The sequence below is a fragment of the Pongo pygmaeus genome, chromosome X (genome assembly GCF_028885625.2).
Source record: "Pongo pygmaeus isolate AG05252 chromosome X, NHGRI_mPonPyg2-v2.0_pri, whole genome shotgun sequence".
Classification (NCBI taxonomy): domain Eukaryota; kingdom Metazoa; phylum Chordata; class Mammalia; order Primates; family Hominidae; genus Pongo; species Pongo pygmaeus.
Window position 1 is genome coordinate 71612840 of NC_072396.2, and position 144179 is coordinate 71757018.

At 39.1% G+C, this 144179-nt stretch overlaps 1 protein-coding gene, 1 non-coding gene and 2 pseudogenes across 3 annotated transcripts; 3 read left to right on the plus strand and 1 right to left on the minus strand.

The window, feature by feature from the left end:
* Positions 1-2816: 2816 nt before the first annotated feature.
* Positions 2817-4978, plus strand: LOC129024115 (nuclear distribution protein nudE-like 1; annotated as a pseudogene).
* A 21910-nt stretch (positions 4979-26888) lies between these two features.
* YIPF6 (Yip1 domain family member 6) lies at positions 26889-102892 on the plus strand. Of its 2 annotated transcripts, none has more exons than XM_054472036.2 (7): positions 26889-27544; positions 40158-40286; positions 41656-41734; positions 46947-46989; positions 49552-49677; positions 50923-51080; positions 101404-102892. In XM_054472036.2, exons 1-7 carry the CDS (start codon positions 27488-27490, stop codon positions 101496-101498), a joined length of 687 nt encoding a protein of 228 aa, XP_054328011.1. In that variant the 5' UTR covers positions 26889-27487; the 3' UTR covers positions 101499-102892. The 2 variants fall into 2 exon arrangements, with proteins under 2 accessions (XP_054328011.1, XP_054328010.1); XM_054472035.2 differs by lacking the exon at positions 101404-102892 and adding an exon at positions 60183-65589 and having other exon boundaries at positions 26901-27544.
* On the minus strand, positions 67777-67883 carry LOC129025494 (U6 spliceosomal RNA). The gene has a single exon (XR_008497250.1). It is a non-coding gene; the product is annotated as a U6 spliceosomal RNA (small nuclear RNA).
* Positions 102893-131777: 28885 nt separating the features above from the next.
* On the plus strand, positions 131778-132176 carry LOC129025145 (large ribosomal subunit protein eL31-like; annotated as a pseudogene).
* The last annotated feature ends 12003 nt before the right edge of the window (positions 132177-144179 follow it).

The window sequence follows — 144179 nt, forward strand, 5'->3', positions numbered from 1 at the left end:
TCCCAAAGTGCTGAGATTATAGGCATGACCCACTGTGTTCAGCCTAAAAAGATTTTTTTTTTGAGACAGAGTCTCACTCTATTGCCCAGGCTGGAGTGCAGTGGTGTGATCTCAGCTCACTGCAACCTCCAACTCCCAGGTTCAAGTGATTCTCCTGCCTCAGCCTCCTGAGTAGCTGGGATTACAGGTGTGCACCACTATGCCCAGATAATGTTTAGTATTTTTAGTAGAGACAGAGTTTCACCATTTTGGCCAGGCTGGTCTCGAACTCCTGACCTCAGATGATCTTCCCTCCTCAGCCTCCCAAAGTGCTTGGATTACAAGAGTGAGCCACCATGCCTGGCCCAAAATATTTTTTAAAAAGAATTAATACTTATTCTTAACATGTACTTTCAAATATTAGAATACAAAGAATCACTTCACAATTCATTCTATGAAGACAGAATTACCCAGACATCAAAACTGGAGAAGAAAATTAAAGGAAAAAAAATTACAGACCAATATGACTGATGAGTACAGACACAATAATCTTCAGCAAACTACTAGCAAAATAAATTCATTAACATATAAAATGGATTCTATAACATGGCTAAGTTGTATTTATCCAAGGAATCCAAGGTTGGCTTAATATCTAAAAATTATTATACTACATAAAAATCAATAGAATAAGGTCATGATCATCTCAATAGAAGCAAAAAAACGCATTTGACAAAATCCAACAAGCTTTCATGATAAAAACACTCAACAGATTAGGAACAGAAGGGAACTTACTCAACTCAGTAAAGAGCATCTGTGAAAATCCCACATATTACTTTACATTTTACTTAAAAGAAAAAGACTGAATGCTTTCTCCCTACAGTCAGGAACAAGACAAGAGTACTACTTCCATTCAATATTGTACTGAAGGTTCTAGCAAGGACAGCTGGACAAGTAAAAGAAGTAAAAGGCATACAGAAATGAAAGGAAGAAATAAAACTATCTTTATTTGTCAAAGACATGATATTGTATATAAAAAATCTGGCCAGGCACAGTGGCTCATGCCTGTAATCCCAGCACTTTGGAATGTCGAGGTGGGCAGATCACCTGAGGTTGGGAGTTCGAGACCAGCCTGGTCAACATGGAGAAACCCTGTCTCTACTAAAAATACGAAATTAGCTGGGCGTGGTGGCACATACCTGTAATCCCAGCTACTTGGGAGGCTGAGGCAGGAGAATCATATGAACCGGGAGGCGGAGGTTGAGGTGAGCCAAGATCACGCCATTGCATTCCAGCCTGGAGAACAAGAGCCATCTCAAAAAAAAAAAAAAAAGTCTTAGTGAATCCATGTGGGCACAATGGCACACACCTGTAGTCCTGGCGACTTGGAAGGCTGAGGCAGGAGGATCACATGAGCCCAGGAATTCAAGGCTTTAGTGCACCATGATCACATCTGTGAATAGCCATTGTACTCCAGGCTGGGCAACATAGTGAGACCCCGTCTCTTACAAGAAAATCATAAAGAACTCACAAAAATCTATTTTTCTTTAGAGATGGGGTCTCACTGTCAGGCAGGCTGGAGTGCAGTGGCCACACAAAAGCAGTCGTGCGATCCGGCTCGTTGCATCCTCAAACTCCTGGGCTCAAGTAATCCTTCTAACTCAGCCTCTCGGGTAGCTGGGATTACAGGCGTGTGCCTGTATTTTTTGTAGGGATGTGGTCTCGCTTCGTGGCTCAGGCCAGCCTTGAACTCCTGGCTTCAAGCGATCCTTCCATTTTGGCCTACCAAAGTGCTGGGATTCCAGGTGTAAGCCACCACGACTGGCCTACAAAAAAACTATTACAACTAAAAAAAAAAGTCAACCAGTTTGTAAGATACAAACTCAATATACAGAAAGCAGTTGTATTTCTACACACATGTAACATGCAATCCAAAAATTAAATTAAGAAGGTATCCCATTAAAAGAGCTTCAAAAAGAATAAAATGCTAAGGAATAAATTTAACAAAAATAAATAAATAAAAGTCATACTCTAAAAATTATAAAACATTGTTCAAAGAAATGAAAGATCTAAATAAAATGAAAGATAGATATACCATGCTCATGTATTGGGAAGACTTAATTTTATTTATTTATTTATTTATTTTGAGATGGAGTCTCGCTCTGTTGCCCAGGCTAGAGTGCAGTGGGGTGATCTTGGCTCACTGCAACCTCTGCCTCCTGGGTTCAAGCGATTCTCTTGCCTTAGCCTCCCAAGTAGCTGAGATTACAGACATCCGCCACCATGCCCGGCTAATTTTTGTATTTTTAGTAGAGACGGGGTTTTGCCATGTTGGCCAGGCTGGCCTTGAACACCTGATCTCAGGTGATCCTCCTGCCTTGGCCTCCCAAAGTTCTGAGATTACAGGCATGAGCCACTGTGCCTGGCCCAAGACCTAATATTTTTAAGATAGCAATTCTCCTCAAATTCATCTACAGATGCAATGCAATCACTACCAAAATCCCAGTCACGGCTGGGGATGGTGGCTCACCCCTGTTATCTCAGCACTTTGGGAGGCTACAGGTGAGAGGATTGCTTGAAGCCAGGAGTTCGAGACCAGCCTGGGCAATAAAATGAGACTCCAATTTCTGCAAGAAATACACACACATAAAAAAAAAAAAAAAAAACCAAACAAAAAAAACTCAGTCAACTTTTTTTTTCAGAAATTTGCTGATTCTAAAATTCATATGAAAATTCAAAGGACCCAGAATAGCTAAATGACCTAAAGAAAGAGGAACAGAACGGAGTGGAGCTCAGAGCTGTGGAGAGGAATGAAGCTGAGCAGCTGGGTTAGCCTGGCCAAACAAGTGGAGCACAGACGTGGGTCAAGCACTGGTGAACATACGCTTTTGACACATTAGAGACTTTTTTGATCATGGATGATGAACATATGCCAGATTTTTCAAGTTTAAAGGATGAAACTGTTTATTGGAAGGAAATGTCCTTGAAGTACAAACATAGCTTCCAGGAAGCTTGAGATGAGCTAGTTGAATTTCAGGAAGGAAGCAGAAATTTAGAAGCAGACTTGGCAGCACAATTAGCACAGTCTGAACAAAGAAATAGAGACTTGCAGCTTTATAGCCAAAGTCTGAAATATGAAGTGGAGGCATTGAAGGAAAAACCAGAACATCAATATGCACAGAGCTACAAGCAGGTCTCAATATTAGATGATTTAAGTCAGATGTGGGCCATTGAGGTGTGGTTGCTTAAGTATGTGAGAGAGCTGGAACAGGCCAATGACGACCCGTAGCAAGCAAAAAGGGCAATAATAGTTTCACTAAAAGACGTTGTTTTTGTTTTGTTTTGTTTTGTTTGAGACGGAGTCTCGCTCTGTCGCCCAGGTTGGAGAGCAGTGGTGAGATCTCGGCTCACTGCAACCTCCACCTCCCGAGTTCGCCATGTTGACCAGGCTGGTCTCGAACTCCTGACCTCAAGTAATCCACCCGCCTTGGCCTCCCAAAGTGCTGGGATTACAGGTGTGAGCCGCCACACCTGGCCTTCACTGGAAGACTTTGAACAAAGGCTAAATCAGGCCATTGAACGGAATGCATTTTTAGAAAGTGAACTTCATGAAAAGGAATGTTGTCGGTCTCTGTACAGAGGTTAAAAGATGAAGCAAGAGATTTAAGGGCAAGAACTAGCAGTACTGGAAAGCAAGTAACCAGAAACTTGGCTCCTACTTCTCCAACTCTAAATGGTGAAAAGATAGATTCCGCTGTCCAAGGATCACTCTTTTTGCCAGCCACTCCTATTGGCAAAGGAAAGGAGAACAGTTTTCCTTCCCGAAAGCTACACTAAGTGGTTTTGGTACCAGTCCACTAACTCCTTCTGCTGGGCTATCAGCATTAATGACCATGGGGGATCTCTTAGGAAAATTAGGGACTTTACAATCATAATTAGCAGCTTGCAGAAATTTTGCAAAGGACCAAATGTGAAAGTACTATGTTTCAGGAAATGTTAACAGTGGGGTGCTGAATGCCAATTGTACAACAGTCTCCCAATCAGATGAAGGCCAAGAAAAAGTCATACTTCCGGCCAGGCAGTAATCCCAGCAGTTTGGGAGGCCGAGGCGGGTGGATCACTTAAGGTCAGGAGTTCGAGACCAGCCTGGCCAACATGGTGAAACCTCATCTCTGCTATAATTACAAAAATTTGCTGGGCATGGTGGTGGGCACCTGTAATGCCAGCTACTCAAGAGGCTGAGGCACAAGAATCGCTTGAACCCAGGAAGCAGAGGTTGCAGTGAGCCCAGATAGCACCACTGCACTCCAGCCTGGGTGACAGAATGAGACTCTGTCTCAAAAGAAAAAAAAAAAAAAAAGGCCAGGCGCCGTGGCTCACGCCTGTAATCCCAGCACCTTGCGAGGCCAAAGCAGGCAGATCACTTGAGGCCAGGAGTTCGAGACCAGTCTGGGCAACATGGTGAAACCCTGTCTCTACTAAAAATACAGAAATGAGCCCGGCGTGGTGGCGCATGCCCGTCGTCACAGCTACTGGGGAGGCTGAGGCAGGAGAATCGCTTGAACCCAGGAGGCGGAGGTTGCAGTGAGCTGAGATCGTGCCACTGCACTCCAGCCTGGGCGACAGAGTGAGACTGTCTCAAAAAAAAAAAAGTCACATTTCCTACATTGTTCATAATGCAGTAAACGGCTTTAATCCAGCTCCTCCTTCTCCCGGTCTGCGCTCCTCATGCCTGCTGCCAGCACTGGGTATGCTGCCTTTCAGTGTGAGTGCTTGGCCTCCAAGTGGGGGCTCTTGTCCTCCTCCAACAACCCAATACACCCATGCCTCACCCCTTGGTGCCAGGGCCCAGCCCCATGCCCCTCCAACTGCCTTCCCACCGCTGGCAGGGGGCAGGCTGCATGCAGTGGCGGCTGCTGGGCCCGGCCTAGCCCCAGGACTCTGCACAATATCAATACTGGCTATTTTCTCTTCTTACCATAGTGAAGTTGGCTTCATATGATTGCACTTGTGTGGGTCACAAGGTGATACATATGTGTATTACTTGGTCACTGGATGGAGAAGTACCCATTCATCACACCTGCCTCATAGCCCCCACTCTGCTGTACTGACAGGATTTAGTTGTGTTTAGGACATTGCAAATCTTCTAGAAGTTCTCCACCAAATCAGGTCAATGTGTGCCTTCTTTCTGAGCTCCCACTCAAGCATCTTCAGTGCTCATGATCATGTGACCCCAACTCCACCCCTCACTGTTCGGGCCTGTTTCTGGCAAAAAGTCAGGAAGGTTACTGAATTAGAGAAAATTTTCTGGACCTTCTGATTTTACTTAAGCAGTTACCATTCCATGGACTTGCCTCCCAAAGCAGCAAAATGCCTGTCAGAGCCCCAGATGGCAGGAGCCTCTGGGGCCTGGGCACACAGGCTAAGCCTCTGTGCTGTCTTCTTCTCTGTGTGCCTCAGACTCGGTGGGTGGAGAGCTGGCAGGCAACCTCTCACCAGCTTTCCAGTCCTTCAGGTCTATGACATCTTCAGACCTTTTTTCTCCTCTGAGGGCTAGCCCAGTTGGTTTTGGAAGGGTTGAGTAGCCTGACTCCAGGGCTGGCTGGTGCCAGCTCCTGGGGGGCGGACTCACCAAAAGCGGTTCTCTGGGCATTGCTTGATCACTGTCATGCTGCATTTAGTGTTTACATTTGCTTCATTGTATTGGGTTGGTGCAAAAGTAATTGCGGTTTTGCCATTACCTTTAATAAATGAAATGCATTTTTAGAAAGTGAACTTCATGAAAATGAATGTCTTTAGACCAAACACCGCATGTTCTCACTCATAGGTGGGAACTGAACAATGAGAACACCTGGACACAGGAAGGGGAACATCACACACTGGGGCCTGTTGTGGGGTAGGGGGAGGGGGGAGAGATAGTGTTAGGAGATATACCTAATGTAAATGATGAGTTAATGGGTGCAGCACACCAACATGGCTCATGTATACATATATAACAAACCTGCACGTTGTGCACATGTACCCTAGAACTTAAAGTATAATTAAAAAAATATAAAAAAGTCAAAAAAAGTCTCAAATAATTAAATAAAGTCCTCCAGTATTTCTCATCCTCAAAAAAAAAAAAAAAAGAAAAAAAAGAAAATGAATGTTGTTGGTCTCTGTACAGAGTTTAAAAGATGAAGCAAGAGATTTAAGGGCAATTACTTTCGCACCAACCTAATACACAGGTTTGTAAACATGACTAAGATATTTATATATAACTTGTGTTTTATAGATTTTATTTATTCAGAACTCATACGGCATGTTAATGACTTACGATAGTGTCCTACTCTGGGTAGCTGTGTAGGATCATAACACGGTTAAAAAAATACTTCCCCTCGAAAAAAGTCTTTTAGTGTAGAAACAATAAATTTCATAGAAAAAAAGAGGAACAGAGTTGGAGAACCGACATTTTCTGATTTTAAAATTCACTAGAAAAGTACACAGTCAAAACTGTGTTGTTTTGGCATAAGAATAAACATATAGATCAATGGAATTTAATTGAGGGTTCTGAGATAAACCTTTACTTTGATGGTCAATTGATTTCAACAAGGATACCAAAACAATTCACGGGAGAAAATAAGTAGTGTTTTCAATAAATGATGTTGGAATAACTGGATATCCAGCTGCAAAAGTTGAACTTAGACCTTATCTTATACCATATATGAAAGTTAACTCAAAATGGATAATAAACCTAAACATAAGTGCTAAAACTATAAAATTTTCAGAGGAAAATATAACTGCAAATCTTCATGACCTTAGATTAGGTATGATACCAAAAGCACAAGCAACAAAAGATAAGTAATAGATTAAGATTCATCAAAATTAAAAATTAAATATCAAAATTAAAAATACTGCCATGTTTTATATGTGTCTCTCAAAAGTTTATGTGTCAGAAACTTTTTTTTTTTTTTTTGAGACAGAATCTCACTCTGTCACCCGGGCTGGAGTGCAGTGGTGCCACTATGACTCATTGGGCTCACCTGGAATTCCAGGTGTCAGCCACTGTGCCTAGCCTATGTGTTGGAAACTTAATCCTTCTTCCCTCATGAATGGATTAATGTCACTATCATGGGAGTGGGCTTGTTATCATGAGAGTGGCTTTGCTATAAAAGCAAGCTTTCTGTGGCCTCTTGCTCTTGTCCTCTAGCCGTGTGATGCCCTCTGCCATGTTATGACACAGTAAGAAGGCCCTCACCAGATGCTGGTGCAATGCTCTTGGACTCCCTAGCCTCCAGAACTGTGAACTAAATAAACGTATTTTCTTTATAAATTACCCAGTCTGTGGTATTGTTATAGCAACAGAAAATGAACTAAGATAGATGCCATAAAGAAGTTGAAAAAGCAACCCACAAAATGAGAGAAAGTATTTGCAAAGCGTATTTCTGATAAGAAGCATGTATCTATAATATTTAAGGAACTCTTAAAAACTCAACAATAGAAAGTCAAATAACTCAATTTAAAATAGGTAAAGGATTTGAATAGATATCTCTCCAAAGAAGCTACATAAATTGTCAATAACGAAATGAAAAGATACTCAACATCATGTAATTGTGATATCTGTGACATTTGTGAAATGCAAATCAAATCCAAAATTATATATCACTTCACACCCACTAGGATGGCTATAATTAAAAATATATGCAATAACAAATGTTGGTAATGATGTGAAAAAAATTGAAGGCTTCATACATTGCTAGTGGAAATGTAAAATGGCATAGCTATTTTGGTAAATGGCTTGAAAGTTTCTCAAAAGGTTAAACATGGAGTAACCATAAGACCCAGCAATTTCACTCCTAGATACATACTCAAGAGAAATGAAAACTTATGTCCATGTACTACATGCAAAAGTTCACAGCAGCATTACTCATAATAGCTGAAAAATGGAAATAACCCAATGTCCATGAACTGATGAATGGATAAGCAAAGCATGGCATGTCTGTACAATGGAATATTATTCAGCTGTAAAAAGGAATTAAATGCTACATTCATGCTATAGCATGGATGAAACTTGAAAACACTATGCTAAGTGAAAGAAGCCCACATATTATATGATTCCATTTATATAAAATGTCCAGAACAGGCAAATGTATGGAGACAGAAAATAAATTAGTAGTTTCCCAGGGCTGGTGGTGGGCAATGGGGGGTTTGAGGATGATGATTAAGGGGTGCAGAGCTCTTGTCTGGGACAATGAAAGTGTTATAAAATTGATTGTGGTGATAGATGCATATCTCTGGGAATATATCAAATATCATTCAATTGCACACTTGAAAGGAGTGAATCATAGGACATGTGAATTATATCGCAATAAAGCTGTTACAAAACCCCTGAAATTTCATTTATTTGTTTAGTTTTTCCAGGGAAGACATCAAACTCAGAATTAATTTGTTTTTTGAGACAAGGTCTCATTCTGTTGCCTAGGCTAGAGTTCAGTGGTGCAATTGTAGCTCACTGCAGCCTTAACCTCCTGGGTTCAAGTCATTCTCCCACCTCAGCCTCCTGAGTAGCTGGGACCACAGGTACGCACCACCATATTTGGCTAATTATTAAGTTTTTTGCAGGGACAGGTTCTTGCCATCCTGCCCAGACTGATCTCAAACTCCTGGCTCAAGCAATCTTCCCACCTTTGCCTCCCAATGTACTGGGATTACAAGTGTGAGCCACCACACTTGGCCCTGAAGTTTCTTTCTTCCTCTTTCTTCCTTCCTTCCTTCCTTCCTTCCTTCCTTCCTTCCTTCCTTCCTTCCTTCCTTCCTTTCTTTCTTTCTTTCTTTCCTTCTCTCTCTCTCTCTCTCTCTCTCTTTCTTTCTTTCTTTCTTTCTTTCCTTTTTTTTTTTTGTGACAGGGTCTCATTCTGTCGCCCAGGCTGAAGTGCAGTGGCATGATCACAGCTCACTGCACCCTCAACCTCCCTGGGCTCAGGTGATCCTCCCACCTCAGCCTGTGGAGTAGCTGGGACCACAGTCACGATGCATGGCTAATTTTTTGTACTTTTTGTAGAGGTGGAGTTTCGCCGTTTTTCCCTGGCTGGTCTCAAACTCCTGAGCTCAAGCAATCCATCTGCCTCAGCCTCCCAAAGTGCGGGGATTATAGACATGAGCCACCATGCCTGGCCCTGCTGAAATTTTTTTTTTTTTGAGACGGAGTCTTGCTCTATTGCCCAGGCTGGAGTGCAGTGGCGTGATCCCAGCTCACTGCAAACTCTGCCTCCCGGGTTCACGCCATTCTCCTGCCTCAGCTTCCCGAGTAGCTGGGACTACAGGTGCCCGCCACCATGCCTGGCTAATTTTTTATATTTTTAGTAGAGACGGGGTTTCACCATGTTAGCCAGGATGGTCTTGATCTCCTGACCTCGTGATCTGCCCACCTCGGCCTCCCAAAGTGCTGGGATTACAGGCTTGAGCCACCGCACCTGGCCTGAAGTTTTAATAAAGCTATTTTCAGACATAAAACCACTAAAATAATTCATTTCCAGTAGACCCACACTACAAAAAATATTTTAAAAATTTCTTCAAGTGGTAGACAAATGGCACCAGTTGGAAACCTGGATCTATACACAGAATACACAGGAATGAAAAGCATTAGAAAGGGTAGTTACATGTGTGAATAGAAAGACCTTTCTTTCTTATTATTTAAATAAAATAATAAGTGTTACTTTTACACTGTTGGTGGGACTGTAAACTAGTTCAACCCTTGTGGAAGTCAGTGTGGCGATTCCTCAGGGATCTAGAACTAGAAATTCCATTTGACCCAGCCATCCCATTACTGGGTATATACCCAAAGGACTATAAATCATGCTGCTATAAAGACACATGCACACGTATGTTTATTGCGGCATTATTCACAATAGCAAAGACTTGGAACCAACCCAAATGTCCAACAATGATAGACTGGATTAAGAAAATGTGGCACATATACACCATGGAATACTATGCAGCCATAAAAAATGATGAGTTCACGTCCTTTGTAGGGACATGGATGAAATTGGAAATCATCATTCTCAGTAAACTATCACAAGAACAAAAAACCAAACACCGCATATTCTCACTCATAGGTGGGAATTGAACAATGAGAACACATGGACACAGGAAGGGGAACATCACACTTCGGGGACTGTTGTGGGGTGGGGGGAGGGGGGAGAGATAGCTTTGGGAGATATACCTAATGCTAGATGACGAGTTGGTGGGTGCAGTGCACCAGCATGGCACATGTATACATATGTAACTTACCTGCACGTTGTGCACATGTACCATAGAGCCTAAAGTATAATAATAATAATAATAATAATAATAAATAAATAAATAAATAAATAAATAAAATAATAACAAAAAACTTAATAATTAGCCAAAAATGGTGGTGTGTACCTGTGGTCCCGGCTACTCAGGAGGCTGAGGTGGGAGAATGACTAGAAGGCTGCAGTGAGCTACAGTTGCACCACTGAACTCTAGCCATGGCTGGGTAAGGTGGCTTACCTGTAATTCAAGCACTTTGGAAGGCTTGAGGTAGGAGGATCACTTGAGCCTAGTAGTTTGAGACCAGACTGGGCAATATAATGAGGACTTGTCTCTACAAAATACATATATATATAATATATATATACACACACTATTATATGTATACTATATATAGTATAGTATATACTATATATATACTATATACTATATATATACTATATATATAGTATATACTATATATATAATATAGTATATACTAATATATACTATATTATATATACATTATCTCTATCTGTATATTATCTCTATCTATATATTGTATATATATTATACAATATATAATAATTGTAGATTATTATATATATCTACAATATATAATATATATATTATCTCTACAAAATACATATATATAATATATATATACACACACTATTATATGTATACTATATATAATATATATATACTAATATATAGTATATATATATTAGTACTATAGTATATACTATAGTATATACTATATAATATACTATAGTATATACTATATATATAGTATACTATATATATATTATATATAGTATACATATAATAGTGTGTGTATATATATATTATATATATGTATTTTGTAGAGATAATATATATATAGTATATTGTAGATATATATAATAATCTACAATTATTATATATTGTATAATATATATACAATATATAGATAGAGATAATATATAGATAATGTATATACTATATATATAGTATATATTAGTATATACTATATTATATATATAGTATATACTATATATATACTATATATATAGTATATACTATATATATACTATATATATAGTATATACTATATATATAGTATATATATAGTATATACTATATATATAGTATATATATAGTATATACTATACTATAATATAGTATACATATAATAGTGTGTGTATATATATATTATATATATATGTATTTTGTAGAGACAAGGCCTCATTATATTGCCCAGTCTGGTCTCAAACTACTAGGCTCAAGTGATCCTCCCACCTCAAGCCTTCCAAAGTGCTTGAATTACAGGTAAGCCACCTTACCCAGCCATGGCTAGAGTTCAGTGGTGCAACTGTAGCTCACTGCAGCCTTCTAGTCATTCTCCCACCTCAGCCTCCTGAGTAGCTGGGACCACAGGTACGCACCACCATTTTTGGCTAATTATTAAGTTTTTTGTTATTATTTTATTTAACACTTATTATTTTATTTATTTATTTTTTATTTTTATTATTATTATTATTATTATACTTTAGGCTCTATGGTACATGTGCGCAACGTGCAGGTAAGTTACATATGTATACATGTGCCATGCTGGTGCACTGCACCCATCAACTCGTCATCTAGCATTAGGTATATCTCCCAAAGCTATATATATATATATATATATATATATATATATATAAAAAATATATACATATATAATATATATAATATATACAATATTATAATATATATAATATATATACACACACCATTATATATATACTATATATAATATACAGTGTGTGTATATATACTATATATAATATATAGTGTATATATATTATATATAGTGTGATATGTATATATATTATAATTATACACACATTATATATTATATACATTATATATATTATAATTATACACACATTATATATTATATACATACTATATATTATGTATATTGTGTGTGTATATATTATATATATACTATATAATATATATATATTGTGTGTGTATATATATATACATATCATATATATACATTAGCCTGACATTGTGGTGTGTGCCTATAGTCCCAGCTACTCGGGAGGCTGAGGCGGGAGGATTGCTTGAGCCCAAGAGGTCGAGGCTGAAGTGAGCCGAGATTGTACCACTGTACTCCGGCCTGGGTGACAATGTGAGACCCTGTTTCAAAAGAAGAAAAACAGCAACAACATATGACAGAGTTTGTAACATATGTAGAAGTAAACTGTGTGACAATAAGGGCACAAAGACCAGAAGGGAGAAATGGAAGCATCCTCATACTGGTAAATACAGGTCTCATACTGTGAATCTAACAGCATAAATCATTTGAAGGTAGACTGTGATATATTAAAACTATTTAACATAAACCCTAAAGCAATCACTATACCAACACAACAAAGAGTTACAACCAATAAATTAACAAAGATAAAAAAATGGAATGACTGGGGCCGGACATGGTGGCTCATGCCTGTAATCCCGGCACTTTGGGAGGCTGAGGCTGGTGGATCACCTGAGGTCAGGAGTTCGAGACCAGCCTATCCAACATGGTGAAACCCCGTCTCTACTAAAGATACAAAAATCAGCAAGGGTCGGGTGCTTGTAGTCCCAGTTGCTTGGAAGGCTGAGGTGGGAGGATTGCTTGAACCCGGGAGGTGGAGGTTGCAGTGAGCCGAGATCATGCCACTGCACTCCAGTCTGGGTGACAGAGTAAGACTCCATTTCAAAAAACACAAACAAACAAAAAATATAGAATGATAAGAATAATAAGAATATAGAATGATAAGAATAATAAGAAAGTCAGAAAAAGAGATGAAGGGCAGCAGAATCAGATGGAACAAATATAAAATCAGATAGAACAAATATAAAACAAATTGCAAGATGGTATATGTAAATATAAAACAAATTGCAATATATATGTAAATATAAAACAAATTGCAAGATGGTATATGTAAATCTAATCATGTCAATACTCTTTTTAATGTGAATAGTCTAAACATATCCATTAAAATACAAACATTTGGATAAAAAAGTAAGAATCAACTATATGCTGTCTATTAGAAACTCATTTTAAGTACAAAGATCTAGCCTGGCACAGTGATGTGCACCTGTGATTCTAGCTACTTGGGAGGCTGAGGAGGGAGGATTACTTGAGCCCAGGAACTCAAGACCAGCCTGGGCAACACAGCAAGATCCCATCTCAAAAAAAGGTCTATTATATGAAAAGTAACAGGATAGCAAAATATATACTATGCAAACATGAATTATGCTGGATTATCTACATTAATTTCAGAAAAAAGTAGAGTTCAGAGCAAGGGCTATTATTAGGAACAGATATTACATAATAATAAAAGGGTGAGTTTGGTTCCTTCAAACTATGAGGCAAAATTGATAGATCTGAAAGAAGCAATAGAACAAAAATAAAAGGAGCAATAGATAAATCTACAGGTATGTTGGAAACTTCAACACTCCTCTCTCAGTAATTGATAGAACAAGTAGGCAGAAAATCTGTAAGAATATAGATAACATGAAGTACATTATCAACCAACTTGACCTAATTGATAACACTCCACCTAACAACAGCAGAAGAGACATTCTTTCCAAGTGCACTTGAATCATTCACCAACACAGACTATATTCTAAGTCATAAAACAAATCTTAACAAATTTAAAAGAATATAAGCCACACAAAATATGTTCTCAAACCAGAAGGAAACTAAATAAGAAGTTGATAACAAAATGATACCTTGAAAAATTCGCAAATATTTGGAAACTAAACAGCATACTTTTTAATTTTATTTTTATTTTTATTTTTTTTTGAGACAGGGTCTCATTCTGCTGCGCAGGCTAGGGTGCAGTGGTGCCATCATAGCTCACTGTAACCTTGAACTCCTGGGCTTAAGTGATCCACCCACTTCAGCTTCCAGAGTAGCTGGGACTACCGGTGTGTGAAACCATGCCTGGCTAATTTTTTTATTTTTTGTAGAGAGGGGTTTCTCCATGTTACCCAGGCTGGTCTCGAACTTCTGGGCTCAAGTGATCCTCCTGTCTCGACCTCCCAAAGTACTGGGATTACAGGCAGGAACAACTGTGTCAGACTGGTTTCTGCATTTTTAAGGTCTGTAAAAACCCAAAACAAAAAGACATAAAACAAAGAATAATATGCAACAGAGACAAGTGATGGTCTACATACCTAAAACATTTACTATCTAGCCTTTTACAGAAAATATTTGGCAACTTTTGATTTAGAGGATTGATTCTCTGACAGTTGTTTGTTTTTGAGACGGAGTCTCACTCTGAAGCCCAGGCTGGAGTGCATTGGCACAATCTCAGCTCACTGCAACCTCGCTTCCTGGGTTCAAGCGATTCTCATGCCTCAGCCTGCGGAGTAGCTGGGATTACGGGCATGCACCACCCCACCCAGCTAAGCTTTGTATTTTTAGTAGAGACAGGGTTTTGCTATTTTGGCCAGGCTGGTCTCGAACTCCCGACCTCAAGTGATCTGCCTGCCTCGGCCTCCCAAAGTGCTAGAATTACAGGAGTGAGTCATGGTGCCAGCCTGATTCTCTGACAGTTTTAAATATATTTTTACATAGTCATTGTTCTGATGAGGTTTCCTAAATTCTCTTGGGTCAGTTTGAACACTTAAATTTTTCTAAGAAACAGTCTATCTCCTTGACGCTTTCAAACTTATTTGCATAGATTTGTACATAGCACTCTCATGTAAATTAAAAATAAAAACCAATTTTCCATTATTATTCTTGGCCTAAATTTCAATTCCATCTTTACCACTAACCAAATTTCCGAGCAATTTGGAGCAAATAATTTACCTCTTTGGAGTCTCATTTTCTTGCAAAATGGGAATAAGAATAAAACCTACCTCATAGAATTTTTGTGAAGATAAGGTACAATAATGTACGTGCAATTAGTTTGTAAAATAGTAGAATTCATGCAGATGTTAGTTAATATTTTTAATCTGCTTAAATGCAGTCATTTCATGTATGTGAACTTTTCCTTTTAATCTTGAGATGTTATCCTTGAGTGGGAAGATATGGGATCAGACCTAGTATATAAGTGCCTTAGATAATACAGTTGGTTGTGAGGAGCAATGGCAGAGAATGTGCTTATGGATGCTAACAAGTGGGTACATGTGGTGGTCAATAGAAGGTCTCTTTGGATTGCTTTTATTTTCTCAGTGAAGTAGGGGGCAAAGTTTTCATCTGAAATTCAGGATTAGAGAGGAGACATTGAAGTTTTGAGGAGAAAGAAGGTATGATATAATCTTTAGGTGAGTGGGCAAGTAAATGGACTTAAGAAATTTGCGTGATCACCAGGCAGCATTAAAGGTCTATGAAGCTTTGTGGTCCCTTAAAGTGAGACCAGTCAGCAAAGTTGTATGTTTTGCTCTGATTACATTTAGCTGACAATGCAAACACCAAGTATACAGAGTGTTGGGTTTAACCAGGTCTGTACTCTTGCCACATGAGTGCAATAAAAGCAAAAGACGGGTAAGGGAGTTGAGAATGTTGCAAAGAAATGATTGTGGTGATTGCCAGTGGAGTTTAAACTGAATAAAGAGAAAAAAAGTGGACATCAGGGGGATGAAAGACAGTAAAACAGTGGCAAATCAGTGGATTGTGGGTCTCAGTAGGATCGAAGTGTAGGCGTGAGTTGGTCTTGTCTCGTTCCCTGAGCTTTTATTGCTTGCTTTTTCTTAGACCTCGTTTCACATACATTAAAACTTTGTAGTTTTCTGAGAATCCACACATGGACAGAGGTAGGAAATAATTTGGAGGGCTGGACTGAAGAATTAAATATATTTTAAATTTGTGTAGGCTGGGAGCAGTGGCTTACACCTGTAATCCCAGCACTTTGGGAGGCCAAGACAGGAGAAGCACTTGAAGGCCTGAGTTTGAGGCTGCAGTGAGCCTCAAAAAAATAAATAAATAAATACACACATACATACATACATACATACATACATACATCTGTATCCAAGTAGTTCAGATATTAGTGAGTCATCTACTCATCCTAAGGGACTGCATGCAGTGTGTTAGGAACTCAGTGGCCTCTGCTGCCCTTGGTCATGCCCACTCACAGGATTCTCTGTTCCCAATCTTATTAGAGAGGAAACTTTAAAATGATTCCCGTGTGGTTCATCTTACCTTCCTTTTTTTTCCTTTTTCTTTTTCTTTTCTTTTTTATTTCTTTCTCTTTCTCTCTTTTTTCTTTTCTTTCTTTCCCTTTTCTTTTCTTTTCTCCTTCCTTCCTTCCTTCCCTTCCTTCCTTCCTTCCTTCCTTCCTTCCTTCCTTCCTTCTTTCTTTCTTTCTTTCTTTCTTTCTTTCTTCTTTGGTTGCTCTGTTGCTCAGGCTGGGGGGCAGTGGACTCACTGCAGCCTCAACCTCCTGGGCTCAAGCAATCCTCCTGCCTCAGACGCCCAAGTAGCTGGGACTACAGGCAGCTGCCACCAGGCCCAGCTAATTTTTGTATTTTTTTTTGGTAGATATGGAGTTTTGCCATGTTGCCCAGGCTGGTCTCGAACTCTTGGCTCAAGTGAGCTGCCTGTCTCGGCCTCCCAAAGTGCTGAGATTACAGGCATGAGCCACTGCACCTGTGGAATTTGTATGCTTATTCACTACATCAAAAACACCTCGTGTGGTGTTTTTTATATTAAAGTTTACCTCAAACTTTAACATGGGAAGCATGGGAAGTATTGAGTTGCTGTTGCCTACTCCTAAGGGTATCCTTTCCTTGCTATTCTTCCTCTTTCCTTATCAGGTTCGTCCTTCTCAAGAAAGCGATGGGGGAGGGGTGGAAAGTAGGAGTGTGTAGTACAACAGACACATTGCTCTTTGCACTGTGTGTCATTTTAATGGCAACCTAATTGCGTAGGTTTTGTTTGCTTTTCAGAAGTGCACTTTTTAGATGAACTCATTCAGAACAAACATTGACCATACATTCGTCCACAGTAGCCCCATGTTCACCTTTTTTTCAGTTACAAAAAGGGGAGGCATTGCTGCCAAGAAGCAAGGTAGTGAAGGACCAGAAAAAAAGGCAGAAGAAACAACAGAAAACAGCAGGGGAAGGAACACCTCCTGTTGGCTAGCTACATACGTTCACCACTCAGTTTATCCAAGTTCCATTTCACTCATCGGCTTCCCTCAGCCCCTTGGCCTGACTTTGCTGACAGAATAGTTTTATGTCACCTTCCAACTGCCTGACCCCAAGGCTTTCCATCTCAATTCATGGGCCTTGCTTTCTCCAATCCATCACTAGCAGTGTGGGTTGATTTTGTCTTACTGAAAAACAAAAACATTCTGGCCAGGTGCAGTGGTTCACACCTGTAATCCCAGCACTTTTGGAGGCCGAGGCAGGAGGATAACTTGAGGTCAGTAGTTCAAGACCAGCCTGGCCAACATGGTGAAACCCCATCTCTGCTAAAAATACAAAAATTAGTTGGGCTTGGTGGCATGTGCCTGTAATCCCAGCTACTCAGTAGGCTGCTGCATGAAAATAACCTGAACTTGGGAGGCGGCGGTTGCAGTGAGCTGAGATAGCACTACTGCACTCCAGCCTGGGCAACAGAGAGAGCCTCCGTCTCAAAAAACACAAACAAAAAAACAAAAACAAAACAAAAAAACCCCACATTCTAACAACAGACACAGAACACTTAACTTCATATTTTTATATAACTATGTGTTCTCAATTTTTACAACAAATGTAATTTTTTTAGTTTAAATTTTATTTATTTTTAAATATTTTTATGTAAGAAAAAGCAAAAGTTCTTGTCCTACCATCTTTGTGTGGTATCTGTCTGTCTCTCACACGAGTCACTCAAGTTAATGGGAAAGAAAGAACAGGAGGCCAAATTCTGAAGTTATAAATAATAGAAAATAAAAGATCTTCTGTCTCCAGTGAGGGAATAGATGAGAGTATGGAAGGGCAAAATCGGGTGGGGAGGGGCAGCAGACATGTGTTTCTTATTTTTTTTAATATTTATTTATTTATTTATTTTTTATTTTTATTTTTATTGTTATTTTTTTTTTTTGAGATGGAGTCTTGCTCTGTTACCCAGGCTGGAGGCAGTGGCTCGATCTCGGCTAATTGCAACCTCTGGCTCCTGAGTTTAAGCAATTCTCCTGCCTCAGCCTCCCGAGTAGCTGGGATTACAGGCACACACAACCATGTCTGGCTAATTTTTGTATTTTTAGTAGAGACGGGGTTTCCCCATGTTGGCCAGGTTGGTCTCCAAATCCTGACGTCAGATGATCCGCCCACGTCGGCCTCCCAAAGTGCTGGGATTATAGGTGTGAGCCACCACGCCTGGCCAAACATGTGCTTCTATTGTGAATATTAATAGCTAACATTTAACTCAGTCCTCACAACTCTATTAGGCAGCTATTGTTATCTCCATTTCACCAATGATGAAACTGAGGCATGGAGAGATTTAGTAACTTGTCCAAAATGACATGATTTACTAATGATGGAGTTGAGTTTCAAACCTAGATAGTCTGGTTCCAGAGTTTGTGTGCTTATTCACTACATCAAGCTGCCTCTTTGAAAATGTAAAGACAAAAAGTAAAGATAAAATGAAAGTAAAATTGCTTCCTTGACACTCCTACTACCACTACTATTTTTCAGATGACTGTAGCCTTGCATTTAGAGTAGGCATCAAACACCTTTCAAGCCCTGCCTTGTATTCTTTCCATCTACTACTATGTAGGCAGGTTCAACCTGACAGTACTTGCCTACACTGTGCTTTATCTCACAGAAGTCCACAGGCTTCTTCTTGCCTGTGGGAACCTGTTCTAATATTCTGAAGCGTGCACAAGTCTGGAGGTGAAAGGGAGTTAACACTGCACATAGTGACTCCTGACCAATGGGATACAGGAGCTGTAGAGAGACTCCTACTCTTCTGTCCCTCCAGTGGACAACTCTGAATTGCATTCTACATGGCTCCTCAGTGGGATTGACCCCCAGGTGCCCAGCTGGAAATATATTCTTTTAACGACTTTCCTTCCTTTTCTGATTCAATCTTTCATGTTCCGCACTCCTGTTACATGGGATGACTTCCCAATATCAGCACCAACATGAAAGTCCTTGTCTCAGGCTCTGCCTTCTGGAGGAAATCCAGGAATAGACAGACAACTGCAGCAATAAGATACATTTTACTTTATTGTTGGCATTTTACTTTCTCATATATTTTCTCTTTCAAGCTTCCAAAAATTCCTTTGAATTAAGTTAGTACTGATATATTTCCATTTTTTAAAAATTGAGACAGAGTCTCAGCTCACTGCAACCTCTGCCTCCTGGGTTCAAGCAATTCTCCTGTCTCAGTCTCCTGAATAGCTGGGATTACAGCCGCCTGGCACCACGCCTGGCTGATTTTTGTATTTTTAGTAGAGACGGGGTTTCACCATGTTGGCCAAGCCATGTTGGCCTGACCTCAAGTGATCCGCCCGCCTCAGCCTCCCAAAGTGCTGGGATTATAGGCATGAGCCACCTCGCCCGGCCTGGTATATCCTCCCCTGCCCCCCGACCTTTTTTTTTTTTTTTTTTTTTTGAGACGGTCTCACTCTGTCGCCCCAGGTTAGAGTGCAGTGGCACAATCTTGGCTCACCACAACCTCTGCCTCACGAGTTCAAGTGATTCTCCTGCTTCAGTCTCCCAAGTAGCTGGGATCACAGGCGCCTGCCACCAAGCCTGGCTCATTTATTTTTATTTTTTGTATTTTTACTAGAGACAGGGTTTTGCTATGTTGGCCAGGCAGGTCTCAAACTCCAGACCTCAAGTGATCCGCCCACCTTGGCCTCCCAAAATGCTGAGATTACAGGTGTGAGCCACTGTGCCCAGCCTATATCCCCATTTTTAATGAAGATATTCATATTGCTTTTTACAATATATTTGATGACTGTTTTTTTTTACATTTTTAACTTAATTTAATTTTTTTTGAGACAGAGTCTTGCTCTGTCGCCCAGGCTGGAGAACAGTGCCATGATCTCAGCTCACTGCAACCTCTGCCTCCTGGGTTCAAATGATTCTCATGCCTCACCTTCCCAAGTAGCTGGGACTACAGGCATGCACCACCACACCCAGCTAATTTTTGTATTTTTAGTAGAGATGGGGTTTCACCTTGTTGGCCAGGCTGGTGTCAAACTCCTGGCCTCAAGTGATCTGCCTGCCTTGGCCTCCCAAATTGCTGGTATGAGTGAGCCACCATGCCTGTCCTTCTTTTTGTTTCTTTTTCTTTTCTTCTTAATTCACAGAACATGAAAAGGGCATCCTTAGCACTTGGACTTTTGTTCTCATCTTTTTCTTCTTTTGGTGGCAAGATGGTTGTTGCATTCTTGCATCTCCAGATATCATGTCTATATTCAGGACAAGAAGATTGAGAGGAGTAAGCCACGCAAGCTGAGTGTGTGTCCTCTATTTAATAAAATAATTGCTTTCTCAGAAACCTGCCCATGTAACTTCCGTTTTATTCTCATTAGCCAAAACTGGATCATATGGTCATTCCTGTGGGTAAAGCTGGGAAATTGGAGAACAGGAATGTCATGATTGATTTGAATCAATTGTGATTTATTGCCTGGGCCTGAACAAAAGTACAGGTCTGTTAAAGAATAAGGGGGACATGGATATTGGTAGGGAAATTCAATTCTTGTGTGTTCATTAGTCCTTCTATTTACATAAATAGTATTTTTATAAGCTGCTTTTCTTTTTTAATGTACCACACACATATATATTAGTCCTTTTAGTGTTGTTATAACAGAATACCCAAGACCGGGTAGTTTATAAAGAAAAGAGGTTTATTTGGCTCATGATTCTGGTGACTGGAAAGTTCAAGATTGAGCTTCTGCATCAGATGAGGGCCTCAGGCTGCTTTAACTCACTGTGGAAAGCAGAAGGAAAGCCAGTGTGTGCAAAGAGATCACATGACAAAAAAGGAAGCAAGGGTGGGGAGGTGACAGGCTCTTTTTAACAACCAGCTCTTGTGAGAATTAATAGAGTGAGAACTCAAGTGCCCCTGAGAGAGGGTATTAATCTACTCATGAAGAATCCACTGCCATGACCCAAACACCTCCCACCAGGTCCTATCTCCCAACATTGCCACATTGGGGATTAAATTTCTTTTTTTTTTCTTTTCTTTTCTTTTCTTTCTTTTTTTTTTTTTTGAGACAGAGTCTCACTGTGTGGCTCATGTGGCTCAGGCCTGTAACCTAGCATTTTGGGAGGCTGAGGTGGACGGATTGCCTGAGGTCAGGAGTTCGAGACCAACCTGGGCAACATGGCAAATCCCCATCTCTACAAAAAATACAAAAAATTAGCCGGATGTGGTGGCGTGTGCCTGTAGTCCCAGCTACTCAGGAGGCTGAGGCAGGAGGATTTCTTGAACCCAGGAGTTTGAAGCTGTAGTGAGCAGAGATCGTGCTACTGCCCTCCAGCCTGGGTGACAGAGTGAGACTCCATCTCAAAAATACATAACAAAAAAAGGAAAGCAAATGTTAACTGCTGTACTGAAAATGTTCATGGTTTGAAAGAGAGTAATTTATGTGGGCATACACAATGATAAATGTTGCTAGATATACTTGTAATTGAAAAAATAGGCCTGGTGTGGTGGCTCACGCCTGTAATCCCAGCACTTTGGGAGGTTGAGGCAGGCGGATCACCTAAGGTCAGGAGTTCAAGACCAACATGGCCAACATGGTGAAACTCCATCTCTACTAAAAATACAAAAATTAGCCGGGTGTGTTGGTGGGTGTCTGTAATCCTAGCTACTCGGGAGGCTGAGACAGGAGAATCGCTTGAGCTCAGGTGGCAGAAGTTGCAGTGGCTGAGATTGTGCCATTGCACTCCAGCCTGGGCGACAGAGTGAGACTCCACCTCAAGAAAAAAAAGAGTTCAACCATTGTAGAAGACAGTGTGGTTATTCCTCAAGGATTTAGGACTAGAAATACCACTCAACCCAGCCATCACATTACTGGGTATACATCCAAAGGATTATAAATCATGCTGCTATAAAGACACATGTTTATTGCGGCACTATTCACAATAGCAAAGACTTGGAACCAACCCAAATATCCATCAATGATAGACTGGATTAAGAAAATGTGGCACATGTACACCATGGAATACTATGCAGCCATAAAAAAGGATGAGTTCATGTCCTTTGTAGGGACATGGATGAAGCCGGAAATCATCATTCTCAGCAAACTATCGCAAGGACAAAAGACCAAACACTGCATGTTCTCACTCACAGGTGGGAATTGAACAATGAGAACACTTGGACACAGGAAGGGGAACATCACACACCGGGGCCTGTTGTGGGGTGGGGGTAGGGGGGAAGGATAGCATTAGGAGGTATACCTAATGTAAATGACGAGTTAGTGGGTGCAGCACACCAACTTGGCACATGTATACATATGTAACAAACCTGCACGTTGTGCACATGTACCCTAGAACTTAAAGTATAATAAAATAAATAAAGAAAAGAAAAAAAATTATGGCAATTCCTATTCTGTGAATTTGTTTACATGTTTCACATTATTTTACCTTTAGAGGTACTTTGGAGTTTTTGTGAATTGCCTAATCCAAAAATATAGGGCACTCTACTTCATCTTGTAATTATCTCCTACCCTGTTTGTTAATCGAAAAGGCACCCAGGGAACCTGAATACTGACTGCATCCCCAATCGCTTTATAACCTGACCTCCTCCTAGCCCAGTGGCAACACAATCTTTAGTCAGGGTGTTGAGAAAGCCCAGAGATGAGGTACATGGTAGGGGGTTAGGGAGATTGGTTAGGGAAATCTTCAGTGAAGTGAGAAAGGACTAGGGAATGGGGTAAGGGTAGGGAATTGGGTTGGGCCAAGGCAGGAATGGAGAAGGGAAAGAGGTAGAGGTTAATAGACAGGTTAGGGAAGGATCTGTCAGTAATTTTTTGAGATTGAAGAGATGCTATGGTTACACTAGGAAGGGTTAAGTGCACAGAGAAATGCTATACTTATACAGAGAAGTGCTATACTTTGGGAAAGGCAAGTGCCAAGAAAAGAAAATGCTGAAAGTGGGAAACACATGTGGAGTTTGTAGGGCTGTAGGGTTGCTTGTGTGTTGGAGACTGAGGTTTAAGCTAGTGTTAATGGGTGAGAGTATTCAGTGGGACCAATGGCCTCAGGGAGAATGGAGCTGGCCTTTGTCCCAAGAGGAGGAAGAATCTAAGGACATTTTCAGGCACTTCCAGAACACTGCTAAATAACAGTGGGGATAAAAGGTATTCTTGCCTTGTTCCTGGATTTAATGGGAATACTAGATATATCATGATGTTGGTTTTCGTTTGAGACAGATATTCTTTGTCATATTAAGTTGTCAGATTTTATTTGCCAACAGTTTGTTTAAGGCGTTTGTGTGTATGTATGTATGTGTGTGTGTGTATATATATACATATATATATATATTTTTTAAGTTTTTTTTGAGACAGGGTCTTGCTCTGTCACCCAGGCTGGAGTGCAGTGGCATGACTATAGCTTATTGCAGCCTTGCCTCCCTGGTTCAAGTGATCCTCCCACCTCAGCCTCCCAAGTAGCTGAGACCACAGGTGCGTGCCACCACTCTCGGCTAATTTTTTTTTTTTTTTTTTTTTTTTTTTTTTTTTTTTTTTGAGAGACGGAGTCTCGCTCTGTCACCAGGCTGGAGTGCAGTGGCATGATCTTGGGTCACTGCAACCTCCGCCTCCTGGGTTCAAGCAATTTTCCTGCCTCAGCCTCCCGAGTAGCTGGGACTACATGGCGCACCCCGCCATGCCCGGCTAATTTTTTTTTTTTGGTATTTTAGTAGAGACAGGGTTTCAACCTGTTGCCCAGGCTGGTCTCATACTCCTGAGCTCAGGCAGTCTGCCTGCCTCGGCCTCCCAAAGTGCTGGGATTACAGGCGTGAGCCACCGTACCTGGCCTCTCAGCAAATTTTTATTTTTATATTTTTGTAGAGACAGGAGATCCTATGTTTATTAACATCCTATTAACCTATGTTGCCCAGGCTAATCTCGAACTCTTGGGCTCAAGTGATACTCCTCTCTTGGATTCCCAAAGTGCTGGGATTACAGGTGTGAGCCATAATCTAACCATGCCTGGCCTGTAGATATATATTTACATGCAAGATGATATACAGTTTTCTTTTTAGTACTATCTTTTTCAGGTGTGGTACCATGTTTATGCTAGGTCCCTAGAATAAATTTGTAAACTTTGCCTTTTCTTCTCTCTTGAACAATTTATATAGTGTAGGAATTATCTGCTCTGTGAAGGCTTGAATGAATAGCCTATGAAACCATCTGGGTCCAGCACTTTGAGGATGGGAGAAGAGGGGAGATATTTGGCAACTTTTAAAAAGCTAATACATGTATATGTTTAAAATTTCAAACTGCTTCACATACAATGAATAGTCTTCACTTGCAAGTCAATCCACCCCTATTGCCAGTTTCTCTCCCCACAGGCAACCAGTTACCGGCTTTTTGTGTAGCCTTCTGGACACAGTCTGTGAATATTCAAGTACAATGTATGGATATCTACCCATTGCCCTTACATTTTTACTCAGTTGATAGCATAGCATACAAACTGTCTGCAGCTTACTTTTTATGTATGTATGTATTTATTTATTTGTTTTTGTGGAGATGGATTCTTGCTCTGTCGCCCAGGCTGGAGTGCAGTGGCGTGATCTCGGCTCACTGCAATCTCCTCCTCCAGGATTCAAGAGATTCTCGTGTCTCAGCCTCTCGAGTAGCTGGGACTACAGGCACACACCACCACGCCAGGCTAATTTTTGTATTATTAGTAGAGACGGGGTTTCGCCATGTTGCCCAGGCTGGTCTCGAACTCCTGAGTTCAGGCAATCTGCCCACCTCGGTCTCCCAAAGTGCTAAGATTACAGGCATGAGCCACCGCGCCCAGCCAGCTTTTAATATGTGTTTTAAATTTTTCCTTTCAAAATTTTGTTTTAATGAAATTCCCCACTTTGTTTTGAGTCAATTCTGATCATTTTTCTGGGAAATTATTTCCTTAATATTTCCTGGTTATTTTCATAGAGTTGTATGTTATATTGTCCTGAAACACAGATTAGCCAACAAAGTTCTCCATACCTATTGACTTAAATATTAATTCCACTTCTACCACTTACAAAGATTCTAAGTAACTTTGGGCAAGTCATGCAAGTCCTGCTATATTGTAAATATCCATGATATGGCAAACAGTAATGACTGTAGGTGTATTAAAGAACTCTGAGTTAGTCTGGCAATTTTTTGAGATACACTTGCAACTAAAAACATAGAATAATTCCTATTTTTGGGAGCTTGTTCCTATGCAGCCCCTTCCTTCACAACCTTCCTTCCTGATTTTCTTTCTACAAAGCATATTGTCTCACACCCAACCAGCACCCTATTAGTTAAATGGGGAGAACAGGCATTGGTAGCCTGAAATAATGCCCAAGTAACCTGAGCACTGCTTGCCTCAATTGTTCTATGGCCTGTCCTCTTTTTTTTTTTTTTAAGACGGAGTCTGGCTCTTTCGCCCAGGCTGGAGTGCAGTGGCGCGATCTCGGCTCACTGTAAGCTCCGCCTCCCGGGTTCACGCCATTCTCCTGCCTCACCCTCCGAGTAGCTAGGACTACAGGCGCCCGCCACCACGCCCGGCTAATTTTTTGTATTTTTAGGAGAGACGGGGTTTCACCATGTTAGCCAGGATGGTCTCGATCTCCTGACCTCGTGAACCGCCCACCTCGGCCTCCCAAAGTGCTGGGATCACAGGCGTGAGCCACCGCGCCCGGCCGGCCTGTCCTCCTCTTAACCTAGCACCAAGGCTACCTTGAAATAAGGGGCCAAGAGGGCCAATAGATGAGGTTAGAAGGGGTAGAAGCGAGGGGCTTGTGACTAGGGAGAGATAGCTAATTTTGGAGGTTGGCAAGGAAATAGCAGACGTTATCAGTGGCCTCAGGGAAGTGGGACCGGAGGTGGTGATCTGGTAATCATGGGTTGGGAGGATGAGGTGAGAGGCTGAGGCTGGGGTTGGGGCATTTGTAGATGATATTCCCTTGCAATTACAAAAAAATTTCATATCTACTGGTTTAAATTTTAATATCACTTCCACCAGTATTTGTGCAAGTACTAAAATTGTGCTTGGTCTGAAGGGGAATTACCGTAAACAAAACAAAACAGCAAACACCAAAAAAAAAACAACCTCCATTCGTTTGGAATTTTGTCCCTCCACATTCCACATTCTTCCTCCTTAAATTTACTACTTGGATTGCCTATCCAAAAATATAAAACATTTTTATTTCACACCCATCCCCTGCCTTGTTGGTTAAATGCTTGACACCACCAAAGGGCACCCAGGTATCCTGGATGCTGATGCTGTCAACAATGGCTGCGCGGTCTGACTACATTTTAGCCTGGGGCCAACGTAAACTGTGACCAGAAACACCGTGAAAGCCCAAAAAGATGAGATAAGGAAAACAGGTTGGGACATGCAGATTATCTTTTGTTTAAGTTATTTTCACAATAGTTACTCTCTTTTAGACCCTGAACATTTTCAGTACTTGGTCCAAATGGTTCAGCAACTTTTGAAGTGGGATTAACAAGTTTGGCCAATGAAGCTTCTTCCCCGCCCACCCCCAGAGGTGCCGGAGAAAAGTAATCCTGGAGGGTCTGCTTGGAGGCAGTAGAGAGGTTTATAAAAGTCAATGAAGTGGGAAGAGGCTTGCGAGCAGCAGGAGAGGCGCAGAGTCAGAGGGGCAGGGGCGGCGGCGGAGTGAGCAGGAGGTTGGGGCTTGAGCCCTTCATTCCGGGGCACGGAAACTTGAAGTCGCTCGGTAGCCGGGGAAGGGAAGGAAGAGGCAGGCTCTTTCCTAGAGGTGCCGTGATCGAGGGTCTGGCATTCTAAGCCAACTCCTGAGAACGGGAAATGGGCGGGGGTCGGTGGGGTGGAGAGCGCAGCCGTGGTCGCGAGAGCGAAGGAGCGGTCTGAGAATCGGGCTTGAGTGTTAAAGGCAGAGCGTGTCTAGCGGGACCCGTGGCCCCGAAGAAGCGAGACAAGGCGACGCGGAGCTGTCCCCGACACCCCGAGGACCGAGGGACAGCAAAGGGCCGGGGCCGCCGGCCATTGCCAGGCGCCATTAGGTGACGCAGCCGTCACGCGATGACGCGCTGACCGGCAGTGGCCTCCACGTCGCAGGTTCCGCAAAGACCTGTGGGAGCGACCCGGGAGAAGGAGGGCCAAGATGGCGGAAGCGGAGGAGTCTCCAGGAGACCCGGGGACAGCATCGCCCAGGCCCCTGGTGAGCTTGGGATCTGCGACAAAAGGGACCGAGGGTGAGGCAGAGTGCCCCCTAAAGAAGTCGGGGGACGGGCTCGTGGCCTGAGAGCCGGAGCCCCTTCCGCCCGGCAGGCCCTTGCTGTACCCGACGCCAGAACCAGTCCCAACACTGCACCTGTTCTTTGCGCTAACCGCTTTGCCCCCTGCCCTCCTGGTTCCTTCCAGGTCTTTTTCTGAAACTCCGATCTTTCCTTTCCCATCCTCCCAGGCCTCGTCATCGTCCCCTACATTGTGTTAAATGGCGAACTTTAGGTGATTTCTTAAGTTATCTTTTCTGCTGTCCCCTCATTTTATCAAAACCTGTCACGAGCCTTTGTTGAAGGAATAATGAGAGATTGCGTCCCATGGGACATTGACGTTTTATTGCTTATAACTTTAGTATTGACCTGTTCAGTGACCCCAGTAGGCTAGGTTTAACCCCTGTTGCAGCTCCTTGACATTCTCTTCACCATACTTGTTCTCCTTTCTTATTTTTTACTTTTTAAAAAATCGAGACAAGGTCTCACTCTGTCACCCAGGCTGGAGGGCAGTGGCGCGGTCTCCGCTGACTGCAACCTCTGCCTCCCAGGCTCACGTGATCCTCCCACCTCAGCTTCCCTAGTAGCTAGGACCACAGGTGCGTACCACCACACCAGGCTAATTTTTAGTATTTTTGGTAGAGATGGGGTTTTGCCATGTTCCCCAGGCTGGTCTGGAACTCCTGGGCTCAAGCTGTCCTCCTGCCTCGGCCTTCCAAAGTTGGGATTACAGGCGTGAGCCACTGTGCCCAGCCATCTTCACTATACTCTCTTGCTCCTGTCTTTGCAAGGGATAGAATTTCCACTGCAAGCCCAAAGTGTGGACAAGTATTTTAAGAACACAGGCTTTGGAGTTAAACTTTACCTGGGATGGAATCCACCCACTTTGTGAATTTGGGCAAGTCATTTTAGGGAGGGTGTTTCTTCATCTGTAAAATGGAGATAAAAATACCTGCTTCAAAAGAGTTTTTAGAAAGATCAAATGGCATAATTTATGTAACATGTCTAATACTATCAGTACCATGAACTGAGGAGTATAATGAGGTCAACATTCTGCTCCTGTCCCTCTTCTCAATGTGTTTAGTTATATAGTAGTTGCTCAGTAAATGGTTCTTCCCTTTTCTCTTTTTTTTTTTTCTTTTTCTTTTTTTGAGATGGAGTTTTTCTCTTGTCGCCCAGGCTGGAGCACAATGGCAAAATCTCAGCTCACTGCAACCTCCGCCTCTGGGGCTTAAGCGATTCTCCTGCCTCAGCCTCCCGAGTAGCTGGGATTACAGACGCCTGCCACTACATCCAGCTAATTTTTGTATTTTTAGTAGAGACGGGCTTTCACCATGTTGGCCAGGCTAGTCTCGAACTCCTGACCTCAGGTGATCTGCCTGCCTCGGCCTCCCAAAGTGCTGGGACACAGGTGTGAGCCACCGTGCCCGGCCCCCTTTCCTCTGTTTTGAATTAGCAACTTAACATAGTGAACTGAACTGGGAGATCAGTGAACTTGATTCTAGTCCTAGCTCTGCTGCTTACTAGCTCCATTTGTTCACCTCTTCACTCACTCAACAAATATTTATTGAGCATCTGCTACTATGTTCCAGGCACTCCTTTAGGCACTGGGGATATGGCAATAAGAGTGAGTTGTGTTAAGTTCTATTGTGACCTTGAGTAAAATCAGGCTGAACCCCAGTTTCCTCATTTGGAAAATGGTGATAGGAACACATCACTGAATTAGTGAGAGTACTAAATGAGATAATATATACATTGTGCCTACTATGACATTGTCATAGGTGCTTAGTAGTTTTTAGTTTCTATCTTTCATTTAAACTTCTCCACCCCTCTTCTGTGAAGCTTTCCCCGGTTAACTTCAGTGGTTCTGATCACTCATTACTCAATATGCAATCCGCTTCCATTCAACAAATGTTTAGTGAACTCCCACAATGAGTAATGCACTGTGCTAGTTGCTGTAGGGAATGCAAAGGGCCTGCCTCTGTGGTGCTACCAGTCTAAGTTTTAGGGATAAGACAAGTATACAATGCTAAAATAAGGCAGTATATAAGAGAAAGTTACACAAAGAATATTACAGAAATTTAAAGGAAAATGCTGTCATGTCCAGTTGGGGTGACCAAACTACATGGTGGAAGTTATATTTGAAAGGTTCAAAGGATGGGTAGGATTTGAAATTGCAGGTGAGCATAAGAGCTATCAATAACTGAGCACCTGCTACATGCCAGTTATTGTGCTAGACATCCTCTGCGTATTTGCTACTAAACTTTACAGCAATCGTTTTAGTTAGGTGGCTTTTAACTACATTTTATGTGCAGATGAGGATATGACATGCAGGGAGGTTTGATGATTTCCCTAAGGTCTACATCCAGTTAGTGCCCATGCGTGAAATTTGAACCTAGATAGGGCCCGAGATTCTGATGCCCAGACTTGTATATCCATTTATATGTAAGTGGATATATCCATTCATATATATATGAAGCCCAGACTTACATATATCCATTTGTGCTACACAGCCTCTTGTGAACAAAGGCACAGAAGTTGGAAGGTGCTAATATATTTATAGAACAACAGGTAGATCACTTTGGCTGAAGCACAGGGAATTATTAGGAGATAAGCCTTCAGAGGTAAGCCTACTGAGTTAGGGAGGCAGTATGGAACATTGGTGGTTTGGAATGTGTACTCTGGAGTCAGCTTGCTTAGGTTTGATTCTAAGCACTGTCACTTAACTAGTGGGATATTGGGGAAATTACCAAACCCCTCCTTGCCTCAGTTTCCCCATCTGTAAAATAGAGATATAACAATACTTAGTTCATAGGGTTATTAGGTGGAATGAGTTAACACATTGGATAAATTAACACACTTAATAGAATGCCTGGCATATAATAATGCAATAAGTGTTATTTCTTATTATCGGCTACTAACCTGGGAGGCTTAATGGGCTACAAAGAGCCAGTGGAAATTTTTGAGGAGGGAAGAATTTGAAATCATGAATTGGACAACATATAGAGGACAACAAATAGAGGGTAAGTTACAGTGGGGGAATATCTGGAATCTAGAGGGCCAGTGAAGCTGTTGCAATAGTTCTGGGAAGAAATGATAAGGATCTGGACAACAGCAGTGGCAGGAGATAAGAGGATTTGAGACAAGGCAGAATCCACGAGGGTTTGTAGTGTGTGAAGGAGGATTTGTCTTAGATCAGTATTTTCCAAACTTTAGTGTGCTGGCAGTCATCTGGGGAATCTTGTTAATTTGCAGGTTCTGATTCAGTTGGTCTGGGATAGGGCCCGAGATTTTGCATTTCTTACAGACTCCCTGGTGATGCTGCTGCTGCTGCTCCCAGTACCACATTTTGAAGAGCATGGCTATAGACACCCAAGAGTATAGTGACACTCTGAACAAAAATAGATAATATACAAGGAGGGTTAGCTGGATGAGGGCCTTAAAAGTTGACTAATTCAGTTTGGGACATGTTTAGTTTGAGATACTGGCAGGCCATTCAATAGATATCCAACAGGCAGTTGGACTTTAAAACCTGTACTTCAGGGCGCAGAAGAGGTCATGCCTAGAGATGTTGATTTAGGAGTCATCTGCACAGGGTTAAAAAGACAGGATCTTGGGTAATGCCTGTATTTAGGGGGCAGGAAAAAGAGGTAGGCTGTAATAATGGCTGCAGTCTGGGGTCTTTTTTTTTTTTTTGAGCTGGAGTTTTGCTCTTGTTGCCCAGGGCTGGAGTGCAATGGTGCCACCTTGGCTCACTGCAACCTCTACCTCCCAGGTTCAAGTGATTCTCCTGCCTCAGCCTCCCCAAGTAGCTGGGATCACAGGCATGCACCACCATGTGCAGCAAATTTTTGTATTTTTAGTAGAGATGGGGTTTCACAGTGTTGGCCAGGCTGGTCTTGAACTATAGTCTGGGATCTTTAGACGATCTCAGGCTATGAGGAAGCTGGCCCCAGGTGAAGGGGCTGGCTGGAGACCATGCCACTGGCTACCCCTTCATCCACTCCTGGGAGCCAGGCCTCTGAGCTGATTCCTGCTTCATGCTTCCCCTTGTTTATTCCTTTTTTCCAGGATTTTGGTCAATAGTATAACCCATTTGCTCCCAGCTATTTTTTTTAGGGTTGCAGTCCCTGCTTTTATTGTGTGTTTTTTGGCCCTGCCTCTACCTGTTCCCCTTACTGGCCCAGGCCAGGCAGAGCAATGTGCATGTGTGTTTCTGTGAGCACATCTATATATGTGCAAGAGCCTGCCTGCTGATGGGAAAGGGGAGGGGCATGGATCCAAGTCGCCTTTCCCACTGAGGGCTAGACAGAGAGCAGGGTCCATTAGCTGAGGCCCTGGAAGTCCTGTCTTTTATACATGGAGCTGGAGGGCCATAGTTCCTGACTCAGCTTATGGAACATTGTTGCTGATTCTTGAAGAGACAAAGGGGAGAGAGTAGGGGATCACATGGCACTTCAGTGATTACAGAGACTTCTGATACCAACTACCTGGAGTTAGGCCAAACTGCACAGGTTAAAAGCACAGTCCTCTACAAGACTGCTCTTCAGACACCAGCCACAATTTTGGGGGTTCCCAGGACCATCCTCACTTCAGAGCAAGTAGCTACAAATTCACGGGTTCCCACGTTCCCCTCAGGTTTATTTCTTTTTTGGCACAATCTCAGCTCACTTCAGCCTCTGCCTCAGCCTCCTGAGTATCTGGGATTACAGGCACATGCCACCATGCCCGGCTAACTTTTGTATTTTTGGTAGAGACGGGATTTCACCATGTTGGCCAGGCTGGTCTCGAACTCCTGACCTCAAGTTATCCGCCCATCTTGGCCTCCCAAATTGCTAGGATTACAGGCGTGAGCCACGGCACCTGGCCCTCCCCTCAGGTTTCATAATTCACTAGAATGACTCATAGGACTCAGAACAGCACTCTACTTAAAATTACAATTTTATTATAGCAAAGGGATACAAATCCAAATGCGCAAAAGAGAGAGATACACAGGGCGAGGTCTGACAAGGTCCCAAACACAAAGATTCCTTGTCTTGTCCCTGTGGATTCAAGACATGTTACCCTCCTGGTTTGCTGGTATGTGACAATACGCAGAGTATTGCCAGTCAGGGAAGTTCACTCATGTGTCTATAGTTTTTATTGGGGTTTCATTATGTAGGCATGATTAATTGGACCATTGCTCACATAATGGAACTCAATCTCCAGGGTCCCACCACTCCCGAAAGTTTGGGCTTACATGTGACTTAAAGCCCCAAACCTCTAGTCATATGCGCGGTGTTTCTGACGTGGTTAGCCCCTATCCTGAGTCATCTCCAGAGTACAAACTACGTAAGGGCCTACTGTGACTCACCTGTAAGCATAAACTACCAGAGCCCCTGTGAATATCAAAAATACTCTATCATTCAGGAAATTCTAAGTTTAGAGGCAAACTCTCAAGAACAGGGGACAAAGGCCAGCTAAATTCTTTATTATACAGTAGTGACAGAACTGGAATTGACTCCATGGGAATCTTGAACTTGAGCTGATATTTATCCAGCCCCTATTGTGTTCCTGTATTAATACATTTCTTCCTCACAATAACCCTGTGATGATGGTACCATTATCTCAATTTTACAGAGGAGGAAACTGAAGCACAGAGAGGCTAAGTAACCTGCTCAGTGTCACATGGGTAGTACAAGATGGAACTGGGATTTGAACTCAGGCTATTTGGCCTGCGCTCTTAACCAGTATTCTCCAAATACCATGTTGAGCATTGAGTATGTGCTAGGTGCTGTACAGTGTTATTTATTTTTATAGCAGTATTGTTTCCATGTGAGATCCCTGTTTAACTTTAAAGCCTGTTTTTTCCTACTGTATTACAATGCTTCTAGCAGTAGCAGGCAACAGGGAACTGAAAACAAGCAATCCTAGCACTTGAAAGGGCAGTGTTATAGTAGTGAAGAGAAAATATGGTTTCAAAAAGTGTTGGTTTTGGCTGGGCATGGTGACTCACATTTTTAATCCCAGCATTTTGTGAGGCCAAGGCAGGCAGATCACTTGAGGTCAGGAGTTTGAGACCAGCCTGGCCAACATGGCAAAACCCTGTCTCTACTAAAAATACAAAAATTACCCGGACGTGGTGGTGGGTGCCTGTAATCCCAACTACTAGGGGGGCTGAGACAGGAGACTCGCTTGAACCCAGGAAACGGAGGTTGCAGTGAGCCGAGATCACGCCACTGTACTCCAGCCTGGGTGACAGAGCAAGACTCTGTCTCAAAACAGACAAAATGGGTTGGTTTACGCATTACATGCTGCAGAGTATTCAAAGAGAGTGAGGACTGAATGAAGATCCTTGTATTTCTTGATTATGTGAGGCTACTTTCGGAGAGCACAATGTCAGTAAAGTGGTGAGAAGGCCAATGCCAGATTACAGAGGATTAAGTAGGAAAGTAAAGTTTGATCAAGCAAGAGAAGAAGGAGAGTAGTTTGAGAGAATGGCAGAAACAAGGGAGCGATATATTTTTAAATTTTATTACAGAAGCTTTCAAATGTATAAATAAAATGAAGAGTAGCATAATGAACCTCATATACCTATCAACATTCTGCTATTATTTTATTGGTCTCACCACATTTTTTTGGTCTTTTTATTTAAAACTAATTTTAGACATATAGAAAAGTGCAAAAATAGTAAGAGAGAGTGCCTGTATTCCCTTCGCCCAGATTCTTCTAATGCTAGCATTGTACATAAGCATAGTACACTGATCAGAACCAAGAAATTGACATTAGTAAAACACTATTACCTATAGACCATATTTGAATTTTAGCAGGTTTTCCACTAATGGCCTTTTTTGTTCCAAGATCTTATCTAGTATCTCACATTGCATTTAGTTGTTATTTTTCCTTCATTTCTTCCAGTCTGTAATGGTTCTTCAGTCTTTTCTTATCCTTCATAATCTTTTCTGAATATTTTAAAGCAAAGCCCAGACATATCATCTTCATTTGTAAATACTTCACTACTTTTCTCTAACAGGTAAGGACTTTTTCTTTGTTATCATACATAACAAAACTAATAATAACTGTACTCCAGCCTGGGCAACAGAGTGAGACTCCATTTCAAAAAAAAAAAAAAAAGAAAAGGTGAATTGGATCCCCATATACACCTTCAACAATTATCTGCTTATGACGAATCTTCTTTCTTCTACAGCCCTACCTACTTTCTTTATTATTTTGAAGCAAATCCCAGGCATCATTACATTAGTAAATGTTTGGTATGTATCTCTAAAAGATAAGGATTCTGGCTGGGCACGGTGGCGCATACCTGTAATCCCAGCACTTTGGGAGGCCGAGATGGGCAGATTGCTTGAGTCCAGAGGTTCGAGATCAGGCTGGGCAACATGACAAAACCCTATCTCTACTAAAAATTTTAAAAAGTAGACTGGTATGGTGGCACATGCTTACAGTCCCAGCTACTTGAAAGGCTGAGATGGGAGGATTGCTTGAGCCTGGGAGATTGAGGCTGCTGTGAGCTATGATCATGTTATTGAAATCCTGCCTGTATGACAGAGCAAGACCTTGTCTCTTAAAAAAAAACAATAAATAAGAATTTTTTTTTGATTTTGTATTATTTTAGAGTTGCCATCTTGCTATGTTGCCCAGGCTGGAGTGCAGTGGCTGTTCACAGTCATGATCATAGCACCCGCAGCCTTCAACTTCTGGCCTGAAGGTACACTCTCACCTCAGTCTCCCAACTAGCTGGAACTATAGGTGTGTGCCGCAGTTCCCAAATTAGAATTCTGCTTTTAAAGAGAACATAACCACAATAACATTAATGCATGTAAAAAATTAATAATTTCTTAATATATCTCATTAGGGTTCAAATTTCCAATTATCTCCTAAATTATATTTTTATAATTTAAAAATTGGCCCACTGCCTGTTTTTCTAAGTATAGTTTTCTGGGAACAGAGCTACACTTATTTATTTATGTGTTATCTTTAGCTGCTTTCATGCTATAATGGCAGAGTTCAGCAGTTGCAACAGAAACCATATGGCTCTCAAAACCTGAAATATTTACTGTTTGACCCTTTACAGAAAGTTTGGTGACCCCTGCTTTAGGCGATTATCTTTTAGAATAATTAAAAATAGGAAGAAACGTCATATTTACCTTCATTTTAACCACTTTGGGAGATCATTTATTTATGTAAATCCAAGTTTCCTTCTGATATAATATTCCTTCTTCCTGAGGAACTTCCTTTAGCATTTCTTGTAGAATATATTTTAGCTTTTACTTGTCTGGAAAACGTTTTTACTTTGCCTTTATTTTTAATAGTTATTGCTGGGTTTAGAATTCTGTGTTGATAGTTTTATTCTTTTAGCACTCTAAAAGTGTCCCTCCATTTTCTTTTGGTTTGCATAGTTTCTGGTGAGATGTCTTTCTTTGTTTATTTGTTTGTTTATATTTTGTTAGAGATGTCTATTATAATTTTTTTTTTTTTTTTTTTTTTTTGAGATGGAGTCTCGCCCTGTCACTTAGGCTGGAATGCAGTGGCATGATCTTGGCTCACTGCAACCTCCACCTCCTGAGTTCAAGCGATTCTCCTGTCTCAGCCTCACAAGTAGCTGGGATTACAGGCACCTGCCACCATGCCCGGCTAATTTTTTGTATTTTTAGTAGAGATGGGGTTTCACCATGTTGGCCAGGCTGGTCTTGAACTCCTGATCTCAGGTGATCCACCTGCCTTGGCCTCCCAAAGTGCTTGGATTACAGGCGTGAGCCACCATGCCGGGCCTTTTATTGTAATTCTTATCTTTGTTCCTGTGAATGCAATGCCTTTCTCTTTGGCTACTTTCAAGATTTTCTCTTTATCTTTGGTTTTCAGTAGTTTGTGTCTAGGTTTGTGGATTTTTTCATTTTGTCCTTTGGTATTCATCTTGATTGGGGTTCTCTTGGCTCGCATCTGTCATTTGATGTCTCATTATTTTTGGAAAATTCTCAGCTATTCTTTTTTTTTTTTTTTTTTTTGAGACAGAGTCTCACTCTGGAGTTCAGTGGCATGATCTTGGGCTCTGCAAGCCTCGACCTCCTGGGCTCAGGTGATCCTCCCACCATAGCCTCCTGAGTAGCTGGGACTACAGATGTGTGCCACCACTCCTGGCTAATTTTTAAATATTTTTTTGTAGAGATGGGGTTTCGCCATGTTGCCCAGGCTGGTCTGAAACTCCCCGGCTCAAGCAACCTGTCTGCCTAGGCCTCCCAAAGTGCTAGGATTACAGGCGTCAGCCACTGCGGTTAGCCTATATCTCTTCAGAGCCATTATCTTTCTGTTCTTCCGGGATTCCAATTATTTACATAATAAGACCATTTAATGTTTTCCCATAGTTCCTAGATACTCTATTATTTTTTCTTTTCTTCTTTTACTCTTCTCTTTTTGTTTTAGTTTGCATGATTTTGACCTAGCTCTGAATTCTTTCTTTGGTATTGAGGTAACTGATAAGGCTGGCAAAGGCATTCTTTATCTGTTACTATGGTCATGTATTTCTAGCATTGCCATCTGATTCTTACAGTTTCCATCTCTTTGCAGAAATTCATCATCATTCATGCATGTACCTTTTCTACTAGAGCCTTTTGCATATTAGACATAGTAATCTTAAATTTCTTTTCTGATAATTCTAACATCTTGGTCATCTCAGAGTCTGGTTTTGTTAATTGCTTTGTCTCATAGTGGGTTGTTTTTTCATGTGAGTATGGGGGAGATAATTTGTTACTGATATTGAACGCTGGACATCATGTACACACTGCTAGAAGTGGCACATCTCTGCTACTGAGTTGTCAGTCAGTAGGGGTTAAGTCAGTCTAGTCGGGAGTTGAGCTTTGTTTGTTTTGTTGTTGTTGCTATGGTTACCTTCAGTGTATCACCGGCTTCAGATTCCTCTGCTGTTACCTTGAGTTTAGGGGTGGGGTTGCTATGTTGTCCCAGTGTTTTTTGTTGTTGTTGTTGGTTTTTTTGTGTGTGTGTTTTTGTTTTTTTTTTTGTTGTTGTTGTTGTTTTTTTTTGAGACAGCATCTCACTCTGTTGCCCAGGCTGGAGTGCAATGGTGTGATCATAGCTTACTGCAGCCTTGACCTCCTGGGCTCAAGTGATCCTCCCACTTTAGTCTCCTCAGTAGCTGGGACCACAGTTAGTTGCATGCCACCATGCCCAACTAATTTTTTAAAAACATTTTTTGTAGAGATGGGGGTCTCACTGTGTTACCCAGACTAGTCTCAAACTCCTAGCATCAAGCGATTCTCCTACCTCAGCTTCCCAGTGTTGGGATTACAGGCATGAGCCACTGCACCCAGCCCCAATGTTTTTATTAATGTTCATGTTCTGTACTCAGCTTCTGTCTTTGCCCTTGCATCTCATGGTGAGTCTCTTTCTAAGCTCTAGCACTTCTCCAGCAGTAGACTGCTGTTGTTTATTACTCCATACTTGCTAGCCTGGTGATAGGGGCCAGGGAAAGGGGATTCTTTGTTGTCATAGTCTAGTCTCTGCCTTAGGCAGACCATGTGTCTCTGGGTCTCCTGGGTAGCACTTTCTTAGTGATCCTGTCCCCCTCCTAGCTGAAGGAAACTCTTAATGGTCTGGGCCCAGGATGGTTTCCTGTCCATCCCTTAGTAGTAGAGAGCTTTTCCTTTTCCCTTTCTCCAGCTTCAGTGAGTTGTCACCTGTGTTCTGAAGGCAACTTGTTTTTGTCTAAGTGGCTTTAAGGCTCTTTCCTCTAGGGGCTTTTTCTAGAGAAGAGCCTGCAAGTGGGTGTGAACTCCCCTTGTGTCTATTGCTTCCAGGGGTTCTGTACTCTTGTGCTAGTCCATACTTGGACTTTAGCAATTTATTTAAAATTTTATTTGAATTCTTACCCATCTGTGTGGTGTGGTGTGCAGCATTGTCTTCCCCTCATGCTTTGCTACTGTTGAGCCAGTGCTGATGTCTCTTCGTGGAAGCACCTGGCTTTCTTTAGATTTCATCCAGGCTACTTGGTCTCCCTACAACTCAGTTCTCAGATGAATTCAGGGAAAGTTATGATTCAGTAAAGTATCTAGCCTTTTCTCATTATTCTACTTGGGGAATGGTCTTTCTAGCTTCCTATATCTTAATCAGAAGTCAAATTACAGTGTTATATAGTCACTTGAAATAGGTGCTGTCTTTGTGGTTGTGTGTTTATTTCAATACATGGTAGTTTCATTGGTTTAATTTTTTCTCTCAGTTTCAGGGATTGCTTCCTTCAAATTTTAATTTTGTTTAATAATTGTATGAAGTGTTTATATGATTGCAAGTCATTTATATGAACAACATATATTGAAAAAAGCCTAGTTTCTCTCCCTGTCTGCTCTATTCTATTCCTTTCTTTCCTCTATAAGAAACCTTTAAAAAAAATTCTATGGCATGTTTCTTATATTTAAGAAATATGAGTGTGGTTAAGAAATTGTTTTTGTTTTGTTTATTTTATTTTATTTTATATTTTATATTTTATTTATTTATTTATTTTTGTATTTTTTTGTATTTTATTTTATTGTAACGGAGTTTTGTTCTTGTTGCCCAGGCTGGAGTGCAATGGCGTGATCTTGGCTCACCACAACCTTCACCTCCCGGGTTCAAGCGATTCTCCTGCCTCAGCCTCCTGAGTAGCTGGGATTACAGGCATGCGCCACCACGCCCAGCTAATTTTTGTATTTTTAATAGAGATGGGGTTTCGCCATGTTGGCCAGGCTGGTCTTGAACTCCTGACCTCTGGTGATCTGCCCGCCTCGGCCTCCCAAAGTGCTGGGATTACAGGCATGAGCCACCACACCCAGCCTTTTACAAATTCTTTGAACATCCTCATTCCTTCTAAAATTTCAGTATACTGTCTGCATTTCATTTATCTGCAACTGTTGCCCACTAAAAATTGTGCCTACTGGGCCAAAAACTGTATGAGAAGTCATTGCCTCTATTTTCTTAGGAATTTGTAGATTCGAGTTTCGGTTGTAACAACATTTGGCAGATGAGTATGAATTTAAAAGTTCACATTCGTTATTCACTTTGAAAATTTTATTTGCTCTGTGATTGCCAGGTAACCTGTAAAGATTGTAATCAAGGTATATTTTGCTATTTCCCTGTTCCCCCCACTTGCCTTTATGGTTCATGTAATGCTCATTTTTAGCCAGCAGAGGCCACTAGAGCCTGCTAGGGAGCAGAAGTGCAACAGAAACGTGGCCATTCTAAGACAGTGATTGCTAAAAGGTCACTTTTTAATAACTTTACAATTATTATCTCAGTCTTGCTAGCTTGTGCCATGTGAAGATTTTATGCTAAATGTTGGTGGGCAAGAAGGTGTCTATGACATTTACTTTAGTTTTTTCATTATGTTTAATCTTTAAAGAAATAAATTTGAGAATTATTGTTAACTGCATTGTGTAATGTGTGTTGAGCTAACACCTACTTTCCTATGTAAAACCCTACAAAATACATGGTCCCAACTCTCTAGGAAATGATGATATATATGAGGAATGCTACAGTTTATTACAGGCTTACTTTTTTTCCCCTGACTCTTCTCAGTTTGCAGGCCTTTCAGATATATCCATCTCACAAGACATCCCCGTAGAAGGAGAAATCACCATTCCTATGAGATCTCGCATCCGGGAGTTTGACAGCTCCACATTAAATGAATCTGTTCGCAATACCATCGTAAGTTAGACTAGTTGAGAGAACTTCTGTTCAGTATTATGGGACTAAGTAACTAATAGTACTTTGCAATATTTTCATTTGGTTCACTGATTTTGAATATATTTTATATACTGAAGTTTAATATTTTATCCTAGAGATTAATTTGGTACAGCCTTTTTGGAGAGCAGTTTGGTTATAATGCATATTAATAATCTTAAAACAGCAAGGTGCAGTGGCTCGCGCCTATAATCTCAGCCCTTTGGGAGGCCAAGGCAGGCGGATCACCTGAGCTCAGGAGTTCGAGACCAACCTGGCCCAGATGGTGAAACTCCATCTCTACTAAAAATACAAAGACTAGCCAGACATGGTGGTGCATGCCTGAAATCCCAGCTGCTTGGGAGACTGAGGCAGGAGAATCGCTTGAACCCGGGAGGCTGAGGTTGCAGTGAGCCGAGGTCGCACCACTGCACTCTGGCCTGGGCGACAGAGTGAGACTCCGTCTCCAAAAAAAAAAAAAAAAAAAAATTCTTAAAATGTCCAAATCTTTTTAAACCAATATATTATCATACTTCTCCAAATATAGTATAAGGAAAGTTTTAAAATGTAAAACAAAAATTTTCAAAATAGAAGTATCAATATACAAAGATGTTTATTATAGCATTCTTTGTAATAGGGGAAAGCTAGAAATTAATGAACCACAGATGAGGTATTGGTTAGGTGAATTATGTTATATCTTTGTGGTGAGATGCTAAGCAACTATTATAAATTATGTTTACAAAGTGTTTAATAACATGGATAAAATTCTAGGTGAAAAAATTAAAACAGAGTTAGCTCAGTGGTACTTTGAGAGGTTGTATTTGTATTACTGAACCCTTCTTCCAGTTTCTTGATTTTTTTTTTTTTTTTGTATCTGGTTTCTAGGATTCATTTACCAATTAAATTGGGAATGTTAGAAATTTATTTTATATATTGCAAAGAATGTAGTAGCTAGAGAGCAGGCTAATTGGTCCTTGGGACCTCATCTTCTATGAACTGAATGTCACGTACTGTGTTTTGTAGAGCAGCTTTTTATAGTACAATTGTTTTAGTTTCTTTAAGCAGCCTATTGGGAGGGCTGTGTTTCTTTTTTATGGATTTTTTCAACATCAAAACAGAACAGATCAAAACAGATGTGGAAAGGTGTTAAAAGTTGGCTTAAGAAGTTAAAGCATAGAAAAAGCATACCCTATCTCTCTGGTTTGTTTGTGTAGTGAAGGAGTTGAACTGGAATTATCTGCAAAATTCAATGAAGAGTTCACAGGAGATTGAAATAAAAGAAATTTTAGCAAATTAAGTAAGGCTGCTGACAACCTTGGTCATCACAATACAACAAGTTGTTTCTGTCTTTCAGATGCGTGATCTAAAAGCTGTTGGGAAAAAATTCATGCATGTTTTGTACCCAAGGAAAAGTAATACTCTTTTGAGAGATTGTAAGTATATGAGGTTTTTAAGGGTTTGCTTAATCTATCTCACTGTATCTTATCATAATACTTTATAAGGCAAATCTCTGTGGTAATAAAACTGACATCATTTTGTAGGATAAAAAATATGTAAACGAATATGTAAATCAAACTTCTGGCAGAAATTAAAAATTTATTTTATTTTATTTTTATTTTCATTTTTTTTGAGACAGAGTCTCACTCTGACTCCCAGGCTGGAGTGCAATGGTGTGATCTTGGCTCACTGCAATCTCCGCCTCCTGTGTTTAAGTAATTTTCATGCCTCAGTCTCCTAAGTAGCTGGGATTAAAGGCACCCACCACCATGCCCAGCTAATTTTTTTTGTATTTTTAGTAGAGACGGATTTCACCAGGTTGGCCAGGCTGGTCTCCAACTCCCGACCTCAGGTGATCCACCCACCTCGGCCTCCCAAAGTGCTAGGATTACAGGCAGACATTAAAAATTTAGATTGGAATCTCAGAGATTGAAAGACTTTGCTTATTATATTGTCCTCATCAATAAATATACACTGGCCAGACACGGTGGCTCATATGTGTAATACCGGCACTTTGGGAGGCCGAAGCAGGAGAATTGTTTGAACTCAGGAGTTTGAGACCAGCCTGGGCAACATGGCGAGACCTCATTTCTACTAAAAATAAAAAAACTAGCCAGGCCTGATAGCGCATGCCTGTAGTCCTAGCTACTTGGGAGGCTGAGGTGGGAGGATTGCTTGAGCCGAGGAGATCAAGGTTGTAGTGCCGTGACTGCGCCACTGTACCCTAGCCTGGGTGACAGAGCGAGACCTGTCTCAAAAAAAAAAAAATATATATATATATATATTTATATATATATATATTTATATATATATATTTATATATATATATATTTATATATATATATTTATATATATATATTTATATATATTTATATATATATATTTATATATATTTATATATATATATATTTATATATATTTATATATATATATTTATATATATATATATTTTTTAATGCTCTAGTGGTTACTACAAAATACATTTCTGGAGGCTGCTAACTTACAATATTTACATATATTACATAATATTCCTGGAAGCTGCTGACACATAAAGAATTAATGATCTCCAAGGGAAAGGCAAATATTTAAATTTTTGTTCGTTAGTTTTTTGAGATGGAGTCTCGCTCTGTTGCCCAGGCTGGAGTGCAATGGCACAATCTCAGCTTACTGCAACTTCTGCCTCCAGGATTCAAGCGATTCTTCTGCCTCAGCCTCTGGAACAACTGGGATTACAGGTGCCCATCACCACATCCAGCTAATTTTTGTGTTTTTATTAGAGACGGGTTTTGCCATGTTGGCCAGGCTGGTCTCAAACTGCTGACCTGAAGTGATCCACCTGCCTTGGCCTCCCAGAGTGCTGGGATTACAGGCGAGGGCCACCACCCCTGGCCTAAATGTTAAATTAATATGATAGTAAATACCCATAAATATTTAACAAATTAATAGTACCTTTATTGACAGTTTCATTTTCAAGCCTATCATTTAGTCTGATGATTGCTTTCTTTATTAGAGTTCTGTCAAAACAGATAGCATCTCATTCTGTTACCCAGGCTCAAATGCAATGGCATAATCATAGCTCACTGCAGCCTCAAACTCTTGGGCTCAAGCAGTCCTTCTGCCAGTGTCCTGAGTAGCTGGGACTGTAGGCACACCTGGCTAGTTTTTAAATATTTTGTAGAGATGGGGGTCTCCCTATGTTGCCCAGGCTTGTCTCAAACTCCTGGCCTCAAGCAGTCTGCCCACCTCAGCTTCCTAAAGTGCTGGGATTACAGGCAAGAGCCACTGCCCAGCCAATGTTTTATTTTTTCAACTTTTTGTTAAAAACTAAGACAAAAGCACACACTTTGGTCTAGGCCTTCACAGGGTCAGAATTGGATCATTAGTACAATTGTCTTCCACCTCTGTATCTGTCCTATTGGAAGGTCTTCTGGGGCATTAACACGCATGAAACTGCCATCTTCGATGATAACAATGCCTTCTTCTGGAATATCTCCTGAAGGACCTGCCTGAGACTGTGTTATGGTTAACTTTTTTTTTTTTTTTTTTTTTTTTTAGAGACATGATCTTGCTCTGTCACTCAGGCTGGAATGCAGTGGCATGATTATAACTCACTATGGCCTCAAACTTCTAGGCTCAAGCCATTCTCCCACCTCAGGCTCCCATGCCCTGAGCCTGTGCCACCAAGCCCAGCTAATTTTTAAAATTTTTTTTGTCTGGGCACGGTGGCTCACGCTTCTAATCCCAGCACTTTGGCAGGCCGAGGTGGGTGGAACACCTGAGGTCAGGAGTTCCAGGCCAGCCTGGCCAACATGGTGAAACCCTGTCTCATTACAAATACAAAAATTAGCTGAGCGTGGTGGCAGGCGCCTGTAGTCTCAGCTACTCCAGAGGCTGAGGCGGAAGAATCACTTGAACCCGGGAGGTGGAGGTTGCAGTGAGCCAAGATTGCACCATTGCACTCCAGCCTGGGTGAAAAGAGGGAAACTCTGTCTCAAAAAAAAAAACCAGAAAACAAAACAAAAAAAACCACATTTTTTTAGAGACAGGGTCTTGCTATGTTATCCAGGCTGAACTTTTTAAGTAGAAGTATTCTCCAACATAACAATGAAAAGTATAGTATAGTAAACACGTAAACCACAGTAACATAGTCATTTTTTATCATTATCAAGTAGAGTATTATGTAGTGTACGTAGTTCTATATTTTTATATGACTGGCAACATACTAGGTTTGTTTATACCAGCATCACCACAGACACGTGAGTAATGTGTTGTACTAGATGTCACTAGGTGATAGGAATTTTTCAGCTCCATTATAATTTTATGGGAACACTATCATTGACCGAAATGTCATTTTGTGGCACATGACAGTACACTTGAATTCAGTTTTTAAGTTGAGCAGGTAAAAAAAAATTAATGAAATTAGCAGCAGTTTTATTAGAAGTGGTAGGATTATGGTTTTTTATGTCTTTTCCAAACTTTCCACAATGGTGTCAAAATTACTTATATAATTAAAAACTAAACAATATTAAGTATATAAATTTGCGTACCTCTCTTGGGTAAGGTTATATACATGTGAGGTTAAAGTTAGATGTGGGATATTTGCCTTTTTGGAATGAATTGAGGAAGGTAATTGTGCTCTAAGCTATGTGCTACTGAACTGTTGGCATACAAATCACTCAGCAGCTTTTTTTGTTTGTTTTTTTGAGACAGAGTCTTGCTCTGTCACCCAGGCTGGAGTGTAGTGAGTGGAGGTTGCGATCTCGGCTCACTGCAACCTCTGCCTCCCGGGTTTAAGGGATTCTCCTGCCTCAGCCTCCCGAGTAGCTGAGATTACAGGTATGTGCCACCACACCTGGCTAATTTTTTTGTATTTTTAGTTAGAGACGGTATTTCACCATGTTGGCCAGGCTCATCTCAAACTCCTGACCTTAAGTGATCTTCCCGCCTCAGCTTCCCAAAGTGCTGGGATTACAGGCATGAGCTACTGAACCCGACCAAATCACTCAGCAGCTGTTTTTGTTTGTTTGTTTTTGAGATGGAGTCTTGCACTGTCACCCAGGCTGGAGTGCAGTGGCACAATCTTGGCTCACTGCAACCTCTGCCACCCGGGTTCAAGCAATTCCCATGCCTCAGCCTCCCGAGTAGCTGGGATTACAGGCACGTGCCACCATGCCCAGCGAATATTTTGTATTTAATAGAGATGGGATTTCATCATGTTGCCCAGGCAGGTCTCAAACTCCTGATTTCAGGCCATCCGCCTGCCTCGGCCTCCCAAAGTGCTAGGATTACAGGCGTGAGCCACCGCACCCAGCCTGCAGCTTTTGATTGAGGCCCATGTTTGCTAGACCTGATGTTGGCAGAGCCTGCAGAGCCTTTTGCAGTTTTCAGAAAGCTTTCATATGTTATTAGAGTTTAACCTTGTGAAATTACCAATACTGGGCTGTTTTTTCACCTAGAAGAATAGCAACTCTATATTAATTCAATATATTAATTATAAAAGGGAAGCAGTATGACAGAGTGGCAAGAACTTTGGTCTAAGAATCAAAAGACCAGGCCGGGTGTGGTGGCTTATGCCTGTAATCCCAGCACTTTGCGAGGCTGAGGCGGGTGGATCGCTTGAGGCCAGGAGTTTGAGACCAGCCTGGGCAACATGGTGAAACTCCATCTGTACAAAAAATACAAATTAGCTGGGTGTGGTGGCGTGTGCCTGTAGTCCCAATTACTCAGGAGTCTGAGGTAGGAGGATCACCTGAGCCTGGGAGGTTGAGGCTGCAGTGATCCATGATCGTACCACTGCACTCTAGCCTGGGCAACAGGGTGAGACCCTGTCTCAAAAAAAAAAAAAAAAAAAAAAAAAAAAGGAATCAGGGCAGGTGCGGTGGCTCACGCCTGTAACCCCAGCACTTTGGGAGGCCAAGGTAGGCAGATCACCTGAGGTCAGTTCGAAATCATCCTGGCCAACATGGTGAAACCCCGTCTCTACTAAAAACACAAAAATTAGCCAAGTATGGTAGCAGGTGCCTGTAATCCCAGCTACTCGGGAGGCTGAGGCAGGAGAATTGCTTGAACCCAGGAGGCAGAGGATGCTATGAGCTGAGATTGCGTCATTGCACTCCAGCCTGGGCGACAAAAGCCAAACTCCATCTCAAAAAAAAAAAAAAAAAAAAAATCAATAGCCCTAGGTTCTGGTCCCACTTCCACATATAAAGCTAGGCAAGTCATTTCCTTCTCAGCTTCATTTTTTTATTTGTGAACTGAGCATGATTATACTTGCATTGTCTAATGCAGTCTCTGACTGGTAAAGTGCCTTGGCTATAGTCTTTTTTTCTTAGAGTATGGGGTAGGGAACCTAGATCTTCTGATTGTTTGTCCATTGGTCTTTAATTATAGCATGCCAGTATGTGTCTTAGTAGATGGGGAGAAGGAAAGGGTGATTTGTGGGATATGAAATAAGCAAAACTGGAAGTCTATGTAAAGAAGTGCATTCAGGATTAGGGGACAGGGAGGGCAGGTAGTGGGAGAGGAGAGGTAGGAAGGCTTGGGCAGACAAAGAGAGCCTTGATGTCTGAATTCTAGGAGGGAGAGAGGTAGATATTAGAATAAAGACAGAAAATATTACCTTCCCTTCTGTCTTGTCTTGTCTTGTAGGGGATTTGTGGGGCCCTTTGATCCTTTGTGTGACACTCGCATTGTAAGTACTTGCATTTTCTTTCTTTGTCATTTGAGCTAGACTAGACTTTTTTGTGCATTTTCAAAATTGTGGGGGATTTTGATTGAATATTTCATTTAGGACTTATGTAACATGTTGTACATGTTATACTCCTTAGGTATTTAAGCCTCTAAAGTCACTTTCCAAATCAATTAAAATATGATGAAATTAGGCTCACCTTCCTTAACCAATGACATTTTAGTGTGTTTTAGCCATGTCTATTCAACAAACATTTATTTACTTATTTACTCTCTTGTTCCTCCCCATTATTAAACTAAGTGCATTAAGGTTTAAGCACCCTTTGTTTGCAAACATAATTCTCTGTAATCTTACTAAAAATATGAATGAGAATGAGAATAAATTAGAAGTAGGAGAGTTAAAAGCAAGATCATGTTTCAGAGTGTTGTACTTTTCCATATACATTGTATGTAAAGGAAGAGGACGGGAAGGAGAAGAAGGTTACACTAGAGAGATGAATATAACCATTGATAGAGTGGGAAAAAATACTGCCCTGGAATTCAGTTCTGAGTTCGCATTCTGACTCTGCTGTCAGCTAGCTATGTGACTTTGGGCTACTAATAACCAATGTTTGTATAATTTTTCCCAGTTTGCAGAAAACTTTAAAATACTTTCTCTTATTTTAACCTCATAGCAAGAATTAAAATTATTTTCTTTTTTTTTTTTTTTTTGACAAACAAGCTCAGGTTCAAAAAGGTTGAGGATTTAACCAAGATCACATAATCAGTGGTAGACCTGAGATTCAACCTCAGGTTTCCTCACTACCTATTCTGTACCTCTAGGGTTCATTACACATCTCTTCCCACCTGGTCACTCTGGGTCTCCTCTTCCATATCTGTAAAGGGAGATGGTTGAGGGTCCTTTCCAGGCTTAACCCTTTATGGGTCTAAATTCACTAAGTTTCTTGCTGACTTCTCTAATTTTTTAAATTTAAATTGAGCATATATTAATTTAGGTAATAATGTAGAGTACTATTTCTTATGCTTTTAGTAACCATGTCAAGGGATGCAGCCTAATGCCTTGATGGAGGGGTTTATATTAGATGTCCCGAGCGTATATATTTTTTTTACTTTTGAAAGATTAACCTTATAGATTATGTAGTTTAACCCCACTTAGTTGCAGAGAAAACTGGAGTCCCAGGACATCAAGTGACATATCTAGTGACAGAATTAGGATCAGTATCTGGGTCTCTTGCCTTCCATACTAGTTAATATTCTTTCCATCATACCATGCTGAAGCAATAGGGATTCCAGACAACAAGTGATGAGTGCTGGCCATTCTTTGCATCTGGTTGTCAGGACTTGGAATGGAATATGCATAGCATAGAATACAAAAGCCTGTGCATACTGCCAAGTAGCATAGCAGGGCAAGAAAGACTTACAGTGTGACTTCTCTATACTGTTTAATAAGAAGAGGTTGTGAGCTTACAGTTATTATTTTTCTTGGTAATAACACCAAGTCCAAATATTCAAAACAGTTTACATCTGTAAAATTCTTAGACAAAGAAAGGATATTTAAGTGGTTGTTCAACTACTCAATTCCAAAGCAAAACCCTTTAGTAATAATCTGTATGTTTTGATTTTTTAAAAATCAACAACTAAAAAGGTTTATAGACTGTTTCCATTTTTATTTATTATTTTTATTTTGTTTTGAGGCAGTCTCACTCGGTTACCCAGGCTGAGTCGGTGGTGTGATTACAGCTCACTGCAGCCTCAACCTCCCAGGCTCAAGCGATTCTCCCAACTCAGCCTTTCTAGTAGCTAGGACTATAGGTGTGTACCACCACGGCCAGCTAATTTTTTATTTTTTGTAGAGACGGGGGTTTCGTCATGTTGCCCAGGCTGGTATCGAACTCCTGGCCTCAAGCGATCTGCCTGTCTTGGCCTCCCAAAGTGCTGAGATTACAGGCTAAGCCACCATACCTGGCCTATTTCCATTTTTAAATATCTCAACTGAAACTTTAACCCAAGAACTACAAATTCTGATGTGTCTAAAGGCTAGAATAGTAACCTAAATGCATGTAGTAGTGATATGGTGACTGTAAGCCCCTTGTACTTATGTCAGCTACACTTGATTGTTGCAGTGTTGGAATACAGGCTCAGTGTTAGAAAGTCTAACAGTTTTTTCAAGAAAATCTAGAAATTCATATTCTTATGTGAAATAAAATAGTGTCAACTTAAATTCAAAATAATCTTAAATATTATATAAGCCCAAAACCTCATATATAAGCCACATTTGACCCTTCAGTTTATAACCTCTGCTTAAAAAAAAGGTCTTCAATAATTCATTTAAACATTTCAACAAGGTCAAATGGAGCACCCCTTGTAGTCCTGAGGCATTTGGAATTTGCAGTAAGGGAGCCTTGCCAAATGCTTGTGTCATTTTCCTTTTAGCACAACCTACATATTACAGATCTTCAGGTGAGGTATAGCACAGCAATCTGATTCAAAGTTTGAGAACCCATGCCTTAACTTTGTTGCCCTAAGTAAAAGATTAAGCAATTCTTATGCTGTTTCCTTTTCTCAGAATGCTGCAAAGAGACTCTGCAGATAGTGAAAAAGATGGAGGGCCCCAATTTGCAGAGGTGTTTGTCATTGTCTGGTTTGGTGCAGTTACCATCACCCTCAACTCAAAACTTCTTGGAGGGAACATGTGAGTATTATTAAAATGCATTCTTTTTTTCCTCTTGCCAGGTAGTATATCTTAGATTAAGGAAGACAGGCTAGTTAGATTTTTTTTTTTTTTGAGACAGGGTGTCAGTCTGTCACCCAGGCTCGAGTGCATTGGTGTGATCATGGCTTACTGCAGCCTCTGTCTCCCAGGCTCAGCCTCCCAAGTAGCTGGGATCCTCCTGCCCCAGCATCCCGAGTAGCTGGGACTACAGGCATGTGCTACTATGCCTGGCTAATTAAAAAATTTTTTTTTTTGTAGAGATGGGGTCCCACTGTATTGCCTAGGCTGATTTTGAACTCCTGGGTTCAAGTGATCCTCTCACCTTGGCCTCCCAAAATGCTGGGATTACAGGCATGAGCCACCATACCTGGCCTGATATTTTGTTTTAAAGAAAAATCAAACTAAATAAGGGCCAAAGAGAAGTGTTCTTAAAACCACTACCACTGTACAGAGATAACCTTGTTAAGTTAAATTATCTTAAATTATCTGAGGTCCTTTGATAAGCTTCAGATGCCCTTTCCAGGCCCTGAAATCATAGGCAGACTTTTTTTGTGTAAGAAGAGTATGTACATTTTGGGGGGCAAGTGGTCCATAGCTTTTAACAAATTCTCAAGTATAATAGGTCTATAACTAGAAAGGATTAAGAACCACCATCTTAGAGGTTCAGAGAAAGATATCTGTAGGAACTAGAGCAGATCATCTGGTGTTAGATGATTGACTTTTAAGGGATTTGAGAGGAGAGGAGGAAGAGTATGGGGAAAGAACATTAAAGCATGTACTTAATTTTTTTTTTGAGATAGAGTCTCGCTCTGTCCAGGCTGGAGTGCGGTGGCACAAGCTCAGCTCACTGCAACCTCCGCCTCCCAGGTTCAAGCAATTTTCCTGCCTCAGCCTCCTGAGTAGCTGGGATTACAGGTGCCCACCACAATTCCCGGCTAATTTTTTTGTATTTTTAGTAGAGATGGGGTTTCACCATGTTGGCCAGGCTGGTCTTGAACTTCTGACCTCAGGTGATCCACCCGCCTTGGCCTCCCAAAGTGTTGGTATTACAGGCGTGAGCCATCGCGCCCAGACAAAAGCATGTACTTAATAATTAATGTTAGGATGTAGATGTTACCAAGAAGGAGGCAACATTCCGTTACATAGAGAAATCTATGTAATAAGCTGTGTCATAACACCCATCAACTGTATTTATGATCTTTATTAATGTATTTTGTTTTTAAGATCTTTTTTTCAGAGCCTCTGTGTGCTGGGTTACTGTATACTTCCCTTGACAGTAGCAATGCTGATTTGCCGGCTGGTACTTTTGGCTGATCCAGGACCTGTAAACTTCATGGTTCGGCTTTTTGTGGTGATTGTGATGTTTGCCTGGTCTATAGTTGGTAAGTATGTACTTATTTCCACAATAACAGAACAGACAAAAACATGATTTAATGCTGAAGACCAGATGAGGAGCAGTATAAGTCCAAAGTTAGATGTGAGTGATATGATTCTTGACAGTATTATCCATAGAACCCTCTTCCCTGAGTAGGCAATGATGGGGCTGCTGTCTGTCTTATCTGAGTTGGATATCTGGACTTATAAGATGTGGAGAGTCACATCTTTTTTCTTTCTTTAAAAAAAAAAAAAAAGATTGGGAAAGTGGATTACACTACATTTAGCCCAGTCCTGGTATATACAAGGTATTAGGTGACTTGTGGAATGACTGGGATCTTTTCCTGACAAACTAATTAAAATAAAAATAACACTTACAGATTGCTTATCAAAAGCCAGGCTCTGTTTAAGTGCTTTATATATATTATCCCATTTAAGCCTCACAGCAACTCTAATAGAGAAATACTATTATTAGTCCCATCTTATAGATGAAGAACAGTTACAGAGAAGTTGAGCAGCTTGCCCTAGGTTGCATTACTAGTGAGTAAGAGAGTCAAATTGCAAACCAGGCAGTCATGAACCTTTAAGAACTATACTATACCACCTTCCAGTGTAGATTGTAAGTATCATTATATAGCACTTTTCTGCTTCCGTAAAACATTTTGCTAAAGACTAGGAAGGGCCTATAGCAATGATAATGAATGCTATTTGCTCATTGTTTTTATATTTCTAAAGTTCTCTTAAGATTCCAGCTTAAATTTAGAAGTGTTCACTAGCCTCTGCTTTAATGGATAGGCAGACTGCTTAATATTTTTAAGTGTAGTAACATCTCATTGCTCTGGAACATGGTTGAAAGCTAAGAAGTAATCCAACAAAGGTCTGAGAGAGCCAGAACTGATATTCCAAAGACTGTATATTAAGCTTGGGTGCTTTTCCCATGGGGAGAGCCCCTCATTCTCTCACTGAGAATCTCATAATTACCATAAGTGTAATTATATTTACTTAGTTATCCAGTGTCCAGGCTCACAGGTGATCACGAAGTAGAATCATAGGAGAGAGAAACTTTAATTCAGCAAACATTAATCACCAACTATGTGTCAGGCATAATTTTAGGCATGGTCTTTGTCCTTGGAGTTCACAATCTAACAGAGCAGCCTGACATGAAAACACTTAAAGGCAATAGGTGTTCTAGGTGGGAGATGGAGATTTATGCACAGTACAGTGGGGACAGACATGATTATTCAGGAAAGATTTCCCAGAGATGTAATGATGATGATGATGATGATGATTAGTATTTGAGACAGAGTCTCACTCTGTCGCCCAGGCTGGAGTGCAGTGGCGCTATCTCGGCTCATTGTAACCTCCACCTCCTGGATTCAAGCAGTTCTCCTGCCTCAGCCTCCCGAGTAGCTGGGATTATAGCTATGTGCCACCACACCTGATTAATGTTTATGTTTTTAGTAGAGATGGGATTTCACCATGTTGGCCAGGCTGGTCTCGAACTCCTGACCTCAGGTGATCCACCTGCCTTGGCCTCTCAAAGTGCTGGGATTACAGACATGAGCCACCGCACCTGGCTGATTATTTTCATTTATTTGTTTATTTGGCTAAAATATATATGTTTTTATATTATTATTATACTTTAAGTTCTGGGATACATGTGCAGAACATGCAGGTTTGTTACATAGGTATACACATGCCATGGTGGTTTGCTGCACCCATCAACCCGTCATCTACATTAGGTATTTCTCCTAATGCTATTCCTCCCCTAGCGCCCCCAACCCCTGACAGGCCCCAGTGTGTGATGTACCCCTCCCTGTGTCCATGTGTTCTCATTGTTCAACCCCCACTTATGAGTGAGAACATGTGGTGTTTGGTTTTCTTCTTCTTCTTTTTTTTTTTTTTTAATTATTATTATACTTTAAGTTTTAGGGTACATGTGCACAATGTGCAGGTTAGTTACATATGTATATATGTGCCATGTTGGTGTGCTGCACCCATTAACTCAGTGTTTGGTTTTCTGTTCCTGCGGTAGTTTGCTGAGAATGATGGTTTTCAGCTTCATACATGTCCCTGCAAAGGATATGAACTCAACCTTTTATATGGCTGCATAGTATTCCATGGTGTGTATGTGCCACATTTTCTTTATCCAGTCTATCACTGATGGGCATTTGGGTTGGTTCCAAGTCTTTGCTATTGTGAACAGTGCAGCAGTAAACATAGGTGTGCATGCGTCTTTACAGTATTACCCAGTAATGGGATTGCTGGTTCAAATGGTATTTCTGGTTCTAGATCCTTGAAGAATCACCACACTGTCTTCCACAATGCTTGAACTAATTTACACTCCCACCAACAGTGTAAAAATATTTCTATTTCTTCACATCCTCTCCAGCATCTGTTGTTTCCTGACTTTTTAATGATAGCCATTCTAACTGGCGTGAGATGGTATCTCATTGTGGTTTTGATTTGCATTTCTCTCATGAGCAGTGATGAGCTTTTATTCATATGTTTGTTGGCCACATAAATGTCTTCTCTTGAGAAGTGTCTGTTCGTATCCTTCGCCCACTTTTTGATGGGGTTGTTTTTTTCTTGTAAATTTGTTTAAGTTCTTTGTAGATTCTGGATATTAGCCCTTTGTCAGATGGATAGATTGCAAAAATTTTTTCCCATGCTGTAAGTTGCCTGTTCACACTGATAATAGTTTCTTTTGCTGTGCAGAAGCTCTTTAGTTTAATTAGATCCCATTTGTCAATTTGGCTTTTGTTGCTATTGCTTTTGGTGTTTTAGTCATGAAGTCTTTGCCTATGCCTGTGTCCTAAATGGTACTATCTAGGTTTTCTTGTAGGGTTTTTATGGTTTTAGGTCTTACATTTAAGTCTTTAATCCATCTTGAGTTAATTTTTGTATAAGGTATAAGGAAAGGGTCCAGTTTCAGTTTTCTGCATATGGCTAGCCAGTTTTCCCAACACCATTTATTAACTAGGGAATCCTTTCCCGATTGCTGGTTTTTATCAGGCTTGTCAAAGATCAGATGATTTTGGATGGGTGGCATTATTTCTGAGGCCTCTGTTCTGTTCCATTGGTCTATATATTTGTTTTGGTACCAGTACTATGCTGTTTTGGTTACTATAGCCTTGTAGTATAGTTGGAGGACATGTAGAGTGATACCTCCAGCTTTGTTCTTTTTGCTTAGGATTGTCTTGGCTATATGGGCTCTTTTTTGGCTCCATATGAAATTTAAAGTGGTTTTTTCTACTTCTATGAAGAAAGTCAATGGTAGCTTGACGGGGATAGCATTGAATCTATAAATTACTTTGGGCAGTATGGCCATTTTCATGATATTGATTCTTCCTATCCATGAGCATGGAATGTTTTTCCATTTGTTTGTGTTCTCTCTTATGTCCTTGAGCAGTGGTTTGTAGTTCTCCTTGAAGAGGTCCTTCATATCCCTTGTAAGTTGGATTCCTAGGTATTTTATTCTCTTTGTAGCAATTGTGAATGGGAGTTCACTCATGATTTGGCTCTTTGTTTGTCTATTATTGGTATATAGGAAGGCTTGTGATTTTTGCACATTGATTTTGTATCCTGAGACTTTGCTGAAGTTGCTTATCAGCTTAAGGAGATTATGGGCTGAGACGATGGGGTTTTCTAAATATACAATCATGTCATCTGCAAACAGAGACAATTTGACTTCCTCTCTTTCTATTTGAATACCCTTTATTTCTTTCTCTTGCCTGATTTCCCTGGCCAGAGTTTATGTTGAATAGGAGTGGTGAGAGAGGGCATCCTTGTCTTGTGCTGGTTTTCAAAGGGAATGCTTCCAGTTTTTGCCCATTCAGTATGATATTGGCTATGGGTTTGTCATAAATAGCTCTTATTATTTTGAGATACGTTCCATCAATACCTAGTTTATTGAGAGTTTTTAGCATGAAGTGGTGTTGAATTTTATCAAAGGCCTTTTCTGCATCTGTTGAGATAATCATGTGGTTTTTGTCATTGGTTCTGTTTATGTGATGAATTACATTTATTGATTTGCATATGTTGAACCAACCTTGCATCCCAAGGATGAAGCTGACTTGATCATGGTGGGTAAGCTTTTTGATGTGCTGCTGGATCCAGTTTGCAAGTATTTTATTGAGGATTTTCACATTGATGTTCATCAAGGATATTGGCCTGAAATTTTCTTTTTTTGTTGTGTCTCTGCCAGGTTTTGGTATCAGGATGATGCTGGCCTCATGAAATGAGTTAGGGAGGAATCCCTCTTCTTCTATTGTTTGGAATAGTTTCAAACGGAATGGTACCAGCTCCTCTTTGTGCCTCTGGTAGAATTTAGCTGTGAATCTGTCTGGTCCTGGGCATTTTTTGGTTGGTAGGCTATTAATTACTGCCTCAATTTCAAAACTTATTATTGGTCTATTCAGGGATTCGACGTCTTCCTGGTTTAGTCTTGGGAGGGAGTATGTGTCCAGGAATTTATCAATTTCTTCTAGATTTTCTAGTTTATTTGCATAGAGGTATTTATAGTATTCTCTGATGATAGTTTGTATTTCTGTGGGATCAGTGTTGATCTCCAGTTTATCAGTTTTTATTGTGTCTGTTTGATTCTTCTCTCTTCTTTATTAGTCTGGCTAGTGGTCTATTTTGTTAATCTTTTCAAAAAAACAGTTCCTGTATTCATTGATTTTTTGAAGGGTTTTTCTTGTCTCTATCTCCTTCAGTTCTGTTCTGATCTTAGTTATTTCTTGTCTTCTGCTAGTTTTTGAATTTGTTTGCTCTTGCTTTTCTAGTTCTTTTAATTGTGATGTTAGGGTGTCAGTTTTAGATCTTTCCCGCTTTGTCCTGTGGGCATTTAGTGCTATAAATTTCCCTCTAAACACTGCTTTAGCTCTGTTGCAGAGATTCTGGTATGTTCTGTCTTTGTTCTTATTGGTTTCAAAAAACTTGTTTATTTCTGCCTTAATTTCATTGTTTACCCAGTAGTCATTCAAGAGCAGGTCGTTCAGTTTCTGTGTAGCTGTGCGGTTTTGAGTGAGTTTCTTAATCTTGAGTTCTAATTTGATTGCACTGTGGTCTGAGAGACTATGATTTCCATTCTTTTGCATTCTGTTGTTATGATTTCCATTCTTTTGCCTTTGTTGAGGAGTATTTTACTTCCAATTATGTGGTCAATTTTAGAATAAGTGTGATGTGGTGCTGAGAAAAATGTATATTCTGTTGATTTGGGGTAGATATCTGTTAGGTCCATTTGGTCCAGAGCTGAGTTCAAGTCCTGAATATCCTTGTTAATTTTCTGTCTCATCTATCTGTCTAATATTGACAGTGGGGTGTTAAAGTCTCCCACTATTATTGTGTGGGAGTATAAGTCTCTTCGTAGGTCTTTAAGAATTTGTTTTATGAACCTGGGTGCTCCTGTATTGGGTGCATATATATTTAGGATAGTTAGCTCTTCTTTTTGCATTGATCCCTTTACCATTATGTAATGCCCTTCTTTGTCTTTTTTGATCTTTGTTGGTTTAAAGTCTGTTTTATCAGAGACTAGGATTGCAACCCCCACTTTTTTTGCTTTCCATTTGCTTGGTGAATATTCTTCCATCCCTTTATTTTGAGCTTATATGTGTCTTTGCACGTGATATGGGTCTCCTGAATACAGCACACTGATGGGTCTTGACTCTTTATCCAATTCGCCAGTCTGTGTCTTTTAATTGGGGCATTTAGCCCATTTATATTTAAGGTTAATATTGTTATGTGTAAATTTGATACTGTCATGTTGCTAGCTGGTTATTTTGCCCATTAGTTGATGCCATTTCTTCATAGTGTCGATAGTCTTTACAATTTGTTACGTTTTTGCAGTGGCTGGTACTGGTTTTTCCTTTCCATGTTTAGTGATTCCTTCAGGAGCTATTGTAAGGCAGGCCTGGTGGTGACAAAATCTCTCAGAATTTGCTTGTCTGTAAAGGATTTTATTTCTCCTTCGCTTATGAAGCTTAGTTTGTCTGGATATGAAATTCTGGGTTGAAAATTCTTTTCTTTAAGAATGTTGAATATTGGCCCCCACTCTCTTCTTGTAGGGTTTCTGCCGAGAGATCTGCTGTTAGTCTGATGGGCTTCCCTTTGTGGGTAACCCGACCTTTCTCTCTGGCTGCCTTTAACATTTTTTCCTTCATTTCAACCTTGGTGAATCTGACAATTATGTGTCTTGGGGTTGCTCTTCTCAAGGAATATCTTTGTGGTGTTCTCTGTATTTTCTGAATTTGAATATTGGCCTGCCTTGCTAGGTTGGGGAAGTTCTCCTGGATAACATCCTGCAGAGTGTTTTCCAACTTGGTTCCATTCTCCCCATCACTTTCAGGTACACCAATCAAAGGTAGGTTTGGTCTTTTCACATAGTCCCATATTTCTTGGAAGCTTTGTTCATTCCTCTTCATTCTTTTTTCTCTAATCTTGTCTTCCCACTTTATTTCATTAAGTTGATCTTCAATCTCATATCTTTTCTTCTGCTTGATCGATTCAGCTATTGACACTTGTGTATGCTTCATGAAGTTCTCATGCTGTGTTTTTGAGCTCCGTCAGGTCATTTATGTTCTCTAAACTGGTTATTCTAGTTAGCAATTTCTCTAACCTTTTTTCAAGGTGCTTAGCTTCCTTGCATTGCATTAGAACATGCTCCTTTAGCTTAGAGGAGTTTGTTATTACCCACCTTCTGAAGTCTACTGTCAGTTCGTCAAACTCATTCTTCATCCAGTTTTGTTCCCTTGCTGGCAAGGAGTTGTGATCCTTTGGAGGAGAAGAGACATTCTGGTTTTTGGAATTTTCGGCCTTTTTGTGCTGGTTTTTCCTCATCTTCATGGATTTATCTACCTTTGGTCTTTGATGTTGGTGACCTTTGGATGGGGTTTCTGTGTGGATGTCCTTTTTTTTGATGTTGATGCTATTCCTTTTTGTTTGTTAGTTTTCCTTCTAACAGTCAGGCCCCTCTGCTGCAGGTCTGCTTGAGTTTGCTGGAGGTCCACTCCAGACCCTGTTTGCCTGGCTATCACCAGCGGAGGCTGCAGAACAGCCAGGATTGCTGCCTGCTCCTTCCTCTGGAATCTTCATCCCAGAGGGGCACCTGCCAGATGCCAGCCAGAGCTCTCCTGTATGAGGTGTCTGTCAACCCCTGCTGGGAGGTGTCTCCCAGTCAGGAGGCATGGGGGTCAGGGATCCACTTGAGGAAGCAGTCTGTCCCTTAGCAGAGTTGAAGCACTGTGCGCTGCTCTCTTCAGAGCTGGCAGGCAGGAATGTTTAAGTTGCTGAAGCTGTGCTTACAGCTGCTCCATCCTCCAGGTGCTCTGTCCCATGAAGATGGGAGTTTTATCTATAAGCCCCTGACTGGGGCTGCTGCCTTTCTTTCAGTGATGCCCTGCCCAGAGAGGAGGAATCTAGAGAGGTAGTCTGGCTACAGCAGCTTTGCTGAGCTGTGGCGGGCTCTGGCCAGTTTGAACTTCCCTGTGGCTTTCTTTACACTGTGAGGGGAAAACTGCCTACTCAAGCCTCAGTAATGGTGGTCGCCCTTCCCTCCACCAAGCTCGAGCATCCTAGGTCCACTTCAGACTGCTGTGCTGGCAGTGAGAATTTCAAGCCAGTGGATCTTAGCTTGTTGGGCTCCGTGGGGGTGGGATCCGTTGAGCTAGACCACTTGGCTCCCTGGCTTCAGCTCCCTTTCCAGGGGAGTGAACGCTTCTGTCTCGCTGGTGTTCCAGACGCCACTAGGGTATAAAAAAAAACTCCTGCAGCTAGCTTGGTGTCTGTCCAAATGGCCGCCCAGTTTTGTGCTTGAAATCCAGGGCCCTGGTGGCATAGGCATCTGAGGGAGTGTCCTGGTGTGTGGGTTGTGAAGACTGTGGCGAAAGTGTAGTATCTGGGCCAGAATGCGCTGTTCCTCATGGCACAGTTCCTCATGGCTTCTCTTGGCTAGGGTAGGGAGTTCCCTGACCCCTTGTGCTTCCCAGGTGAGGTGACTCCCCACCCTGCTTCAGCTCACCCCCCATGGGCTGCACCCACTGTCTAACCAGTCCCAACGAGATGAGCTGGGTACCTCAGTTGGAAATGCACAAATCACCTGCCTTCTGCATTGCTCTCGCTGGGAGCTGCAGACCAGAGCTGTTCCTGTTCGGCCATCTTGCCAGCCACCTCCTATTATTTTTCTTTAAAGAGATGGGGTTTTACTCTGTCATTCAGTCTGGAGTGGAGTGGTGCAACCGTAACATACTGCAGCCTTGAACTCCTGGCTTCAAGCAGTTCTCCCACCTCAGCCTCCCGAGTAGCCGAGATTACAGGCATAAGCCATAGCACCCAGAGAGAGGAATGATTCTTTTTTGTTTGTTTGTTTGTTTTGTTTTTTGAGACTGAGTCTTGCTCTGTCACCCAGGCTGAAGTGCAGTGGCACCATCTTGGCTCACTGCAACCTCCGCCTCTTGAGTTCAAACAATTATCCTGCCTCAGCCACCCGAGTAGCTGGGATTACAGGTGCCCGCCACCACACCTGGCTAATTTTTGTATTTTTATTAGAGATGGGGTTTCACCATGTTGGCCAAGCTGGTCTCGAACTCCTGACCTCTGGTGATCTGCCTGCCTTGGCCTCCCAAAATGCTGGAATTACAGGCATGAGCCACCGCGCCTGGTCAGAAGGGTGATTCTTGATGAGTAAAACGATGATTAGGTTTTTCTTAGATGGACAAGAGGGATGGCATTTAAAAGAGCTGATAATTTCAGAAGCACAGTTAGCTCAAAAAGCACAGCAGCACGAGGCCATTTACCATAGGAACAAATAACCTTACCCATCTTTGTAAGCCTTTTCAGTACAGTTCAATAACTTTTCCAGAAAAGGTTAAAAAACTCTTTAGAAAGATTTCCATCCAAAATGGTTTAGTACTTGAAATAAGAAGTCTTCAGCTCTCTGAAAAACTATGTTGCAGAATGCCTTTATCTCTGAGGATCACCAGTATAACTAAACTTTTAGTGTAATTCTGTGGTCTAGATATGCCAAGCTGATGAATGTTTAGTAAATGTTAGTAGTTGTGACAATATTACTGTATTAAACATTCCTTTTTGTTTTGTCTTGTTTTGTTTAGCCTCCACAGCTTTCCTTGCTGATAGCCAGCCTCCAAACCGCAGAGCCCTAGCTGTTTATCCTGTTTTCCTGTTTTACTTTGTCATCAGTTGGATGATTCTCACCTTTACTCCTCAGTAAATCAGGAATGGGAAATTAAAAACCAGTGAATTGAAAGCACATCTGAAAGATGCAATTCACCATGGAGCTTTGTCTCTGGCCCTAGTTTGTCTAATTTTGGAGGTATTTGATAACTGAGTAGGTGAGGAGATTAAAAGGGAGCCATATAGCACTGTCACCACTTATTTGAGGAACTGATGTTTGAAAGGCTGTTCTTTTCTCTCTTAATGTCATTTCTTTAAAAATACATGTGCATACTACACACAGTATATAATGCCTCCTTAAGGCATGATGGAGTCACTGTGGTCCATTTGGGTGACAACCAGTGACTTGGGAAGCACATAGATACATCTTACAAGTTGAATAGAGTTGATAACTATTTTCAGTTTTGAGAATACCAGTTCAGGTGCAGCTCTTAAACACATTGCCTTATGACTATTAGAATATGCCTCTCTTTTCATAAATAAAAATACGTGGTCTATATCCATTTTCTTTTATTTCTCTCTTTTAAGCTTAAAAAGGCAATGAGAGAGGTTAGGAGTGGGTTCATACATGGAGAATGAGAAAACATGCATTAACCAATATTCAGATTTTGATCAGAGGAAATTCTACATTTGTTGCAAAAAAAAAAAAAAAAGCAAAGGGCCTCTAAAGAATCAGCCTCTTTGGTCCCTTTGTGCAGTCACCTTTTCGCCATGTTTAACAGCATCTTGGTTGGCACTCTAGTCTTAATCTTGCTCCTTAGCTTTGAATATGCAGTCTAAAATGTTAGTAGTCAACATGTAATTTTCCTTTGACTGAAATTCTGAATATTCCAATGCTGGAACTTATCCAAAAAGAAGACCTCAGAAACTTAGATTGGTAGATCTCTAGTGCATATTATCATGTGGGCACCTTCTCTTAGGGTGGAATGAGGCAGTCTGGATGCAGCATAGTTAAAAGGAGCTCTTTAATATTCTCTGTAGTCTGGCCTCTTAACTAGAAAGTAAAGCTAAATCAGAAGCCTGTTATTTAACCGTGTGAACAGGGAGGGATTTAGTGTTCTGATGGCTGATTAATAGAACAGCTAGAAACTTAGAGCATGACGTGGGATGGGATGAGTTTACAGCTGCTGCCTTTTCATAGTGAGCTTAGCAGTTTTCTCATTAGATGTGTTTTTTTGGGTTGGGGAATAGCAATTTATTTTATTGATTTTAGATTTTATCAAGCTAATTAGCTCCCCTTTAGATAAGTACATGTTGCACATGTGCACCTACTTGTACTCTCAGATATTTATGCACACAAGTGTGAAGGTTTTTCAGGGAGCAGAGCATCTGGGACAGGCTGATTCTGAGCTAAACAGGGCTCCTTTAAGGCAATATGAACTGTTGCCTTCTATAAATTGCACATTGAGGAACTCTAATAGACAAAGATTAGGTGTCAGGCAGAAAACACTCATTGTAAATATACTATTAGTTGATAAACATAGGACTTTCTTATTCCCCAATTTTTCTTTATCATATAATTTAAATATTTATTCATTTTGTATTTAAAGACTACCTACACATAGATACATGATTCCAAAATCATACTTTCTCCATCCCCACATTAGCCAAGTGAATACAGGGCCAAATGGGTTCTTGGAATGATAATAACAAAGCATTACAAAGTGAGTCCCTTTGGTTCCAGCCTTGTCCAGAGTTTTTGGTTATATATTTCTATTTATTACAATTTACCTTTTAAATTGTAAAATAAACCTTTGTGTGGATAGAGCCAATGTTTCAATCTTGAATGAGTAAAGAAAATACTTTGGAACTGATCCTCATTTTGAAATTGGTTCTAAATTATTATCCATTTCCAATGTCTGAAATTCTCTTACTTCCTGCTAAAACTCTCTTTCTGCCAAAGTTGTTTCGTAATCTGTCTCAATGACTATAATGTAAAATTAAAGAAGTAACCATGCTTCTCAAGGGGGAATTAAAAGTGTTTATTGAATTTTACTCTGGCTAATTGTTTGGTCAGAAATTCCTAAGGCCACAGCTTTGGGGGGTTCGTGTAGATGTACATGGTGCGTGGGTTATAAATATTGGAACTTAAGGCAGCTTGTTCTATGTATTTATCTTTGCTCTTGGGTGACTTAGGGAATGATTTTATTTGATTTAACCTTTCTGTTTGCCCCGAGAATACTCGCCAGTGGCACTTGCAGTTGTAGGATTTACCCCAAGATAACTTTGCCAACGAAATATTTCGCTTTTATTATTTTCACATCATTCTAGTATATGGACTTTGGAAACAAAAGACATTGTTCTATTTATAGCATTCTTTTTTTTTTAGTGGCGGTATTTCCATTTACAAAATATAGTAACTCTTGATTACTGAAAATGTCAAATCCTAGAAAACGTAGCATGCCTATACGTGATGTTAACATCATTCTCGAACAGTTGTTGGCCGAAGATTCATTTGATGAGTCCAATTTTTTTGAAATAGACAATTCTGATGTTCCGTTTAGAAATAACTCAGTTTTTATCTTTTTTCACATTGAAAATCAGTCAGATTTGCTTCAGCCTCAAAGAGAATGCTTATGTAAATTAGCGCTGGCAGTTTTTTTTTTTTTTTTCTAGACAGGAAAAGGGTTAAATGAAGGTTGATAAAATGGATGTTCAATTGTCTCTGAAAGTGAGTGGCTTGAAGGGATGAATAAATATTTTCTTAATATATTCAAAAAAGTGCATTTCTTTCTGTGATGGAAGTTAAGACCTAAACGTCTGGAAGTTGTAACCCTCAACACAGCTTTTCCTGATTTGCTGCAAAGGCACATAGCTAATTATAGAAGTGAAGACGGCAAGAACGGGGACTCCAACAAAGGAAACCCTGTTGCAGGATTTGGGAGCTTTCATGCTTCAGATGAAATTCAGGCATGTGAGCATCACTGCAGAATGTGGTGCATCATTGCCATCATGAGTAATCACTTGCTGCTCCTACTTCTGAGACCAAGACTCTGTTGTCATATTCTTTAGCAATAGGATGGGTAAAGACTGGATTTAATCGCTGTTCAGAGTATAAAAACTCAATTGATGCCAACATATCTGAATGTGCAGTATAGTCTTAAAAGTCAACTGTTAATCATTAAGTCTTTTGCCTCTGAAGAGGTTTATTACATGAGTTGATTTTGATATTTTCATTGTGGTGGGGTTTTCCTGTTGTTGGGCAAGGTGGGGTCACAGGACACGGGACTAGTAAGCATTTTACTGCTTACTATATTTGTCTTTTTATAAACAGTATCTCCCAAAATGTGATTAGAAGGCTAGCAAGCCTGTATTTGGACATTTAATTGTGTACTTTATATAATGTAACTACTAACAGTATTTGAACTGCCTGTTCATTCCTGGAGACAAAAATGAAAATCTCCTGTCAGTTCAAGTTCTTGGGTAACATCAAGTCATTAGAATTTATCTAAAGCTTATCATGATTTGATAAGACATCCATTGCATGCAGCTGTTTTAGTTCAGTGCAAAACACTGAAATTGTGATTCTTAGACTGTTTCTGAGACATTTGGATGGAAATAAATGTATAAATGTTAATTCATGTATATAAATTAGAAACACTTTTCTAGATTCTGTAGGCTTTTGTTAAAAATAGAGAATTTCTTGGGGTTTTCTTAGGCCACGGAATGGCCAAATAATAATAATGACAATGATATTACTAATAATAATAACTAACCTTTATTTGGCACTTACTGTGTGCCAGGCACTATTCTATTTTTTTAAGAATTTTTAAAATAACAGCTTTATTGAGATACACTTTACCATAAACTTCACCTTTTTTTTTTTTATTTTTTTTTTTATGAGACACGGACTCACCCTGTCACCCAGGCTGGAGTGCAGTGGAGCAGTCATGGCACACTGTAGCCTCGACCTCCCTGGGCTCAAGCAATCCTCCCACTTCAGTGTCCCGAGTAGTTGGGACTACAGGCATGCGTCACTACACCTAATTGGCTAATTTTTGTAGTTTTTGTAGAGATAGGGTTTCGCCATGTTGCCCAGGCTGGTCTTGAATTCCTGGGCTCAAGCGATCCGCCTGCTTTGGCCTCCCAAAACAGTGAGATTACAAGCGTGAGCCACCATGCCTGGCTGAAATTCACCTTTTAAGATGTACAATTCAGTGGTTTTTAGTATATTCACACACAAAATTGCACAACTATCACTACTATCTAATTTTAGATCATTTTGTAACTTCACCAAGAAACCCCAGGTCTGTCAGCAGTCAGTTCCATTCCCCCTTCATCCCAGCCCCTGGCAACCACTAATCTGCTTTCTGTCGCTATTGATTTGGCCAGACACTATTCTTCTGTGCTTGTCATGCATCTCCTGTAATCCCAGTGCTACAATTCTCATTTTATGTGGAAAATTGAGGCACTGAGAGGTTAAGTAAATTGCCCACGGTCACACAGTAATTTGATTTACAACAGTAATAACACATTAGATGAGAACACAGTAGGACACAATTTTGAATTCCATTTTTATGTACCTGAAATGAATACACCCCTCCCCCAAGGTATTTTTCCTATTGTTAGCCTTTGTACCCTAGGTACAAATATAGGTATTTTCCCTATTGTGTTATGTACCTGAAATGAATACACCCCTCCCCCAAGGTATTTTCCCTATTGTTAGCCTTTGTACCCTAGAACTGACTGGATGTAGATAACATTTGTTTTCGGAGTAATGGAACACTGTATCAGCAGCATCTGAGAACATAAGAACAGTTGGACATTGGAAAGAGTTAGGTTTGTTGCCCTCATCCCTCCTTGAACCTCTTTTCTCACCCGCTTCCACCACCACCACACATATATACCCCTTTTTCTCAGTCTTAAGAGTCAAACAATTTCTGCCTCTTTCTTTTTAATTTTCCCAGAGGGATAGTTAATGCATCACAATTTAACTTGTCTATTCAGGTATTAATAGTCAAGGGATGCATCTGGTTGCTTATAGTACCAGTTATATTCCTAGGACCTTAGAGAGCAGTAGTGTGAGAATAGAATGACTTTCTATTTGGGTTAAACTATGTGGGAGGAAAAAGTAACAATAAAGGCTTTGCCTTAATGGATCAAGTGTTCTGCCTGGTGGGAAGTGGCCACACGCTGCGCTGCGCTGCTCTTGTTTACTCTGTTCTTTCAGAGCCTTTGTACTTTGCCATCACTGCTGGTAATTTCTTGGTCCTTTTCGATACTCCATTTTAATCTTGATTTTTTTCTATAAATAATAAATCTGTGAAAAATCTGTAAAAAGATTTGTGACTATTAAATGTGCAAATAAAAACACTGGAAAAAGAATTTGTGTGTGCCTATTCTTGTACTGAAGGCACAGAGATTTGCTACATACTGATTTCAGATATATTGTCATCCGACAATATTGAATGCTTTGTAAACTGGGCAGAGAGCAAGTAAGAAAGGGAAGTCACATTTATTGAGCAAATGCTGTATACCATGCCAGGCACTTTATTAGTTGCTTTACAGATAGTATCTCTGATGACAGCAGCCTTTTGAGATCAGAGGCGTTATCCTTAAAGTTGGATCTGGCTGGGTTTCGAGGCTCACACCTATAATCCCAGTGCTTTGGGAGCCTGAGGAGGCAGGATCTCGAGCCTAGGAGTTCAAGACCAGCCTGGGCAACATAGGGAGACTCCGTTTCTTTAAAAAAAAAAAAAAAAAAAAAAAAAAAGCCAGACTTGGTCGTGTGTGCCTGTAGTCCCAGCTACTCGGGAGGCTGGGGCAGGAGGATTGCTTGAGCTCAGGAGTTCGAGGATGCTGTGAGGTAAAATGGTGCAACTCCAGCCTGGGTGGCAGGCTGAGACCCTGTGTCAAAATAAATAAATAAATAAGTAAATAAAAATTTTAAAAAGTTGAGAGATCCGGGACTCAGGTTAAATTGCCCAGAGTCACATAGTGAATGGTGCAACCAGAATTCAAACTCAGGTTTTATGACTGCACAGCCTTTTTTTTTTTTTTTTTTTCCTCTATATTGGTTCTTTGCCAAATTAAAACCATACCTACCCACTTAAATGAAGCTAAGCTGGGCCAATCAGGCAATTTAGGAGCTTGGTGAGAAAAACTGGGTTTTCAGCTTTCTGCTGGGGACTATACCTGTTCCCGCTCTTGACTTATAAACTACTTGGATAAACAAAATTCCGCATAGCCCTACACACATAATAGTTGAAAAATGGCATGGCTTTTATTTTTGGTACCAAATAAAAGAGCAGAGTGATCAGTAAAAACAAGAAGTCTGTGAAGTATTGAGAGAATTTGTATCATCCAAGAGAAGAGGAAGGGCATTCCCAATGGTAGAGAATACTTAGGAGCAAAGATAAGAGGGAAAAAGCAGGTCTGTCTGTACAGCTGTTCACATGCACATGTGAGAGTGTGGCACCTTGTTCTGTACATAATCACAATGCATTGTGATACTTCATTTTCCTAGCTGCCTTTATTTTACGTCACTGTGCAAAGTAGATAAAGCTGATTATCTTATAGCTAAGGAAATAGGCTCAGAGAAGTATGTCCTGGGTTATAAAGTCAGTCTCAAGAATGCAATTGGTTGTTCCTCATGTTAATACAATCTTTCATTTTCTAATGAGAATGCAAAAGTTGAAGTGAATTCAACTGAATTGGGAAATGGAAGAAATTAGTTGACTAAGATGAGACCAAATTATTGAGAGCAGGTATTGAAAACCAGGGAATTGTGAAGTTAGTCTTACTGTGGTGGGAAATAGGGTGACTTCAAGGGGAATGTCTTGATGAAAGTGACCTCAAAGGAACAAATGGGAACATGGTGGGAAATTGGATTGGGAGGAGGGTAGAGGGAAGAAAAGAGTGTGAATATATTTCTAAGCTGTAAGTCTGAAGTCGGGAAGAATGGCGGGCTAACAGTTTTGGAGGCACTGACTTTGGCTGTCACAGTGGTGATATTCTACAGACCACTGAAAATAGGCGCCTGGAGGGTAGTATTATAGAAGTCATTGCTATAAATGTAAATTTGAGCTTACAGATGTGATCAATGTTGAGAGAACACTGTCCCAGGCACAGTCTTGATGACAACCACAGTGCTGGATGATAGGCCTATGAAAAGGAGCCAGAAAGATGAGGAGGAGGAAGTTATGAAGCTAACACTTACCTGCCATGGATTTTCACATTGCTATCTTCATCTAACACTAACCCTGTGAGATCATTCCCTCCATTTTTTTCAGAAGAGGAAGAAGTTTGGATTCAATACCTTGCCCACAGTAAGTGGCAGAGGTGGAATGTGAATATAGGTTTGTCTGAACTCCAAAGCCTTGGTGCTTTCTGCTCTGCTGTTACCACCATGCCCGATTAATTTTTGTATTTTTTGTAGAGATGGGGTTTCGCCATGTTGCCCATGCCAATCTTGGACTCCTGAGCTCAAGCGATCCACCCATCTCAGCCTCCCAAAGTGCTGGGATTACAGGCATGAGCCGCCACACAGCCAAATATTTTATTTATTTAAGTAAAAACATGGAAGTGTTGATGAATCTGTGTGTCATCCTTCTGCAGGGGCCATGCTAATGTTCTCCCTATCGTTCCAATTTTAGTATATATGCTGCCTAAGTAAGCACTCCAAAAGTATTGATAGGTAGGAGATGGAGGCTCCTAGTATTTGTTCCTTATTTGTAGATTCAGATCAGGCACAGAACATTAGAGATTAAAAGAATGTTAGCAATAATTGGTTCAATTTGCTCATTTTACCAGTGAAAAACTGAGGCTCAGAGAGGGAATGTCATTTACCCAATGTTGTTCGAAGGAACCAGACTAAAACTTAGTTTTTTTCATTTCTGGTTCACTGCTCTTTCTACTATGTGAGAGTACAGTAGCTAAAAGGGTGACAACCTAATGCAGGTTAAAAAAACAAACAAACAAACAAAAATCCACAATTCTTTTTTTTTTTTTTTTTTGAGATGGAGTCAGAAATACAATCCAGGGTAGTGGGGCTGGTGCTATAGCTTCAGAACCAAGAGTGGGAATGTGTTCCCTTCCAGCTATCGTCCAGATGCCAACCTGCTCTCATCCAAACTTCTCGAAAAAGCTTGTCTACATTCATGTTCACTTCTCAACCAACTGCAGTCTGGCTTCATGCCCATGTCATGAACATTCTCAGAGAGTGACTATTCTCACTAAAATTGCTAAGTCCTTACCTTACTCTACTGCACTGATGCTGTTGTAAACTCCTATTCCTCCTGGAAACATTTTTCTTTCCTGTCTTCCATGACAGCTAACTCCCTTGATTGTCAAAATAGTCTATTTCTTCTTAAAGAACTCCTCTTCTTCCACCTGCCCCTTGAAACTGAGTGTTTTCTCTGCCTTCCGCTCTTTTCAATCTACAAATTCTCCCTAGATATCAAAATTCACTCTCATAATTTCACCTACCATTCAAACTATTCAAACTTTTTTTTTTTTTCTCCCCAGCATGCATTTTCATCTTCTTTCTAGTTGCTTTGGAGAATTCCTCCCTTACTGGATTGACCTAGACTGAGCCATGTTACTGCCTTTCCTTGATCACAGTGATTAAGTAATGAATACTTAAGCCAAGTTGGGCCAATCAGAGGCCTTTCCAGGTTTTTTTCTGCTAGACCTAAGAAGCCAGACTGTCTTCCTTTTGTATTATGAGTTGTAAAGATGCAAGCCTAGGGTGGTCAGTGGCCAACATTTTCATCACAATAGTAGAAGAGAATGAGTGTATCACAGGAAGAGAAGCTGGCACTGAGGGAAGCTTCATGAGATTTGAGCCTGAGTCCAGCTGTGCCTGAAGGCAGTGAGCTCCATCCTCAGATGGATGAGCCAATAAATCAGCTTGAGGAGTTCTGAAGACTCCGGAATCTCCAGTTTATGACTCTGACATGTGATTTCTAGAATGATACAGAAATAATTACTAGACCATCACTTGAATGTCTCATTGCTTTTTAAACTCGTCATGTCTCAACTAGACTAGGCAGGTCCCCCAAACCCTGCTCCTCCTATGTTCCTTATTTTGGAGAACCACTACTATACCTAGTTACCCAAGTCAGTAATCTGAGAATTGCCCTTAATGCCCCCTTCACTTTCTTATATCCATTCAGTCACCAGTCCCGCTAATTTTACCCAATAAACATTTCTCAACTCCATATCTTACTCCCTATCCCCACTGCCACGGTTTGGTTCAGGTTCTCAATCTTCTCTTTTTTGGCCTATAGAAACAACCAGCTAGGTAATCTGCTTCCATGTTGCCCTGCTCAAATCCATTTCTCATACTGTTGTCAGAGTGACATACTTCAAGTGTATATTTGACCCTATCTCTCTTCAGTTTAAATTGTCCTACTGCCTTTGTGTCCGGAGTTGGTTCCTTCCGGTGGGTTCGTGGTCTCGCTGACTTCAAGAATGAAGCTGTGGACCTTCGCACTGAGTGTTACAGCTCTTAAAGGTGGCATGGACCCAAACAGTGAGCAGCAGCAAAATTTACTGTGAAGAGCAAAAGAACAAAGCTTCCACAGCATGGAAGGGGACCTGAGCAGGTTGCCACTGCTGGTTGGGGTGGCCAGCTTTTATTCCCTTGTCTCCGCCCATGTCTTGCTGATTGGTCCATTTTACAGAGTGCTGAGTGGTCCATTTTACAGAGTGCTGATTGGTCCATTTTACAAACCTCTAGCTAGCTACAGAGTGCTGATTGGTGCGTTTTTACAGAGCACTGATTGGTGCATTTTACAAACCTCTTGTAAGGCAGAAGAGTTCTCCAAGTCCCCAGTCGACCCAGGAAGTCCAGCTGGCTTCACCTCTCACCTTCACATCTTCTTTGGGACAAAACTGAAACTTCTTATGCCATTGATTGCAAGGCCTTCTGTCATCTGGCCCTAGCTTTCCTCTCTCCCAGCCTTGAATTCTGTACTCCTGCAACAATGAACTACTTGTTCCCAAGTGCTTGCTGTGCTACTTCTCACCTCCCTGCTGTCCCTCTGAAATGCCCTCCACACCCCACTTTTCCATTAAAAATTTTCCGGGCCTCACCTCATCCAGGAGACGAATTGTCCTCCTCCCTTTTCACCTCCTCTGCTATTTCACCTGGCTTAGGTTATTCTCTTCTGTGTCATCATAATACCATTCATTCATTCATTTAACAAATATTTACTGAGTGCCTATTAATAGTGAACAAGACAGAGTCCCCACTTTCACGGAGTTGACATTTTCTTGCATTCTCTTGTGGTTAAGTTCACATCTGTTATTGTACTTAACTACACTATGTTAAATTATGCTCACCTGTTTACTTGTCCACATCTCATACTAGATCATGAGATATAAAAGGACAGGAATCATGTCTAATTTACCTCTTTGTCCTCAAAATCTAGCCCAAAACTTGGTACATAGTAGGCACAGTATTTGTTCAGTTAATTAGACTCAGAAGTGTCATTCTAGAAGACTAGCATAGTATTTTGTTTTGCTATGACGGAATACCTGAGACTGGGTAATTTATAAAGAAAAGAGGTTTATTTAGCTCACCATTCTGCAGGCTGTACAAGCATGACACCAGCATCTGCTCTGCTTCTGGTGAGGCCTCAGGAAGCTTTTACTCATAGAGGAAGATGTGTCACAAGGTGAGAGACAGAGCAAAAGAAAAGGAGAGAGGAACCAGGATCTTTTTTTTTTCTGTTTTTTTTGAGGCAGAGTCTCATTCTGCCACCTAGGCTGGAGTGCAGTGGCGCCATCTCAGCTCACTGCAACCTCTACCTCCTGGGTTCAAGTGATTCTGCCACCTCAGCCTCCCCAGTAGCTGGAACTACAGGCATGCGCCACCATGCCTGGCTAATTTTTGTATTTTTAGTAGAGATGGGGTTTCGCCATGTTGGCCAGGCTGGTCTTGAACTTCTGACCTCAGGTGATCCACTCTCTCCTCGGCCTCCTAAAGTGCTGGGATTACAGGCATGAGCCACCACGCCCGGCCTTCTTCTTCTTCTTTTTTTTTTTTTGAGACAGAGTCTCACTTGCTGTGTCACCCAGGCTGAGTGCAGTGGTGCAGTCATGGCTCACAGCAGCCTTAACTTCCCAGGCTCAAGCAATCCTCCTACCTCAGCCTCCAAGTAGCTGGGACCGCAGGCATATGCCACCATATGCCACCATGGCTCATTTAAAAAACAAAACTGTAGAGATGGGGGTCCCACTATGTTGCCCAGGCTGGTCTCGAACTCCTGGACGTAAGTGATCCTCCTGCCTCCAGCTCCCAAAGAGTTGGGATTACAGGCATGGGCTATTGTGCCTGGTTGCCAGACTTTTTTTTTTTTTTTTTAACAACCAGGTCTCATGTGAACTAATAGAACGAGAACTCACTCATTATCGAGAGAAGACACCAAGCCATTCATAAGGGATCTGTCCCCATGACCCAAAAACCTCCCACCAGGCTCCACCTCCAAAGTTCAGGGTCACATTTCAACATGAGATTTGGAGGGGACAAACATCCAAATTATATCAACTAGGTAGAAGGGATATTGGAGGTTTGATCTCTGGGGAACAGGGGAAGATAGACAGGTAAAGAGATATATTTAACTACAATGTGGAAAACACTTTAAAGAGGTATAGCCAAAGGCTGTGAGAGCCCAAGGATGGAGCATTTTTATCTAATGTGTTGAGGTGAAGATGGTAGTCCATGAAGCCATTCACTCTGTATGTTGGCACTCTTCTCTGGGAAAGGGGAAGCCTGCTTCTCTGCTGACAAGGGAGAAACCATGTTCTAGATATTTAGTGTATGCTTTCACTGAGTCCTTCATATTAGCCCTGCAAGATATATATTATTAGCACCATTTTACAAACAAGGAAGCAGAGACTCAGAAGTGAAATGACTCACCCAAGGCCGCACAGCTAGTAAGTGGCGGGGCTGGGACTTGAACTAATTCTGATTCTAGAGAATGCATTCAATTAGAATTAGCTGAATATAGGCTGCATGTAACAGAAGAATCCAAAACAAGTGTGGCTTAAATAAAATAGAGGCTTATTTCTCTCTCATATAAAATAGTCTAAAGGTGGGAGGTCCAGAGCTGGTATGGTGGTTTTCTGGTCATTTGGGACCTAAGAAGATCCAAATTCTTGGTCCCACCATCTTCATTATTAGTTTGCTTCCTAATGGTCCAAGATGGCTGTGAGAGGCCAATTCATTATACCTACCTGCCAGGCAGCAGTTAGAAGTAGGGGAAAATAAAAGGGCAGTTTTTTTCCGGCCAAGTTAGCTCCCCTTAAGCTACTTCTTAGAAGTTAAACACAGCACTTCTACTTACATGTCATTGCTAGGGAGCTTAGTCCCATGGACATGTCTAGCTGTGGGGGAGGGAGGAAAGGGGGCTGAGAAATGTACTCTTTTAGCTCCATGCATTGCTATCCCAAATAAACTTGGAGTATTGCTATTAAAGAAGGGAGACCTGATATTGAGTACAGCAAGCACTCTGTAATAATTGTGTGAATAAATTTAAGGATAATTTACATACAGTAAGTACTCATTTTTAAATGTACAGGCTAATGAGTTTTGATAACTGTTAACAGTCATGTAAGATGTTGAATATTTTCACCATCTTATCCATGATATTGAATATTTTTGTTTTTAAAAGGTCTTTTGTGTCCCTTTGTAATCAATCTCTTCCAATCCCTGTCCTCAGGTACTTAGTTATCTGCTTTCTGTCACTTTAGATCAGTTCTTCCTGTTTTAGAATTTCATGTGGTCTTTTATGTCTGATTTATTTCACTCTGCATGTTCTTGTGGCCAATCCTTGTTTTGTGTATTAGTAGTCTCTTCTTTTTTATTGCCGAGTAGCGTCTCGTTATATGAATCTGTTAATGGATGTTTCATCTGTGTTCTAAAATTCATCCCACATTCTCAGCAAAGCCACACTTCCCATGAGCTGCTCCCTGCAGTGACTAAGTTGGATAGGCATACTGACAGGCGCATTCCTGGGATAACGGGGCTACTCTGATGGGTGATTTTGGTTTTAAGGATTCTTCAACAGCCTTGCTGCACTTTTGTTTCAGAACCGCACTGCAATCTGAGATGCTTCCATCCAACTTTTCTTCTTCCCTCTCTTCTTCACTCGGGATCAGACCTACATGATGGTCTGATGGCTCTCCCAATCTCCCTTAGCTTCCCACTCATCTTCTCTCACAAGATTTTCCTTAATACATTTCTTGCATATTAAAGCCAATCTTGACATCTACTTTTCAGAGGACACAGACTAACACAGATTATTTCCAGTGTTGTTACAGAAATGAGCATGAATCTGCCCACCTGGGGCAGCAAAGCCAAACATTGAGATTTGCACCAAGAGAAAGTGAGGCATTTATTACAGGGAGCCAAGCAAGGGGAATTGGGCAGCTCATGCTTAGGATTCAAACTCCCAGTGGCTTGCATGTAAGGGTTTTTAACGATGGGGAGGCAGAGGTTACAGGAAAAGTCATAAATCAATACATGGAGATTATACATTGGTTTGGCCTAAAAAGGCGGCACGTGTAAAAGTGGGGGGCCCATAGATCATAGGTGGATTCAAAGGTTTTCTTCTTCTTTTTTTTGAGACAGAGTCTTGCTCTGTCACCCAGGCTGGAGTGCAATGGTGTGATCTTGGCTCACTGCAACCGCTACTTCCCAGGTTCAAGCAATTCTCCTGCCTCAGCCTCCCGAGTAGCTGGGAGTACAGGTGTGTGCCACCACGCCCAGCTAATTTTTGTATTTTTAGTAGAGACGGGGTTTCACCATGTCATTCAGGTTGGTCTCGAACTCCTGGCCTCGGCCTCCTGAAGTGCTGGGATTACAGGCGGGAGCTACTGCGCCCAGCCCAAAGATTTTCTGATTTGTGATCGGTCAAGCTTTTCTTAGCAGAAAAGACAACATTTTCCATTTGTTGGGGGTTCAGGTTTCTGAAAAACAACTCAGGGACATATGTTAAGATGTTATCTTTAGTTTCTATAGGGAACCAAATATTTTGTGGCTCTAACTTCCTTGGCTATTATTACCTTCTTGCTTATCAGGTTGCTTATTTATTTTTCAAGGCTAGCCAGGTGCCTGGAATTTCACTTGAAGGAACACAAGGTTTTACTTTATTTTCATTCTTGGGAAACCCAGCAGGCTCACAAGAGGGGTCCCTGCTCTGCCTCTGTTTGGCTATTATGAATAATGCAGCTATGAACATTCTTGTTCAAGACTTTTTGTGGGCTGTGCTTTCATTTCTCTTGGGTAGATACCTAGGAAGGGAACTGCTGAGTCACATGGTAAGTGTATATTTAACTTTGTAAAAATTTGCCAAATAGTCTTTCCAAGTAGTTATACCCATTTACACTCCTACTAGCAGTGTTTGAGAGATCCATTGCTCTACATCCTCACCAATACTTGATATTTATAATTTTATAAACTTAGCCTGGGTATGGTGGCTCATGCCTATAGTCCTAGCACTTTGGGAGGCTGAGGCAGGAGGATCACTTGAGCCCAGGAGTTCAAGGCTGGCCTGGCAACATAGTGAAGAATAGGCTTGTGTATGAATGACTGTTAAGTAAATGGAGATATAAATGAACAAGCATATAATTAAGACTCTCAAAGTAAAAATAAATGCAATTACGTATTCAGATTGTTCTTTTTTTTTTTTTTTTGACAAGGTCTTGCTCTGTCACCCAGGCTGGAGTATAGTGGCATGATCTTGGCTCACTTCAGCCTTGACCTCCCAGGCTGGAGCCATCCTCCCACCTCAGCTTCCCAAGTAGCTGGGACAACTGTCATGCACCACTATGCCTGGCTATTTTTTAAGCTGGAAACCATCATTCTCAGCAAACTATCGCAAGGACAAAAAAACCAAACACCGCATGTTCTCACTCATAGGTGAGAACTGAACAATGAGAACACATGGACACAGGAAGGGGAACATCACACACCGGGGTCTGTTGTGGGGTGGGGGGAGGGGGGAGGGATAGCATTAGGAGATATACCTAATGTAAATGATGAGTTAATGGGTGCAGCACACCAACATGGCACATGTATACATATGTAACAAACCTGCATGTTGTGCACATGTACCCTAAAACCTAAAGTATAATAAAAAAAAAGAAGAAGAAGAAAGCCCTGAATCAAGATATCCCAAGGAATATCCCAATTAGATCTGACCTAAATATATGTCCTAATTCTATGGAAAACTCAACTACTAGCATATTAAAGAAAGATACAAACAAAAAAAAATTTTTTTGTAGAGACAAAGTCTTACTTATGTTGCTCAGGCTGGTCTTGAACTCCTGGGCTCAAGCAATCCTCTTGCCTCAGCCTCCCAAAGTGCTGGGATTACAGGTGTGAGCCACTGCACCCGGCCAGCTTGTTCTTAATAAACATTTGTCAAATTGGGTAAAAATGCAGCTGCCTTAGAAAACAGTTTGGTAGTTCCTCAAAAACTTCAACATAGAATTACCATGTAACCCAGCAATTCCACTCCTAGGTATGACCACAAGCATTGAAAACAGGTACTCAAACAAATACTCATACACAAACATTCACAGCTATTCAAAAGTACTGGTTCACACTACTCAAAAGGGGGAAACAACTCAAATGCCCATCAAAAGATGAATGGATAAACAAATCGTGCTATATACATGCAAATGGAATGGTACTTAGCCATAAAAAGGAATAGAGTAGTGATACATGCTACCATGTGGATGAACCTCAAAACATTATGTGTAGTGAAAGAAGCCAGAAACAAAAGGTAATATATTGTAATATTCCATTTATATGAAATATCAAGAATAGGTAATTCTAAAGCTGTCTAAGAAGTGAAGAGCTAGTAATGTTTTATAGGAAATAGGTCCCTAATATGACCAGAATATGGAGACCTGCCCTTCTCTGCCATGTCCTATATTTTTGAAGCTTCCATCTGGATCCATGCAGAAATGCTGGAAAAATAAGCAACAAGTGGCCTGCAGATGAGGTGATAGCAAAACAAGAACAACAAAATCCATAGTGTTTGATCTGTATTTGTTAATTTAGTATATTTAGGGAAGGTAGTTGGGGATTAAATGGAACTAATATTTATTCAGTGTCAACTATGTGTCAGGCACTGGGCTAAGCATTACACATTTATAATATCTTTAATTTATACAGTATTTATAAACCTTTAGTTACAAGTAACAGAAGCTCAACTAGCTTAAGAAAAAAAAAAGTACTCATTTAACTGGGAAGTCCGAAGGGCTGGGTTAGCGTCAGGCACAACTGGATTCATGTGCTCAAACAACGTCATTGAGATTTGTGTGTTGGCCAGGCATAGTGGTTCATGCCTATAATCCCAGTATTTTGGAAGGCCAAGGCAGGAGGACCACTTGAGCCCAGGTGTTCAAGACCAGCCTAGGCAACATGATGAAACCGCATCTCTACAAAAAGTCAAAAAATTAGCTGGGCGTAGTGGTACATGCCTGTAGTCACAGCTACTTGGAAGGCTGAGGCAGGAGGATCACTTGAGCCTGGGAGGTCCAGGCTGCAGTGAGCTGTGATTGCACCACTGCGCTCCAGCCTGGGTGACAGAGCAAGACCCTGTCTTGAAAAAAAAAAAAAAAAAAAAAAGACTTGTGTGTCTGTGTGTCTTCTCCTCTTCTGTCAGTTTTGGGGGTTCATTCTCAGACTCTCTTCATGGTGTTGCAAATATAGCCCCCAGCTACTCACAATGTACATGGTCCTTAGAACTCAAATTATACTATCTGAAGCACAGGACCTTCTCTCTCACAGCAACAATCCTCTTCAAAGGTCTCTGATGAATCCTGCCTGGGTAATGTGTACTCGCTTGGCTCACTATATCCAAGGGAATTGGAGTAATCAGATTGCTCGTTTTGGGTCGAGTGCCCCCTCTGTGGTAGTGGAGATGAACTCCTACTGATTGATCACTGGTAGGAATCACATAGCGGAGGAGGGGCGGGTCCCAAAAGGAAGAGATATGAGGCATAATTTCATTGTCAAGTGGGCATTATTATCCCCATTTCACAGAGAAAGAAACTGAGGTAAAATGCCGTTCTCTACACTACAGACCTAGAAGATTAGAGATCTGTGGGTTGGAAGAAGCAGCATGAAAAGTGGAAAAAGGTTTGGATTGCGGATCAGACAGACTGGGTTTCACCTGGCCTTGACCATTGACTATATACATATACAATTATGGGAGAGTCAATCCCACTTAGTCTCATATTCCCCATATGTGAAATGGGAATAATGTCCCTAATTCTCAATTCATTGTGAGGATTAAGCGAAATATGTATGTGAAAGCACTTTGTAATAAAGTACTATATAAATTTAGGATGTATTATTTTCTCTAGTATATTTGACAATGGGAACAGATATGTTACTTTATGTGAATTATCAGTTTCATTTCCATACATATTCACATACAGTTAAATTGACTTTTTCTTTTTTTGAGACAGATTCTCACTCTGTCACCCAGGCTGGAGTGCCATCTTGGCTCACTGCAACCTTTGCCTCCTAGGTTCAAGCGATTTTCCTGTCTTACCCTCCCGAGTAGCTGGGATTACAGGTGTGTACCACCATGCCCGGCTATTTTTTATTTTTTAATTTTTTTTGTTTTTAGTAGAGACAGGGTTTTGCCAGGTTGGCCAGGCTGGTTTCAAACTCCTGTCCTCAAGTGATCTGCCTGCCTCGGCCTCCCAGAGTGCTGGGATTACAGGCATGAGCCACCATGCCAGGCCTAAAATTGACTTTTGACAGGGCGTACAGTTCTATGAGTTTTAACATAGAAATAAATTTATTTAATCAGGATACAAAACACTTCTATTCACCAAAAAAAATCTCTGCAGTGCTATGCATTTATAGTCACATCCTCTCCCTACCCACTAAACACCGGCAACCGCTGGTTCTGAACCACTGTGGTTTGTCTCTTAGAGAATAGTATAGAAAGGGAATTATGTAGTATGTAACCTTTTGAGACTGACTTCTGCCACTTAGTATTTAAGATTCATCCATGTTATTAGATGCAGCTGGAGGCCATTGTCCTAAGTGAATTAATGCAGAAACAGAAAAACAAATATGGCATGTTTTCACTTATAAGTGGGAACTAAATATTGCATACACATCGACGTAAAGATGGCAACAAAAGACACTGGGGACTATTAGAGAGGAGAGGTAGGGAGTGGGGTAAGGATTGAAAAAATAACTATTGAGTACTATGTTCACTCTTTGGCTGATGGGTCCAGTTGAAGCCCAAACTTCAGCATCACGCAATGTATCTATGTAACAAACCTGCACATGTACCCCAATTCTAAAAATTTTTAAGAAAGATTCATCCATGTTTTTGTGTGAATGTATAGCTCATTCCTTTTTATTGGTGATTACCATCCCATTGTATGGATCTACCATTTTTGTTTATCCACTCACCAGTTAAAAGACATTTGTGTTGTTTCCTGTTCTGTGCTATTACAAATAGAATTGCTATGAATATTCCTGTTGAGTCTTGTGTGAATATATTTTCCCTAGGGCAATTACCAAGGAGTGGGATTGCTGAGTCGTGTTGTAAATGTGCAGCTTACTTTCTAAGAAACTGCCAAACTGTTTTCCAAAATGGCCATAAAATTTTGTGTTCTGACCAGCAATGTGGGAGAATTCTAGTTGCTTTGCATCCTCAGCAGCATTCTGTATTGTCAGTATTTTAAAATTTCAGCTATTCTAATAAGTGTGTAGTGGCATCTCATGGTTACTTTGATTTACATTTCACTAACGGCTAGTGATGTTTAACATCTTTTCATGTGCTCATTTGCCATCCATATATCTTCTTCTGTGAAACATCTTTTCATGTCTAGCCCATTTCCTAATTGGATTGCTTGTACTTTTTCTGTTCAGTTTTGACAGTTCTTTATATGTTCTGCACAAAAGTCAATTGTCTGGTGTGTAATTTACAAATATTATCTCCCAGTCTCTAGCTTGTCTTTTTACCCTTTCAACAATATCTCTTGCAGAGTAAAGATTTTTAGTTTTGATGAAGTCCAAATCATCAATTTTTATCAATCATGTTTTTTGTGTAATGTCTAAGAATTATTTGCATAACCACAGGTCGTGAATATTTTCTTTATTTTTTCTGGTAAAAGTTGTATAGTTTTGTGTTTTATATTGAGATCAGTGGTTGTTAACTAGGTGCAATTTTGCCTGGGTCAGGAAGGATTTAGATGTATGGTACACTTTGAATTAATTTTGTGTAAGGTGTCAGTTTTAGGTCAAGTTTCATTCTTTTGCAGGTGAAGGTCCAGTTGTTCCAATACATTTGTTGAAAGGACTGCCCTTTCTCTGTAGAATTTGTCTTTATAACTTTATCAAAAATTAATTGGCCATATATGTTGTTATGTTATCTACTTCTAGACTCAATTTGGTTCCATTGATTTCTATGTCTATACTTTTGCTAATACAACCTAATCTTCATGACTGTAACCCTGAAATTGGGAAGCGTGACCATGACCAGGTGTGATTTATCCCAAGAGTGCAAAGTTGGGTCAACATCCAAAAATCAATATAATACACCATTTTAATAGAATAAAAATCAAAAAGCACATAATCGTCTAAATAGATACAGAAGGAGGATTTAAAAGTATCCAATATTCCTTCACCCAACAAATGGAAGGAATGTCCTCAACCAGTTAAAGGGCATCTACAAAAAATCAACAACCAACATCTTACTAAATGACAAAAGATAGAATGCTTTCCCCCTGTGATCAGGAACCAGACAAGGACGTCTGCCATTGCCATTTGTATTCAATGTTGTGCTGGAGGTCCTATCCAGGACAATTGGGCAAGAAAAAGAAAAAAAAAAGGGGGATCCAAATTGGAAAGGAAGTAAACAATAAACTATCAACAAAAATCTATTGTATTAATAAAAATCTGTCCCTGCTAAGAAACGAGTTCAGATTGATGGTGGTGTTTAGTTCCTTTATATCTTTGATGATTTTTCGCTGACTAGTGTTATCTTTTACTGAGAAGAGTGTTGATGGCTCCAACTATAATTATAGTGCCTTCTATTTTTCACTTCAGATCTGTGCATTTTTGTTTCATGTATTTTGAAACCATGATTTTAGGTGCATATACATTTAAGATTGTTATGACTTCTTGGTGAATGGACCCTTTTTTCATTATGAAATGTCTCTCTTTTTTCTTTGTAATATTCTTTGCTCTGAAGTGTACCTTGTCTAATATTAATATAACTACTCCAGCTTTATTTTGATTAGTATTATATGGTATATCTATTTACTTTTAAAATTCCTATATCATTATATTCAAACTGAGTTTCTTTTAGCAAGCATTTAGTTGGGTCACATTATTATTTTTATCTATTCTGATGCTCTCCATCTTTTAATTGGTGTGTTTAGTATATTTATATCTGATGCAATTATTGACTTCTTTGGGTTTAGGACTAGTATTTATTTCTTTTTTTCCTCTATTTTTCATGACTCTGTTTTTCCTTTCTGCCTTCTTTTGAACATTTTTAGCATTCTATATTAATTTTACCATATCCATTTGCATTTTTAGCAATTGCTTGAGTGATTACAATATACAAACCCAACTTTTAACAGTGTATTTTTCAATAATATTTTACCACTTTAAGTGGAATCTAGAAACTTCATAATCTCATAGATTCCTTTCCCTTCTCTCATTTATGTTGTAGTTGCCTTATTAATTACAGGTACATAAACTGAAAACTCCATCATCAGGCTAGGCATAGTGGCTCACGCCTGTAATCACAGTGCTTTGGGAGGCCAAGGTGGGAGGATCATTGGAGCCCGAGGAGGTCGAGGCTGCCATGAGCTGTGATCATACCACTGCACTCCAGCCTGGGCAACAGTGTGAGACCCTGTCTCAAAACAAACAAGCAAACAAACCTCCACCATCAGATAATGGTATAATTTTCTTTTCAAGTATGGAACATATTTTAAAGAACTCAATACAAGAATGATCTATTATTTTTACCCAGCTATTTACCACTTCTGTTGCTCTTCCTTCATTTTTGGTGGTCCAAGTTTCTTTCTAGTATAATTTCACTTCTGTGTGAAAATTATCCGTAGTAATTATTTTACAGCATATCTGCTGGCAGTGAATTCTTAGAGTTTTTTTAATCCAACAATGTTTTTATTGCAATTTTACTCCTGAAGAATATTTACATCAGATATAGAATTCTAGGACAATAGTTATTTACTGTTGTTCCACTTCCTTCTTGCCTTCCTAGTTTCTGATAAGAAATTCAGTCATTCTATCATTCTCAGCAAACTATCACAAAGACAAAAAACCAAACACCGCATGTTCTCACTCATAGGTGGGAATTGAACAATGAGAACACATGGACACGGGAAGGGAACATTACACACAGGGGCCTGTTGTGGGGTGGGGGGAGGGGGGAGGGATAGCATTAGGAGATATACCTAATGTTAAATGACGAGTTAATGGATGCAGCACACCAACATGGCACATGCATACATATGTAACAAACCTGCACGTTGTGCACATGTAACCTAAAACTTAAAGTATAATAATAAAAAAAAGAAATTCAGTCATTCTAATCATTATACCCCTCTAAGTAATGCAATGATTTTGTCTGGTTACTTTTAAGATTTTTTTCTTTGTTGTAGTGTTCACCAGTTTGATTATTATGTGTCTGGGTATGTATTCCTTTTTTAAAATTTTTATTTCTTAACTTTTTTTTTTGAGACAGGGTCTCACTCTGTTGCCCAGGCTGGAGTGCAGTGGTTTGAACATGGCTCACTGCAACCAACCTCCACCTCCTGGGCTCAAGTGATCCTCTCACCTCAGCTTACCAAGTAGCTGGGATTACAGGCGTGTGCCACCATGCCTGGCTAATTTTTGTAGTTTTTGTAAAGATGGGGTTTCACCATGTTACCCAGGCTGGTCTTGAACTCCTGGGCTTAAGAGATCTTCCCACCTCATCCTCCCAAAGTGGTGGGATTACAGGTGTGAGCCACTGCGCCCAGCCTGGGCATAGATTTCTTTGTGGTTATTCTGCTTGGGGGTTGATGAACCTCTTGAACTTATAGCTTTAAGTATTTCATCAAATTTGGGAAGTTTTCAGCTATTATTTTTCAAAATTATTTTCTGCATTTCCCTTTTTCTTTTTTCCTCCTCAGATTCTGAGGAATGTTAGGCCATTTGGTATTATCCTACAGTTCCTCAAGGCTCTGTTAATTTTTTTCCAATGTTTTCTCTGTGTGGTTTAGATTGTATCAGTATTGCTTGTTTTGCCTTCTGCCTCAGGTTCCAATATGGCTCAGCACAGCACTATTGCTAATCCTGTCTTTATTTAAATTTTGATACGTTACTCATCATGAAGTGTTTGTTTTAATTTTGATTTTTAAAAATTATGAAATTAAAATATTTGTCTTGATTACTGAGTGTTTTTGTACTCCCCCACCCCCACTTAAGTTTTGTGCCTGAGGTAATTGCCTCACCTGTATTTCCCTAGCTTTGGTCCTGTTGGATAATTTGTATTGATCTATATGATCTTCAAGCTCACTGATTCTTTCCTGTTATCTCCATCCTGCTATTGAGCTCATTCAGTAACTTCTAAATTTTGATTATTTTATTTTTCAGTTTTAATAATTTCCACTTGGATTTTCTTGATAGCTTCTATTTCCTTGCTGAAATTTTGATCTTTCAGTTTGTTTCTAGGTATTAGCACTTACTTATTAAAAAGGAATTTTATATGAGCTGCTTTAAATTCTTTGTCAGATGTTTCCAATATCTGTGTCTTCTCAGTGTTGACATCTGTTGATTCTTTTCCCTTGTAAGTTGAGATTTTCCTGGTTCTTCATATAACAAATAATTTTGAAATATATTCTGAATATTGTCAATATTATCTCATGAGACCCTGGGTCCTGTTTAAACCCTAAGGAGAATGTTGATAGTTTTGGTTTTAGCCAGCTATTGACTAGTTAAGTTCTGACCCACCTTCTGTGGGTTGCAGTTTCAGTGTCCATTCAGTTTGCAAAGCCTTTGCAATGCTATTCAGATCTGCCCAACTGTGTAGTGGTGTTCTATTCTTTCCTTCCTTCTCAAAATCTGTGTATGTGATTTTGGATCAGATCCATGCATATGCAGCTTGAGGTGTAAACCCAGCAGTTCATAAGCAGCTTTAAAGATCACTTTTCTGAATTCCTCCCTCTTCATAATCTTCCTGATACTTTCTTCTTTTCTGGAGCTCTCCTTTTTGATCCTCCAGCCAGAAAGCTGAGACTTTAAGAACTCTACATTGTCATGTACTTCCTGCAACTGTGCCCACATTTGGGCCAAGTGGCAGAGGACAGAGAGAGGAAAAAATGCAAAGAGGGTTCACCTCACCTGATTGGGACCGCCACAGCTCTGATGGAGAGGAGTATCTCCCTCTCGGTGTTTTGTATTCTATGGGCTACAGTTGCCACCACGGCCACTACTGCACAGTATTGCTAGGGATTGGGGCACAAGGAAATGAAGAAAAGGAAACAAAGGACAAAAAAGAAAAATGGAGGATTTTTGCACTGTCTCTGAACATTAAGAGACCCCTTTTCAGCTCCTTGCACCAGAACTACAGAGCTTCTCCTGAAATTCTGTCTCCACTAATGCCCACTTCTGGGTTTTTGGCCATATTGAATTCAAGCTGGAAGAAAATAATAAACTCACTGCCAGTGGTGGTCCTACTCGAACCCCAGTCTTCTTTCCTAACCCTCCTGCTACTGTTTACTTTTCAGAATCCTCCATTTGGCCAGGTTTTACCGCTGTGTTCAGTGGGAGAGACAGTGTAAAATGAGCTTACCCAGAATAGGAATTCCTAATTATTATTGTTATTATTATTATTATTATTTTTAAAAGGATTGCTGCTTGAAATGATTAATATTAGTTCAGAAATAAACACAATGATGGTTATCCCAGTGTCATGAGCACAGACTAAAAATTCTTAAATTACTGACAGTACTATCTGGACAACTCCCTGAAGACCCCAACTTACTTAGACTCATGCTTACTTTGCCTTGGGAATCTTTGTGACTGTTCTACTCGAAGATGATGTTAGAGGTGAAGAGAGTGGATGAGTGACAAATGCAAGGTTTTCATAGGCCTGAGCACTCGAAGAAAGCCTTATGGTGTACTTGGGAATAGCTTTGTGGTTTTTTTTTCCTCTTCTTAAGCCAAGATATCCTCAATTCAAATGAAATATGTATTGTATAGAAGCTCACTATGTCAACTAGATAAAAGAGGCAGAGCAGCTCTGTATAAGGTGAAGTCGAGCACCTTCCAATGCCTCATTAAGCCCTTGGACTATATGGAGCTCATTAAAAATCCCTGGCATGGAGCCAGGTTTTGGAAACATATGTGACTATTTGTGCCATTTTGAGTAAGTCACTTCACCTCTCTGCGCTTCCTCATCTGTAAAATGTATCTAATTATACTTATCCCACATATCTACTGTGAAGATCAAATGTGCCTTCATGAGTTAAACATCTGGAAAATAACAGGTGCTTTCTAAATGACAGTCTTCGCTCTTTTAAAGCCATACATTCTCAAGATACATTGATAATACTACTGCTAGTCAGGCTGAGCATAGATATGTCTTTACTCAAACTTCTCTTGGATCTTCAAGACAGAAACTTTCATCTTGTGTTGTTTAAAGCATTCTAGTCTTAGACAAACCTGAGTTTGAATCCAGACTTTTCTGCCAGTAGCTCTGTGACCATGTAGTTCCTTCTTCCTTGTTCTGAGCCACAGATTTCATACTGTAAAGTGGATATGATAAAAGTGTTTACTTCAAAGGATTTTGTGAGTTTTAACTAAGCTAATGCACTTAAAGCACTTAACATGGTGACTGATATATGCTAAAAATTGGCATAAAGATGTGGTATTTTCTGGGTGAGATGACAGATAATGTTATGCAACATGATTCTCAGAAGATCCAGGGTTGTCTGACTCCTGTGTCCTCGCCTCTCTTCTGGCCATCTCTAGCAATACCTGGGTTGAAAGCTCTGCTAATCCATGAGAACTATTGTGCATATCAGTCAGGCCACTTAATTTCTCTGAGCCTTCCTTTTTTCCTGCTCAAGTTAGAGAACTCTGCTTGCCTGTCCTAGCTATGACATACTGGGAGAAAAAGAGGTGTGTGATGATGTAAAAATATGTTCACAGGCCGGGCGTAGTGGCTCACGCCTGTAATCCCAGCACTTTGGTAAGCCAAGGTGGGTGGATCACGAGGTCAGGAGTTCGATACCAGACTGACCAACATAGTGAAACCCCGTCTCTACTAAAAATGCAAAAATTAGCTGTATGTGGTGGCATGCACCTGTAATCCCAGCTACTCAGGAGGTTGAGGCAGGAGAATCACTTGAATTTGGGAGGCGGAAGATGCAGTGATCCAAGATCACGCCACTGCATTCCAGCCTGGGTGACAGAGCGAGACTCTGTCTCAAAATAAATAAATAAATAAATAAATAAAATAAAATAACTATATCCACAAACTCTTTGACACTCCTCCCTTCCAAAGGCAGGACCTAAATCCTACTCCCATGAGGATTTGCTCCTAATGAATAGCATGAAGCAGTGTGCAATTTCAGAGATTTCAGAGACTAGGTCAGAAAAGGCAGTGTGGCTTCTTCTGAGCTTTCTCTTATGGATCAGCAACTCTGGAGGAAGTTAGTTGCCATGTCATGCGGACGCCTAAGGAGAGTCCTGTGTGGTGAGGAACTGAGGCCTCCAGCCAACAGCCATGTGACTGAGCCATCCTAGAAGAAGATCCTCTATCATCATTCAAGCCTTCAGATGATAGTAGACTTGCTTATATCTTTTTTTTGAGACAGCGTCTTGCTCTGTCACCCAGGCTAGAGTGCAGTGGCACGATCTCAGGTTACTGCAGACTCCACCTCCCAGGTTCAAGAGACCCTCCCACCTCATCCTCCTGAGTAGCTGGGACCAGAGTTGTGCACTACCACTCCAGCTAATTTTTGTATTTTTAGTAGAGATGGAGTTTCACCATGTTGGCCAGGCTCATCTTGAACTCCTGGCCTCAACTGATCCACCCATCTTGACCTCCCAAAGTGCTGGGATTACAGGTGTGAGCTACCACACCTGGCCTAGACTTGCTTATATCAATGCAACCATATGACAGATCCTGTATTAGTCCATTCTCACACAGCTATAAAGAACTTCCCAAGACTGGGTAATTTATAAAGAAAAGAGGTTTAATTGACTCACAGTTCCTACATGGCTGGGGAGGCCTCAGGAAACTTTCAATCATGGCAGAAGGGGAAGCAGGAATGTCGTACATGGCAGCAGGCAAGAGAGAGCATGTGAAGGAGGAACTGTCAAACCATCAGATCTCGTGAGAACTCACTTACTGTCATGAGAACAGCAAGGCAGAAACCACCCTCACAATCAAATTGCCTTCCACCAGTTCCCTCCCTTGACATGTGAGGATTATGGGGATTCACAGAGCCAAACCATATCATTCTGCCCCGTCCCCTCCCAAATATCACATTCTTTTTACATTTCAAAACCAATCATAGCTTTCCCACAGTTTCCCCAAAGTCTTAACTCATTCCGAAGTTAACCCAAAAGTCCAAGTCCAAAGTCTCATCTGAGACAAGGCAAGTTCCTTCTGCCTAGGAGCCTGTAAAATAAAAAGCAAGTTAGTTACTTCCAAGATACAATGGGGTTACAGGCATTGGATAAATGCTCCTATTCCAAATAGGAGAAATGAGCCAAAACAAAGAGTCTACAGGCCCTGTACAAGTCCAAAATCCAGAAGAGCAGTCATTAATCTTTTGTTGTTGTTGTTGGAAGACAGAGTCTTGCTCTGTTGCCCAGTATGGAGTGCAGTGGCATGATCTCAGCTCACTGCAACCTCTGCCTCCCAGGTTCAAGTGATTCTCCAGCCTCAGCCTTCCAAGTAGCTGGGATTATAGGTGCACACCACCAAGCCTGGCTAATTATTGTATTTTTTGTAGAGAAAGGTTTTCACCATATTGGCCAGGTTGGTCTCAAACTCCTGACCTCAAGTGATGTGCCCACCTCAGTCTCCCAAAATTCTGGGATTATAGGCATGAGCCACCATGCCTGGCCAGCAGTCATTAAATCTTAAAGCTCCAAAATTAATCTCATTTGAGTCTATGTCTCACATCCAGGGCACACTGATGCAAGACGTGGGCTCCCATAGCCTTGGGCAGCTCCTTCATGGGCTGGCGTTGAGTACCTGTGGCTTTTCCAGGTGCATCATGCAAGCTGTTGGTGGATCTACCATTCTGGGGTCTAGAGGACGGTGGCCCTCTTCTCACAGCTCCACTAGGCAGTGCCCCAGTGGGGACTGTGTGTGCGGGCTCCAACCCCACATTTCCCTTCTGCATTGAGCTGGCAGAGGTTCCCCATGCTGCAGACTTCTGTGTGGACATCCAGGCATTTCCACACATCCTCTGAAATCAAGGTGGTTGTTGCCAAACCTCAATTCTTGACCTCTGTGTACCCACAGGCTCAACACCACGTGGAAGCCACCAAGAGTTGGGGCTTACACCCTCTGAAGCAATGGCCCAACTTGTACCTTGGCCTCTTTTAGCCATGACTAGAGCTGGAGTGGCTAAGATGCAGGGCACCAAGTCCTGAGGCTCCACACAGCAGTGGGTCTCTGGGCCCGGGCCATAAAACCATTTTTCCCTCCCAGGCTTCTGGGCCTGTGATGGGAGGGGCTGCCATGAAGGTCTCTGACATGCCCCTGAAGACATTTTTCCCAATGTCTTGGCCATTAACATTCAGCTTCTTGTTATTTATGCAAATTTCTGCAGCCAGCCTGAATTAGCCTCAGAAAATGGGTTTTATTTTTTTTTATTTTTTCTTTAATTATACTTTAAATTCTAGGGTACATGTGCACAACATGCAGGTTTGATACATAGGTATACATGTGCCATGTTGGTTTGCTGCACCCATCAACTCATCATTTACATTAGGTATTTCTCCTAATGCTATCCCTCCCCCAGCTCCCCCACCCTGCAACAGGCCCTGGTGTGTGATGTTCCCCGCCCTGTGTCTAAGTGATCTCATTGTTCAATTCCAACCTATGAGTGAGAACATGCGGTGTTTGGTTTTCTGTCCTTGTGATAGTTTGCTGAGAATGATGGTTTCCAGCTTCATCCACGTCTCATGGATGAAGTCATCCTTTTTTTATGGCTGCATAGTATTCCATGGTGCATATGTGCCACATTTTCTTAATCCAGTCTATCATTGATGGACACTTGGGTTGGTTCCAAGTCTTTGCTATTGTGAATAGTGCCACAATACACATACGCGTGCATGTGTCTTTATAGTAGTATGATTTATAACCCTTTATAGTAGTATGATTTATAGTAGTATGATTTATAATCCCAGTAATGGGATTGCTGGGTCAAATGGTAATTCTAGTTCTAGATCCTTGAGGAATCGCCACACTGTCTTCCACAATGGTTGAACTAATTTACACTCCCACCAACAGTGTAAAAGTGTTCCTATTTCTCCACATCCTCTCCAGCATCTGCTGTTTCCTGACTTTTTTTTTTATATACTTTATTCTAACTAGCATGAGATGGTATCTCATTGTGGTTTTGATTTGCATTTCTCTGATGACCAGTGATGATGAGCATTTTTTCATGTGTCTGTTGACTGCATAAATGTCTTCTTTTGAGAAGTGTCTATTCATATCCTTTGCCCACTTTTTGATGGGGTTGTTTTTTTTCTTGTAAATTTGTTTGAGTTATTTGTAGATTCTGTGTATTAGCCCTTTGTCAGATGGGTAGATTGCAAAAATTTTCTCCCATTCTGTAGGTTGCCTGTTCACTCTGATGGTAGTTTCTTTTGCCGTGCAGAAACTCTTTAGTTTAATTAGATCCCATTTGTCTATTTTGGCTTTTGTTGCCATTGCTTTTGGTATTTTAGTCTTGAAGTCCTTGCCCATGCCTATGTCCTGAATGGTATTGCCTAGATTTTCTTCTAGGGTTTTTATGGTTTCAGGTCTAACATTTAAGTCTTTAATCCATCTTGAATTAATTTCTGTATAAGGTGTAAGGAAGGGTTCCAGTTCCAGCTTTCTACATATGGCTAGCCAGTTTTCCCAGCACCATTTATTAAATAGGGAATCCTTTCCCCATTTCTTGTTTTTGTCAGGTTTGGCAAACATCAGATGGTTGTAGATGTGTGGTGTTATTTCTGAGGCCTCTGTTCTTTTCCATTGGTCTATATATCTGTGTTGGTACCAGTACCATGCTGTTTTGATTATTGCAGATTTGTAGTATAGTTTGAAGTTAGGTAACGTGATGCCTCCAGCTTTGTTCTTTTTGCTTAGGATTGTCTTGGCAATGAGGGCTCTTTTTTTGGTTCCACATGAACTTTAAAGTTGTTTTTTTCCAATTCTGTGAAAAAGGTCATTGGTAGCTAGATGGGGATTGCATTGAATCTCTAAATTACTTTGGGCAGTATGGCCATTTTCATGATATTCATTTTTCCTATCCATGAGCATGGAATATTTTTCCATTTCTTTGTGTCCTCTTTTATTTCATTGAGCAGTGGTTTGTAGTTCTCCTTGAAGAGGTCCTTCACGTCCCTTGTAATTGGATTCCTAGGTATTTTATTCTCTTTGTAGCAATTGTGAATGGGAGTTCACTCACGATTTGGCTCTCCATTTGTCTGTTAATGGTGTATAGGAATGCTTGTGATTTTTGCACATTGATTTTGTATTGTGAGACTGCTGAAGTTGCTTATCAATTTAAGGAGATTATGAACTGAGACGATGGGGTTTTCTAAATATACAATCATGTCATCTGCAAACAGGGACAATTTGACTTCCTCATTTCCTAATTGAATACCCTTTATTTCTTTCTCTTTCCTGATTGCCCTGGCCAGAACTTCCAACACTATGTTGAATAGGAGTGGTGAGAGAGGGCATCCCTGCCTTGTGCCAGTTTTCAAAGGGAATGCTTCCAGTTTTTGCCCGTTCAGTATGATATTGGCTGTGGGTTTGTCATAAGTAGCTCTTATTATTTTGAGATACATTCAATCAATACCTAGTTTATTGAGAGTTTTTAGCATGAAGGGCTGTTGAATTTTGTTGAAGGTCTTTTCTGCATCTGTTGAGATAATCATGTCGTTTTTGTCATTGGTTCTGTTTATGTGATGGATTACGTTTATTGATTTGCATATGTTGAATCAGCCTTGCATCCCAGGGATGAAGTTGACTTGATCATGGTGGGTAAGCTTTTTGATGTGCTGCTGGATTCGGTTTGTCAGTATTTTATTGAGGATTTTTGCATCAATGTTCATCAGGGATATTGGTCTAAAATTCTCTTTTTTTGTTGTGTCTCTGCCAGGCTTTGGAATCAGAATGATGTTGGCCTCATAAAATGAGTTAGGGAGGATTCCCTCTTTTTCTATTGATTGGAATAGTTTCAGAAGGAATGGTACCAACTCCTGTTTGTACCTCTGGTAGAATTCAGCTGTGAATCCATCTGGTCCTGGACTTTTTTTGGTTGGTAAGCTATTAATTATTGCCTCAATTTCAGAGCCTGTTATTGGTCTATTCAGAGATTCAACTTCCTCCTGGTTTAGTCTTGAGAGGGTGTATGTGTTGAGGAATTTATCCATTTCTTCTAGATTTTCTAGTTTATTTGCGTAGAGGTGTTTGTAGTATTCTCTGATGGTAGTTTGTATTTCTGTGGGATCGGTGGTGATATCCCCTTTATCATTTTTTATTGCATCTATTTGATACTTCTGTCTTTTCTTCTTTATTAGTCTTGCTAGTGGTCTATCAATTTTGTTGATCTTTTCAAAAAACCAGCTCCTGGATTCATTGATTTTTTGAAGAGTTTTTTGTGTCTCTATCTCTTTCAGTTCTGCTCTGATCTTAGTTATTTCTCGTCTTCTGCTAGCTTTTGAATGTGTTTGCTCTTGCTTCTCTAGTTCTTTTAATTGTGATGTCATGGTGTCAATTTTAGATCTTTCCTGCTTTCTCTTGTGGGGATTTAGTGCTATAAATTTCCCTCTACACACTGCATTAAATGTGTCCCAAAGATTCTGCTATGTTGCATCTTTGTTCTCATTGGTTTCAAAGAACATCTTTATTTCTGCATTCATTTTCTTATTTACTCAGTAGTCATTCAGAAGCAAGTTGTTCAGTTTCCATGTAGTTGTGCAGTTTTGAGTGAGTTTTTTAATTCTGAGTTCTAATTTGATTGCACTGTGGTCTGAGAGATAGTTGGTTGTGATTTCTGTTCTTTTACATTTGCTGAGGAGTGCTTTACTTCCAATTATATGGTCAATTTTAGAATAAGTGCAATGTGTGCTGAGAAGAATGTATATTCTGTTGATTTGGGGTGGAGAATTCTGTAGATGTCTATTAGGTCTGCTTGTTGCAGAGCTGAGTTCAAGTCCTGGATATCTTTTAACGTTCTGTCTCGTTGATCCATCTAATTTTGACAGTGGGGTGTTAAATTCTCACATTATTATTGTGTGGGAGTCTAAGTCTCTTTGTAGGTGTCTAAGGAGTTGCTTTATGAATCTGGGTACTCCTGTATTGGGTGCATATATATTTAGGATAGTTAGCTCTTCTTGTTGAATTGATGCCTTTACCATTATGTAATGGCTTTCTTTGTCTCTTTTGATCTTTGTTGGTTTAAAGTCTGTTCTATCAGAGAGTAGGATTGCAACCCCTGCTTTTTTTTTTTTTATTGCTTTCCATTTGCTTGGTAGATCTTCCTCCTTCCCATTATTTGGAGCCTATGTGTGTCTTGGCACGTGATATGGGTCTCCTGAATACAGCACACTGACGGGTCTTGGTTCTTTATCCAATTTGCCAGTCTGTGTCTTTTAATTGCGGCATTTAGCCCATTTACTTTTAAGGTTAATATTGTTATGTGTGAATTTGATCATTTGATCCTGTCATTATGATGTTCGCTGGTTATTTTGCCCGTTAATTGATGCAGTTTCTTCATAGCATCAATAGTCTTTACAATTCGGCATGTTTTTGCAGTGGCTGGTACCGGTTTTTTCTTTCCATGTTTAGTGCTTCCTTTGGGAGCTCTTGTAAGGCAGGCCTGGTGGTAACAAAATCTCTCAGCATTTGCTTGTCTGTAAAAGATTTTATTTCTCCTTTACTTATGAAGCTTAGTTTGGCTGGATATGAAATTCTGGGTTGAAAATTCTTTTCTTTAAGAAGTTGAATACTGGCCCCCACTCTCTTCTGGCTTGTAGGGTTTCTGCTGAGAGATCTGCTATTAGTCTGATGGGCTTCCCTTTGTGGGTAATCTGACCTTTCTCTCTGGCTGCCCTTAACACTTTTTCCTTCATTTCAACCTTGGTGAATCGGACAATCATGTGTCTTTGGGTTGCTCTTCTCGAGGAGTATCTTTGTGTTGCTCTCTGTGTTTCCTGAATTTGAATGTTGGCCTGCCTTACTAGGTTGGGGAAGTTCTCCTGGATAATATCCTGAAGAGTGTTTTCCAACTTGGTTACATTCTCCCCATCACTTTCAGGTACACCAATAAAATGCAAATTTGGTCTTTTCATATAGTCCTGTATTTCTTGGAGGCTTTGTTTGTTTCTTTGTACCCTGTTTTCTCTAACCTTGTCTTCTCACTTTATTTCATTAATTTGATCTTCAATCACTGATACCCTTTCTTCCACTTGATTTAATTGGCTGCTGAAGCTTGTGCATTCATCACGAAGTTCTCGTGCCATGGTTTTCAGCTCCATCAGGTCATTTAAGGTCTTATCTACACCGTTTAGTCTAGTTAGGCATTCGTCTAATCTTTTTTCAAGGTTTTTTTTTTAGCTTCCTTCCAATGGGTTCGAACATCCTCTTTTAGCTCAGAGAAGTTTGTTATTATCGACCTTCTGAAGCCTACTTCTGTCAACTTGTCAAAGTCATTCTCCATCCAGCTTTGTTCCATCGCTGGTGAGGAGCTGCGATCCTTTGGAGGAGAAGAGGTGCTCTGATTTTTAGAATTTTCAGCTTTTCTGCTCTGGTTTCTCCCCATCTTTGTGGTTTTATCTATCTTTGTTCTTGATGTTGGTGACCTACAGATGGGGTTTTGGTGTAGATGACCTTTTTGTTGATGTTGATACTATTCCTTTCTGTTTGTTAGTTTTCCTTCTAACAGTCAGGTCCCTCAGCTGCAGGTCTGTTGGAGTTTGCTGCAGGCCCACTCCAGACCCTCTTTGCCTGGGTATTACCAGCAGAGGCTGCAGAACAGCAAATATTGCTGCCTGATCCTTCCTCTGGAAGCTTCATCCCAGAGGGGCAGCCGCCTATTTGAGGTGTCTGTCGGCCCCTACTGGTAGGTGTCTCCCAGTTAGGCTACACAGGGGTCAGATACCCACTTGAGGAGGCAGTCTGTCCATTCTCAGAGCTCAAATGCCATGCTGGGAGAACCACTGCTCTCTTCAGAGCTGTCAGACAGGGACGTTTAAGTCTGCAGAAGTTGTCTGCTGCCTTTTGTTCAGCTATACCCTGCCCACAGAGCTGGAGTCTAGATGCAGTGGGCGTTATTGAGCTGCAGTGGGCTCTGCCTAGTTCAAGCTTCCCGGCTGCTTTGTTTACCTACTGTAGCCTCAGCAATTGCAGATGTCCCTCCCCCAGCCAGGCTGCCACCTTGCAGTTCAATCTCAGACTGCTGTGCTAGCAGTGAGCAAGGCTCTGTGGACGTGGGACCTGCCGAGCCAGGTATGGGAGAGAACCTCTTTGTCTGCCGGTTGCTAAAAGACCTTAGGAAAAGCACAGTATTTGGGCAGGAGTGTCCCATTGTTCTAGGTAGTCTGTCATGGCTTCCCTTGGCTAGGAAAGGGAAATCCCCTGTCCCCTTGCACTTCCTGGGTGAGGCAACACCCTGCTCTGCTTCAGCTCACCCTCCGTGGGCTGCACCCACTGTCCAACCAGTCCCAATGAGATGAACCAGGTACCTCAGTTGGAAATGCAGAAATCACCCTTCTTCTGCATCAATCAATCACACTGGGAGCTGCAGATCAGAGCTGTTCCTATTTGGCCATCTTGGAATGCCCTCCAGGTTTTTCTTTTCTATTGCATTGTCAAGCTGCAAATTTTCCAAATGTTTTTGCTCTGCTTCCCTTTTAAACATAAGTTCCAATTTCCAATCATCTCTCTCAAGTTCAAAGTTCCACAGATATCTAGGGCAGGGACAAAATGCCACCAGTCTCTGCTAAAGCATAGAAACAGTGACTTTTGCTCCAGTTCCTAGTAAGTTCCTCTTCTCCATCTAAGACCACCTCAGCCTGGACTTCATTGTGCACATCACTATCAGCATTTTGGTCAAACCATTCAACAAGTCTCTAGGAAGTTCCAAGCTTCCCAACATCTTCCTGTCTTCTTCTGAGCCCTCCAAACTGTTACAACCTCTGCCCATTACCCAGTTCCAAAGTCACTTCCACATTTTCAAGTTATCTTTATAGTAGTACCCCACTCTCTGTAGTACCAATTTTCCTGTGTTAGTCCATCCTCACAATGCTATAAAGAACTGCCCAAGACTGGGTAATGTGTTTTATTCATGTTTTAATTTCTTTTATTTTTTTAAAATCTACATATACCACTACAGTTTCATCCAGGCTCTCACCATCTCTGTTTTGAATGATTCCAACAGCCTCCTAAACGGTTTCGCTTCCTGAAGTTTTATTTTTCTCAAATCCACACTAACAGCTATCAGGATAATATAGCTAAAATGCAAATCAGAGCTTTTGGTTAACATTCTTCATGTCCTTAGTTCCTCATAGCCTTTAATGAAGTCCAGGTTCTTTACTATGTCATGCAAGGCCATCCACTTGAGGACTGAGGTCTGATTTTTTTATCTTGCCCAAATTCCTATCAAGGGGTCTGGCGAATCATGCCCTACAAATTATAAATTCTCATCTGATGGGTTTTATTTAACCCTATATATCATGACTTACTTTCCAATATGACTCTGGCATAACATTACATGACAAAGAAGAAAGTCAAAATATTCTACTTTGCCATATTGTGAAGTGGTCCTTTGTGGGGGAAAATGTGCATTTGTAAAGCATCTATGAACATAGCTAGATCTTTTTCTTCCAGCCCCTCCCAATCCTGAAGAGATTAAGTAAGAGTCTAGTTCCTTTTAAAGGTCCGAATAGGAAACATTTGTCATCTACTTTCTCTAAGGGCAGCCACTATAAGACTACAAAAGAGCCTTGGTCTCTACAATCTTTTATGTTAGCCCAAACATTTCCTTTCTATTGATCCCAGGTATTTAGACAAACTCAACCAATTGTCAATCTGAAAACGTTTAAATTTACCTATAGCCTGGAAGCCCCTGCTTTGAGTTGTTCCACCTTTCTGAACCAAACCAATATATTTCTTTCTTTTCTTTTCTTTTCTTTTTTTTTTTTTTGGAGACAAAGTCTCACTCTGTCACCCAGGCTGGAGTCCAGTGGTGTGATCTCGGCTCACTGCAACCTCTGCCTCCTGGGTTCAAGTGATTATCCTGCCTCAGTCTCCTGAGTAGCTGTGATTACAGGCACTCTCCATCTCACCTGGCTAATTTTTGTATTTCTACTAGAGACGGGGTTTCACCATATTGGCTGGGTTGGTCTCGAACTCCTGTCCTCAGGTGATCCACCTGCCTCGGCCTCCCAAAGTGCTAGGATTACAGGCATGAGCCACCGTGTCTGGCCCAAACCAATGTATTTGATTGATGTCTCATGCCTCCCTAAAATATATGAAACCAAGCTGCACCCCAACCACCCTGAGCACATATTCTCAGGACCTCCTGAAAGCTGTATCACAAGCCATTGTCTCTCATATTTGGCTCAGAATAAATCTCTTCAAATATTTTACAGAGTTTGACTCTTTTCATCGACACACTACAATAGCATCCAAACTTTTTTGATGACTAAAATACTTTGAACACTCGCTCTTGATATCTATTTTTAATCCATTATACATGTTCACATATATGAAACATAAACAAAAATATAATTTTTAAAACATACAGCATAAAATTAAATATAAACAGTTATATTTTCTTCCCCATATATATTTTTTATTTTCAATAGGTTTTTGGGGAACAGGTGGTGTTTGGTTACATGAATACATTTTTTGGTGGTGATTTCTGAAATTTTGGTGCACCCATCACTTGAGCAGAGTACACTGTACCCAATGTGTAGTCTTTTATGCCTCATCCCCCTCACCCTTTCCCCCTGAGTCCCCAAAGTCCATTGTATCATTCTAATGCCTTTGTGTCATCACAGCTTAGCTCCTCCTATGAGTGAGAACATATGATGTTTGGCTTTCCATTCCTGAGTTTCTTCACTTTGAATATTGGTCTCCAATTTCATTCCGATTGCTGCAAATGCCATTATTGTGTTCCTTTTTATGGCTGAGTAGTATTCTAGTACTCCATGGTATGAGTATATATATACATATATATACATATACATATGTATATGTATATATATGTATATATATCACATTTTCTTTATCCACTTGTTGATTGATGGGCATTCGGGCTGGTTCTATATTTCTGCAATTGTGAATGGTGATGCTATAATCATGCACGTGCAGGTATCTTTTTCGTATAATGACTTCTTTTCCTCTGGATAGATACCCAGTAGTGGGATTGCTGGTTCAAATTGTAGATCTACTTTTAGTTCTTTAAGATTCTCCACACTGTTTTTTATAGTGTTTGTACTAGCTTACATTCCCACCAGCAGTGTAAAAGTGTAAAAGTGTTCCCTTTTCACCACATCCATGCCAACATCTATTTATTTTTATTTTTTTATTATGGCCATTCTTGCAGGAGTGAGGTGGTATTGCATTGTGGTTTTGATTTGCATTTCCCTGATAATGAGTGATGTTGAGCATTTTTTCGTGTTTGTTGGCCATTTGTATATCTTCTTTTGAGAATTGCCAATTCATATCCCTAGCCCACTTTTTGATGCAATTGTTTGTTTTGTTCTTACTGATTTGTTTGACTTCCTTGTAGATTCTGGATATTAGTCCTTTGTTGTATGTATAGATTGTGAAGATTTTCTCCCACTCTGTGGGTTGTCTGTTTATTCTGCTAATTATTTCTTTTGCTGTGCAGAAGATTTTTTATTTTAATTAAGTCCCATCTATTTATCTTTGTGTTTGTTGCCTTTGCTTTTGAGTTCTTGGTCATGAAGTCTTTGTCTAAGCCAATGTCTGGAAGGGTTTTTCCAATGTTATTGTATTAGTCTGTTCTCACACTGCTAATAAAGACTTACCTGAGACTGGGTAATTTCTAAAGGAAAGAGGTTTAATGGACTCACATTTCCACATAGCTGGGAAGGCTTCACAATCATGGTGGAAGGCAAAGGAGAAGCCAAGGCATGTCTTACATGGCAGCAGGCAAGAGAGAATGAGAAACAAGCAAAAGGGGTTTCTCCTTATAAAACCATCAGATCTCATAAGACTTATTCACTACCATGAGAACAGTACAGGAGAAACCACCCTCATCATTCAATTATCTCCCACTGGGCCCCTCCCACAACACGTGGGAATTATGGGAGCTACAATTCAAGATGAAGTATGGGTGGCAACACAGCCAAACCATATCATTCTGCCCCTGGGCCCAGCCCACAAAACCATATTTTCCTCCTAGGCCTCCAGGCCTGTGATGGGAGGGGCTGCTGTGAAGACCTCTGACATGCTCTGGAGACATTTTCCCGTTATCTTGGTTATTAACATTTGGCTCCTTGTTACTTACGCAAATTTCTGCAGTTAGCTTGAATTTCTCCTCAGAAAATGGGATTTTCTTTTCTATCACATTGTCAGGCTGCAAATTTTCCAAACTTTATGCTCTGCTTCCCTTATAAAACTGATTGTCTTTAACAGCACGCAAGTCACCTCTTGAATGGTTTGCTGCTTAAAAATTTCTTCTGCCAGATACCCTAAATCATCTCTCTCAAGTTCAAAGTTCCACAAATGTCTAGGGCAGGGGCAAAATGCCACCAGTCTGTTTGCTAAAACATAGCAAGAGTCATCTTTACTCCAGTTCCCAACAAGTTCCTTATCTCCATCTGAGACCAACTCAGCCTGGATTTCATTGTCCATATCATTATCAGCATTTTGGTCAAAGCCATTCAACAAGTCCCTAGGAAGTTCCAAACTTTCCCACATTTCCCTGTCTTCTTCTGAGCCCTCTGAGCTGTTCCAACCTCTGCCTGTTACCCAGTTCAAAAGTCTCTTCCACATTTTTGGGTGACTTTACAGCAGCATCATACTCTACCAGTACCAATTTACTGTATTAGTCCATTATCATGCCGCTGACAAAGACATACCCCAGACTGGGTAATTTATATAGAAAAAGTAGTTTAATGAACTCAGTTCCAGGTAGCTGGGGCAGCCTCACAATCATGGTGAAAGGTGAAAGGCACATCTTACGTGGCAGCAGGCAAGAGAGAATGAGAGCCAAGCAAAAGGGGTTTCCCCTTATGAAACCATCAGATCTTGTGAGACTTATTCACCACCATCAGAACAGTACGGGGTAAACTGCCCCGATGATTCAATTATCTTCAACCAGGTCTGTAATGGTTAAAACTGAGTGTCAACTTGATTGGATTGAAGGATTCCAAGTACTAATCCTGGGTGTGTCTGTGAGGGTGTTGCCAAAGGAGATTAACATTTGAGTCAGTGGGCTGGGGAAGGCAGACCCCCCCCTTAATCTGGTGGACACCATCTAATCAGCCTCCAGCCAATATGAAGCAGGCAGAAAAATGTGAAAAGGTGAGACTGGTCTAGCTTCCCAGCCTACATCTTTCTCCTGTGTGCTGGATGCTTCCTGTCCTCAAACATTGGACTCCAAATTCTTCAGTTTTGGGACTCGGACTGGCTCTCCTTGCTCTTCAGCTTGCAGACAGCCTATCGTGGGACCTTGTCATCATGTGAGTTAATATTTAATAAACTCCTCTATGTATATGTGTGTGTGTGTATATATATATATATATACACACACACACATATATATATATATACACATACACATACACATATATATATACACACATACACACAATTAATTATTTCCCTCTAGAGAACCCTAATACAAGGTCCCTCCTGCAACACGTGGCAATCATGGGCGCTACAATTCAAGATGAGATATGAGTGGGGGACACAGCCAAACCATATCAGTTATCTTCTAGAATTTTTATGGTTTCAGGTCTTAGATTCAAGTCTTTGATCCATCTTCAGTTGGTTTTTGTATAGGGTGACAGATGAGGATTCAGAGACTGCGTAATTTATAAAGAGAAGAGGTTTAATTGACTCACAGTTCCACATGGCTTGGGAGGTCTCAGGTAACTTACAATCGTGGCAGAAGAGGAAGCAGGCATGTCTTACATGGTGGCAAGGGAGAGAGAGCATGGGAAGCAGGAACTGTCAAACACTTATAAAACCATCAGATCTCATGAGAACTCACTATCATGAGAACAGTATGGGGGAAACTGCCACCATGATCCAGTCACCTCCTACCAGGTCCCTTCCTTGACACATGGGGATTAGAATTCGAGATGAGATTTGGGTGGGGATGCAAACCATATCAGACCCTGAGCCTACATTTTCAAATAAGCCACTCTGAAATTCCTGACAGGCAGAAACTATGAGATAATGTATGTTTGTTGTTTTAAGCCACTGAGTTTTGGAGTAACTTTTTATGCAGTAACAGATAACTAATACAGATTTTGCTACCTGGAAGCGGGGTGCTATCAAGAGATCGAGACCATCCTGGCCAACATGGTGAAACTCCGTCTCTACTAAAAATACAAAAATTCGCTGGGCATTGTGATGCACGCCTGTAGTCCCAGCTACTCGGAAGGCTGAGGCAGGAGAATTGCTTGAACCTGGGAGGCAGAGGTTGCAGTGAGCCAAGATTGAGCCACTGCACTCCATCCAGCCTGGTGACAGAGCGAGACTCTGTCTCAAAAGAAAAAAAAAAAAAAGCATCTAAAAACGTGGGAGTGGCTTGGGAATTAGGCAGTTTTGCAAAAGCTGGAAGGACTTTCAAGAGAGTATCCATAAAAGGCTAAAATTTCTTGAATAGACTGTTTGGAGAAGTCTGAGCTTTGAGGAGGCTACCAGTGGGGGGTTAAATAGAAGTAAGGAATATGTTATAGGAAAGTGAAGGAAGAGGGATCTTTGCTATGTAGTGGCAGAAAGTTTAGCTACACTGTCACCTGAAATTATTTGGAAAGTAGAAAATGTACCAAATGAACTGGATGACCTAGCTAAAGTAACTTCTAGCAAAAGCATTGAAGGTGCTGCCTGGTTGCTTCTTGTTGCTTGTAGCAAAATGTGAAAGGACAGAGACATGCTTAAGGAAGAAATGTTAAACAAAAAGGAGTCCTGGTTTTGAAGATTCCTAGATCCTCCAAGGGTAAACAATGCCAAAATTAAGAAATAGCTTTGGAACAAAGTTAAAATCCAGGGTACTCTCTGGAAAGCATGGTCTAAAAATAAAACTGGCAGTATGACTGTAAAATCTTTTGTTAAAGCCTCAGAAAGATCCAAGGTCATGCTTCAAAGAGCTGTTCAGTCAAGCAACAGAGCTTCGAAGAAGCTTAAGGGCACTATCCCTCAGTAGTCACAGCAGATGTCCAATGTTAGGAAGGGCTTATCTCAAAGATATTTTTGGACAAAGCTTTGGTGTAATGGGGTAAACCTTAATAAGAATCAGAGAACACTCACAAAGTTTTAAAGAGAATTGTATTTATGGAAACATTTTCAGCCTGAACTGAAAGGGACAGAGACAATAAAAAATGACAGGAGACCTTTGGATCTCCAAAATTCTACTGGCAGGAAGAAAGCTGAGAAAATCATGCACCTGGAAACAGAGTGCTTTTTGTGAAAAGGAAAGATGACTCAGAGGATAGAACCAAGAGCCCAGGGGGAGAGCCAAGAGGTGCAGAGAATTATTCCCAGACTGAGTCCTAATCAAGGAACTTGCAACATATCCTTAGGTATATTTCAGAATTGTTTATGGAACAGCGACTCCTTTGTGCTTGTTTTCCCCTTTCCTTGTACAGTAATGTCTGTAGAGGTTATTCTACTCATTCCCACCATTGCATGTTGGGTGTATCCGTGGCCGATATCTTGTCTCTTTCGTTCACAGGTCCTCAGGTTGAGAGGAACTGTACTCCAGAAGCTATACTTAAAGAACTACATCTGAGGAGCCTTATGTGCACCTGGACCTGGACCGGGACCTGATCTCAGTGATGAGAATCTAGACTTCAAACTGATAGTGTAATGGGACGAGACTTTTAGGGGCCTTGGGAGGAGTGAGTGTACTTTGCATATGGGAGGAATATCAATAGTTGGTGGAAAGAGGGAGAAGTGCAGTAGCTGTGAAATTTGTCCACAAATTTTTTGCTACTCCTTCCTTTCAAAGGAAGATCCTATTTCCCCTCCCCTTGAGGGTGAGCTGCTTTTCATGTCTTGTTTCTAATGAATAGGATAAAGAAATTCATCAGTGACTCGCTTCTAACGAATAGAATAAAGCAGAAGTGATTGTGACATTTCAGAGACTAGATCATAAAAAAGACAGTGCGGCTTCCTCTGTGCTCCCTCTCTAGTGGAGCACTCACTCTGGGGTAGGTTAGTTGTCATGTCCTGATGGCATTCAAGCAACCTATGGAGAGGCCCACAATTTGAGGGACTGAGGTCTTCTGCCAGCAGCCACATGACTGAGCCATCAGTGAAGTGGATCCTCCAGCTCCATGCAAGCCATCAGGTGACTGCAGACAGTGGCAGATTTGATAGACGAGACTTCTTTCTAGGCAGGCTGGCCACCCTTTTCTTGAAAGATTCTGTGCGGTTTCTGGCAGCAATCTGTGTGTGAGCAGGGAGGGGATGGCCAAACTTCCGCTGTCCTGGGCAGAGCACACCAACATATCTACTCTATCTTTTCCAGGGGAAGGGTGGATTAACCAGCACAGGTCTTGTTTTAGAATGATGGCACCAAGCAAGGAAATTCTAGGAGGAGTTTTCAAGCTCCTCTACTCTCAGTATGGAAGCCTGACTAAACTGGTGACTTTGAGTGTGTGTGGGAGCCACCTAGTACATCTCATGACTCAGAACTTACATGAGTCACTTCTAAGGCTAATAATGAGCTTGCAAGGTTAGAAGCGCTGTGTCTCCCTAAAGTCTGCTTTTAGACACACATGCACCAGCCTTGCGCCTGTTCTAGGATAGGTTGTGTGCTTTGTCTTGTGTACTTTCCTATCACTGTTGAGAAATTTCTCAGTCCACTGGGAGAAGAAAATTGTTCATTTCCATGCTCACACTTCCTCTGCTCTCTCTGTCCTGATTGGCTAACCATGGTACTGGGGTAAGAAAGCTGAGACTAGTGGTGTTGCTAGAGCTAGGTTATATTGACTTAGAAGAGCTGATTGTGAAATTTTCAGAAATTTTGTTTGCTGATTATTAGTCACAGCCATTGTTAAAAATTAATGTACATGGCATGAAGCATATATGGCAAAATGTTAGTGAATCTAACTGGTGTGTATATGGGTGTTCAATGTGCTATTTTTTCCTGTTTTCTGTATGTTTAAAAGTATATATTTATTTTTTAAAATTAAAAAGGCAACACTGAAACAAAAAAATTAATGTACATGAACTTACTATTAAATACATTACATTAAAACATAGATAGCAAATACTCAAAACTAATCACTTCCTAGTTATTTTACTACATTCTTATCTACACTTTTTTTTTTTTTTTTTTGAGACGAAGTCTTGTTCTGTTGCCCAGGCTGGAGTGCAGTGGTGCGATCTCGGCTCACTGCAACCTCTGCCTCCTGGGTTCAAACAATTCTCCTGCCTCAGCCTCCTGAGTAGCTGGGATTACAGGCACACGCCACCACACCTGGCTAATTTGCCTGGCAATGTTGGCCATGCTGGCCATGTTGGCAAGGTTGGTCTTGAACTCCTGACCTCAGGTGACCCACCCACCATGGCCTCCTGAAGTGCTGGGATTACAGGTCTTGTCTACACTCTTGAAGTTATTTTGTCCATTCTGTATGTATGGTGGAAATACTGAATATACATATAATGGTAAGTTACTGTACCTCTGCTCAACTCTGCATTCAGTGATACAACATTGATAGCTTGAAATCAGCCATTGTGGGAGTATTTGCACCATGGAAATCAGCAAATGCTACAGGTCTGACTTTTTTTTCTCAGAAGAGCTGGTTGTTAAGCATTTACCAGTACATCACTGGCTGGGACCCAACTGTTGATACAGACAAGGGTGGACTTCATGGCATCTCACAACTTTTTAAACTGAACCTTGTTTCAAGAGACTCAGCTAGGTGATCTTCAAACTACAACAAGTCTAAATGGATGAGATTAACATTCTCCTGCTGGAAGGACTCTGTGAAACCCTGCCTGCTCTTGCAGGTAAGGATAGGGACCATACAGAGCCATGGGTGCTGCCAATCATTCATGCATTCATGACTCAGAAGAATCCTGTCATGTACTTCACCTAGGGCAATTTGGAGGTCAGGTCAGTGGCTGTCCAGTCTGCCTCACCAGTCAAATAGGCATTCTAGAAAGAATTGTCTGAGAGGGATGGAGAGCAGCTGCTCCATACAGTAACCACAGTGACACCATTAATCTCACCCTAGAGTCTTGAGCCTTTGCAAAGAATGGTACCTTGGCAAAGAATGGCAGAATCTTACGTTTCAGGGGGTATCTCAATCTGAACGTGTGTGTGGGGCCATCTAGCACTCAAATTTTCCTGTTGGCACTCCCATTATTTATGAAAAAGAAGACAAGTGGGACTTTGATTCAGTGGCAGGATGGGATCACTACCCACTCCTGCTCAATTGCATCCAGTTGTACAGTTCTAGCAGATCCAGGAACTCACAGAATCTGAACTCTAAGCTATTTAGCTTTGTATGCAAGAGGACTAGTGAAAGACAGCATTTCAAGCTGGACTGGGACAGTACATATATTTGGGGCTGTCCTGTTGCAGAGGGCACTAGATGATGACCAAAGGCTCAGGCTTCCCTTCCATGGTGTAGAGTTGTTGCTGCAAAGAGGCTTCCCAGCCAGGAACTACCACTTCCAAGCTCTATCGCACCTCTAGGCAAGATCATTTGACCAGTTCTTGCCAATACAACAAGTAAACATGACGTGTATCATTTTAGGGCCAAAGTGATTGAGTAACAGGTGTGTGATTCTTCCCACTTTCATGTGCTTCTGAAACACTAGGGTGACCTTAAAGCCACAAGATGGCAGAGCCATAAGATGGAAATAGCTGGATCCTTGAGTCACTTGGAGGAGAGTCACAGTCTCTCTAACACACTGATGAGAGAAACTTCTATTGTGCTAAACCACCAAGATGTGGTTGTTTGTTATAGCAACTAGTGTTACTTTGATTAATACATGTTCTCTGGCCTGTGTAGTACTCCAAGTAAATTCTAGGGCCTTTTTATTATTATCCTCCTCAACCTCCTGAACCAAGGAGTGGTTGTCTATCTCATTCTCTAAGATATTCTGTTTCATTTAGAATGAGCCCTTGATCTGAGTAATCCTGGTACCAACCAAAGACTAAGGGAAATCAGATACCACCCCTCCCTCCTTAGGAAATTATTCATTTGGTGATATTTTGAATCATATGCCTCATTTCAGGCGGCCAGGGAGCACACCTGTGCCAGCACAGCCTTAACAGGGTCCCCAGCAAAGGCACAATGAACCCAGGTGCCTAGGCCTTACTCCCACCCTGGAAGACAGCCTGACAATCAACCTGCTTGTTGAGGCTTTTGGTGGGGCAGCATCAGGCCCAGTGTTCTAAGGGGGAAAAAAAAATGCAGAACCAAGGATAGGCCAGGGAAATCTCTTGGGGACAGTAACCCAAGACTTTGTAATATACTGTTATCCTTCCCTTCTCAGGGCCACAAGCCACATTTGCTGTCGGGTAGATGTCCTGACTAATGTAGTCCACTTTCTACACTGCCATTTCAGTTCTATTACCTGCTGCCCCACTGTCTGATGCCTGCAGGAGCTTCTCCAGTTCATTGACTTGCACCGCTATGTTCTGTTGAATCAAAAACCCACCCATTTTGTGCCTTTCCCAGAGTCTTCAACTACCATTTGACCCATCTACTGCTTACCTCCATCACATAAACGGTTACAGCAGCTAGTGTTATTTTGATTGATACATGTTCACACATGAAGTGTGTTGAACCAGGCCCTCAAATAGTAGCCCTGACATTCTGCCTGCTGTGCTGGCAAGACTCTTGAGCCCTCTGACCTCGTTGATAGCCAAGTTTGATGTCTTACACAGTTCTACCGGGAACCCCTACCCATTTCAATAATGAAAGACACTGTTTCTCTACTTTCTTGTACCACCCAGTACTTGCAGGTCAGTGTCTTTGAGAACTACAGGCTGCCTGATACCTTGCAGGATGCACCTCTACCAACATATAGTCATTGCTGAGATGGGGAGGGCAGAGGGCTGCTGTCGGCATGGAACCTGATGTGGTTTTCCTCCTGCTCCATGTTCTACTCACCTTCCCCAAAGCAACCCTGATGCCTCATTCCAGATCTCTGAAACCATTAGCCACCCTCACTGCTGCCTGAGTGCCACCACAGGAGGATGTAAGGGTTTCTCCAGCTCCTGTAGGCAGTTGGCTCCCTGCTCTCATTTAGTTGGCAAATATGTGACAGATGCTGTGCTAGGCTCTAGGGACATACCAGTGAACAAAACCAAGCCCTTCTCTCATGTAGCTGATGGTCTGTTGATGGAATACATCCAATAAACACATCACTAAATAAATTACATTCAATGGGCACAAGTGAGGGCATTTTGCTAAGTGAAATAAGCCAGTCGCGAAAAGACAAATACCATGTGATGCTACTTATAAGAGGTATCTATAATAGTCAAACTCACAGAAGCAGAAAATAGAATGGTGCTTGCCAGGATTTGGGGTGAGGGGGTAATATGGGAGTTGCTGTTCAATGGGTATGAAGTTTCAGTTATGAAAGATGAATAAGTTTTGGAGATCTGCTGTACAACCTAGTACCAATGGTTAACAATATGGTATTGTGCACTTCAAAATTTGTTTAGGGTAGATCTCGTGGTAGGCATTCCTAATACATACACACACATATAACACACACATACACATATACAAAACCAAAGGGACACAAGGAAACTTTGGGATGTGTTGGATATGTCTATTACCTTGCTTGCAGTGATGGTATTGTGGGTGTTTGCATATGTGCAAACTCATCAAATTGTATGCATGAAATATTAGGTTGGTACAATTCTTTTATTTTTTTTTAATTATACTTTAAGTTTTAGGGTACATGTGCACAACGTGCATGTTTGTTACATATGTACACATGTGCCATGTTGGTGTGCTGCACCCAGTAACTCGTCATTTAACATTAGGTATATCTGCAAATACTATACCTCCCCCCTACCCCCACCCCACAACAGGCCCCGGTGTGTGATGTTCCCCTTCCTGTGTCCATGTTCTCATTGTTCAATTTCCACCTATGAGTGAGAACATGCGGTGTTTGGTTTTTTGTCCTTGAGATAGTTTGCTGAGAATGAGAGTTTCCAGCTTCATCCATGTCCCTGCAAAGGACATGAACTCATCCTTTTTTATGGCTGCATAGTATTCCATGGTGTATATGTGCCACATTTTCTTAATCCAGTCTATCATTGTTGGACATTTGGGTTGGTTCCAAATTTTTGCTATTGTGAATAGTGCCACAATAAACATATGTGTGCATGTGTCTTTATAGCAGCATGATTTATAATCCTTTGGGTATATACCCAGTAATGGGATGGCTGGGTCAAATGATATTTCTAGTTCTAGATCCCTGAGGAATCACCACACTGACTTCCACAATGGTTGAACTAGTTTACAGTCCCAGCAACAGTATAAAAGTGTTCCTATTTCTCCACATCCTCTACAGCACCTGTTGTTTCCTGACTTTTTAATGATCGCCATTCTAACTGGTGTGAGATGGTATCTCATTGTGGTTTTGATTTGCATTTCTCTGATGGCCAGTGATGATGAGCATTTTTTCATGTGTCTTTTGGTGGCATAAATGTCTTCTTTTGAGAAGTGTCTGTTCATATCCTTTGCCCACTTTTTGATGGGGTTGTTTTTTTCTTGTAAATTTGTTTGAGTTCATTGTAGATTCTGGATATTAGCCCTTTGTCAGATGAGTAGATTGCAAAAATTTTCTCCCATTCTGTACGTTGCCTGTTCACTCTGATGGTAGTTTCTTTTGCTGTGGAGATGCTCTTGAGTTTAATTAGATACCATTTGTCAATTTTGGCTTTTGGTGTTTTAGACATGAAGTCCTTGCCCATGCCTATGTCCTGAATGGTATTGCCTAGGTTTTCTTCTAGGGTTTTCATGGTTTTAGGTCTAACATTTAAGTCTTTAATCCATCTTGAATTAATTTTTGTATAAGGTGTATGGAAGGGATCCAGTTTCAGCTTTCCACATATGGCTAGCCAGTTTTCCCAGCACCATTTATTAAATATGGAATCATATCCCCATTTCTTGTTTTTGTCAGGTTTGTCAAAGATCAGATAGTTGTAGATATGCGGCATTATTTCTGAGGGCTCTGTTCTGTTCCATTGGTCTATATCTCTGTTTTGGGACCAGTACCATGCTGTTTTGGTTACTGTAGCCTTGTAGTATAGTTTGAAGTCAGGTAGCATGATGCCTCCAGCTTTGTTCTTTTTGCTTAGGATTGACTTGGCAATGTGGGCTCTTTTTTGGTTCCATATGAACTTTAAAGTAGTTTTTTCCAATTCTGTGAAGAAAGTCATTGGTAGCTTGATGGGGATGATATTGAATCTATAAATTACCTTGGGCAGTATGGCCATTTTCACAATATTGATTCTTCCTACCCATGAGTATGGAATGTTCTTCCATTTGTTTGTATCCTCTTTGATTTCCTTGAGCAGTGGTTTGTAGTTCTCCTTGAAGAGGTCCTTCACGTCCCTTGTAAGTTGGATTCCTAGGTATTTTATTCTCTTTGAAGCAATTGTGAATGGGAGTTCACTCGTGATTTGGCTCTCTGTCTGTTATTGGTGTATAAGAATGCTTGTGATTTTTGCACATTGATTTTGTATCCTGAGACTTTGCTGAAGTTGCTTATCAGCTTAAGGAGATTTTGGGCTGAGACAATGGGGTTTTCTAGATATACAATCATGTCATCTGCAAACAGGGACAATTTGACTGTCTCTTTTCCTAATTGAATACCCTTTATTTCCTTCTCCTGCCTAATTGCCCTGGCCAGAACTTCCAACACTATGTTGAATAGGAGTGGTGAGAGAAGGCATCCCTGTCTTGTGCCAGTTTTCAAAGGGAATGCTTCCAGTTTTTGTCCATTCAGTATGATATTGGCTATGGGTTTGTCATAGATAGCTCTTATTATTTTGAGATAGTTCCCATCAATACCTAATTTATTGAGAGTTTTTAGCATGAAGGTTGTTGAATTTTGTCAAAGGCCTTTTCTGCATCTATTGAGATAATCATATGGTTTTTGTCATTGGTTCTGTTTATATGCTGGATTACGTTTATTGATTTGCATATGTGGAACCAGCCTTGCATCCCAGGGATGAAGCCCACTTGATCATGGTGGATAAGCTTTTTGATGTGCTGCTGGATTCTGTTTGCCAGTATTTTATTGAGGATTTTTGCATTGATGTTCATCAGGGATATTGGTCTAAAATTCTCTTTTTTGGTTGTGTCTCTGCCAGGCTTTGGTATCAGGATGATGCTGGCCTCATAAAATGAGTTAGGGAGGATTCCCTCTTTTTCTATTGATTGGAATAGTTTCAGAAGGAATGGTACCAGTTCCTCCTTGTACCTCTGGTAGAACTCGGCTGTGAATCCATCTGGTCCTGGACTTTTTTTGGTTGGTAAGCTATTGATTATTGCCTCAATTTCAGATCCTGTTATTGGTCTATTCAGAGATTCAACTTCTTCCTGGTTTAGTCTTGGGAGGGTGTATGTGTCAAGGAATTTATCCATTTCTTCTAGATTTTCTAGTTTATTTGTGTAGAGGTGTTTGTAGTATTGTCTGATGGTAGTTTGTATTTTTGTGGGATCTGTAGTGATATCCCCTTTATCATTTTTTATTGCATCTATTTGATTATTCTCTCTTTTCTTCTTTATTAGTCTTGCCAGTGGTCTATCAATCTTGTTGATCCTTTCAAAAAACCAGCTCCTGGATTCATTGATTTTTTGAAGGGTTTTTTGTGTCTCTATCTCCTTCAGTTCTGCTCTGATCTTAGTTATTTCGTGCCTTCTGCTAGCTTTTGAATGTGTTTGCTCTTGCTTCTCTAGTTCTTTTAATTGTGATGTCATGGTGTCAATTTTAGATCTTTCCTGCTTTCTCTTGTGGGCATTTAGTGCTATAAATTTCCCTCTACACACTGCTTTGAATGTGTCCCAGAGATTCTGGTATGTTGTGTCTTTGTTCTCATCGGTTTCAAAGAATATCTTTATTTCTGCCTTCATTTCATTATGTACCCAGTAGCCATTCAAGAGCAGGTTGTTCAGTTTCCATGTAGTTGAGTGGTTTTGAATGAGCTTCTTAATCCTGAGTTCTAGTTTGATTGCACTGTGGTCTGAGAGACAGTTTGTTATAATTTCTGTTCTTTTACATTTGCTGAGGAGTACTTTACTTCCAGGTTGGTGCACAATTCTTTGTATATTGATTATGCTTTAATAAAGCTGTTTTAAAACTAAAGCAAAGTAAGGGGATGGAGAATGACTAGAAGTGGGGTTGCTGTTTTAGAAGGAGTGGGCAGGGAAGTCTTCTCTGAGATGCTGACATTTGAATAAAGTCCTGAATGCAGTGAGGTAGCAAACAATGGGGCAAGAATGTTTCAAGAGAGGGGACAGCAAGTGCTAAATGGCCTGAGATATGAATAAGCATGGTGTGTTTGAGAAACAGGATGAAGACAGACTTACCAGAGCCACCTTCTATTTAAATGACTCAGAACTAGTTACCCCTCATGCCTTACACTCCCACTTATCTGTTGCCACAAGAAGGAAATTCAAGCCTCCCATTATCACCTGGACCATTCATTATCTTCGCTTAGCTTAGTACATCTCCTAATCGACCCTTCCTTCTCCCTGCTTGTATCAATAACCTCACTTTTGTTTCTTAGGCCTAAGAGAAGCAATCAGAAGAGAAGTAGCTCATCTTCCCACAATCAGATCTGTCACTTTACCAGCATATCCTCATCCCCTCTGCTGTTCCTCTTGATACAAAGGATAAACTGACTATGCCCCAGCACTTACACCCTCCTGCCAATCCAAGGACCTTACTCCCATAAAAAAAGAAACTCTCTTTCTCTTGCAATCATAAGAATTTTCTTGTCTGCTGGATCAGTCCTATCAGCTTACCAATATGTTTGTCTATACCCCATGCCCACTGCCAACTACTCCCAAATTCTCTGTTCACCTCTTTGGTGAAGCTCTGCAAAGAATTGACTGTACCTTCTGGCTCTACTTTCTCATTTCTCATTTTTTTTTCAACGCTTTCCTCTCAAGTTTTTATTAAGGTTCCCAAGACTACCATCTTGCTAAATCTTATGAACTTAGAAACATTTAACACAGTTCGTTTGACTCTGTTCTCTTTGAGACACTTTTTTTTTTTTTTTTTTTTCCTGAGACAGAGTCTTACTCTGTTGCCCAGGCTGGAATGCAGTGGCGCAATCTTGGCTCACAGCAACCTCTGCCTCCCGGGTTCAATAGATTCTCCTGCCTCAGCCTCCTGAGTAGCTGGGACTGCAGGTGCACACCACCACACCCAGCTAATTTTTGCATTTTTAGTAGAGACAGTGTTTCACCATGTTGGCCAGGCTGGTCTTGAACTCCTGACCTCGGGTGATCCTCCTGCCTCGGCCTTCCAAAGTGCGGGATTACCAGTGTAAGCCACTGTGCCTGGCCTTTGGAATACTTTTTTGGTTTGGCTTCTGGAAAACCACAGTCTCCTGGTTGCCTTCCCTTCTTACTGCCCACACTTTCTCAGTCTCTTTGATTGCTCCAACTCCTCTTCCTCATCTCAAAATGTTAAGATTGACCCAAGATTTAGTCCTCAGACCTCTTCTGTCTACATTTACTTCCTGGATGAGCTCATCCAATCTCATGGCTTTAAATAACATCTTATATACTCCAAAGTTATATCTCTAGCCCTGACCCCCTTCACTAAGCTTCAGATTTGTATATCTGACTATACATATGACATCTCTGTTTGGATATCTAGTAGATGTCTCAAACGGTTTCAAAAAATAGCCCCTATTTCTCCTACTTAAAACTGTTTCTTCCCCAGCCTATCCCAGTGGTCAATGATACCACTATTTATCCAGTTTCTCAGATGAGAGGCATCTTTGAATTTTCTCTTTCCCTCAAACCCCAAATCCAGTGCATCAGCAGCACCTATAAGCTCTACCTCTCATCATCTCCACTGCTATTTCCCTAGTACAAGCCACTGTTACCTTTCACCAGGAAGACTGCAGTAGTTTCTTAACTGGGATCCCTGATTTCACTCTTAGCTCCATAAGGATTTTTCACACAGCAGCCAGAATGGTCTTTTAAAATTTTTGAACTTTACTCTGTCACTCTTCTAGTTAAAACTCTTCATGTGATTGCTTCTTAACATTGTATTTAAAATAAAATCCAAATTTTCCCATGGCCCACAAAGCCCTGTGTAATCTGGCCTCAGCCTACTTCTCCAACCCTTTCTCCTGTCTCTTTACCTTGGTCAATCAGCTTTGTCTGGTTTTCCTTGAAAGGACCAAGCTCATTCCTGCCTCAGGGCCTTTGTACTCGGTGTTTCTTCTGCGTGAAACAATCTTCCCTAAGACATTCCCATGACTTCACTTAATTTGGGTCTCTGATCAAATACCACTTCTTCAGAGGAGTCTTCTCTAATCACTAAATCTGAAGTAGCTGCCCTGCCATCAATCTCAATCCCCTTGTCCTGTTTCATTTTTCTTCACAGAACTCACCATTAATAACTTCATGTATTTGTTAATTTGCCTACTTGTTTTGTCCCTCTTCTCCAATCGAATTTAAGCTCCTGAGGGCAGAGATACCATCTAGCTTGTTAACAACTATATTGCTAACACTTGGAGCAGTGCTGACACACAGAAGGTACTCATTTGTTGAATGGCTGAATAAATCCCACTGTTTTCTGCCTTCATCCCTCAGTCTGCACACATCCACCTAGTCTTTCACGATTCCTCACTAGGCCCAGTCCACCTAGACCCCTGCACACATCACACCCTCAGGAACTGAAAGCCTAAGTATATGATTACAGGAGACTCTGGACTTCCAGGCCCATCCAATAGACTCCAGCAGGAGGTTTATGGGCCAGAGGGATACTCATAAGAGGCCAAGTCTCCCCTTAAGTACCTCTCAGAAGCCTTGCAAACTCCCATGGAGCCAATCCAGCTGCAGCCTCAGCTTGCCTAGCAAAAGCCTGAGGCTAGAGGAATGAGTGTATTTAAGTGGCCTCTGCTTATTTTCTATACTACACCTCATTCCAGAAGGGATTTGAGCCGGGTGCCTTACTTAAACACTGGGTTCAAGTCTGTAATTTCAGCATTTTGGGAGGCTGAGGCAGAAGGATTGCTTGAGCCCAGGAGTTCAAAACCAGCCTAAGCAACATAGTGAGACCCTGTCTTTACAATAAAAATAAAAATTAGAAAATCAGCCGGCATGGTGCCCATGCCTGTAGTAGTCCCAGCTAATTGGGAGACTAAAGCAGGAGGATCACTTGAATGCATAATGTCGAGGCTGCAGTAAGCTATGATCATATCACTGCACTCCAGCCTCGGGGAACGGAGCGAGACTCTGTCAAAAAACAAACAAACAAACAAAACCCTCTCATATCTATTCTTAAAACATGTCCTATGCAACACATAAAAGGGGCACATTAGCATATACTCACCACTGACAGTGTTAGTTCTGCACCACACTCCTCAATTTGCTCATAGTTGATACCATCCCATTCCTCACCTTTCTGGCTTTCCAATACTTTCATTTTTGTCCTTGTCTAGTCCTTGTCTACATTTCAGATTTATTTTTTTTTCCTAGCAATGACATTGACTCTTCTATGTTTGTGATTATCTGGGGTTTTTTTTGTTTTTTGTTTTTTGTTTTTTTGAGATGAGTCTCGCTCTGTCGCCCAGGCTGGCGTGCAGTGGTGCAATCTTGGCTCACTGCAAGCTCCGCCTCCTGGGTTCACGCCATTCTCCTGCCTCAGCCTCCCGAGTAGCTGGGACTACAGGCACTTACCACCACGCCCGGCTACTTTTTTATATTTTTAGAAGAGATGGGGTTTCACTGTGTTAGCCAGGATGGTCTCGATCTCCTGACCCCGTGATCCGCCCGCCTCGGCCTCCCAAAGTGCTGGGATTACAGGCATGAGCCACCGCGCCCGGCCGGGTTTTTTGTTTTTTGTAGAGACGGGGTCTCACCATGTTGCCTAGGCTGGTCTTGAATTCCTTGCCTCAAGTGATACTCCCGCCTAGGCCTTCCAAAGGGCTGAGATTACAGGTGTGAGCCACTGCACCTGGCCCTTCTCAGGACACTTTGGAAAATGCCTCCACTGGACTCACTCTGACTCCAAATGAGGTAATATATGGCAACCCATAGCCTTGGGGAAATTTGGGGACCCTTTTTCTCTCAGGCTTGAAAGAAATCTCCACCATTTCCAAATCCATGAATATGCAGGAAAGAAAGTCTTATTGGCTGCAGGAGAGGAGTAAAACAGTTCACAGACACCTTGGTGTTCACTGATAACTGCCTGAATAGAGTTAGAAGGAAACAGGGGATAACGGTTGGTTTCAACTCCTAGATCAGGAGTTTGAGACCTCAGGCTGTGAAGATCCCAGCCAGAGTTCTCCTACTTCAGAACGTGTACTGGCATTACAGTGGCCCCAAGACTACACTTATTGGGAGAATGGGATGAAACCTGATGATTCTTTTTTCTTCTCTTGGTTTTTCCGTTTTGATGATGCTTGCTCTCCAATTATAGTTTTTGCTCTTAAATAGCTATGGGGAACTGTGAACTTCAGTTTCCTTGTTTGTGAAATATAAATTATAATCTCTATTTCTGAGAGTTGTGAGGAGTAAATGAGAATACACGTAAAGTACTGAGAACATTGCCTAGGAAATAGTAGCTCATTAAAGTATCTCTCATCTCTTCTAGTTGGCCTGCAGTCAACCTCTGTTTCAGCCTTTTACTATGGGTTCTTAGGGCTTACACACAATTCTCAAACTCAAAGGAAGCTCTGATGTTACTACGTCCCTTCACAATAAACAACAGGGACAAAGGTTGGCGACAGTGATTCATAGAAGGTTTGGTCCCTTCCAATTTGAAGAAAAGTGGAAGCTTCAGCCAACCTCATGGGAATTAGGCCAGACCAATCACAATGCAAGAATCAGCTGGCATCTCACTGGAAAGAGAGTAGGAGAGCATACACAGGTGTGACAGAAGCAGCATGAGCAACAAAGGGACACAAGAATAAAGTAATAAAAATATGTTTAAATGCATGATATCATATAATGACAATAGTCACCATTAAAGAATTCCAATGTAACCAACTTATCATTTTGAAAACTGGAAACTAAAGGTAAAGATACAAGCATTTGTCCTGTTTTTCCTAATATAGAAAGGGTGATCAAATAATGAATGTGGGGAAGTTTCTTCTTATTCTAGCTAAGAAACTAAAAAGTAATGATAGAATTAGAATATAACCATTCTAATGTAATCCCTAATTATCAGTGAATTTAATATTAAGCATTATTAGTTGATAACATCACAAGACACCAGACATTATATGTGCCTCCTGTTGAAGAACCTAACACTACCACCGAAGTATTCTTGACAAAATACAAGCTAGAATCTAATCAAGCTTTTATATCAGCTATCAATTTACAAGAAATATGGAGTAAGAGAAATATCTTAAATGACACCACAGGGAGGCCTTGAGCAAAACTCTGGATGTGGGAAACTCTACTGGAAAACTGACTCAGTTTCTTCAACAAATAGACCTTAAAGAATGGGAAGAGAGCGATGGAAGGGGAAATCTATGGATTAAAGGAGACTTACTAGATGTTACTGAATTGCAGTGTGTGGACTTTATCTTGATCCAGTTTCAATGAAACTATATATATATATCTGTATAAGACATTTCAAAAATTTGAACACTGGCAAGATAGTTGATGATATTAAAATTGTCCATTATTTTTGAGACAGGGTCTTGCTCTGTCATCCAGGCTAGAGTGCAGTGGCATGATCATGGCTCACGGCATCCTCGACCTCCCAGGCTCAAGTGATCTTCCCACCTCAGCCTCCTGAGTAGCTGGAACCACAGGTGTGCACCACCATGCCCAGCTAATTTTTTGATTAGCCACTCTGTTGCCCAGGCTGGTCTTGACTCCTGACCACAAGCAGTCCTCCCACCCTGGCTCCCAAAGTGCTGCTGTGATTACAGATGTGAGACACTCCACCTGGCCAAATTGTCCATTTTTGAGATATGATAATGGTATAATGATTTTAAAATCTTAAAGTGTGTTAGTCTGTTCTCACACCGCTATAAAGAAATACCCGAGACTGGGTAATTTATAAAGAAAAGAGGTTTAATTGGCTCACAGTTCTACAGGCTGTACGGTAGGCATGGTGGCATCATCTTCTGGAGAGGCCTCAGGGAACCTACAATCACGGCAGAAGGCAAAGTGGGAAGAGGCACTTCACATGGGGAGCAGGAAGAAGAGGGGGGTGGAAGGGCTACACACTTTTAAACAACCAGATCTCATGAGAACTCACTCACTATTGTGAGGACAGTACCAAGAGGGAAATCTGCCCACATGATCCAATCACCTTCCACCAGGCCCCACCTCCAACATTGAGATTTGGGTGGGGACACAGATCCAAACCATATAATAAAGTATGAATGGAATTCTATGATGTTTGGGATTTGCTTTAAGGTAATCCAGAGTAGAGGATGGGGGCATAGAACATGGTCAACAAAAGTGGGCATGAGTTGATCATTGTTAATGCTGGGTAATGGTTACATGGAGATTCATTACACAGTTCTGTATTTTGTTTATGTTTAAAACTTTCCATAATACAAAATTCAAAGAGTTAGGACAGTTTACTTTGGGAAGTGAGAGCTCTCACTAACATCATGAGTTGCCTTGGTTAGCATCCTGATATGGTTTTGCTGTGTTCCCACCCAAATCTCATCTTGAATTGTAGCTTCCATAATCCCCATGTGTCATGGGAGGTAATTGAATCATGAGGGTGGTTACCCTCATGCTGTTCTCATGATAGTGAGTTCTCACAAGATTTGATGGTTTTATATGGGACTTCCCCCTGCCTTCACTCTCATTCTTCCCTCTCCTGCCACCCTGTGAAGAATGACATGTTGGCTTCCCCTTCTGCCATGATTGTAAGTTTCTTGAGGCCTCCCAGCCAGGCAGAACTGTGAGTCGATTAAACCTTGTTTCTTAATAAATTACCCAATCTCAGGTATGTCCTTATGCCAGCGTGAGAATGGACTAACACACACTCAGAGGTAATTATGGGGTGAGGAAAGTGGGATGAATTTACTGATTTCTATATGACTCTAGTACTCGAATGAGCAGCCCTGGTAGGGTTGATGGCACCATATGACTATTTCTAGCCAAAGATTTATGAATGGAAGTGGCATCTATTACTTTTAAGCCAGAGGACTGAGAACCTATAAGACTCTCTTTCCTTGTTTCATGGCAACTAGCATAATTTGAAATAATGGGGGCAGGCACAGTGGCTCACACCTGTAATCCCAGCACTTTGCAAGGCCTAGGTGGGCAGATAACTTGAAGTCAGGAGTTCGAGACCAGCCTAGCCAACATGGTGAAAACCCATCTCTAATAAAAACACAAAAGTTAGCCAGGTGTGGTGGCAGGTGCCTGTAGTCCCAGCTACTCAGGAGGCTGAGGCAGGAAAATTGCTTGAACCTGGGAGTTGGAGGTTTCAGTGAGCTGAGATCGTACCACTGCACTCCAGCCTGGGCAACAGAGTGAGACTCCATCTCCAAAAAAAGAAATAATGGCTGCTTCCTCAGACTGGGTCTCTGAGTGACCAGGAAGAATAGCAAACAAAAAGTACAAAATGGTAGGTCTTAAATGAGAAAACTAAACAAATGCGGAGAGAAAAAGAGAATGAGAACTCAAGAACAAGGAGTGTAGCTTTTATGACATTCAAATTCACACATTCCATGATTCAGGTATATAGTAAATTGATAAAGCAAGAACAGAATGCTGCAACAAAAGAGTAATCACGGATAAGAAAGACTTCTTAGAAATTAAAAAATAATTACATAAAAATTTATTTTATGCTTTAAATTTATTACTTATACATTTATAATACGAAGTCAAGGAACATAAAGCAAAATCAGAAAAAGCTAAAAAATAAGAGAAAAGTTGAGACATGGAGAATCAGTCCAACTTTGGTTTAGTAGTTGTTCTTAAAAAGATGACAGATAAAATGGAAGTGATGCAATAACTTTTTTTTTTTTTTTGAGACGGAGTCTTGCTCTGTCACCCAGTCCGGAGTACAAAATACAAAAATTAGCCAGGCGTGGTGGCACATGCCTGTAATCCCAGTTACTGGGGAGGCTGAGGCAAGAGAATCGCTTGAACCTAAGAGGCGAAGGTTGCAGGGAGCCAAGATCGTGCCACTGCATTCCAACCTGGGTGACAGAGCAAGACTCCATCTCAGAAGAAGAAGAAGAAAAAGAACAACAACAACAACAACAACAAAAAGTACAATAATACATAGGAACAACAAAAAGTTTAAAAGTGGGGGAAAAAGTTAAAGGATGGAGTTTTTATTAGTTTTCCTTTTGCATGTTTGTTTAGGCAATCAGTGTTAACTTGTCAACAGTTTAAAATAATGGGTTTTCGGGAGGCGGAGCTTGCAGTGAGCCGAGATCGCACCACTGCACTCCAGCATGGGCAACACAGCGAGACTCTGTCTCAAAGAAAAAAAAAAAGGGTTTTAAGGTAGTGTTTGCAAGCTTCACAGTAACGTCAAATTGAAAAGCATACAATGGATACACAAAAAATAAAAAGCAAAAGAAATTAAAGCATACCATCAGAGAAAATCACCTTCACTAAAAGGAAAACAGTAAGGAAAGAAAGAAGGAAGAGAAAACAACAAAACAACCACAAAACAAATAACAAAATGGCAGGAGTAAGTCCTTATTTATCAATAATAACATTGAATGAATGGAAATGAACTAAACTCTTGAATCAAAAGACATAGAGTGGCAAAATGGATGAAAAAACAAGATCCAATGGCCTGTTGCCTGCAAGAAACACACTTAACCTATACGGACACACACAGACTGAAAATAAAGGGATGGAAAAAGATATTCCATGCCAAAGAAAACCAAAAAGGTGCAGAAGTAGCTGTACTTATATCAGAAAAAATAGATTTCAAGACAAGAAATGTATGAAGAAACAAAGAAGAAAATTATATAATGATAAAGGGGTTGATACGGCAACATGATATAATGATGGTACATATATACAATATAATCTACATTCTATTACATGTATTATAGATATAATATAATGTATATTCTATTACTTGTATTACATATAATATAATATCTATATAACAAGTATAATATAACAATATACATTATATCACGTGTATTATATATAATATAATATAATATATAATATTACATGTATTATATGTAATATAATATATATTATTTTAAATATATTATATATGATATTATATATTATATTACATGTATTATATATGATATAATATATATTATGTTACATGCATTATATATGATATATAATATTATATGTATTATAGATAACATATATAATATATAATATTACAAGTATAATAGATAATATATATAATATATAATACTGCATGTATTATAGATTATATAAATAATATATATTATATTACATGCATTATGGATAATATATCTATTGTATTAAATGTATTTTAGATAATATATATAATGTATAATATATTACATGTATTATAGATAATATATATAATATCTATTATCTCACATGTATTGTAGATCATATATATTATATATAATATAATATATATTATATCACATGTATTATATATAATAAATATAATATATACAATGAATATTATATCACATGTATTATATATGTAATATATTATATTATGTAATCTTATATATTATGTGTAATATATTATATATAATGTATTACATATAATATATGTAATACATTATATATAGTATGTAATATATGTCATACATTATGTATAATATGTAATATATGTCATATATTATATATAATATGTAATATATTACATATAATGTCTAATATATGTCATATATTAGATATAATCTGTAATATCTGTCATACATTATATAAAATATGTAATATATGTAATACATTATATATAATAAGTAATATATGTAATATATTACATATAATATGTAATATGTGTAATATATTATATAATATGTAATACGTGTAATATATTATATCTATAATATGTAATATGTGTAATATATTATATACACTATGTAATATGTGTAATATATTATCTATAATATGTAATATATAATGTATATAATATGTGTAACATAATATATATCCTATAACGTATATTACATATAATATTATATATTGATATATAATAAAATATTATATATTATATTACCTATAATATATGTAATATATACTATCTTATGTATAATATATGTTCTATATACTACATTACATATCTAATATAATGTATTTCATATATTATATTATATATATTATATCTAATTTCATATATTATATATTATATCCAATATATAATATATGTATATGTAATATAATGTATTATAACATAATATAATATATTATATATTATATCATAATATAATACATTATATATTATATCATAATAGAATATATTATATCATGATATAATATATTATATATTTTATGTAATATATATTCTATGTGACATATTTTATGTGATATAATATATTATATATTATATGCGATATATTATATGTGATATAATATATTATATATTATACGTGATATAATGTATCACGTATAATATAGAATATATTATATTACATATATTATATATGATATATATTAAATATATAGATTTTTTACTTATATATTAAAATTATTTATCTATTAAAATATATAATATTTTATTATGTATAATATAATATTTTAAAATATAATGTATATTTTATATATTTATATATTTATATATTATATATATTTAAATATATTTATATAAACATAAATATAATCTATTTATATATTATAAAATATTACATATATTATATTTAATATATATGATATATGATATATATTTTGTATTAAATATAATAATATTACATATAATATTATTAATAATATTACATATAATATTATTAATAATATTATATATAATATTATTAATAATATTATATATAATATTATTAATAATATTATATGTAATATTATTATATATAATATTGTAAATAATATTATTATGTATAATATTGTATATAATATATATTATATATAATGCATAATATATATCCTATATAATATGTATAAATAACATAATATATATAACATAATATATAATATGTATTATATATTATATATAATATAATATATATAATATATAATCTATAATATATATTAAAAATATAATATAATATATAAAAATATGATATTTAAAAACATAAATATATAATATAAATATAAATAGATATATTATGTGTAAATATAATATATTTGTATATAATATAAATATAAATAAATTATATATAAACATAAAATATGTAAATATATAAATATTATATATTATATATAATATAAATATATATAATAGAAAGATTATATATTATATATAATGGAAACATATATAATATAAACATTATAATTATATATAATATAAATACTAAAATTATATATAATATAAATATTAATATTATATAAATATAAATATATATAGTGTAAATATCAATATTATATATAATATAAATATATGAAATGTAAAGATATATGAAATAAATATATATAAACATATATAAAATATAATACATTATATATCATATGTATGATAAATATTATATTACACATATTATATATGATATATGTTATATATCATATATAACATATATTAGAAAATATATATTATATATTAAAATGTTATATATTATATATGATATACATTATATAATAGAGAATGTTATATAATATTATTATATAATAGAGAATATTATATAATATCATTATATAATAGAGAATATTATATAATATCATTATATAATAGAGAATGTTATATAATATTATTCTATAATAGAGAATGTTATATAATACTATTATATAATGGGAATATCATATAATATATGTAATAATATATTATATATTATATTACATATATTATACATATAATATATGATGTATATTATATTACATACATTATGTATAATATAAATGACATACTTTATATTAAATATATTATATATAAGATATGATCTATTATTTTACATATATTATATATAGTGTAATATATATTGTCTTACATATATTATATATAATATAATGTTATATATTATATTACGTGTATTATATATAATATATATAATATAATGTTATTTATTATATTACTTATATAATATATAATATAATGTTACATATTATATTACATATATAAAATATATATAACATATTCTATTACAGATATTAGATATATAATATTCTATATTAAATTACATATACAATATAGAACATATAATATATATCATATTTAGTATATTATATATAAGATTATACATTATATGTTATATTACATATAATATATAATATAATATTATACATCATATTACATATATATAATATAATATACCTTATATTACATATATTATATGTAATATAATGTTATATATTATATTACATAAATTATATATATAACATTATGTTATATATTATATTACATATACTATATATAATGTAATATTATATATTATATTACGTATATTATATATAACATTATGTTATATATTATATTACATATATTATATATAATATGATAGATTATATTACATATATTACATATAATATACATAATATTATAGATTATAGACATACATTATATATTATATATGATATTATGTTATATATTATAGTAAGTATATTATATATAATATTATGTTATATATTATAGTACATATATTACATATAATATGTTATATATTATGGTACATATATTATATATAATAGTATGTTATATATTATATTACGTATATTATATTTAATATTATGTGATATATTTTATAACGTATATTATATATAATATGTTATATATGATAGTAAACATATTATATACAATATCATGGAACATATTATAGTAGGTATATTATGTATAATATTATGCTATATATTATATTACGTATATTATATATAATATTATGTTTCATATTATATTACTTGTATTATATATAATATTATGTTATAGAGTATATATGATATTATGTTACATATTATATTACTTTTATTATATATAATATTATGTTATAGAGTATATATGATATTATGTTACATATTATATTACATAAATTATATATAATATTATGTTATATATTCGATTACATATATAATATATAATATTAGATTATATATTATATTACAGATATTATACAGAATATTATATTATTTATTGTATTAGATGTATTCTATGTAATAGTATATCACATATTACATATATTATACAGAATATTATATTATATATTGTATTAGATGTATTCTATGTAATAGTGTATCACATATTATATTACATATATTATATATAATGGTATATTACATATTATATTACAGATATTATATGTAATAGTATATTACATATTATATTACAGATATATGTAATAGTATATTACATATTATATTACAGACATATGTAATAGTATATTACATATTATATTACAGATATTATATGTAATAGTATATTACATATTATATTACAGATATTATATGTAATAGTATATTACATATTATATTACAGATATTATATGTAATAGTATATTACATATTATATTACAGATATTATATGTAATAGTATATTACATATATTACAGATATTATATAATACAATATACATTATATTACATAGAATATAGAATACAATATTATATATTATATTGTATATATTACATTATATTACATTATATATTATATTTCATATTTTATGTAATATTATATTATATATTATATTACATATATTATATAATATTATATTATATATTTTATTACATATATGATACAATATTATATTATATATTTTATTACACAGATTATATAATATTACATTATATATTTTATTACACACATTATATAATATTACATTACATATTTTATTACACACATTATATAATATTACATTAGATATTATATTACATATATTATATAATATTACATTAGATATTATATTACATATATTATATAATATTACATTAGATATTATATTACATATATTATATAATATTACATTAGATATTATATTACATATATTATATAATATTACATTAGATATTACATATAATATATAATATTACATTAGATATTACATATATTATATAATATTACATTATATATTACATATATTATATAATATTACATTATATATTATATTACATATATTATATAATATGATATTATATATTAGATGACATATATTATATAATATGATATTATACATTAGATGACATATATTATATAATATTACATTATATATTATATGACATATATTATATAATATTACATTATATATTATATCACATCTAATATATAACATTATATTATATATTATATGACATATAATATATAATATATGATATATTATATGACATATAATATATAATATATGATATATTATATGACATACAATATATAATATATGATATAATATGACATATAATATATAATATTATATGATATATTATATGACGTACAATATATAATATTATATGATATATGACGTATAATATATAATATTATATAATATATTATATAAAGTAGAATATATAATATTATATGATATATTATATGATATATATTAGATAATATTATATGATATATTATATGACATATATTAGATAATATTATATGATATATTATATGACATATATTAGATAATATTATATGATATATTATATGACATATATTAGATAATATTATATGATATATTATATGACATATATTAGATAATATTATATGATATATTATATGACATATATTAGACAATATTATATGCTATATTATATGACATATATTAGATAATATTATATGATATATTATATGACATATATTATATATTATATTGTATATTATATGACATATATTATATAATATTATATTATATATTACATTACATATATCATATATCATATTATATATTATATTACATGTATTATATAATATTATATTATATATTACATTACATACATTATATATTATAGTATTTAACATATATTATATATTACATAATATATTATATGATATAACATATATTATATATTATATGACATATTATATTACATATATTACATATTATATGATATATTATATTACATATATTTTATATTATATTATATATTATATTACACATATTATATATTATATTATATATTATATTACATATATTATATAAGATTTTGTTATATATTATGTTACATATATTATATAATATTATGTTAGATATTATATTACATATATTATATAATATATATGTATATTGTATATTATATTACATATGTTATATATCATATACATTATATATTATATATATAATTATATATATGTTACAGAATTACATATATACACCATTATATCATCTTGTTGTTATCATCCTGCCCAACATAGGAGAGAGAGATATATACATATATGTGTGTATATATATACATATATGTGTATGTCTATTTACACATATCCAACCCTGTAACACACAGTTATGTAATGCAAATATTATTAGATCTAAGGAGACAGGCCTCAATACAAAAATAGCTGGAAACTTCAACACCCTACTTTCAGCATTAGGCAGATCTTCCAGACGGATTATCAACAAAGAAACATCAGAAAATCTGCACAGTGCAACAAATGGGCCAAATAGTTATTTACAGAACATTTCATCCATGGCTACAGAATACACATTCTTTTCCTCAACACATGGATCGTGTTCAAGGATAGACCATATGTTAGCTCAGAAAACATGTCTTAACATATTCAAAAAATTGAAATAACATCAAGCATCTTCTCTGACCACAATGGAATAAAACTAGAAATCAATAATAAGAGGAATTTTGGAAACTATACAAATACATGGAAATTAAACAATATGCTCCTTAGTGACCAGTGGGTCAATAAAGAAATTAAGAAGAATATTGAAAAATTTATTGAAACAAATGACAACAGAAAGACAACATACTAAAACCTATGGGATACAGCAAAAGCCATACTAAGAGGGAAATGTATAGCTGTAAGCACCTACATCAAAGAAGAAAAACTTCTAATAAATAACCTAATAATGCATCTTAAAGAACTAGAAAAGCAAGAGCAAGCCAAACCCAAAATTCGTAGAAGAAAAGAAATAATAAAGACCAGAGCAGAAATAAATGAATCTGAAAGAAATTAAACAATACAAAAGCTCAATGAAACAAAAGTTGTTTTTTTGAAAAGATAAACAAAATTGGCAAATTTTAGCCATACTTAGAAAAAAATAGAGAAGACCAAAATAAATGAAATCAGAGATGAAAAAAGAGACATTGAAACTGATACTGCAGAAATTCAAGGGATTATTAGTGGCTGCTATGGGTAACTACATGCCAATAAATTGGAAAATCTAAAAGAAATGGACAAATTCCTGCACACATAAAACCTACCAAGATTGAACCAGGAAGAAATCCCAAACCTGAACAAACCAATAACAAATAACAAGATCAAAGCAGAAATAAAACATCTCCCAATAAAGAAAAGCCCAGGGCCTGTCAGCTTCACTGCTGAATTCTACCAAACATTTAAAGAAGAACTAATACCAATCCTACTCAAACCATTCCAAGAAATAGAGGAGGAGGGAATACTTCCAAACTCATCCTATGAAGCCAGTATTATCTGATACCAAAACCAAAGACACATCATAAAAGGAACACTGCAGGCCAATATCACTCATGAATATTGATGCAAAGATCCTCAAGAAAATCGTAGCAAATTGAATTCAACAATACATTAAAAAGATTATTCATCATGACCAAATGGGATTTATCCCCGGAATTCAAGGATGGTTCAACATATGCAAATCAATCAGTGTGATACATCATATCAACAAAATGAAGAGGAAAAAGCGTACGATCATTTCAATTGATGCTGAAAAGCATTTGATAAAATTTAACACTCCTTCATGATAAAATTCCTCAGAAAACTGGGAATCAAAAGAACATACCTCAACATAATAAAAGCCATGTATGACAGACTAATATATGACACCTGATATCATACTGAATGGGGAGAAATGGAAAGACTTTCCTGTAAGATCTGGAACATGAGAAGGATGCCCACTTTCACCACTGTTACTCAACATGGTACTGGAAGTCTTAGCTAGAACAATCAATCAAGAGAAGGAATGAAAGGGCATCTGAATTGGAAAGGAAGAAGTCAAATGATCTGTTTGCAGATGATATGATCTTATATTTGGAAAAACTGAAAGATTCAACAAGAAAACTATTAAAACTGATAAACAAACTTAACAAAGTTGCAAGTTACAAAATCAACATGCAGAAATCAGTAGCATTTCTTTTCTTTTCTTCTTTCTTTCTTTCTTTCTCTATTTCTTTCTTTCCTTTTTTTTTTTTTTTTTTGAGACAGAATATTGCTCTGTCACCCAGGCTTGAGTACAGTGGCATGATCATTGCTTATTGCAACCTCTGCCTCCCAGGTTCAAGAGATTCTCGTGCCTCAGCCTCCCAAGTAGCTGGGACTACAGGCATGGACCACCACACCCAGCTAATTTTTGTATTTTTAGTAGAGACCAGGTTTCGCTATGTTGGTCAGGCTGGTCTCGAACTTCTGGCCTCAAATGACCCACCTGTCTCGGCCTCCCAAACTGCTGGGATTACAGGCATGAGCCACCACGCTTGGCCTAAAATTCAGTGGCATTTCTATATGACAACAGTGAACAATCTGAAAAGAAATTTAAAAAATTAATCCCATTTACAATAGCCACAATAAAATAAAATATCTAGGAATAACTTAACCAAAGAAGTAAAATATCTCTACAATGAAAACTATAAAACACAAATGAAAGAAACTGAAGAGGTCACCCAAAAATGGAAAGATATTCTATGCTCGTGGATTGGAAGAATCAATATTGTTAAAATGTCCCTACTACCCAAAGCAATCTACAGATTCAGTGCAATCCCTTTTAAAATGCCAATGATATTCTTCACAGACATGCAAAAAACAATCGCAAAATTTATATGGAACCACAAAAGACCCAGATAGCCAAAGCTATCCTGAGCAAGAAGAACAGAATTGGAGGAACCTGACTTCAAATTATACTACAGAGTTATAAGTAACCCAAACAGCATAGTACTGGCATTAAGAAAGACATATAGACCAATGGAACAGAATAAAGCACCCAGAAATAAATCCACACACCTACAGTGAACTCATTTTTGACAAAGTCTGAAGAACATACACTGGGGAAAAGACAATCTCTTCAATAAATGGTGCTGGGAAAACTGGATATGCATTTGCAGAAGAATGAAATTAGATTCCTACCTCTCACCATACACAAAAATCAAATCAAAATGGATTAAAGACCTCAAAACATAAAACTACTAGAGGAAAACATTGGAGAAACTCTTCACAACATTGGTCTGGACAAGAATTTGTTGAGTAATACCCCATAAGCACAGGCAACCAAAGTAAAAATGGAAAAATGGGGTCACATCAAGTTAAAAAGCTTCTGCACAGCAAAGGAAACCATCAACAAAGTGAAGAGACAACCCACAGAATGGGAGAAAATATCTGCAAACTATGTATCTGATAAGGGATTAGTAACCAGAATATAGACGTGTTCAAACAACTCTATAGGAAAAAACCCAATAATACAATTAAAAACTGGGCAAAAGCTTTGGATAGACATTTTTCAAAAGAAGACCTACAAATGGCAAACAGACATATATAAAGGTGCTCTACATCATTGATCATTAAGGAAATGCAAATTAAAGCTGCAACGAGATATCATCATCAATCAGATGTTTCATCGTCACCCCAGTTGAAATGGCTTTTATCCAAAAGACAGGCAATAACAAATGCTGACAAGGATGTGAGAAGAAGGAACCCTTGTACACTGTTGGAGGGAATGTAAATTAGTAAAACCACTATGGAGAAGTTTGGAGGTTCCTCAAAAAACTGAAAAGAGAACTACCGTACAATCCAGCAATCCCATTGCTGGGTATATGCCCAATAGAAAGGAAATGAGTATATTGAAGGATATCTGCCCTCCCATATTTGTTGCAGCAGTGTTCACTATAGCCAACATTTGGAAGCAACCTAAGTGTTCATCAACAGATGAAGAAAGAAAATGTGCTACTCATACACAATGGAGTACCATTCAGCCATAAAAATGAATGACATCTAGACATTTGCAACAACATTGATGGAACTGGAGGTTATTATGCTAAGTGAAATAAGCCAGGCACAGAAAGAGAAACATTGCATGTTCTCACTTTTTGTGAGATCTAAAAATCAAAACAATTGAACTCATGGACATAGAGAGTAGAGGGATGGTTACCAGAGGCTGGGGAGGGTAGTGGGGGGTTTTGGGGGAGGTGGGAATGGTTAATGGGTAAAAAAATAAAATAGTTAAAAAGAATGAATAAAACCTAGTATTTGATAGCACAGCAGGTGACTATAGTCAATAATAATTTAATTGTACATTTTAAAATAACTATAAGACTATAATTGGATTGTGTGTAACACAAAGGATAAATGCTTGAGGTGATGGATACACTATTTTCATGATGTGATTGTTACACATTGCATGTCTGTACCAAAATATCTCAAATACACCATAAATATATACAACCACTATCCACCCACAAAAATTAAAAATAAAAAAATTTTAAAAAGGAATAAAAGAGTAATACCAAATTTACACAAATCCAACTTTCCTCAATCTCTAGCTTATAGACAGCTGATTGTAGAATTTCTCAGCCTCCATAATTGTGTGAGCCAATTCCTTATAATAAATCTTATTATATATCCCAGTGCTTGTGTTTCTTTGGAGAACCTGGACCAATACATATGCCAAGAAATTAGATAAAGTTCTAGAAACACATAAGCTACTGAAAATGAGTCAAAAAGAAGTAGAAAATTTGAATAGACTTACAACAAGCATAGAGATTGTGTTAGTAATAAAAAAAATCAAATTCCTAACTCATTGTAGGAGGCCAGTATTATCTCTATAACAAAGTCAGACAAGAGCAATCACCAGAAAAGTACTTCAGACCAATATTCTTTGAATATTGATGCAAAAATACTTGATAAAATTTTTAGCCAACTGAATACAACAGCATGTGAAAAGCACTATATGCCAAAATGAATTAAGAAGCATATAAAAAGAAATAAACAGCAAGACCAAGTGCAGTTTATACCAGAAATGAAGGCTGTTTCAACATATAAGCATGAATCAACACAATACACCATATTAATAGAATAAGGGAGAAAACCCACATGACCATCTCAATAGACACTGAAAAAGCATTTGATTAAATCCAACAGCCATTCATGATACAAACTCTCAACAAACTAGGAATAGAAGACAAGTTTGCCAGCCAGATACGAGTATCTGAAAAAAAAAACAAAAAAAAACCACACATAGGTAACATGATACCTAATAGTAAAATCCTGAGTCCTTACCCCCATGTTCAGGAACTAGATGAGGATGTCCACTTTCATCACTCCTGTTCAACTTCTATTCAACATTGTAATGGAGATTTCCTAGACAAGAAAAAGAAGTAAATACTATCCAGATTAGAAAGAAAGATGTAAAGCTATCTCTATTTGCAGATGGCATAATCTCACACAGAAAATTCATAAAGAATACACACACACACACACACACACACACACACACACACACACCCCATAATAGCTAACAACTAAGTTCAGCAAAGTTGCAAATACTAAATCAATATAAAAATTAGTTGTATTTCTATACACTAGCAATGAACAATCAAAATGAAATTAAGCAAACAATTCCAGAAGAAATGACTTTAGGAAGAGGGTGGAAAAGGAAGCCCTGGACTGTCCTTTCTTGCACAGAGACATCAATTCAACAACAATTCTTTATGAGAAATACAGAAACCATTTAAGAAGTTCCTGCACCCCACGTGAGCATGACATCAGCTGCATCAAAGTCAGTTAGAAAGTCTGGGGCACTAGCTCACCCTGTTCCTTCCCCCTGGCTCAGCACGGAATAATCAGGAGAGAACTCCCAGCTTCTGGCTTCTCTATGGAGGGGAAAACAGAAGGCTGAATCATAAATCCAATGTTCAGACAAAGGTGATGGTTAACATTAGCATGCACCCCCCTCACCATGTTCTCTCTCCCTGGTGCAGAGTGGAACCAGTGGGAGAAAACTTCCAATTCCTGGCTTCTCCATGGAAAGGTAAAGAGTTAGTGGGTGTGTCAAACATTCCAGCTTTTTCAGGGGCTGTATGAGGAACTGGTTTCCATCTTGCCTGTCTCAGAATGCTGACTGAATGCAAAATATTCTAGACGCCTGGGGGCATCTGAGAACAAAAGAGAGGAGGGTGTCTGGCTGCTGCTCTAAAGGACCCATGGTACAGCAGACAGAGGCCGATTCAACTCAGTGGCCTTTCCTTCATGGGTAAATGGAAGAGTGAGTGGAGTGATGCATGTGTTTAATGTTCAAGATTTTCAGGAGGCTGCCTGAGGGACTGGTTACTGTCTCACCAACTCAGAGCACTGACATAATCCAGCATACGTGTTTCTAGAAACGTGGGAACCACTGAGAACAAAAAAGAATTGGATGCTTTGTGGCAGCTCCAGAGAATCTGCAGTACCACACACAGACACTAGGGGAAGCAAAAGATTATGAGCCCCTAAAAAATCAGAATATTCCTCAGGTTGGTAATTTACATACACAAATTCAGAGAAGATATATCTGCAGAAAATATTTGAGAGATCCCCAGAATCTCTAGCCAGATTGATTGATAAAGGTCTTTTTCCATACAAAGCCAGAGTGTGAAGACCAGTAAAGATAGGTATTTTTTTCAAATGCACAGAAAACAGCACCAATCTATAAGCCACACAACAAAACAGGGTAATATAACTCAATTAAAGGAACAAAATAAATCTCCAGAAACCAACTCTAAAGAAATTAAGATAGCTTCCTTTCCAACTTAGACCCAGCAGAATGGCTCCTGCAAAGAAGGATGACAAGAAGAAAAAGGGCTGTTCTGCCATCAACAAGGTGGTGACCTGAGAGTACACCATCAACATTCACAAGCGCATCCATGCAGTGGGCTTCAAGAAGCGTGCCCCTTGGGCACTCAAAGAGATTCGGAAATTTGCCATCAAGGAGATGGGAACTCCAGATGTGCGCATTGATACCAGGTTCAACAAAGCTGTCTGGGCCAAAGGAATAAGGAATGTCCCATACCCCATCCATGTGCGGTTGTCCAGAAAACATAATGAGGATGAAGACTCACCAAATAAGCTCTATACTTTGGTTACCTATGTACCTGTTACCACTTTCGAAAATCTACAGACAGTCAATGTTAATGAGAACTAAATCACTGATTGTCAAAAACATCAAATAAAGTTATAAAATTGAAAAAAAAGAAATTAAGATGAATGAACAACCTGACAAAGAATTCAAAATAGCTGTTACAAAGATGCTCAGTGAACTCAGGAAAACTATGCATAAACAAAATGAAAATATCACCAAAAAATAGAACATATAAAAAAGGAACAAAACAGATTTTTTTTTTGCTGCTGAAGAATATAATAACTGAATTGAAAAATTCACTAAAGAATTTCAACAGGAGACTTGACCAAGCAGAAAAATCAATGGACTCACAGACAAACCCTTTGAAATTATCCAGTCAGAGGAAGAAAGAAAGAAAAAAAGAGGCCAAGAATGGTGGCTCACACCTGTAATCCCAGTACTTTGGGAGGCTGAGGCAGGAGGATCGCTTGGGCTCAGGAGTTTGAGACCAGCCTGGGCAAGATGGTAAAACCCTGTACAAAAATTTTGTACTTTTTGTACAAAAGTTTTGTACTTTTTGTACAAAATGAAAATTAGCTGAGTTTGGTGGCACATGCCTGTAGTCCCAGCTACTTGGGGGGCTGAAGCAGGAAGATTGCTTGAGCCCAGGAGATTGAGGCTGAAGTGAGCCATGTTCATGCCACTGCACTCCAGCCTGGGTGACAATGTGAGACCCTGTCTCAAGAAAAAAAGAAAAAGAAAAAGAAAAAAGAAAAAGAGTGAAGAACAAAGCCTAAGAGACTTATGAGACACCATCAAACAGACCAATATACATGATAGGAATTGCAGAAGGAGAAGAGAGAGAAAGGTGGAGAAAGCCTGTTTGAAGACATAACAGACAAAAACTTCCAAAACTTGCGAAAGAAAATGGACATCCATAGTCAAGGATCCCAAAGGACTCCAACTAGGATGAAACCAACAGAGTCCACAAGACAAATTGTGATTGAATTGTGAAAAGTCAAAGATAAGAGAGTTTTCCAAGCAGCAAGTGCAAAGTGACTCATCATGTACAAGGGAGTCCTTGTGAAACCATCAGTAAAGTTTTCAGCATAAACCTAGTAGGCCAGAAGAAAGTGGGATATATTTTCAAAGTGCTGAAAGAAAAATACTGCCAACAAAATACATTTGGCATAGCTGTCTTTCAAAAATGGAGGAGAAGGAAAGACTTTCCCAGATAAACAAAAAACGGAGGGAGCTCATTACCACTAGATTTGCCTTAGAAGAAATGCTAAAGGGAATCCTTAAAGGTGAAATGAAAGGATGGTAAATAGCAAGGTGAAACCATATGAAAGTATAAAGCTCTCTGGTAAAGGTAAATATTTAGACAAATACAGATTACTGTGATATTGCAATGGTGATGCAGAAATCACTTTTAGTTCTGGTACAGATGTTAAAAGATAAAAGTATAAGAATTAACTACAAAATATAAAAAGATGTAATTTGTGACATTAATATCAGAAAGTGTGGGGCGATAAGTAAAAAGGTACAGCTTTTATATGTGACTGAACTTAAGATATTATCAGTTTAAAATATATTGTTATAACTATAAGATATCTTAGGTAAATCCCACGGTAACCACAAAGAAAGTAACTATAGAAGATACAGAAAAGAAAATGAGAAAAGAATCAAAGCATGTACTACAAAAAGTCAACAAAACACAAAAGAAGACAGAAAGAGAAGAAAAGAGGGTCAAAACTCTCCATAAGACAGACCAGGCACAGCAGTCATGCCTGTAATCCTTGCACTTTTTGGGAGGCTGAGGCAGGAGGATCACTTGAGGCCAGGAGTTTCAGATCAGCCCAAACAACACAGCAAGACCCCATCTTTTAAAAAGTTAAAAAAAAATAGGACACAGGGGTAGAGCCAAGATGGCCGAATAGGAACAGCTCCAGTCTACAGCTCCCAGAGTGAGTGACACAGAAGACAAATTATTTCTGCATTTCCAACTGAGGTACTGGGTTCATCTCACTGGGGAGTGCTGGACAGTGGGTGCAGGACAGTGGGTGCAGTGCACCGTGCATGAGCCGAAGCACGGTGAGGCATCACCTCACCCGGGAAGCCCAAGGGGTCAGGGAATTCCCTTTCCTAATCAAAGAAAGGTGTGACAGATGGCACCTGGAAAATCGGGTCACTCCCACCCAAATACTGCGCTTTTCCAAAGGGCTTAACAAACGGCACACCAGGAGATTATATCCCGCACCTGGCTCAGAGGGTCCTATGCCCACAGAGCCTCGCTCATTGCTAGCACAGCAGTCAGATCAAACTGCAAGGTGGCAGCGAGGCTGGGGGAGGAGCACCCACCATTGCCCAGGCTTGAGTAGGTAAACAAAGCGGCCAGGAAACTCAAAATGGGTGGAGCCCACCACAGCTCAAGGAGGCCTGCCTGCTTCTATAGGCTCCACCTCTGGGGGCAGGGCACAGACAAACAAAAGACAGCAATAACCTCTGCAAACTTAAATGTCCCTGTCTGACAGCTTTGAAGAGAGTAGTGGTTCTCCCAGCACGCAGCTTGAGACCTGAGAATGGGCAGACTGCCCCCTCAAGTGGGTCCCTAACCCCCGAGTAGCCTAACTGGGAGGCACCCTCCAGTAGGGGCAGACTGACACCTCACAGGGCTGGGTACTCCTCTGAGACAAAACTTCCAGAGGAACGATCAGGCAGCAGCATTTGCGGTTCATCAATATCTGCCGTTCTGCAGCCAACGCTGCTGATACCCAGGCAAACAGGGTCTGGAGAGGACCTCCAGTAAACTCCAACAGACCTGCAGCTGAGGGTCCTGACTGTTAGAAGGAAAACTAACAAACAGAAAGGACATCCACACCAAAAACCCATCTGTAGGTCACCATCATCAAAGACCAAAGGTAGATAAAACCACGAAGATGGGGAAATAACAGAGCAGAAAAACTGGAAACTCTAAAAATCAGAATGCCTCACCTCCTCCAAAGGAATGCAACTCCTCACCAGCAATGGAACAAAGCTGGATGGAAAATGACTTTGATGAGTTGAGAGAGGAAGGCTTCAGAAGATCAAACTACTCTGAGCTAAAGGAGGAAGTTTGAACCAATGGCAAAGAAGTTAAAAACTTTGAAAAAAAATTAGACGAATGGATAACTAGAATAGCCAGTGCAGAGATGTCCTTAAAGGACCTGATGGAGCTGAAAATCATGGCACGAGAACTACATGACGAATGCACAAGCCTCAGTAACTGATGTGATCAACTGGAAGAAAGGGTATCAGTGATGGAAGACAAAATGAATGAAATGAAGCCTGAAGAGAAGTTTAGAGAAAAAAGAACAAGAAGAAATGAACAAAGCCTGCAAGAAATATGGGACTATGTGAAAAGACCAAATCTACGTCTAATTGGTGTACCTGAAAGTGACGGGGAGAATGGAACCAAGTTGGAAAACACTCTGCAGGATATTCTCCAGGAGAACTTCCCCAATCTAGCAAGGCAGGCCAATGTTAAAATTCAGGAAATACAGAGAATGCCACAAAGATACTCCTTGAGAAGAGCAACTCCAACACACATAATTGTCAGATTCACCAAAGTCGAAATGAAGGAAAAAATGTTAAGAGCAGCCAGAGAGAAAGGTCGGGTTACCCACAAAGGGAAGCCCATCAGACTAACAGCTGATCTCTCAGCAGAAATTCTACAAGCCAGAAGAGAGTGGGGGCCAATATTCAACATTCTTAAAGAAAAGAATTTTCAACCCAGAATTTCATATCCAGACAAACTAAGCTTCGTAAGTGAAGGAGAAATAAAATACTTCACAGACAAGCAAATGCTGAGAGATTTTGTCACCACCAGGCCTGCCCTAAAAGAGCTCTTGAAGGAAGCACTAAACATGGAAAGGAACGACCGGTACCAGCCACTGCAAAAACATGCCAAATTGTAAAGACCATCAAGGCTAGGAAGAAACTGCATCAACTAATGAGCAAGATAACCAGCTAACATCATAATGACGGGATCAAATTCACACATAACAATACTAACCTTAAATATAAATGGGCTAAATGCTTCAATTAAAAGGCACAGACTGGCAAATTGGATAAAGAGTGAAGACCCATCAATGTGCTGTATTCAGGAAACCCATCTCACGTGCAGAGAGACACACATAGGCTCAAAATAAAGGGATGGAGGAAGATCTACCAAGCAAATGGAAAACAAAAAAAGGCAGGGGTTGCAATCCTAGTCTCTGATAAAACAGTCTTTAAACCAACAAAGATCAAAAGAGACGAAGAAGGCCATTACATAATGGTAAAGGGATCAATTCAACAAGAAGAACTAACTAACCTAAATATATATGCACCCAATACAGGAGCACCCAGATGCATAAAGTAAGTCCTTAGTGACCTACAAAGAGACTTAGACTCCTACGCAATAACAATGGGAGACTTTAACACCCCATTGTCAACATTAGACAGATCAACAAGACAGAAAGTTAACAAGGATACCCAGGAATTGAACTCAGCTCTGAACCAAGCAGACCTAATAGACATCTACAGAACTCTCCACCCCAAATCAACAGAATATACATTCTTCTCAGCACCACACCACACCTATTCCAAAATTGACCACATAGTTGGAAGTAAAGCACTCCTCAGCAAATGTAAAAGAACAGAAATTATAACAAACTGTCTCTCAGACCACAGTGCAATCAAACTAGAACTCAGTATTAAGAAACTCAATCAAAACCATTCAACCACATGGAAACTGAACAACCTGCTCCTGAATGACTACTGGGTACATAACAAAATGAAGGCAGAAATAAAGATGTTCTTTGAAACCAACGAGAACAAAGACACAACATACCAGAATCTCTGGGATGCATTCAAAGCAGTGTGTAGAGGGAAATTTATAGTACTAAATGCCCACAAGAGAAAGCAGGAAAGATCTAAAATTGACACCCTAACATCACAATTAAAAGAACTGGAGAAGCAAGAGCAAACACATTCAAAAGCTAGCAGAAGGCAAGAAATAACTGAGATCAGAGCAGAATTGACGGAAATACAGACACAAAAAACCTTCAAAAAATCAATGAATCCAGGAGCTGGTTTTTTGAAAAGATCAACAAAATTGATAGACTGCTAGCAAGACTAATAAAGAAGAAAAGGGAGAAGAATCAAACAGATGCAATAAAAAATGATAAAGGGGATATCACCACCGATCCCACAGAAATAAAAAACTACCATCAGAGAATACTACAAACACCTCTATGCAAATAAACTAGAAAATCTAGAAGAAATGGATAAATTCCTCGACACATACACTCTCCCAAGACTAAACCAGGAAGAAGTTGAGTCTGTAAATAGACCAATAACAGGCTCTGAAATTGAGGCAATAATTAATAGCTTACCAACCAAAAAGAGTCCAGGACCAGATGGATTCACAGCCGAATTCTACCAGAGGTACAAGGAGGAGCTGGTACCATTACTTCTGAAACTATTCCAATCAATAGAAAAAGAGGGAATCCTCCCTAACTCATGTTATGAGGCCAGCATCATCCAGATACCAAAGCCTTGCAAAGACACAACAGAAAAAGAGAATTTTAGACCAATGTCCTTGATGAACATTGATGCAAAAATCCTCAATAAAATACTGGCAAACCGAATCCAGCAGCACATCAAAAAGCTTATCCACCATGATCAAGTGGGCTTCATCCCTGTGTTGCAAGGCTGGTTCAACATATGAAAATCAATAAAAGTAATCCAGCATATAAACAGAACCAAAGACAAAAACCACATGATTATCTCAATAGATGCAGAAAAGGCCTTTCACAAAATTCAACAATGCTTCATGCTAAAAACTCTCAATAAATTAGGTATTGATGGGACGTATCTCAAAATAATAAGAGCTATCTATGACAAACCCACAGCCAATATCATACTGAATGGACAAAAACTGGAAGCATTCCCTTTGAAAACTGGCACAAGACAGGGATGCCCTCTCTCACCACTCCTATTCAACATAGTATTGGAAGTTCTGGCCAGGGCAATCAGGCAGGAGAAGGAAATAAAGAGCATTCAATTAGGAAAAGAGGAAGTCAAATTGTCCCTGTTTGCAGATGACGTGATTGTATATCTAGAAAACCCCATTGTCTCAGCCCAAAATCTCCTTAAGCTGATAAGCAACTTCAGCAAAGTCTCAGGACACAAAATCAATGTGCAAAAATCACAAGCATTCTTATATACCAATGACAGACAAACAGAGAGCCAAATCATGAGTGTACTCCCATTTTTCACTCATTTGAAATTTTAAGCATTTTTCACTCATTTGAAATTGGAAGCATTTTCCATTGCTTCAAAGAGGATAAAATACCTAGGAATCCAACTTACAAGGGACGTGAAGGACCTCCTCAAGGAGAACTACAAACCACTGCTCAATGAAATAAAAGAGGATACAAACAAATGGAAGAACATTCCATGCTCATGGGTAGGAAGAATCAATATCGTGAAAATGGCCATACTCCTCAAGGTAATTTATAGATTCAATGCCATCCCCATCAAGCTACCAATGACTTTCTTCACAGAATTGGAAAAAACTACTTTAAAGTTCATATGGAACCAAAAAAGAGCCCACATTGCCAAGTCAATCCTAAGCCAAAAGAACAAAGCTGGAGGCATCACACTACCTGACTTCAAACTATACTACAAGGTTACAGTAACCAAAACAGAGATATAGACCAATGGAACAGAACAGAGCCCTCAGAAATAATGCCACATGTCTACAACCATGTGATCTTTGACAAACCTGACAAAAACAAGAAATGGGGAAAGGGTTCCCTATTTAATAAATGGTGCTGGGAAAACTGGCTAGCCATATGTAGAAAGCTGAAACTGGATCCCTTCCTTACACCTTGTACAAAAATTAATTCAAGATGGATTAAAGACTTACATGTTAGAACTAAAACCATAAAAATCCTAGAAGAAAACCTAGGCAATACCATTCAGGACATAGGCATGGGCAAGGACTTCATGTCTAAAACACCAAAAGCAATGGCAACAAAAGCCAAAATTAACAAATGGAATCTAATTAAACTAAAGAGCTTCTGCACAGCAAAAGAAACTACCATCAGAGTGAACAGGCAACTTACAGAATGGGAGAAAATTTTTGCAACCTACTCATCTGACAAAGGGCTAATACCCAGAATCTACAATGGACTCAAACAAATTTACAAGAAAAAAACAAAAAACCCCATCAAAAAGTGGGCAAAGGATATGAACAGACACTTCTCAAAAGAAGACATTTATGCCGCCAAAAGACACATGAAAAAATGCTCATCATCACTGGCCATCAGAGAAATGCAAATCAAAACCACAATGAGATACCATCTCACACCAGTTAGAATGGCAATCATTAAAAGGTCAGGAAACAACAGGTGCTGGAGAGGATGTGGAGAAATAGGAACACTTTTACACTGTTGGTGGGACTGTAAACTAGTTCAACCATTGTGGAAGTCAGTGTGGTGATTCCTCAGGGATCTAGAACTAGAAATACCATTTGACCCAGCCATCCCATTACTGGGTATATACCCAAAGGATTATAAATCATGCTGCTATGAAGACACATGCACACATATGTTTATTGTGGCACTATTCACAATAGCAAAGACTTGGAACCCACCCAAATGTCCAACAATGATAGACTGGATTAAGAAAATGTGGCACATATACACCATGGAATACTATGCAGCCATAAAAAATGATGAGTTCATGTCCTTTGTAGGGACATGGATGAAGCTGGAAACCATCATTCTCAGCAAACTATCTCAAGGACAAAAAATCAAACACCACATGTTCTCACTCATAGGTGGGAACTGAACAATGAGAACTCATGGACACAGGAAGGGGAACATCACACACTGTGGCCTGTTGTGGGGTGGGGGGAGTGGGGTGCAGCACACCAACATGGCACATGTATACATATGTAAGAAACTTGCACGTTGTGCACATGTACCCTAAAACTTAAAGTATTAAAAAAAAAGACTACTATGAGACATTATATGCCAACAAATTGGGTAATCTGAAAGAAATGGATAAAGTTCCAGAAACATGCAACCTATTAACAGAGAATCATGAAGAAATAGAATCTGAACAGACCTATAACTAGTAAGGAAATTGAATCAGTAACTAAAAACTTTTTAACAAAGAAAAGCACCAGACATGATGGCTTTACTGAATAATTCTAACAAACATTTATAGAAGAATTGTTACCAATCCTTCTCCAATGCTTCAGAAAAAATCAATAGAAGGCAATATTTCCAAATTCCTATTTGGTGCTACAATAGCATCAAAAAATAAAATGGGAAAAACATAATTAATGAAGTGAAAGTCTTGTACACTGTAAACAAGAAAATATTGCTGAAAGAAGTTAAAGAAGACACAAATAAATGGAAAAACATTACATGTTCCTATATTGGAAGAATTAATATTAAGATATCCAAAGCAATCTACAGGCTTAATGCAATCCCTACCGAAATACCATGGGATTTTATTTTTTTTTAAATTTTTTTTCCTTTATTATTATTATTATTGTACTTTAGACTCTATGGTACATGTGTGCAACGTGCAGGTAAGTTACATATGTATACATGTGCCATGCTGGTGCGCTGCACCCACCAACTCGTCATCTAGCATTAGGTATATCTCCCAATGCTATCCCTCCCCCTTCCCCCCACCCCACAACAGTCCCCGAAGTGTGATGTTCCCCTTCCTGTGTCCATGTGTTCTCATTGTTCAATTCCCACCTATGAGTGAGAATATGCGGTGTTTGGTTTTTTGTTCTTGCGATAGTTTACTGAGAATGATGATTTCCAATTTCATCCATGTCCCTACAAAGGACGTGAACTCATCATTTTTTAGGCCTGCATAGTATTCCATGGTGTATATGTGACACATTTTCTTAATCCAGTCTATCATTGTTGGACATTTGGGTTGGTTCCAAGTCTTTGCTATTGTGAATAATGCTGCAATAAACATACGTGTGCATGTGTCTTTATAGCAGCATGATTTATAGTCCTTTGGGTATATACCCAGTAATGGGATGGCTGGGTCAAATGGAATTTCTAGTTCTAGATCCCTGAGGAATCGCCACACTGACTTCCACAATGGTTGAACTAGTTTACAGTCCCACCAACAGTGTAAAAGTGTTCCTATTTCTCCACATCCTCTCCAGCACCTGTTGTTTCCTGACTTTTTAATGATTGCCATTCTAACTGGTGTGAGATGGTATCTCATTGTGGTTTTGATTTGCATTTCTCTGATGGCCAGTGATGGTGAGCATTTTTTCATGTGTTTTTTGGCTGCATAAATGTCTTCTTTTGAGAAGTGTCTGTTCATGTCCTTCACCCACTTTTTGATGGGGTTGTTTGTTTTTTTCTTGTAAATTTGTTGGAGTTCATTGTAGACTTTGGATATTAGCCCTTTGTCAGATGAGTAGGTTGCAAAAATTTTCTCCCATTCTGTAGGTTGCCTGTTCACTCTGATGGTAGTTTCCTTTGCTGTGCAGAAGCTCTTTAGTTTAATTAGATCCCATTTGTCAATTTTGGCTTTTGTTGCCATTGCTTTTGGTGTTTTAGACAAAATCAATGTACAATACCATGGGATTTTAAATGAAAATAGAAAAACAAGCCTAAAATTCATACGGAACCACGAAAGACCCCAAATAGCCAAAACAATCTTGAGAAAGAAAAAAAGCACAAGGCCTCCTACTTCCTGACTTCAAAATATATTACAAATCTACAGTAATAAAAACAGTATGGTACCTGCATAAAGACAGACATATAAACCATATACATAGAATAGAGAACCCAGAAATAAACACAGGCTATGCAGTCAAATGATCTTTGGTGGGGGTGCCAAGACTATACAAAAGAGAAAGAATAGTGTCTTTAACAAATGGTGTTGGTAAATCTGAATATCCACATGCAAAAGAGGAAAATTGCACCCTAATCTTATAGTATATATAAAAAAACTGAAAATAGATGAAAAACATAATTGTAAACCTGAAACTAAAACTCCTAGAAGAAAACATGGGGAAAGCTTTGTAGTACTGGTCTTGGCAATGATTTCTTAGATATGACACTAAAGCACCAGCACCAAAACCAAAACTAGACAAGTGGGACTGCATTAAACTAAACATTTTCAGTATAGCAAAAGAAACAAGCAACAGAGTGAAAAGGCAACCTACAGAATGGGAGAACATGTTTGCAAACCAATATATGATAAGAGAACATTATCCAAATATATCCAAAATATATAAAGAACTCCTACAACTCAGCAAAAATCTCAAATAACTCAATTTAAAAAATCATCAAGGGACTTGAATTTTTCCAAAGATGACACACAACTAGCAATTAGATATATGAAAATATGTTCAATATCATTAATCATCGGAGAAATGCAAATTAGATCCACAATAAGATATCACCTAGTGCCTGTTAAGATGGCCATTATTAAAACAAACAAAACGACAGGATTGTTGGTGAGGATGTGGAGAAATTGGAACTCTGCATTGTTGGTGGGAATGTAAAATGGTGCTACTGCTATAAATAAGAGTACGGACACTCCTAAAAAATTAAAAATAGAACTACTATATAATCCAGCAATCTTACTTACGGGTATCTATCTAAAAAATCAGAAGCAGGATCTCAAAGAGATATTTGCACTCATATGTTCATTGCAGCATTATTCACAATAGCCAAGGGGTCAAAACAACCTAAATAACTATTGATGGATGACAGGATTAAAAATATGTGGTATACACACACAATGGAATATTATTCAGCCTTTAAAAAGAAGGAAATTTGGTTATATGCTACAACATGGATGAATCTTGAGGACATTATACCAAGTGAAATAAGGTAGTCATAGGACAAATACTGCACAATTCCTCTTGTATGTGGTATTTAAAGCAGTCGAACATATAGAAGCAGGAAGTAGAATAATGGTGGCTGGAGGCTTGGGAAAAGGGAAAATGCGAAGTTGCTGTTCAATGGGTATTGAGTTTTCTTCTGCAGGATGAAAAAATTCTAGAGATCTGTTGCACAGCAATGTGTGTATAGTTAATAATGCTGTAGTGTGCACTTAATAATTTGTTAGGAGTATAGATCTCAAGAGGTTTTTACCACAATAAAAAAGAAAACAGAATAATTTCATTTATAATAGCATCCAAAGAATAAAATATTTAGGAGTAAAATTTTGAAAGATGTGGAAGACATGTACATTGAAAATTATAAAACATCATTGAAATAAATTAAAGGATGACCTAGGTAAACAAAAACAAATGCCATTCTCATGGATTGAAAGACTTAATATTATTAAGATGGCGATACTCCCCAAATTATAGTACATAGATACAATGGAATATTATTCAGCCATAAAAACAAAGTAAGTACTGTTACATGCTGCAAGATGGGTGAACCTTGAAAACATACTCAGTGAAAGAAGCCAGACACAAAAGGCCTCATATTGTATGATTCCATTCAGATAAAACGTCCAGAATAGGGAAATCCATAGAGCTAGAGAGTAGATTAGTGGTTTCCAGGGTATGGGGAGGTAGGAATTGAATCTAGTTGCTAACAGATCTGGTGATTATTCTTGTGATGTAAATATTCTGGTATTATATAGTGGTGATGGTTGCACATAATGAATATACTGAAAACCACTGAAGTACAAACTTTAACATTGTAAATTTTATATTATGTGAATTATATCTCAGTTAAAAAAAACACTATGAGATACCTTAACACAGCCACCAGAATGGTTAATATTAAAAACGCTCCAACACCAAGTATTATGAATGATGTGGAGCAACTGGAAATCTCATGCACTGGTGGGAATGTAAAATGGTACAACCACTTTACAAAATTTGACAGTTCTTTTGCAGTTAAACATATGCATTTCGTATGACCCAGGTATCTACACCTAAGTTGTTACTCACGAAGAATTTAAACATATGTGCCCGCAAAGACTTGTAGACAAATACTCATAGCTGATTTATTCATAATAGCCCCCATCTGGAAATAA

Bases quoted from the DNA above. Each gene is read 5' to 3' on its own strand.
- YIPF6 (XM_054472035.2), top strand. From the start codon at position 27,488: ATGGCGGAAGCGGAGGAGTCTCCAGGAGACCCGGGGACAGCATCGCCC. The intron at 46,990-49,551 runs GTAAGTACTTGC...TCCTTTTCTCAG, and splicing joins CTTTGTGTGACACTCGCATT to AATGCTGCAAAGAGACTCTG. The intron at 51,081-60,182 runs GTAAGTATGTAC...TGTTTTGTTTAG, and splicing joins GTTTGCCTGGTCTATAGTTG to CCTCCACAGCTTTCCTTGCT.